We start from the raw sequence: 123,586 nt of genomic DNA, 5'->3' as shown, positions 1-123,586 counted from the left end.
GGGAGAGAGGCCTGGGACAGAGTCTCCCCCGCAGCCCCCAGAAGAAGGAGCCAGCCTTGCTGATCTCAGACTTCTGGCTTCCAGAAATGGGCGATAATACATTTCTGCTGTTTAAGCCACCCAGCCTGTGGTACTTCGTTATGGCAACCCTAGAAAACGAATACACACGTGAAGTAGAATTTGTCAGAAGACCTGTGTCTGCAGGGGCTGACCAGCAGACCCTGAGTGACCAATGAATGATTATGCTGACACACAGCTGCTATGAAGAGAGGGCTAAGGGACTGCCTGGTTATAGGAACCAGAGAGCCTCGTTTGCCTGTCTCTTCAGGCTTTTATTGTAACAGCAGTTTGAGCTAAAGTTTAACTTTTAGATACAATCAGTAAGGTAAGCATTCTTGGGAGGACACAGGCAACAGCAGTGCTCTTTAAGCAAGGAAACATAAAGATGAAGCATAAAGATTCCACTAAACATCCGAGGGTCTGCACATACACAGACTTGTTTGGAAAGGTCAAGGAACAATCAGGGCTGGTTGCCTTCAGCCAACTCCTCTAGGAAGTTCCAACCTTTTGGAATTTCCTCCTTACAGACTTTCCAACCAAGTCCTATGCTCCCCCACAGTGTCTTTAGGCCACAAACGAAGAGCAGGCCCACAAACAGTGAGTGCATCCATGTGTGAACTGCTTATGCATTCGGACTATCAGAAATTAAGAAAAATTCAGTGAACTGTGTAAGAGGGAAGAGTGGCTTATCTTTCCACTTTCTCTATAGAAAATGAGTACAAAATCGTTTTCCTACCAAGAGTATGGCTAAGGTGGCACCTGTGGCCTGCCCTCATCCTTCAAATACTACACTGCTCCTGCCATCCAGAACTTTCTTTCATTGTCCACAATTAGGACCTCCCTACCTCCACCCCTAGGGCCCTCATCCTGGTGCCTAAGTGTGCTCCCCAGATCCTATTTAGAAAAACAACTGGCTGGGCTCTGCGCTGAAGGGCCCAGATCCAGATTGGAGATCCTCGAGAACTAAGGGGTCAGAATGGTTATGTCCAAAACTGCCCATCCCCATCAGTTTCCATTCCTTTCCCCTACCCAGAAAGCAAAATCGGAGTTTCTTTTTCCTTTCAGAATCTGAAGGAACATTGCCTTCATGTTTGGCCCCGAACGAGCTTTCTCAATTACCCTGGAAAGGCCATCTAAACATTGGCGATTCTGCAGGGTTTTTCTTTCCACCTTTCCCTCCTCCTCCCGCCGGCCTGGCCTCCAGCCTCCCTTCCAATTTCCCTGTTCCAGTGTCCTCAGGGGAACCCCTGCCCTCTTCTCTCCTGCGACCTACTTCCCACTTGCCCTCACCACCAGCCTCTTTGACTGATTCTCTTATCAGATGACCAGCCAGGGTCCAGTCTTTCTCAGGGATCTGTCTGGGCGCCTTGGCTAATAACCTGGGAACTAAAGAGTGGTTCATCTGCAGGGTCCAGGTATGGATTCAGTGGCTCATAATGTAGAGGATTCTGCCTAGAGCACCTCAGACACATGTGAGCCATCAAGATTCTGGACCCAGCACTCTTGGGGGGACAGAAACCCAACTTGCCAGCTTAGGCAAGAAGGGGGAGTTTTCTGATTTGTGTAACTAAAGGAAGAAGAGGAGATAGAGCAGAGCTTCAGGGATGACTTGAACTCCTCCCATTCTTCACCTTTTCTCCTCTTTGGGTGTCATTTGCATTCTTCCAGACAAGTATCACCCAGAGTCACCAGGAAGAGACTCAGAGATACTCTTTTTTGGGTCTAAGTTACAAAGTCCCAGAGAGCTCATACATTGCTGATAAGCATATAAAATGGTGCAGTCACTGTGGAAAACAAGTAAACATAGAATTACCATATGACCCAGCAATTCCACTCCTTGCTATACACCCAAAAGAATTGAAATCAGGGACACAAACATATACCTGTGCATGAATATTCACAGCAACACTATTTACAATAGCCCAAAGGTAGAAACAGCCCTAAAGTTCTTCAACAGATAAACGGATAAACTAATTGTAGTAAATACATACAATGGAATATTCATCCTCCATACAAAAGAATGAAGTACTAATACCTGCTACAATGCGGAGGAACCTCAAAACTAGTATGCTAAGTGAAAGAAGCCAGCTCGAACGGTGTGGGTCAATGGTTGAGATCGACCCATGAACCAGGAGGTCATGGTTGATTCCCCGTTGGGGCACATGCCCCAGTTGTGGCCTCGATCCTCAGTTGGGGATGTGTAGGAGGCAGCTGATCGATGATTCTCTCTCATCATTAATGTTTCGACTAGTATCTCTCTCTCCCTCTTCCTTCCTCTCTGTGAAATAAATAAAAACATATATTTTTTAAAAAGAAGCCAGACACAAAAGCTCATCTATTATATGAATCCATCAATGTGAAATGCCTAGAATAGGTAAATCCATCGAGACAGCATGCAGATTGGTAGTTGCTAAGGAAACTGGAAAGTTAAATAGCGGGAGCAACTGCTTAATTGGTATGAGATTCCTTTGGAGGCGATGTAAAGGTTTAGAACTACATAGAGGTGGTGGTTGTACAACATTGACTTGAATTACTCATTTGCTTTTAAAAGGTTACTTTTAGGTCATGTGAATTTCACCACAATAAATTTAGAAGTCCCAGAGAAGAGCTCTAATTGGCCTTGCTTGTGTCAGGTGCCCGCCCTGGCCGATCAACAGGGACTCGGGTGGGATCTGCTAAGAGATGGCACCTCCCATTTGAGTCACCTCGTTGCAGTCAGGGGGAGTTACATTTCCCGAAGAGGTAGGAGACAGGGTGCTCTTTGGAGAAAATGAAATTCTAGTTTAATAAACAAAAGACCCATCAAACATCAGAGCCCAAAGGAAATTTAGAACTACACCATCCATTTCGTGGCCCCTAGTTAAGTATGACTATTTCGATTTAAATGAATTCAGCTTCTAAATAGCATTAGCTCCCTTGAAGAGCTAGCGGCTACCATATTGGACAACGTAGATACAGAACTTTCCCATCATTACAGAAAGTCCTATTGGAGAGCAGTAATTTGGAGACTGTAGAGTCCAAACCCTTCATTTTAGAGGTGAAGACAATGAGGCCTAGAGAGAGGAAGGGACTTACATAAACACGCACAAGAATTAGGGCCACAGCCAGAACCAACATTCAGGCCCCTTAACTCTTATTCCCTCCGTCCTTTTCCCCTATGTTAGCGTAGCCTTTGGGGTGCTGTCTCTCTGCAGGGGGCTCTCAGTTTCACTGGAGAGCAGACATGCCCACAAGAAGGATAAGGTAGCCCCCTCAATTCCATTCACAAATGGAATTGATAGCCTGTGGTGGGCCAAGCACCAACCATACTGGGAAAACCAGTGTATGCCACAGAGAGGGTGATGGCCATAGGCCATCTAAATATAGGAGAAGTGGAAATGAAGCTTTTAATTGGGAAGAAGCTCTAATTTTTCTGTTTATAAAGGCAACATGCTTATTGTATGCAGTTTAGAAAGCCTCAAAAAATATTAAGAAAAAATCAATATCACCATAATTTTCATGACTTAGAGACTGTACTTAAGATTTTCATATATATCCTACTAGGCCTTTTTCTTCTATGCATTTCCAATTATAGACACACATCTATGGACAAAAATGCATTTTATCCTGTCTCTTGATTTTTTTTTCTGCTTAATATATTTTGGACATTTTTTATGTCATCAAATGTAGATTCATGCTGTCATTTTAATATCTGTGTGAGATAAACTTTGTTTTGTTTTTTTTGTTTGTTTTATTTTTTAATATATTTTTATTGATCTCAGAGAGAAAGGGAGAGGGAGAGAGAAATGGAAACATCAATGATGAGAGAGAATTATTGATGGGCTGCCTCCTGCACACCCCCTACTGAGGATTGAACCCACAACCCAGGCATGTGCCCTTGACTGGAATTGAGCCCAGGGCCCTTCAGTCCACAGGCCGATGCTCTATCCACTGAGCCAAACCGACTAGGGCGGTGTGAGATGAACTTAGAATGGAAGGTTCCAAGAGGCTCCTTTAATGAAGTGGCATTTGAATAGGCCCTTCACAGATTAGGAGGCAGAGATGGTGGCCAGGGGATTCTCAGCAGAGGGAACAGTGTGGACAAAAGTTGTCAGCAATAGTCCACTCCGCCCACTAATAGCTGGACTTTGATAGAGGAGGGAACGGGGGCCCAGAGAGGGGAGGTAATTTTACCGAGGTCACACAGTGAGTTGGTGTTAAGGGTGAGACCTGAACCCAGGACACACCTTTAGTCCAGGGCTTTGGCCTCCACAAAGTCCTTCCCAGAGTCTTCACATTGGCCCTCGAGGACCTGCATCAGCTGGTTCTCATCCACTTCCTCTGCTTCGTGCACAGGCAGGGAGATCGGGGCCCCGGGAGGGAAGGGCTGTCTCAGTTCACTGAGCTAGAGGTTAACAATAGCATGCGTGGAGAGGGTCCTCACAGGAGTCAGGCCGCGAGCTGGGGCTGGCCTGCATTCCACCTCGAGACCCTGTCTTCCTCTCCCACGGGCTGTGCCTCCACCACCCCTGAGTCACAGTCTACCCGCCTGCCTGCTGTGCGTCAGCAGCATTCTTTGGGGCTGAGAGCACCACAGCGTGACCACAGGGCCCTCCCGTGCCTCAGTGAGCCTGGTGTAACCCAGCGAGGCTGCCAGATGCATGGGCTCACGTCACAGCCTGGGAGCTGACCTGTAGGGGCCTCGGGATTCAGATGACTCAGAGCAACCCCAGCTGCGTCTGTGCTGCAGGGAAGTTGGACGCTGACCCTGCGCGCTTTCTGGGAAGGAGCCCGAGGCAGAAGGCACTAGCAACTGTCTGGGCTGGGAGGTGGGGGGGGAGGCAATGAGACAGTTCTGTAACACTCTCTCCACCCCTCTTCGAGCAAGTCACTCCCCACCTTTGGGTGCAGGGGGTGTTAAGAGCACAGGCTTTGCCACAAGACAAACCCAGGTTGGGGCTGGAGTCCCAGCTTTGCCTGTTATTCGCATGTGACCTTGGCAAGTGACCTCTCTGGGCTTCTGTACATGGGAAAACCTGTGTCTGCGTAAATGAGATAATGTGATGCACTTTGCCCAGTGAACAGAGAAGACTCTCAGGGATTGGTAGCTATTCCCACGATAATAGTAACTATTATCCAGGGTCTCTTCAGGCATTCTCCTTTTACTCATTCACCATTCACTCCTGCGTTCATGTAACCAGGATTTATTGAGTGTCCACCAGGTGGGCTCAGAGCTGGGACGGGGCTCTCCAGGGACTGGAGGTCACCCAATTGCTGATGTCCATGGTTAAGACCTCAGCTGAGCAGAGAAAACACAGATGTTGACAGGCATGGTGTCTGCGTCATGGGACTAAGATTCTAGTGGGGAAAAGTGAGACCGGGAAAAGGCAAATGGATAACAAGCAAGAAAATGACAGCTATGTTAAGGGTGATGGAGGAGGCGACTTAGATGGAGTGGCCAGGGGTGGCCTCTCCAAAGGGCTGACTTCTGCTGAGAGGTGAGGGCTGAAGCATGAGAAGAAGCCAGCCTTCTAAGAGGCAGGAGGTGTCCTTCCCCCCGGGCCAGAGCAAGGTCAGGTACAGAGCCAGGGGAAGGTCTGCTGCGGAGGGAATGGCAAGGGGATAGGTGGGGCTGCCATGAACACAGTGGCTACAGGGAGAAGGGAAGTGATGCAGGATGAAGACAGGGAGTGCCCTGTTAAAACGTGTTCATTTCTCTCTAAATGCAATCCCATGCCCCTGTAGGCTGGAGCTCCAGGGCAACACCACCCCACCACACACACCCCGAATGCCTGAATCAGACCGAAGCTGGGAAGGGCTTGACCATTTTCCCAAGGGGGCAGCCTGTGTCCTGTCCAGACTGCTGTGACCCTCAGCTCTCCCAACACCAGCAGGGCCTCTGGAGGTGAGCACTCCCTGGAGCGGGGAGACCACAGCAAAGCCACCCCACCGCTATTTCTGGCAGGGCCCGGGCCCTCCAGCGGCATTCCAGGAGCAAACCTGCCCAAATGGTTGGACCTGAGGAATGCAGAGCCCACCCCTACCCCAGACACAAGGAGCCTTTTCTCACCCAGGCCCCAAGGGTGAGGTTTTCGGGGGGCTGGAGGTCACCCGATTTCTACTGTGGATGGCGAAGGCCTTTACCAGGCAGAGAAAACACAGAGAAAAGGGCAGCCAGAGGCCCAGCTCAGCATCTGCAGGGAGGGACCAAGCAGGGGAGGGCAGGGGGCTGCCAGACTCACTGGGGTCCTCTCCCTGCCTACCACGTTCAGTCACACTGGCATTCAGGGACCTGCAGCTTGACTGTCCTAAGGAGAGATGATAGCCTGCCATAGCTCATCCTCTAAGCCCACTTCAGAGACAGGGAAACTGAGGTCATATAGGGAAAGGGACCCCCAGAGAGATAGTGATAAGAGCTAGCACTGAGAATATGTTATGGCCGTGTGGGAGGAGCTTGACCAACACTTCCCAACAACCCTGTGATGTGCTTACTCATATTACCACCATTTCACAGGTGGGGAAACTGAGGCTTAGAGAGGCTCAGTGACATGCCCATGGTCAAGGAACTAACGACTAAATGGAGGAATTTGTTTCCGAACCCAGGCCTTGGGACTCTAAAGTTCACTCTGGGTTGTTGTTGTGTTGTGTGTTTTTTATTGTGTTTTATTTCCTTAAATTAATTCTCTTCTGAAAGGTAACTTCTTATTACTACTATTAATAAAAAGCCCATATTGAACAAAGGTAAAATTAAATGCAACAAAAAAAGAAATAATGTTAGTAAATTCGAACTAAAGTCTCACTAAATACTGTTGCTGTTCAAAGACCTGAGCCTGCGAGGTGTTCTCAACGGATCAGCAAGAGCGATGACCGCGTGTGGAAAGGTGTCAGCGCTGCTGAACTGAGGCTTTCTCCTCGAAAGAATAGGGGAGCTGAGAGGAGACTGAAAGGGAGCTCAGTTTTGCACTGTGTGCCGCCCTGTCATGCCGTGCAGCTTAGCTCTGCGGTCCTCGTTAGTGTGTCCACCACGCGTCTGTGGTTGTCTGCCTCCCGGGCATGAGGAGGACGACACCGCCTGGTCCCTCTGTGGTAGGTGGGGCCACAGGACCGGTTCTGGGTCTGAACTGTACACTGTCATGGCCTGGAGCCTTCCGTGGCTGGTGTGAGGCCCTCAACACTCTTCCAGAGAGTGGCTTCCGTAGCCTGGGTTCCAGAGCGATGACAGTGCAGAAGAGAGAGAGGCCGCAGCGGAGCCACAGCGAAGTCGTGACATGAGCAAGAAATAAGCCTTGATGTTAAAGCCATTACGCCTTCCAGTTTGCTTATTCACCGTAGCATAACCTGGCTATTCTGACGGATGCAGCCTGTCGTCCAGCGTCGTGCTGAAGCCGCAACCCCCTTTTCAGAGCCCTCAGCCTTAATTCCTGGGCCGCGCGAACACTGGCCAAGCCCAGGCCTTCGTGTTCCTGTAGAGTGCTCTGACCTTTACCGTGTCGCCTTCCCTGAGTTCACGACCTTAGAAAACTATTCCCCCGAGGTGCCCCGTCCTGGGGCTTTGCTTAAGCATTTCTCTCTGGCAGGAATGACCGGTGCCGTGGCAGAGAGGCCGCTGCCTGTGTTTGGATCGGGGCTCTGCTCTTTCCAGCTGTGTGATCCTAGGCTAGTCACTTCCCCCCGCCCTGAGAATCAGTTTCCTCTTCTATAACTGGAGATGGCAGTCGAACTATTAAATGGAGCACTAAAATGGTTATAGCAATCAGACTCTACCACTCACAGAGCTGTTGTAAGGACTCAATGTGTCAATATGTGCAAAGCACATAGAACCGTGTGATTTATAAGCATTAAAGTGTTGGTATTATTCCTGCTCCTTGGAATTCTGCCTTGGCCTTGCCTCTGGCCTGTGCATGGAAGGTCTGGGACCCTCCCCCTTATTCCTGAGGCTTACTTTGGATACAAGTGGAAAGATTGGATACTGCGTATATTAGTTTGCAGGGACTTCCATAACAAAGTACCATAAACTGTGTGGGTTGAAGCAATGGAAGTTCATTCTTTCACAGCTCTGGAGACTTGATATCCACTATCAAGGTGTCCGTAGGGTCATGCTCCATCTGAGGACCTGGGAGAATCCTTCCTTGACTCTTCCTGGCTTCTGGTGGTGGTCGTAGGTCTTTGGCTTGCAGGTGCATCACTCCATTACCTGCCTCCAAGGTGTTCTCCGTGTGTGTGTCCGTGTCTTCATGTGGCGTTCTCCGTGTGTGTCTTCTCTTCCTATAAGGCTGGCAGTCATATTGGATTAGCTCCCCACCTCCATCCAGGCTGATCTCATTTATAACTTGGTTCCATTGGCAAGACTCTACTTCCAAATGAGGTCACAGTTCCAGGTACCAGGCTGAGGACTTCAACATATCTTTTTGGGGGACAGGATTCAACCCAAAACACCCAGAGTCAGGAGACATGGCCCTTGACCTCTGGCTTTCCCCACAGGGCAAGGGGCACAGGGTGGGAGGAGGGAATCAGGAAGGCCTGGCCTGGGCACCAGGACACCTGGACTCTGCCTGCAGCTCCCAGCGCGGCCTCGGGCACTCCCCTTTTCCTATGCCTTCTTCTTCTTCATGGTCAGATGAGGTAAAGCACCCCACCCTCAGCCAGGTTCCTGTGAGACCCACATCGGCACGGGATGTGAAGGAGCTTTGCAGCCCGAAATCCCACACACAGACGAGGAGGCTTGCTCTTGGGCCTCGTGCTCTCGGGCCTCGTTCTCTCTCTCGGGCCTCCCACATGAGTGGGGCATTACTGCAGTGGTAGGTTTTCTACACACACCCCTAATTAGACACACTGGAGGCTGGGCCCCCGGCACGCCACCCTGGCCATCCCCAGGGTTCTCTCTGTGAATCCATCCTTTCTCCTGGTGTCTTTAGTTCAGTTGCTTGGCTCTCCAAGAATTAGTTTCCTTCTCTGTAAAGTGGGAAGAGTGGTGGCCATTCTGTATGGTGATGGCAAGGCCGTTCAGTAAGCCCGGAGCCTGACACATGGTAAACACGAATAGGTATTTGTTGATATTGATTCGATCAACACCATAGGGAAGTCGCACACACGGCCTGTGGACGGGCAGTGCATCGTGGCCACTGTACCCTCAGCCAGTGGCCTGCATTCACGCATTCACCCAGCAGCCTTTGATTCCGTTCCCTACTCCGTGCCTTGCCAGGCTTCAAAGAGGAAGGACCTGGTTTCCTGTAAAACGCTGCTGGTTAGGATTGCTGTGTGGCTTGGGGAATGGCCCCTCTGCCTCTGGTCCCTCGACTTCTCATCTGCACAAGGGGGCGTTAGGCTAGGCAACATCTGAGAGGCCCACCAGCCTTCCTGCTGTGAGGTTCCAGCCTGCGGTGCCCTTTAGGGCACTCGGGCCCCAGACAGGACGGGCGGAGGGCAGGCACAGTGGGCAGGAGCGCAGACAAAGGCCAGGACTCCTGGTTCTGCTTCCTGCTCTGCCACCAACATGCTTGGGAAATTCCTCCCCCTCCTCGGGTCTCTTTCCTCCTCCATCACAGAAGAAGCTGGTGGGGAGCAAAGCCCTCCCAGTCTGCGTTTCTATAGCTCAACAAACAACCCCCGTCTGGAACATGCCCCTCACCACCTGGTCTCAACACCTGCTGTGCCCTCCGCCAGGAGCACCGCTCCTCCCTGTCCACGTGGTGCACTCCCCACTCCACTCGGGTCTTCAGCATCCAGCAGAGCCTTCCCCTCCCACCCCACCTAGAACCACATGCAGATGCAGCCCTGACACTGTTCTTCCCTAAAACAATGATCATTACCTGATGTCAGCCTACTTTCTCCCTGGCTCCCCCACGAAATTATAAGCCCTATAATATCAGGGACCTTCTCTCTCTTGTTCAACATGGTACCCCAGCATCTAACATAGGATTGGGCACATAGTCAGTGCTTGATGTATTATGGAAGGAAGCGAGAGAGGGAAGGGAGGGAGGGAGGGAGGGAGGGAGGAAATGTTACCTACATTCTGAATTTAGCCTAAAATCCTTTTCCTTCTCACCATTGCTGTTGCTAAGCTATGTCTTTTTAGCTTGTATTTGTCTGTTTGATCAATATTTATTGCCCACTGGCTCTGCTCAGCAGCACAGAGCTGAGCCCAAGGGAGATGGAGGTGAACCTGATGCCCTGACCTCCTGGCTCTTATATCTTCTGAAGAAGAGACAAGTTAACACTTAACTCGTATAGTAAACCAGGCTTGCCGTCCATGCCATGAAGGAGGACAGGCCCCGTGTGACAGTGGGACTGGGGACAGGCTGGGAATGGGGAGGAGTTAGAGGAAGGCTTCTCGGAGGCAGTGGTCAGTGGGCAGCTGGGGAGGGAGGCTGGTGGACTTGGGCTGGCTCCCTGGCCTGGAGCATGGCAGCCCAGGGACAGGCCTCCTCTGCCTGTTCCCCTGAGAACCCTTTCTCCCTCGCTGCCCCCTCCAGCCACACCAGGCTCCTCTCTTTAGTCTCTGCACACAGAGGCGGCCAGCTCCTTTCTCTCTGAGCTGCCCCTGTCTTCCCTGCGCCACACCCCGTACAAGTACTTCTTCCTGCGTCCTCAACGAGGACTCTCCTGTTAGGCCTGTTTCACAGGCCCTAGCAGGTGGCTGAGCCAAGCACCTGCTCCTTTTCCGGAAGTCCAGCCATTTCCTGTCCTGAGAGAGTGGGATAGGGACACTAGGCAACCAGGATCATAGAACTTTCCAAGTTTGGGCAAGACCTCGGAGAAGGGAATGAGATAACCACTCATCCTGCCCTCTAGACACTTTTGTAAACAATACTGATTCCCATAGCTGCCCCGGATCCAGTGCTGACATGTCCCAGGCACTGTACACAGCACGCAAGCATTAACTGGCCTGTGTAAAACGAGAATCTACACTGTACAGCCGAGGCAAGGAGCAGTTCCATCCACACGGCTACACGGTGACGGTGCTGGGATTGGAGCCAGAGGGCTCGGGAGTCGAGCGCCTAAGCTTGACTGATACCAGTAATGCAATTCTCAGTGGAGGAAAGCCCTGTGCACAGAACTGTCACCCAGCTTGGAACACACACGGACAAGGGGACTGGTCGTCACAGCCCCCACGCACCCCAGCCCTTGTCCTCAACCCCCTGAACGTTTGTCCTCCAGACCTGAGGCCATGTTCATGGTGATGGGTCCGGATGCCTTTTAGAAGAAAAATACAATTTTCTTTTCCACTCAATGAGCCCGTGTTTCTCTCTCCTGCCTCCAGCCCCAGTGTTTATTTCGGCAAGGCAAGGGCCTTTGAAGTCCTCACTTCTTGAAAGCTGAGAGGGAGAGGGAGGCACTACAAACATTTCAAAGCATGTCCACATTTTGGTTGGAACTTGGAATTTTTTTTTAAGGATTAATAACAGTTTTTGGAATCCGCGGACCCTGCTGCTCTTTCAAGGTGAAAAAGAAAATAACCCCTTGAATATCATGGCTGGGGCAGGGAGCAGGGCCCGGGGTCTCTTTGACAGAACGAGGCAGCGAGGCAGAGTCTGATGGGGAACAGGCCCAGATGCTGGTCCCAGAGAAAGATTGCGTAGATCAGTAGTGACGTGAGAGGACAACAATGGAGTTTGTCCTAAAGTTCCCTTCATTCCCTTTAAAATGGAACTGCTCTTGCTCGGTGGTTAGGCCCTTCCTGCTTTGTTGGATGTCAAAAGTCCTTTCTTTAAGGAGGTCGTGGCTATATTAAACAATAACCTTTTACACATGTCTTTGGCAAAAGAAGATAGTTGGCAACCCTAGCTCAGTTTTTAATTTGGGGGGAATGTCTGGCCTGTGGAACCCCAGATCTAAGTGTATAGTTGAGGAGGAAGAAAGAGCCGAACACCGTTATCACAACCCGAAGTAGAAACAGGGGCCTCCTAAGACACTACCCACGTGCCATGGAGGTTCAGGGGGGTCTCTGCAGATGCAGATCCTGGGAAAGCTCCTCGGAGGAGGGGGCACCGGCCTGGACTGGGAAGGGCAGGGACCGCCGCACACCCAGGGCCAGGGGACTGTTGCACGGGGAAGGCAGGAACCGGGCAAAGCCGCAGAGCCCAGAGGGGACATCGCTTGCCCACAGGCTCCCCCAGAAGCCGACCTCAGTTACTTCTCATGACAACCCTGCAAGGAAGGCCTTCCAATCCTCCCCATCTGACACCCCGGGAAACAGGGGCACCCCAGGTTGAAGTCATGCACAAGGTCACCCAGGGAGTCGAGACAGGACTGAGTGCTCACCCAGACCACCTGCCATGACCGGCCGCATGATGTGCAGGCCCAGGGCACAGTGACAATGTTGGGACCCCTGGTTCAAACATTATTAAGAATTTCAAAGCGGTGACCACTGAGCATTCAGCCAAGCATGAGCCCCTCTAAGTTCAGGGCTCTGTGCAACTGCCCAGGTCACACACCCACAACCTGCCCACTCCCCCACCTCCCCCCCGCCCCACCGCCTAGCCTTTCTGTGCTGCTGCTTTCTTTTAGATCAGCGGTTCTCAACCTGTGGGTCGCGACCCCTTTGGCGGTCGAACAACCCTTTCACAGGGGTCACCTAAGACCATCCTGCATATCAGATATTTACATTACAATTCATAACAGTAGCAACATTACAGTGATGAAGTAGCAACGAAAATAACTTTATGGTTGGGTCACAACATGAGGAACTGTATTTAAAGGGCCAGAAGGTTGAGAACCACTGGATTAGATGGTGCAGTTCAGTTAAACAGAGAAAGCACAGCCACCGTCTACAATGTACCAGATTATTCATCAATGGCTATGTTTGGGGGGTGAGATCATAGATGAATTTTTTCTACTTTTATGTATAACTAATTTTAACATAAGTATGCATTTCTTTAAAATAGAAGAGAAGTCGATGCTTTGCTGTGTTCTAGTGGTTTTACCTGTACAACAGGGAACGATCATGGAGTTTCCTGGCCATTCTCTGAGCTTCTCTTCCCTTCCACTTGGTTCCTCTTTGTCTGTCATTCTCTCCGACTCTAGACCCCTACCCACCACGCTTTGGGGCACCGGCCTGGCCCTGGCCTATGCCTAACTGTCAGGGCCAGAGTGTGTATGATAAAGCATAGCATGTGAATCAGTGAAGAGACCCTCGGCCTGGGAGGGAAACTAAGTCTACTTCCTTCACTGCCGTGCTGTGTGGCCTTGAGCAAACTCCTTTCCCTCTCTGTGCCTGATGTTACAGCAGGGTCTTTTCACGTAGAATGACCTACGTCTCAATTGCTGCAATGGTCAAGGAGACAAGCCCACCCACCAAGATCTTTCTTGCATTTTCTCCTTTTCCACACAAGAGAGCAGAGAGGGAGAGAAGCAGGACAGCCTGGGGGCAGGCAGTGTGGTATAGTGAGAAGTGTGCTGGGCCTGCCCTTCGGAATTCTAAGTTGGAAAAATACTTGATGAATGAGCGAATGAATGACTAGAATGGGCCTCAATTTGCCTCGAAACACAATGAGAGGTTAGGTATAACTCAGTATCCTGGTCACAGCTGCCTTTTCAAATATGATGCAATTTAGGGGTCCTCTCCCCAAAAAAGCACAGACCCGCAGCAATTTGCATGCGGTTTGGAGAGGAGGTCCCTTCCCCTTCGAAGCCCATGCTGGACTCCTCTCTGAGGGTTGCAGATTTGGGAACAGAAGACAATGAAGATCTGACGGCGGTCCCTTTGGCTGCCAAAGGAGCTCAGGCTCCGATGCTCTCCTGCGGAGTTTGCATTTCCTCGTTTGGAGGCAAAAGTGACTCTGGGTGCCCCTCTCACGTCCCTCACTCGGCAGATCCCTCGGCGGTCTGGCTCTTTCTTCTTGCTCCTGGGTTGGCCTCCCTGGCTCCTCTGGCCCCCTCCCCTCCTCCTCCTGCCGCTAGGATCTTAAGACAGCAGACTTGGGGCCCCCAGAGACATGGACTCCCTTAACACCAACACAGTCCCCTGTCTATAAAACCTTTCAACATCATAAACTCGTAACTGCAGAAATCTGTCCAAACATTCCAGGGCAGTTGTAACTATTGCTGTTGGCTCGCAGACCTGAGCCGAGCTGCCAGGGCTTTAATGAGGAAATACTTAACAGTCCCAGCCCAGGGTAATGGCCAGAGAGGACGGGAGCCCGCGGGTGGGTGCCAAGGAGCCGTGAGCTGGCCTCCACGGCCCGGCGGACAGGACAGGCTGTCGAGCGTTTTCTCAGAAAAGTGAAATTGACTTAATCCTGTTATCCTTTGCGGGTGTGGGTGGAAGAGGCTGAGATGGGTGGGAGGCGGCGGGACAGCTGTCAAGAGCGAGAGCTTAGCCAGGACTGAACTTTGGTGTCGAGACCCGCGTAGCCAGACAGATGAAAAAGCCGCTTTCTCCCTCCCCGGCCGGAGCATGCTGTCTTTTCCATGATTAATGTGGAGAGAATGGCTTAGATGCTTTGGAGCCCCGGCGGCGAGAGAAGTGGTCCTTTTTTTCCTCCTCCTCCGGCGCCTGCCTGGAGCATGGTGGGCCGGGAAGGGTCAGCCGTGGTGGTGGGGGCCGCCGCTGGGCCGCCGGGAACTTACTCAGGAATCCACATGACTGCACACCCAGGGCCCCTGGCACCCAGTAGGTGGACTGCGGGCCACCTCAGGAAGAGGGGGCTGCTCTCCCCCACCCCCACCCCCCAGCCGGCCAGCTACAGAGGAGCAACTGCCCATGGTATTTCCCCTCCCATGAGCCACATGAAACGGTTCTTGGGGCAGAGGGAGAGAGAACACACTTCAGAAGTGGGTGTGAAAAGTTGGGCCTGGCAGATGAATGAGGTGCCTACCATGAGAAGGGGCGGCTCTGGTCATCCAAGGAGCTCCCTTAGGTCTGGGCATCAGGAGAAAGGGGCCATTGGCTGTGTGGCTGGAGGGAATTGCTGCCCACCCCACCCCTGCCAGAGGCCCCTTCTCCCCGCTGTGCGGAGAAGGACTGGGACCTGGATGGGCCACACTTTGTGCCAGTAGCTAGGTAGCCATTCTGAAAGTTGGGTACCCAGAGGTACCAGGTCAGAGCAGCATCGCTGACCTTCCCAAAGGGCCCAGCCCGTCGCCACACCTTGTAGCCCCAACGTTCAGGGCAGTGGGCCCCTGGCCAAGGCAATCCCGTCAATTCCAGGCTCGTGGAGAAATGAAGCTGGGGCGTTGGGGTCTTTCCCGACAGGGTGATGGATCCCTTTCCCTTCGTCACCTCAACAGCTCTCAAGGCCTTGTCTTGCCTAATGTCCTGTCCCCACTGAGAGTCTCTCCAAGATGCCCCAGGGATGGAGCCTGACTCTCTTTACAAATAAGACTCGGGAATTATGCTTACAGCCCTGGGGGTCAGGAAGAGCAGTGGTTAGGTTCCCGACTATTGAACGGAACCAGAAACTGAGGCCCCCAGAGGAACACGGAGAGTTAGAATCATAAATCGGGTTTTCCCTTGGAGGCCTTCTGGCAACATGGTGGTTTTGCAGGTGGGACCCTCCACCTCCCCTCCGTCTGCAGATGTCCCCACAACTCCCGGCAGAGGCTGGGCCTGGGCCAGGGGAGCCTCAAGGGCCTCGTCATAGCTGAGGGTGGGGTGGGGGTGGGGTGCCAAGAAAGCAACAGCTGCAGGGACAGGAGTCAAGAAAGCTGCTTTTGGTCCCAGTTCTCTCCTAGAAAACCCAGTAACTTTGCAGGGGGGCAGGGGGGAGCCTTTTATAAATACCTCTAACATTTGAAGAACACATTACATGTTATAAGGCTCTTTCACATGTTATTTCATCCTATCCTTAATCTCCTGGAGCCTCAGTCTCCCCACATCAAAATGAGGGGATTGAACAGACAGATGGCTTCAAGGCTTTCCCCCCACATGCTAATATTTTCTGAGAGGCAATGTTTCATAGCATCTCATATGTTAAATTATTCGTTTTAGGGTTGATGGTGCTAAGATTCTGTTCTGGGATTCTAGAATCCTGGGCTTCCAACATGCAATGGTGTCTGATTCTGAGAATCCATGACTTTTTTGTTCCACGACAGCATATATCAGTGTTTCCCAAATTTCAGGACTCGCTGAACCACCTAGGCGATGTCTGCCTGCCACCTGTATTATTATTCATTTAGTATTTTTCTTTAAATAGACTCTTTTTAACCTAAATAAATGTCTTTAGAATGGAAACTTTATATCACTCCTGCAAATGGAAAACCAGTCTCACCTGCCATAAATAGGAGCTAAAAGTAAAAATAAATACAATAAAAACAATGTTATTAAATTCTAACTAGATACTGTTGCCTGCCAAAGGCTCCAAGCCCAAGGCCTGCTTTAAAAAAAACACACACACACAACAAAACACACATCTTTTTTTAATACGCACACACAAGCAAGGCTTAGAATGGTATTAAAGACATGCTAGCAGCAAATTAAAATGATATGATGTGAAGGACTGAAAATATAACTGAACTTTTCATCTCTTTCTCATTAAGTGATTCCGTATTCAGTGCCATCCCTGGCTATTGCCTACGTTCATCTCAGGAGCACTGGGGACATCACTGGTCCCAGAGCTGCCAGCAGAACTCCGCCAGGCAGAAATGCACTGGCTTCAGGTCCGGTGACATCCAGGCCTGAGGGTGCCACCTTGGCCTGTGGGGCAGAGAGCGCATGCACAGCCCTGGGGTGCTGCACCCTTAGAGTCAGAGAGGGGGGAGGCTGTGGGAAGAGCCTTGCATGGCCCAGCGCACCCCTGGAGGTTCAAGGCTGTGCTCGCCCTCTTTGGGGGCTGGCTACAGAGCCAAGGTGGCATCAGGAAAGGCCCTGAACTGTGGGCAGGAGGAACCAAGTCTCAATCCACCCCCTGCCAGCCCGCTGAGGGGCCTGCAGCACGTCCCTTCTCTGTGGAGCCACTCCCTCACTGTGAAGCCGGGATGGATACTCTGGCTCAGGCTAGTGCGTCTGGTTGCTTGCTGGCTCACAACTCTGTCTTCAGCACACGTTCACACGCAAATGAATGGCTGCTGCTATTATTGTTATAACAATAGTTATTATTATTTGATCTTCATGATTCTTTGAGGAAGGCCAGCAGCAATTTTCTCATTGACAGGGTCAACACGTATAAATGTTTTGGTACATAGAAGGACTTTGTAAATTTGATAACAATTCTTTTTTTTTTTTCTTCCTGACAGGCCTCTGGTGCCTGAGGGCAGCATTGATCCCTGGCCTGGGCCAGGTGACAGCTTCTCTGTGATGGGGACTGACGTTGGCCCCACATCCAAGGCAGCTCCTCTGAGTCCAGAGCGATCTATGGAAAGCTAGGGCAGCCTTACTCCCTGCTCCCTCCTCCCCAGGTGCCCTCTTCTCCTCCCCTTGTTGGACCCAGCCCTTAGGACCAACCTCTGAGATCCACGTGATGGTCCTGACTGGGCCCCCGATTCTCTGATTGGTTGGAGTAAGTCCCAACATGGCTGCCCTGGACCTCGGTTTCCCCATGTGTAACAAACAAAGCCTTGAACTGCATGACCCCCGTTCCTTGCAGTCCTGGCACTGGGAATGGCAGATGCAGTCGTGCCCACCACAAGAAGGAAGTGATCCTGGCCGCTTGGATTCCCTGGGCTCAGTGAAGACCTGTCAGAACTGCAGTCAGGAGGGTGGAGCCGTCGGCTCTATGGCCTGTGAGGGATTGTAGCCATCACCTCATAGACTGTGGGCAACCAGAAGACAGGGCCATGCTCGGACTTACTGACCCTCACATCCTCAGTGCAGTGCTCAACACGTAAAAGTTGCTCAATAGCCCTAACTGGTTTGGCTCAGTGGATAGAGCGTCAGCCTGCGGACTGAAAGGTCCCAGGTTCAATTCTGGTCAAGGGCATGTACCTTGGTTGCGGCACGTCCCCAGTAGGAGGTGTGCAGGAGGCAGCTGATCGATGTTTCTCTCTCATCAATGTTTCTAACTCTCTATCCCTCTCCCTTCCTCTCTGTAAAAAATGAATAAATATATTTGTTTTAAAAGTTGCTCAATAAATAATGATTAAATTAATCCATGTAAACTGAGGTTGTAGTTAAACAAAGGCAAGTTAGGGCTTCTTAACATTAAGTTCCAGAAAAAGAAGTCCCCTCATCCCCCTCACCCCCTCATCCCCCTTAACCACCTCTATCTTTTCCTCCAGGCTCAAACTGCTACATCAACCCAGTCTAGGGTGTGTGTGTGTGTGTGTGTGTGTGTGTGTGTGTGTGTGTGAGAGAGAGAGAGAGAGAGAGAGAGAGAGAGAGGAGAAGAGAGAGAAACAAGACTATCCACTTATTTTAGCTAACTAGAGAAAACTTCAACTCTACAGGCATCCTTACCCTGCCCAATACTCATTCATTTATTTCACAAATATTTCTTGAAAACATCTGTGTGGCTAAAACTACAGAGAGTGTGTGGGCGTCAGCAATGGAATCCGGGCAGTCAGAACACTTGGTTCCTAGCCCCAGCTGTGACAGACACTCTGTGTATGACCTCAGGCAAGTCCCTCCTCTTCTTAGTGGCTGTAGTGTCACCTGTAAAATGGGGGCATTGGACTTGATAATATCTGGGGACTTTTCATTTCCTATTACCCATGACCAATCTCACCCTGTGAGCTATACGTTCCTGGACAGGGGCGGGGTTTTAAGAGGTCTGGGAAGCTGTGGATGCATCAGGCAATAACTGTAAACTAAACACATGAAATTACAACTCCCCTCCTGTGAGTTGGAGTGAGGAGGCTATTGCACTTTGCAAAAGGGTCTTATACTTCAGAATGCAGAACCTCTGACGTGAATGGCACTGGCATGGAGCTCCCAGGTTTGCAAAGAAGATAGAATCCTAGTAACTGGAACATAAGGAGAGAAAAGATGTGGGTCTTGAAAGTTCAGAGGCAGGAGAAACCAGTGACCTTATAGGGGTCACAGACTCCACTGAGAATCTGAGAAAATGACTGACTCCCCCTGTAAAAATGCACACATGAACCAAACTTCACATTCAATTTCTTGGTGACCACAGGCCTCCTAGTTCATCTCACACAGATGCAGCTAACATCACACAGATTGCTTGGGGTAAGTCCCAACATGGCTGCCCTGGACCTCTGGGGAGAGTTCTGCAGTATAATTCAGCAGAACTGTTGATTCAGCCTGGCCAGAATGGCCCACTGGTTGAGTGTTGACCTATGAACCAAGAGGTCATGGTTCTATTCCCAGTCAGGGCACCTGCCAGGGTTGCGGGCTCAATCCCCAGTGTGGGGCGTACAAGAGGCAGCCAATCAATGATTCTCTCATCATTGATGTTTCTATCTCTCTCTTCCTCTCCCTTCCTCTCTGAAATCAATAAAAAAAAAATTTTTTTTAAAGAACTGTTGATTTATTTATTTTTTTTAATATATTTTATTGATTTTTCACAGAGAGGAAGGGAGAGGGATAGAGAGTTAGAAACATCGATGAGAGAGAAACATCGATCAGCTGCCTCCTGCACACCCCCCAGTGGGGACGCGCCCGCAACCAATGTACATGCCCTTGGCCAGAATCGAACGCGGGACCCCCCAGTCCGCAGGCCAACGCCCCATCCACTGAGCCAAACCGGTTAGGGCAAGAACTGTTGATTTAGATAAACCCATAAACAAGTCAGGTGAGTCTGGAGCAAACCCCTCACTTGACTTCTTGAGCAAGAGTTAGGAGAGGCCGGGGACACATGGAGTCGATGGCCTAGGGACCTGGGGAGCCTCCCTGTGCGTCCTTCCTGGTCCGGTCTTCGCTGCAGTGGGCTTCTGCGTCAAGGCCACTGAGGAGAACAGGGGCGACTTCAAGGAACAGCCAACGACTAGAGACCCGGAGGCAGCCTTAGCCTTCAAATGCAGGTAAATGACAGAAGCTTATTAACAAACTATGCTGTGCAGTGCTGGGCCCTGGGGACACAGAGGAGCAGGATGAGTCCCTGCCCTCACGGAGCTCGCAGTCTAGCTCAGAGAGCCAACAAGTGATTAATTTAATCAAGGGGGATGGGGAAACTTGGGTGAAATAAACCATGAGCCATCTTCTGTGTTCCTTCTGCTAGACAAAGCAATTCTTTAAGCTATTTCGAAAGACCAAACTCATAAGCTTCAAGACATAAACAAGCAGAGCCTCTTCCATCATTGGGGAATTGTTTATGAATATAATTATTGGATTAAATTGTCTGTACATAATAAACAGACTGAGCCAAGAGTCCACAACCTCCGTGATTGGATACAGAAGAGCAGAGAACCGGAAGGGCCCCGGCTGGGATGAGACCCCATCCAGATGCTCCGGTTCAACGGGAAGACCACCAGCTAGATAGCTCTCCGTTCTCATGACTGTGTTCCTTGCGGCGCTAGAGCCCTGCTGGACATGCAAGATTTAAAAGGTGGAAATATGCTTCTGGTCCTAGGGTGGTAATCATTTTAAGTCACAGCCAAAGCTGCCAGCACTACAATTACACCCAGCAGTCTCATGGCAAAGGACAAAGAACCCAAAGGCCACGTGCATTTGGATTGCGGCTGATTGTCAGCCAAGGGCACAGACCCCCTGAGTGGCTGTGGGGGTGGGCTGTGGGGGAGGGGGTGCGTGCCATGGGAGACCAGCTTCCCACATTTTAAGGCACTGCATCTGAACCACTGGGGCGTCTTGTTACAACTCAGATTCTGATTCAATAGTTTTGGGGTGCAGCTGAGATTCTGAATTTCCAACACGCTCCCAGGTGGTGCTGACAACACTGGTTCTCAGGCCACACTTGGACAGGGCGCTCAGAGGTGATGGCCATGACAGCAGAGCGTGGCTAAGCCTGTGGCCTTGGGAGTCAGACAGACCTGGGTTCGAATCCTGGCTTCCCCATCCCACTAGTTAAATAACCTTTGTTATTTTGAGATTCCACTTCTTATCTCAGCAGGATTCTGGGTCCATTCAACAAATATGCATTTGCATCCTCTCTGTGTCAGGCTGTTGCTAGGCCCTGGGGAGGCAATGGTGAGTCAGAGCAGGCCCTGCTCCTGCTCTCGTGGGCCTGACATCCTAGGGATGATGGAAGGGAAGCATTAGCACAGTGCCTGGTACATGGTAAAAGCTCCACAAATGATACCGATTTTTATTAGGAGGAGGAGTTGCATCACTTTCAAGTGCCCAGGGGAGAGAACGCCTCCCTTAAATGCTGACTGCACGAAAGGACGTGGGATTCATTCTGTAATCCAGGGACACAGATGCGAAAAGCGACGGTCCCTCTCCTGGAGGGGCTCCGGGTTCCGTGGGGAGATGCGTATTTAGCCTGAGTGGCCCCTGGCAGCCACCCAGCTCTCCCCAACAGCACAAGTTAGACAGGGGTTCAACACTTGGCGACTGGCCTCCGCTCCCTCCTCGAAGCTGACCTGGGTCCTTTCTTGGTTGTCTCACCCCCAACTTTAGTTCTCTGACTGGCCTCCCATTTGTCTGCCCTTTCCTCCCCACTAGGACTTGAGAGGCGCTGCCCCCTCCGCAGTGATTCTCACCTCACTCCTGCCAGCCACATGGCCTTAGACCTCCCACTCGGAGCTGGGCACCACCCCCTGGCTCCCTACCTTCCTGCCCACCAGGACCCCACCGATCCATCAGTGTAGACACCAAGTAGACACCGATATCATGGGGTTCTGGGGGAAATCACGAAGACTTGGATGGAACAGACTGCAAATCTGCATCCTATCCTCAGGCAAAGGCCCAGTGAGCCAGGATAGGCCTGATCAAGAGGCTGGAGCTCCCGGATGTGATGACAGCTTGCTTCCAGGTGGGCTCAGCTTCAGTGCCCGGGTCTGGGCCTCCCTGTGCGTCCTTCCTGGTCCAGACTTCGCTGCAGCGGGCTTCTGCGTCAAGGCCACTGAGGAGAACAGGGGCGACTTCAAGGAACAGCCAACGACTAGAGACCCGGAGGCAGCCTTAACCTTCAAATGCAGGTAAATGACAGAAGCTTATTGACAAACTATGCTGTGCAGTGCTGGGCCCTGGGGACACAGAGGAGCAGGATGAGTCCCTGCCCTCACGGAGCTCGCAGTCTAGCTCAGAGAGCCAACAAGTGGGCAGGGCATTTCAGTACAATGTGGTGGGTGCCGTCACGAGGGACACACGGAACCGGCGTGAGCGACGGGCAGGGCCTTCCCAGGAAGAGGAACTTGAGCAGGAACCTGAAGAAAGGCAGGGCAGGCAGGGAAAGAGCGCTCCAAGGTGAATAAACAGCACACGTGAAGGCTGAATGGAGAGGGCTGGTCTGAATTGTCAAAGTGACAAGGGTGGGAAATGGGCCTGGCAAGGGTCGAGGCCAAGGGCAGGCCACGGAAGGCTGACCATCCTGAGGAACGTGGACACCCTCCTGAGGGTGACGGGCAGTCTCTGGGGAGAGTTCTGCAGTATAATTCAGCAGGGCAACTGAGCAGCCCACTGAGGAGTGGCAGGTGACTGTCCTGAGGTCAAACTACCAGAAAGTCGGGAAGGTGGGGGGAGGGGGGGACGGACAGGATTCCATCTGGGCATTCTGAGGCCAGAGCCTACACTCTCAAGCATGTACATACACAGATACAAACACACATACGTTAAAATTTTATAAAAAAGAAACGGTACCAGGGTGCAGGGCTCAGCCAGAGGCTGCACAGGCAAACTCTATTTAAACCCATTTAACAAGGAGCCTCTTAATGATCTCATTAGCCCGGACAGGGCCCTTAGGAAACTCGAGGCGAGGCCCTGCTGCAAATGGGGCTTCTTTGAAGTGGCCACCACCTGAAGCAGCCACCTGAGAGGGCAGAGAACAAAGCCAGCCTTGAGCCCCGCGCCCGCTTGGGCAGGCGCCACGGGCCTTCCAGCACGCAGGGCTTGGCCTCGCTGTGGCCCAGGGCGCCCGTCGGGTTTCCATTAGCTCGCTCCCAGCCGTCTTCTCTGCAGGCTGGTTCAGATGGGCGAGCTGGCTGGCCACAAATGAGATCATCCATCGTGACGGTGGTGGCCAGGAGGAGCCTGTGGCCTTCTCCAGCCTCATTCCCTCAGGCCTGGACTTCCAGGCTACCCTCAGCCTTGGTCTGGCTCATGACCGGGAATGCCCCATGCATGGGGTCTCCCTTACCCCAGGCTCAACCTCCACCCTCTCCGTCCCCCAGTTCTCTTCATCAGCCCTGTTTCTAGACCAGGGGTGGGCAAACTTTTTGACTCGAGGGCCACAATGGGTTCTTAAACTGGTCCGGAGGGCCGGAACAAAAGCATGGATGGAGTATTTGTGTGAACTAATATAAATTCAAAGTAAACATCATTACATAAAAGGGTACGGTCTTCGGGCCGGATCCGGCCCGCGGGCCGTAGTTTGCCCACGGCTGTTCTAGACTAACCCCTATTCCCTTCCAGGTACCAGCTCTGATGTCGCTGTGAGCCCTTTAAGGGCAGGGGCCTATCTGCCATGAGAACAGCTGTGGAGACTCCACCAGACACCTCCCATCCACATGGAGGTGTGCTTCTCTGGCCAGCTCGGGGTCCTCTGGGCTCCCGCTCCCTCTGGCCGGGTCCCCATGTAGTGGGAGGGCCAGCATCCAGCAGGGCCATGCCACACACCTTCCTAACTGCCCCAACAAAGGCTCGGGGCTGCTGACCTTCTTCAGCACCCAGCCAGTTGTCCCACCACGGGGTACAAAATGCAGACAGGCAGAGGAACCGAGTCACCTTTCCAGAGCAGCACTCCGAGGCCCTCCCAGCAGGCTGCGGCTGAGGCCCTGCCTATTAATAGTCAAGCAGCTGTTTGCCTCCCTGAATGAGACTCTTTATTGCAAGCTGCATTGACAAAACAGATCCTGCTCCTTCCTGCCTGAAACATTTGGGGGTGGAGGGGCCGCAGGGAGATGTTCCTTCCTTCCAGGGAAGTTGAGAAGGTCAGCGCTAGGCAAGACATCGGGGAGGCCAAAGCCAAGCTCATTGTCACCATCCCCTGTGCCCTGTCCCTCACTCCTCCTCCCACGTTCCCAGCTTTAGCCAACAGCTCACTATTCCCCTGTACTTCCTCAACATTCTCACCCCTCCTTTGTCCCAGCCCCAATTGAGAAGCCTCAAAGTCAGGGCCCTGGGTGACTGCCCTCTGCTGATGTCCTGGACTCATTTCCCCCACCCCACCCCCACCCCCCACTTCAGTCCACTGTGTATGTGACTCTATATGTGCTCCCTTTGCTCCTGGACTTTGCACATCTTATTCCCTCTGCCTGGGGCTCCCTTTGCCTGCCCTCTTCCCATGTGGTAAGAAGCCAGTGAGATAATGCTTGTAAAATGCCTAGCCTAGCCCAGTGCCTGGCACATTGAGCAAATGTTAGCTGCAAAAATCATTTAACTCAACGTTTCATTCACCACAGCACCTTTCCTCCCCTCAATAACCATCGTCCATGATGGTTCATGCTCCACAGCACATGCTTTGAGAAAGGCTCATCTAGGCTAACCCTCCTATTGAACAGGTGAGGAATGTGGGCCCAGAAGGAAGAGAGGGAAGAGCCATGAGCCTAAAGGTTAGGCACTGTCACGTGGCCACATCCCAGTGTCTTGGCCTGAGCAGCTAAGTCCATGGCCACCTGCTGGCCCAGCAGCCCCAAAGGGCAGGTTTCCCAGGGAAGGACCAGGCCCGAGGGGGAGCAGCCAGCTTCACGTCAGAACAGCCTGGACATGAGTTTGGTTCCCAAAGCCCTCAGGGTACCTAAGGCCAGGAGTTGAGGGTTAGAGTAGGAGGTAAGGGTAGGAGGAAGGAAGGAGACTTCCATTCAAGCCTTAGAGCTGGTGCTCTCTGCATTCAGGAGGTTGGCTGGCTGCTCTTGTTCCCTCGGCTTCAAAACCTTTTAAAATTGCCTTCAAACCTGGCTGGTGTGGCTCAGTGGTTGAGCGTTGACGCATGCACTAAGAGGTCACCCGTTTGATTCCCAGTCAGGGCCAACGCCTAGATTTCAGGCTTGATCCCCAGCAGCGGGTGTACAGGAGGCAGCCAATCAATGTTGATGTTTCTCTCCCATCCATGTTTCTATCATTCTCTCCTTCTCCCTTCCTCCCTCTCTAAAATCAATTTTTAAAGATTTTTTTAGAGCTCCAGGGCTGCCCCTACTCTGCTCAACCCGCCAGGGCGGCCTTGGAGCTGTACTGCAACTCCTCCAGCGAACATGGTGCTCTGAGGCAGCCTGCATTGCGCACCGCAAGGGCCGCCTGCTCCACCCTGCCCGCCGCGGCCCTGAGGACAGGCGCCATCTGGACCCTGCACACCGGCCCCAGTCTGGTGTTGGTGGGTAAATTCACTGAGAAACATGAATGGATAACAACAGAAAATGGTATTGGAACAGTGGGAATCAGCAATTTTGCACAGGAAGCTTTGGGAGATGTTGTTTACTGTAGTCTGCCTGAAATTGGGACAAAAATGAACAAGCAAGATGAGTTTGGTGCTTTGGAAAGTGTGAAAGCTGCTAGTGAACTCTATTCTCCTCCGTCAGGAGAAGTAACTGAAATTAACACAGCTCTTGTAGAAAATCCAGGACTTGGCAACAAATCTTGTTATGGAGACAGTTGACTGATCAAGATGACACTGAGTAACCCTCCAGAACTAGATGAACTAATGCGTGCAGAAGCATATGAGAAATACATAAAATCTACTGAGGAGTGAAAAATGGAACCCCTCCTAAATAAAGTAGTATGAAACAAAAACAATTTTTTAATTGTCTTCAAGGAGGGACTACTCATTCCTGACTGGTACAGGTCTTTTCAGTCCACAAAGCACATTTACTTTCATGATCTCATTTGATCTGTTAGCTTTTCTCCTGTAAGCCAAGTAAGGCTCTCCCCAACTTGACTGCTGGTCAAATTGAGGTGCAGAAAAGGCAGATGACTTGCCTAAGGCCACAAAGTGGGGGTGGGACCAGCTGATGCTGGAACCCAGGTCTCCTAGCTCCCTTACCGCTCAACCTAGCTGTTGTTTGAGGCAGGTAGTGCAATGATCTCTATAGTGTCAGACACATCCCTTAAGCAAATAGCACCCCTTAAGCATAAGCATGAAAAGGTGTTCATCCTCATTAGGATTCAGAGAAATGCAAATTAAGACCATATCATTATGAGATATCATTTTATATCTACTAGATTGGCAACAAATAAGGAACCTGCACTACCAAGTGTTGACAAGGATGTGGATCAACCGGATGCTTGCGGCTAGAGGCTATGTCTATGGGGATAAGTGATTTGGAGAACCAGCTGGCATTGTTTTATAAAGTTGATCATTCACTTTCCCTAGAACCTGGAAATTCCACTCCTGGATGTATATACTCCCAGGCACATGTACACCTGTGCTTACCATTTTGACCACACTGACAGTTAAAATTTTGAAATAATTCCACGACAGTTGGCAAATAGCTACCACTCTGGGCTTCTCCCCAGTATCCCTTTGCCATGTGACCTCCTGTGCTCTGGCTGCCCCCGCTGCTCCCCTGGGGACCCTCCCAACATTCCCCAAGATCCAAGGCCTCTCAGAATACCTCAAGCACTGGCTCCAGCTCCATAGCATTCATTCTTTTTTTTAAAATATATTTTATTGATTTTTTACAGAGAGGATGGGAGAGGGATAGAGAGTTAGAAACATCGACCAGCTGCCTCCTACACACCCTCTACTGGGGATGTGCCCGCAACTAAGGTACATGCCCCTGACTGGAATCGAACCCGGGACCCTTCAGTCTGCAGGCCAACGCTCTATCCACTGAGCCAAGCCAACCAGGGCCATAGCATTCATTCTGATTGCTCAGTGTCCTTACCTTTCCAGCTGCTTGTTATTATTATGTATACCCTAGAGAAACTCTTGCTCTCGTGCACTGGGGGGAAATGTACAAGTTTATTCATAGCATCAATGTTCTCCGTGAAAACAACAACCACACCAACAACCACAATAACAAATAAACTATAAATAACTGGATGTGTGTGAGAGGGCGATGCCCATCCTGTTGGGTCAGAGAAGCTACTCAGGGCTCAGGGCAGATGGAGGAGACGGGCCTGTCTTCCAGCAGGACCCAGGCCCGGGCAGATGGTCATGCTGGGTAGCAGGTCCTAACCCCTCACGCTGGGTCGGGTGCTGGGTGCCTTAGCATCGTATCAGATCTGCCAGCCAGAGAGGCAGGCATTACTCCTCATCCCATTTTCCAGGAAAGGAAACAGGAAGGTGGAGAAGTCAGCAGCTCACCCAAGGTCACATATTGTGCCGCTGGGGTTTGAGCTCACAGCTGTCTGACTCCAAAGCCCAAACTGTTCTTCACCGCTGTGAGCCCATTACCATAGGCCAGAGGCTCCTGGGGTACCGGACTTTCTCAGCTCAGGACCCCCAACATCCAGCCCAGAGCCTGACATTTGAAAGCTGCTTGGCTCAGAGACTGGATACAAGCAATCGATCAAGTGGTTGTGTCTGACCTCAGCCTCTGGACCAGGCATCACTCCCTGCTTATAGGCTGCCTGGTCCCTGAAGTCCATTTCTGCCCTGAGGTCCCTTGCTTCCTGGTCTCCTGATTTTGAACCCAGATTTGTGAGACATCTTCTCTGAGAGGCCCCTCTAAATCTTTAAACACACAGCAACATGGCTCTCGTCACTCATTTCTTCATTCTCTAAATGCTGATTGAGCACCTACTATGTGCAAGACCTTGAGCTGAGCTTAGGACAAGCAGCAGTGACCACATTTGGTCCCTGCTCTCTGGAGCTCACAGCTGGCCCAGTGACCCCAACCCTGAAACCATGTCCCCCCCAGAGCAGCAGCTGCTGAAATGAAGCCCATGGGCCAGGCAAAGTGGTAAGTCCAAGTGTCCTCGGTCCTGCAGTCCTCGGTTGGGTGTCCTGTCCCCACACGCCTCCTCTCTGACCTATTGCCTGAGGAGGAATTTATTTTTTGCTCCAGGAAGAGAGGTGCAGCTGTGGGCAGTTCAGTGTGTTCGTTTATTTGTTTGGTTTCCTTAATTTAATCTCTTTAACAAATAAAAATAAAGGTAGTATGTTTGCCCAAACAGTGACAGGCCCCACCGGTGATGTTATTATTACGCTTTCCGGAATTAGAATCACACCACTCCTGCCCGTGGCCTAGGTGACCCCACCAGTGGAGGAAGTGCCAGGTGGGGTCAGGAGCTTGCGTGCCAGCCCAGCTCTGCCAGTAACCCATGTGGAAAAGCCGTATCGCCTCTCCAAGGCCTCGTTCCCCTACCTTGCAAAACGAGAGGGTGGAACACGCTCATGGACAGAACTGCCACATTCACTATCTCATGTTGCCTCCACAATATCCTGCGAGGAAGGCACTTTGATCCCGATTTTATTGAGAGGAAATTAAAGCCAAAGAGACAGAAGAGTCCAGGTGACCAAACCAGTAAGCAGCAAAGATGAGACCTAAATCCAGGTTCCCAATCCTGACCTGGTGCCCTTTTGTCTTCGCTGGGGTTTCTCATACTTGAATAACCGACAGATGCCTTTAAAATATTCTCACCGATCCTAAGAATGCATCCAGGGTTCTTAGGGACCTGCAGACACAAAATATAAGAAGCTTCCCAGATTGGTCTACATGAAAATCTTGGTGATTTCAGGGGGCTGTGGAGTATTGATTATCCCAGTGCCCATGGGATCACAAATACACACTCCGACACGGGCATGGGCACATGGCTACTCACTGCTATCAGGCAGACATCCAGATGATCCCAAAACACAGCTTTACGTTATCACTGAAATGAACGTTAACGAATTAAAGTCTTAAAGAACTTGTGGAATAGCACCACTCCCCCCTACCCTATCTGAGATTCTGTCAGGCGGCCTCCACATTGCCTGAAAACCCCTCCCAGTTCTAACATTCTCTGGGTTTCCCTGGTAACCATCTGCTGGTGGAAATGACAATTAAGTTGTTCAGCTGCCTGGTTCACTTAGTTCCCCCATATGGCTCTGTGCCAGGGTCAGGAAGGCCCGAATGTGCCCACCTGCAGCGACACGCCAACGGAAGAGGGACCCTCCCGACGTCAGGGATGAGTCTTGAAATACAGAGTGGGAAAAGCCGAAGCCTGGATGAACATCATTCATTCACCCACCGCCCCATTTGCTAATCTGTCCATCCATCAACATTCGCTTCTGCCTGTTATATTCGAGGTCCTAAATTTGGGAGAGAGAAGATGGGGTTACAAAAATAATAAGCAAGGTTTACCGTAGTTGGCCTAATGCGCTACGATCACGGTTCTATGCATACATATATGTACATACTCTCCGATAACATTGCCTCTTCCTGGGAAGGTGGGGGGCTCACTTTTCTCTGCATCCTCTTTGTACCTCTGATTTGCATCTTGAATATATATCACCTACTCCAGAAATAAGTTTCCACTGGACACAGTATCCCTGACTGCCATCCAGTGCTTGGGCCACTTGGGCAGCCTGACCCCTCTGTGGTAGTGATGGTAGAGGGATTTGGGGGTCAGTAAAGGGTGTGAATAAGGAGGCCTGTTGATCATGGGCTCTGTGGCCTTGTCCAAAAGGCTGCCCACCATGCCCCAACAGGATGCTGTGCCCGGGACAAATTGCTTGAGGGTAATAGGGGTAACCCCCCTCTGTGGCCTTAAGAGACCTGGGGGGGGGGGGGGCTGGCATGTGGTCACAGATGAGTGAAAGTGACCAGGCACGTGTGTCCTTTTCTTTCCCCAAATATTTTCCATGGAGCCATCAGATGCTCTCCCCAGCCTGCTGCCACGAGTGAATGGGCAGCTTTCAGCGGCTGGGCTGTCGATCCTCCCTTCCCTGAGAGATCAGGAGTGCCATTCCACATGTGTCCCTGCCTCTGGAGTCCCCAGACACAGGCTCAGGACCCAGGGCCATGGTGGAAGGGAGGGGGTCATAGACCTGGGTTCTACGCATCCCAGTTCCTCCAGAGACCCCGCCCACTCTGAGACAGAGTTAGATCTGAGAGACCGTGCTGATTCCTTTGGGCCCGGCAAGATGGAGACAGCTCAGGTGACAGCTTCTCCGGAGACTTTTCTCAGTGAATCTCTCCTCCCCTTGGGGTCTCGGGGACTTCTGCCATGGCCTCCCTCCTTCCAGCATCCCTGAGAGCTAGAGACTGAGCTTGCCTCTATTTTATAAGTGAGGAAGCTGGAGCCCAGAGTGAAATAACTTCCTCTCAAGTTCACTTTGCCTGCCAATCCTGGCTGGGCTCAGAACCCACTCCCCTCTCACTCTGCCTGCCACGGGCCTCCTGCGAAGGGTCCTACGCCAGCACAGTGGCCTCAGCTTACTGCAGACCTGACTGTAGAGGAAGAGAGGGCCGCTGTTGGTCACACTAATATGTCAAAACCTTGTGCCTCAAAAGACTCCATGAATAAGGTGAAAAGACAGGCCATCAACTGGCAGAAGATAGTAGCCACAGACCCACGATCAGAGCTCCCACGAATCGATAAGAACCACACACACAAAAAACACAAACAAACAAGGAAATACAACAGGAGAAGAAATCCAAACGACCAATCAAATGGTGAAAACGTTTCAGCCCCACCGATCAGAAACACACAAAGACTCGAACAAGAGCCACTTGGTGGCCCCCATCAGAGTGGCATGAATCCCAAAACCTGACAATTGCCAGCGAGAATCTGGATTCGAAACTACAGAAACTGGCCAGCCCCTCGGGTGCGGTTAGCAATGGTGGCGATGGTGGGCGAGGTGAGCCATCCCCCGCCACAGGGACCCCTCCCTGGGCACACACACGGTGACATGTGCGAGAATGTTCACGGCAGGGTCCTTGGATGGTGGAAAACTGGAAATAACTCAAATGCCCATCCACAGGAAGTGGATTCATAAATTGTGGTACATACTAGTACTTAATGAAACAATTAGGATAATGGCAATATATATGCAGAGCTCTGCCCATCAACACAGGTAAATTTCAAAAAATTGTTGAACAGAAACAAGCAAATTGCTTGTAGAGGAGGCTATGTATAATATTAGATCATTTATAAAAGCTTTAAAAATCTGCAAAGTGTTGCTTTAGTATGTGTTTCACATATGGAGCATAAATATGAAAACGTGTACAGGAATGAATCACACCAACCTCAGGAATGGGGGTATTTGACTCTCTGGGCTGGAGGGAGGGCTGTGGGCCCACAAGCATCTATTTATTTGTTTCACAATCCAGGTTCTGGGAGCATGGGAGCTGTATGTATTTGTCCCCATATTTTTCATGTGTTACATATTTTATAATTTAAAAACAGCAGGGGGCCAGGCAACTGCTCCAAAGTCAATTGTGTCCCAGGTCACTGATCACTGTTAGAAAATGCCATCTGGAAGTTACCTCCTGGTCCTTCCTCTTTAATTCTCTTCCTTAGGGATCCCGCTGGAAAACACAGCTACTGGTGGCCTACATCTGAACGGGCCCCTGCCCTCAGCAAGCTGATGCGCAGGCTGGCAATTGCTGGGAGGAGGCTGCGTCTCCCAGCCACGCCCTCCCTGGCCATCGACTCCCACCCCTCCCCACCTCTTCTGGCTTCTCAACAGTTGGCTGGCTGCTCACTCAGCAGGTTCTCTTCTGTGGGAAATCCTTGACAAGCCCAGAGACGAAGGAGGTTCAAAGAAACCCCACCCATTTGTCAGTGGAGTGCTCTGCTAACCACAGACTAGGCTCAACAAGGGACACTCAGTGGGGAGAAGTGAGCTGGGAGTCCAGACATCTGGTCATTTTCTGACTGACTCTGGGTCAGGGACACAGCCTCCCTGAGCCTCGGTGTCTCCGCAGGTACACCGAGAGGATATACGGCCTAATGTGGTGGTTCCAAGCCCAGAAGCATCAGAGTCAAGGGTGTGTGTGTGGGGGGGGGGGGGGGGGGGGGGGGGACGCTTTTAAAAACATGAAGTGCAGGGGCCTCTTAATTAGAATTGCCTGGGGTGGGCCCTGGAATTGTGTTTCTATTGAATCGCTAGGCGATTCCAATGCATGGCCAAGTTTGGGCACCATGTGACGGTCATTCCAAGTTGGACATCCAACTTGTATGTGAGAAAACTCGGTCCACATGGCCTTATTCTCTCTCCCCACCCCCAGTGCCTTCCTGAGTCCTTGTTAATCATCACCCTGAATAGTTTATGCCAAGCGGGGTGCTGGGTGAGAAAGGGAGAGCAGATGAGCTTCCAGAATGCAGCCCCTCTCAGCCTCCCACTCCTTAGTAACCGCAGGGAAGCTGAGAAAGAGGGGAGGGGGCAAGCACTCCCCCTTCCACAGGTGGAGGAGGGTCAGGGGGTAGGGACAGGCCCATCAGCTGAATTCCTGCCCCTTGGCCCCAAGGCCCAGGGCTCCCTTCCTCTCTGCTCCACCCCTAGCAAGGGCAGGAGTCACCACAAATCACAGAATCCTGGGACAGCAAAGGCAGGCAACGTTTTCTCCATCACAGCCATTCACCACCGTCTTACCACTTGTACTGTTGCTTAATTGGCACTTTCTTTTCTATTGACTCACTGTCTCTTTTTACTTGAATGCCTACTTTCGCCTCGTTCTAAGCAATAATATTTGTGAAATAACAGGTTTCATATGCTAGTTATTTTTTGTTAATACACATTAAAATAAGCACATAATGATTTCCATTTTTAAGGGTCCATCTATTTATCTCCTGATGTTACTTTGTGCGTCACCACACTTCCAGAAACACTGAACTGGTCCCACCCTCTGATTTTACAGTGATGCAAAGGAGGCACAGGGAGGGGGGGCTTGCCAAGGTGGAACCCCGTATTCCCACAGGCAGCCACACTGAAGGGGTGCACACCTATGGGCCTATGATGGGCTGCAGGCACCCTGGTGACCTTGACCTTTGGGAGACCTTTCTTTGGTTGTGCACTGCCCCCTCCTGGCAGGTCCTTCTGCAATATGGCTCTTCCTAGAAAGAGCAGCCAGAAGAGGGGCCTCCTTATGGAACAGAGATGACCCTGCCCAAGGTGAGGAGTCGGGGCAGTCAGGGAAGAAGGCATCGTTGAGGAGATGGCATTTGCACTTGGCTTTGAAGGATGAACAGACTTGGGTGGGCTTGAATGCCTGTTAAGAAGCTGTGACTTCACCCTAGCTGGTTTGGCTCAGTGGATAGAGCATCGGCCTGTGGACTGAAGGGTCCCAGGTTCGATTCCAGTCAAGGGCACATGCCCAGGTTGCAGTCTCGATCCCCAGTAGGAGGTGTGTAGAAGGCAACCAATCAATGGTTCTCTCTCATCATTGATGTTTCTATCTCTCTTTCCCTCTCCCTTCCTCTCTGAGATCAATAAAAATATTTTTTTTTAAAAAAAGAAGAAGCTGTGACTTGATCCAGTGGTCAGTGGTTCACCCCTGGGAGGTTTGATAAGCAGGCAGTGATGTGATGCCAAGTACAGTGTGGAGCAGCGGTCACCAACCGGGGGTCTGCGGACCATGGGTGGTCCGTGATGTCCGAAATGTTGGCGACCGCTGGTGTGGAGAACAGACAGGAGAGAAGAGAGCAGTGGCAGAGGCAGCATGAAGGAGAAGGTCCAGGTGAAGAGGGACAGGGCCTGTCTCTGCCCCTACCCTACTGGGGACCTCGCCACGTCCATTCCTACCTCTGGGCCTGCTTCCTTATCAGTAAGAGGAGAGAGCCGGGCTTAATGCTCTCCAAGGACCCTTCCAGCTCTGAGAGATAAAACCTCAAGAATAAGAAATTATGCTGAAGAGACTGCGAATTGCTACAATCCTTTTGATAGTTAATCTGGCTTTTGGCTATTAAAATAAGACCGGCATCCCCTTTGGCCTACATTTGATTCTATCCTGCCATAATGAAAGCTCAGGGCTATAAGGATTTATTTAGAGCAGCACCATGGTATCAGCCAGAAAACTAGAAGTGAGTAATCTATGTCATGCTGTCTCCCACCTCTGGCTGTCATTCATCTTGCCCGGGGACTGCGTACTCCGGCAGCTGGAGCACGTCCAAGTCCTGCCACTTACTGGGTGCATGGCCCACACCGTGGCCTCTCTGCACTTCAGTTTCCTCGTCTATGAACAGGGCTGGGACCCAGTTACATGCCTCCTAGGATGCTCTCAGGGCTAAGCTGGTTTGTGCTTGTTCACCTCACAGCACAGCGCTGGCTCAGAGTACCCACTCCACAGATGTGAGCTGTCACTCACTGTTACTCAAAAGGCTATTTCAGATCCAAATGTCTGGAGAAATGGCTCTGATATGTGGAAAAAGCTAGTTGCAGAGTTGTGCGTTTAGTATGACCCTTTTTGTCAAAAAAAAAGAAATGAAAAAGAAAAGGAGGATTAAAGCCTTATGAAGGAGGTGTGTGTTTGTCCCTGCAGAGGAAGGATGTGAAGGAATCTGACACTAGCTCCAGCCCCTCCTCCCCCACCCCCGCCCAGCTTGGTTGTGGAGGTGAAGGCCTGGGATATGGGTAGTGGGCTGGGAATGGATGAGAGGGAAGATTAGCTTCGTCTCTGTACACCTATGACTTGTTTGACTTGTTACTTCAGTAATCACTTGGCAACCTTTTATAAGCCTTCAAAATCTCCAATGAGATTAAAGAAAGAGAAAGAGAGAAATTGTCATCCCATGAGAGAAAAGGAGGCCATGGGAAACCTACTGGCCCAAGTGACTTGGTCCAGGGAGAACCGTCGTTACAGTGGATGAAGGGACTATCTCTGGGTCCTGGGGTCAAGGGCAACCTCCCCAGATGAGCCCCTCACTTGACAGTTCCAACATTGGAAGGATCCCTCTCCAACCAAAAGAAATGCTGAGGATCAGAGAGGCCAAGAGAGTGGCCAGGGTCACACAGCAGAGCCAAGCCCAAAGGGTAATTTCCTCATTCCTGGCCCAGCATCCTCCCCGTATCATGGTACCTACCTCCCACCTCTGTGCAGGAGCCGCTCCTGCTGGGAGAGGAAGGGGATAACGCCCCACCTGCTTAGCTTCCTTTTCTGCTGACAGTCCTTCTTCACTCATTTTCCGAGTGCCCTCAGTGTGCCCTGCTCGAGAATTCAAGATGACTAAGCATGCTGCTCACCGGAGAGGCGCTCCCAGTCGAGTGGTTTGGAAGCTTCTGGCTTCCACTACTAACAAAGACATCTTTTTCTAACGGGTAGGCAATTATTTTTTTTTCAATGCACTGTTTTGTTTGCTGCTGTCTTAATTGTTGCCGTGTTATATTCTACCAGTTTAATGTTTTAATTTTGTGCTTGGGCCCTGAGGCAATTCAGTGAAGGGTATGATTTGGAAAATCAAGGAAATAAAGAAATTGTCCACAGAAGAGCCAGCCTCCCAGGAGCCGAGGACAAGGCCTAAGTGCCTCAAATGAATTTTATTAGGAACAAAACAAAAACAAACAACCTGTTGCCAGACAGAAGGAATTAGACCATCCTGGTTGGTTTTGTTTTGTGTCGTTGTGGTTGGTTGTTGTTTTTAATTTAATACCAGTCCTCCATGTCTTACAAGGTCGGCCAAGGACTCAGCCCCTGGTTCCTTCTCCATTGCCTTCCAGAAGCCTCCACATGTCTACTTCCAGACCTATACTCAGGGCACGCCAGCCTCTGCCTCCTCTCCTCCGCAGGAGACGGACTGTAGTCACCCTTGCACTTGCCAATACTTATTGATTAGGGTGCAGCCTCTAGAGGATTTACATTCTGTTAAGGTGTGCATTCTCCTGGGGCGGTAATGCCCCCACGGGGGTGAAAATGGGTTCTTGGAAGGGAGAGAATATCTATGACCTTCTAGTTTCATGCACTGTTTTGTATGCTCATCACCCTGTCCACTGTCTCAGTGAGTAGCCCAACTAGCCATCTAGTCAGTAACCTGGGCATCACCATCAATTCAAGTTGCCAACCCTCTCTGAGCTCAGGCTCCTGATTACCAGCCTCACAGCAGCCCAGTCCACGAAGGCTTCCTATCTCCCTGAAAATTAACCCTGTCTGTCTCCACTGCCCTTCCTGCCCAGATCCCAGGGCCCAGAGCCTATGCATCTCTTTGGCCAACACTTGCCCCCCACCCCCCTCTTCCCCCCCAATCTGGCAAAGCCCTAGGCCTGGATAAATCCCACTCAGTGCTTTCCCCCTGCCTATATCCAGGTTGGTGAACTATGAAGGCAAATCACTCAGCGGAACAGGACAGGACACACATAAATGAATGACCACCGCCCTCAACTAGGTTGACAACACCATCCAGCAATTAGGGATTCTGTAGGCAGATTTGCTCTTCAACTCTCTGAATGCTCATTGTCCTCCTTCCTTCAAACGCCTCCCCACCTCTTCCTCGCTCACAGCAGACCTTGCCTCCCACTTGGCAGAAAAAATAGAAGTTGGAGATGAAATCTCCCTTAGCATCCCACTGCAAACCTACATCTACATCTGCACCCGGCCTCTCTTTGTTCCTCCTTTTGGTTCTGGAGAAGCCATCCCTCCTCCTCTCCCAGACCAACCCCTCCACCTACTTGCCTGATCCCACCCCTCCTACGTGCCTGTGAACATCCGTGCTGATTGTCTCTCCTGTTTCCTGCACCCCTCATTGATCTCTCTCCCTTTGATCTCCTATCAGCCTTTAAACACACTCAAGTCTCTTTCACCTCACAACACACATGGACCCTGGCTCACAGACGCTCTCTCCTCCCCTTCACATAAAAACCTCTCAAAGGACCCACAGCCTCCCTCAGTCCTCCTTCACTCCGTGACCACTGCCATCTGACCTTCTCCATCGTTCCACAGAAGTAGCACTCTTCCTAAAGCCAACAAAATCCCCCGCCTGTCGTTAAACCAAAGCCAGTAGTTCCACTCTCGTCCTGTCCCACCTCTCAGCGCATTCCCCTTGGACTCTCCCCACTGTCCTGAAACTCGCCCTTGCCTTCCTTCCCTGCAGCCACTCCCCCGGGTTCTCTCCCCCCTGCTCCTCCTTCGCAGATGTATCTGTCTTTATGCAGCCCTAAGCTGGGGGTGTGCCTTAGAGTTCCATCCTGGGCCACTCCTCTTCTCTCTTCATGCTCTCTCCCTGGGCAATCCTGCCCTCATCCACAGTCTCATTGATCATGTCTCTACAGACCACTCCCATCTCCATGTGAGTCAAACCCAGGCTTCCAAGTGCTTACTCAACATCTGCATTTCCGTCTCAACATGTCTAACGTGGAACTTTCACTTTCATGTCCCCTCCCCAGCTTTCCCCTCCTCGCTCATTCCCCCATCCCAGTCCTCTCTGTGAAAGTCACTGTGTGCCTATTTGCACAGAGACCTCTGAGTCCATTCTAGTACTTCCTTTTCAACACATCTCTGTGATGATTTTATTACCCAATAACTCTGGAAGCTTCCACAGCTCCCCAACTCCACTGTCACCAGCCCCCCTCCATTCTCTCTGGATGCCTGCCTGCACTCCTAACCCTAACTTGTCTTCCTGCATTTACTCATTCATACTATACACTACTCCCCTCTCCCCTGGACATTCACACAGGTCATGCAAACATTCAAATGTCCTCCTGTCACTCTCAGGCTATTCCGTCAGAAGCTTCCAGCCACTCGTAGGATGGAAAGAAGGTCCTTAATGTGGAATCTATCCTCCACCCACCTTCTATACTCCCCAGTCCTCTGCTGTCCCTCGGGGCCCTGCTACAAAGGACTTGACTACCTCTTCTCTCAGCTGTACCTTCTGCCTCAGGCCCTTTGCACAGCTTCTTCCCCCAGGATTCTCCCCCCATCCTCCCCTACACATGGTTAAGCTTTCCTCACAAACACCACTTCCTCAGAGACTCCTTCCCTAACACCCAAGAAAAGATAGATCCCTCCTTCCTGTTGGACGTTTTCGCGGTAGATTCATTTGAGTCCCAGGGGGTATTGAAAAAACACTGTCGAAGAATCCCAAACAGTGCAACCGCGCTTTCTCTAAATGAGTACGAAAAGACCCAAACAGCGTGATAGCGCTTGTTTTATTTTATGTTGAAAAATACCAAGCAGCGCGATCACGCTGCTTGGGACTCAAATGGTTAAAAAGAGGTAAAGCCAGAATTTGAACCGGGGGCAGTGTGACTCCAGGGTAGAAAACACCGTCCTTTTCCTTTCTGCACTTATTCTAGCAATGAGTTGGCATAACTATTTGTTTAGCGTGTGTCTCCCCCATTAGACTGTAAGCTCTATTGGGATAGAGACCATTTCATCCTCAATATTGGGTGCTCAGTAAACATTAGCTAACTAGCTATTTGTAGATCAGTCTCTTCGCTCTTCTTCCTTCACTGCACTCAGTCAGTCACATGGTCCTGTCCCTCCCCTCCCCCTTTCTTCCTGGTGCATTCCTAGGAGGTTCAGTATGTGCTTATCTATGTCCTGATATTTGATGGGAAATGTTAAGTGTCTGTACACATTCAACGTTTTCTAGAGCAAAGACTGTCGTGCTGTCTTCGGATTCTTAACAGGTCCACGAAGTTATAAAACAGCTCATTCAAATAGTCCCCAGCCTAGCTCATCCTGTCCCCGCCAACTTCCGCTCAACTTCCTCTCAACAACCCCACAGCCTCTAGTTTTTATATCTGCAAATCCATCCTCCACACTTGGGTCATAGCAATCTTTTAAAAACACAAATGCAGGCCACCCTCCTGAATAACACCAGTGAGAGACGACCTATTATTTTTGTTTTGTTTTGTTTTCATTTTTTTTTTATTAAATCTTTATTGTTCAGATTACATTTGTTCCTCTTTTTTTCCCCCCCATAACTCCCCTCCTCCCAGTTCCCGCCCAACCCTCCGCCCTCACTCCCCACCCACTGTCCTCATCCATAGGTGCACGATTTTTGTCCAGTCTCTTCCCGCATCTCCCATTCCCCTTTCCCCCCCAAGAATAGTCAGTCCATTCCCTTTCTATGTTCCTGATTCATTATAATCACCAGTTCATTCTGTACATCAGATTATTTATTCACTTGATTCTTAGATTCACTTGTTGATAGATGCATGTTTGTTGTTCACATTTTGTATCTTTACCTTTTTCTTCTTTCTCTTCTTAAAGGATACCGTTCAGCATTTCATATAATACTGGTTTAGTGGTGATGAACTCCTTTAGCTTTTCCTTATCTGTGAAGCTCTTTATCTGACCTTCAATTCTGAATGATAGCTTTGCTGGATAAGGTAATCTTGGTTGTAGGTTCTTGATATTCAGCACTTTGAATATTTCTTGCCATTCCCTTCTGGCCTGCAAAGTTTCTGTTGAGAAATCAGCTGACAGTTGTATGGGTATTCCCTTGTAGGTAATTGAGTCTCTTTCTCTTGCTGCTTTTAAGATTCTCTCTTTGTCTTTCGATCTTGGCATTTTAATGATGATGTGTCTTGGTGTGGTCCTCTTTGGATTCCTTTTGTTTGGGGTTCTCTGCGCTTCTTGGACCTGTAAGTCCATTTCTTTCACCAGGTGGGGGAAGTTTTCTGCCATTATTTCTTCAAATAGGTTTTCAATATCTTGCTGTCTCTCATCTTCTGGCACCCCTATTATTCTGATGTTTGTACGCTTGAAGCTGTCCCAGAGGCTCCTTACACTATCTTCGTATTTTCGGATTCTTTTTTCCTTTTGCTTTTCCGTTGGGTGTTTCTTGCTTCTTTGAATTTCAAGTCTTTGACTTGATTCTTACGCTCCTCTGGTCTGCTATTGGGTGTCTGTATAATATTCTTTATTTCAGGCCGTGTATGCTTAATTTCTAGTTGGTTCTTTATCATAGCATCGAGGGTCTCATTAGTTTTCGTGAGTCTCTCATCAAGTTTATTGGCTGCTTCTAGCACATTATTGCAAGCCCTCAAAATTGCGTTTTTTAGCTCCATATCCTCCATTTCTGTCATGTTTTTTTTTTGTCTCTGCATCTTTTATGCTTTCTTGGTGCACCCCCTTGTGGTCTTTGTGCGCAGTCTTGTTCTAGTTAAGCCTTGATTGTTGTAGTTAATACTAGAGGGATTTGACCACCAGGCCGACTGGCTGTGAGAATCAGCTGTGTGGGAAACTTCTGTCCTCTGGAGAGGTGCTAATCTAGCCTTTGCCTGAGGCTATCCGGCAAATGGCTCTGCGCAGGGCTTGGGCGGGGCGGGCTCAACAGGGCGGGCGGAGGGAGCAGTTATGGCTGCTCTCAGTCCCGTTCCCAGAGGCTCTGCTTCTCAGAACCCCTGCAACGGCTGCAAATCTCAGAGAGAAGGCTGCCCTCACGTTTCAACTGATGCCAGACAATCCCACTTCTCCCGTTTGAGTCTGGGTCCCTAGAGACTCGCCCGGATCTGGAGCTCAGAGTCTGAGACTCCCTCCTGATTGAAAACAACAACCGCGCACTCAGCCACCAGCCCGCTTTTCGCACGCACCTCCTCACCTTTGTATTTTCCACACTGCGCCTCTTCTGACCCTCGGAATGCTGTTGTCTTTCCTTCTAGTAGAAGAGTCTGTCCCCGGCCAGCCTTCCTGTGGTTCTGGGTGATGTCCGTTCCGTCTTTTAGTTGTATTTTTGAAGTGGTTGTTTGCGACAGCAATCTCAGGTGTTTACCTATGCTGCCATCTTGGTCTCTCCGACCTATTATTTTTGAAGTGCAAACTCTGCTGGTGGGTAAGGGGGTGCTATAGGTACTGTCTCCTTCTTTATTCTCGTGTGTCCTCGAGTGTTCCCTCTTCCTACCCCCACCCCCAACCCTACAGCCCAGCAGCATGGACTGAGTTCTATGCTTGGGTTTACCAACCTATACCAGCCTAAGGCTTTTCCTGTCTTTACTCAGGTAGTGCTTCTGCCTGGGATGCCAGGCCTTTCCTCTGCATCTAGAAATCCCTACTCTATCTTTAAGCTTCAGCTTAGATGTATCTTTGGGTGCCCCTCATCCCTGCTCCCACAGGCTCTGCCTGTCCCCGACAATGCACATGAGGAATTGAATCATAGTTGCTTGGTTACCATGTCTCTCGTCCCTGTGAGTTTTGTGGGCAGCTGCCATGCCTTATTGGTCTTTTTATCCACCCCCTGATCCTACTAGCCCATGCTACTCAAGATATGGTGCTCAGTAACTATTTGCTCAGTGAATGAATGATAAGGACAAATAGTTTGCCAATATAAGAAACATCCAAACCTATAAGAAATTTTATGAATTTATTTGAGCCTAACTGACAATTGTTGGGAAGCAAAATCTCAATGGGTTGAGAAAATGTGCCAGAGAATGGCAGTTTGCATCTTATTTTATACATTACCATCAAAGGAGGAGGTGTAAAGGGGTTACATAAAATCCATTAGTGATAGGTTAGGGAGGCAGGAGAAAGCAAAGCAGGGCAGGGGGAATCTATGAGGTTGTATAAAAAGTAAAATGAGCCAAAACCGGTTTGGCTCAGTGGATAGAGCGTCGGCCTGCGGACTGAAAGGTCCCAGGTTCGATTCCGGTCAAGGGCATGTACCTGGGTTGCGGGCACATCTCCAGTGGGAGATGTGCAGGAGGCAGCTGGTCGATGTTTCTCTCTCATCGATGTTTCTAACTCTCTATCTCTCTCCCTTCCTCTCTGTAAAAAATCAATAAAAAAAAAAAAAAAAGTAAAATGAATTGCCTGCTGGTGTTGCTCAGTGGTTGAGCATACACCGATTCTGGCCAGGACACATGCCCAGGTTGTGTGCTCCATCCCCAGCAGGGGACATGCAGGAGGCAGTCGATCAATGTTGATGTTTCTCTGTCATGGAAGCTCTCCTTTCCTCTCTCTCTAAAAATCAATAAAAACATGTTTTAAAAAATGAATAGACACATACTTCTTTTCCTTTGGTGGGTATAGGATAGCTAACAGTTAACATCAATCATGATAATAACAATGGGGATCTGTGGTCTCTGCTCTGGGACGGTAGTTGTACTTTGAGGGGTTCAGAAAAAAAGAAAATTACTTTGATATTCCAAAAGTATGTTATCATAGGTGCAGAAAAAGACAACAGACAGCGCAATGAAGGTAAAGGTTGACCTTTGTCAAGGAAGGCCTAGGACGTGACTACCCACCATAACTCGATTTTAGTTAGGAAGTTTTCATTTCAGGCTACTTTCTGTCTCTGAGTTTGTAAGGTCCACCATGTAGATCTCTCCTGAGCCTCTCAGGTTTAATATTGGCCCTTTTTCATCCACAGGTTTCTAGTTCACGGGTCCTAAAAAGTGTGATGTGAATAACTGAGTTTGTAACTGGAAATTTGAGTCTAGAAAACATTCAGATTAGGATGTTCAGAGATGAATAAACCCAATCGCATTACTCAGGGAGCCCAGGTGGAAGACGAACTCCTTCAAGGGACAAGACTGAAAGACTTAAGAGGGAGTCATACTTATCCTGGCTGGCGCAGGGGGCGGGTTCAGGTATAACCACGCCCCCTCCCAGCCAATGGGCGGTCTCAGCCTCCACCCCTTCTCCCCGCTGGGACCAGGCGGGCCACTCCGGGAGATAAGACTACAATTCCCGGCGTGCCGCGCGGCCCGGCTAACAAGGAGCCGGAAGTGGGGTGCGGGAGGTCTAAGGGCACGAGGGAAGTGGCGGGTGGGGATTGAGGGGGGCGTGCAGGTGAGCCAACCGGTGGCAGGTCGCGGGCATGGCCGAGGCCAGGAAGCGGCGGGAGCTGCTTCCCCTGATCTACCAGCACCTGCTGCAGGCAGGCTTTGTGCGCGCGGCGCGGGAAGTGAAGGAGCAGAGCTGCCAGGTAAGCGAGTGCGGGCCGTGTGCGAGGGCCGCGTGTGAGATCTGTAGAGCCGCCCCCCACGCTCCTTCCCCTGGCGGGTGCCCACGGCCAGGCCCCCCGGTGCTCGAGGACGCGACCAGGGGTACCAGGCTCCGCCGCCTCCGGCCTCCCTGCGGTTCCCAGTCCCTCTGGGCCTCAGTTTCCCCATCGCGTGCAGTGGGCGGGCCCGGACGTGGGATCCACACGCAGGGCTCTGTGATTCCCGCGTCGCGTACTTCCACCCTCTCTTCCTTCCTGGTAGCGGCGTTTTCAAGTTTCCTACGTGCCGGGCCACGTGGCTCGGTCCGGCCCCCTAGGATGGAGAAGGTAGCTGCAAGTTTGAGGGGTGGATTGCCACCGGCCCCGAAAGAGAGCGCCCAGAAAAGGGGCCTGTGACCCCTTCTCTGAGCAGGAGCTCGGGCCCTTAACACCCCCCCTTCTGTACTGAGTCAAACAGCTTTGAGGTTTCAGCTTCTGGTGTAGTAGTCATGTCTTCATTCATTCAGCAACTGTTAATCCGGCGCTCTGGGTGCTGGTGACAAAATGATGAGCAGGGCCCCCAGCCCTCCTAGAGCTTACAGTCTAATCGTGGTAGGAAGCCCTGGCTGGTTTGGCTCAGTGGATAGAGCGTCGGCCTGGGGACCGAAGGGTCAGGTTTCGGGCTCAATCCCCAGTGTGGGGCGTGCAGGAGGCAGCTGGTCAATGATTCTCTCTCATCATTGATGTTTCTGTCTCTCTCTCCCTCTCCCTTCCTCTCTGAAACCAATAAAAAATATATATATTTTTTAAATGTGGTAGGAAAGATAGATATAAATCATAAAAGTGTACACTCAAAACACGGCGTTAAGTGCCAAGAATGAGAGGCATCGCGCGCTAAGACAGGGGTGGCAGGTTGCCCTTGCCTGAGGCATGGAGGCCTGTTCACCGGAGGAGGTGGCGTAGGTTTGAGATCTGACGGAAGGGAGGTGTATATTCCAGGCAGAGGTGCAAATGCCCTGTGGTGGGATGGGACTTGTTGCTGACTGTTGGCCTTGGGAAAGTCCACTGTGGCTGAAATGTGGAGTCCAAGGGGGATAGAGGTCCCTTGGGGGTGGGAGGGGAGGGTGGTGCTGGTTGGAGCCCTGGTGTAGGCAGTTCGGTCTTAATCTGAAAAGCAGCGGTAAGCCCCGGGAGGGTTTTAACCTGATAAAGTGATTAACCAATATCCTTTTAGCTCCAGTGCAGGGGTCCTCAAACTTTTTAAACAGGGGGCCAGTTCACTGTCCCTCAGACCGTTGGAGGGCCAGACTATAGTTTAAAAAAAAACTATGAACAAATTCCTATGCACACTGCACATATCTTATTTTGAAGTAAAAAAACAAAATGGGAACAAATACAATATTTGTATTTGCATGTGGCCCGCGGGCCGTAGTTTGAGGACCCCTACTCCAGTGGATGCTTGCTCTCAGGATCTCCTGGAGAGACTAAAGGATGATGGGCCCTAAGACATAATCTGTGCTTTTTCCAACCCTCCCTAGACCAGTTGCTCTTCTTACTCCATTTATATCACTTACCAGCTAAGGAGGGCAAAGACAGTACCTGTCTTCATTGGGGCATTTGCCTAAGTAAAGGTGGGATCTTGCTCATAGAGGGTACATTCTAGCAGGAACAGACAGGTGACAAATATTTTTTAAGGTTAATGATGTAATGTGCTAGCTATAAACATAAGACAGGAAAGGGGGATAGGAATGCCCAGTTATAACTAGGGTGGTCAGGAGGCCCCACTGAGAAGGTGACATTTGGCCAGAGACCTGAAGGGAGGGAGGGAGAGAGGGAGCTGTGTAGTTAGCAGTAGAGAGCATTCCAGACAAAAAGAATAGCAAGTGTTGATGGGTGCAGGGTGACCTGACACATTTGAGGGGCAGTGAGGAGGACAGTGTGCCTCAGGAGGAATAGCGTGAGACTAACCCTTGATGTCTCAGTGTTACTGGCTCACTGTGCTGGGCACTGACTAGATTATCCCATTCAGGCCTGATAGCGAGGTGGAACCTGAAGTGTGAAGAGGTGAAGAGATGAGCCCAACTATGTAACAGGAGTTCTGCGTGACTCCAGATGTACCCTCTTGGTCACTCTGCCCAGGGCCCTGACGCCCTCTGCCTTCACCGCACGTTGCTCACTCGGCCTCCCGGGGCACTTGGCATCCCAGGTTCTTGATACTTGCAGAAACAGTGGGCCCTCTGGCCTGAGCTCCAAAGGCCTGGATTTCACCTGGTTCCCTCGGCTTCTGTCAAGGGACTGGCACCATTTGGTTCCAGTACTTTCTCAGGGGATAAGTGGGCTGTAGTCATGCCACCTGGATGCCTCGGTGTCTGGGCTGTGGTTCCTCCTGCCCTGGGGAGCTTGACCAGCCTGGCCTTTAAAAGCCTTTTAAAAGGTCAGGGGTGGGAAAAGCCCTGTCTTGTGGCCTCTACGCATGGAAAGTGCCAGGGAGGCTGGGGACTGGATAAATGCTGGCCTGGAGCATTCCAGTCCAGTCTCTCAAAGGCACCTCTCACCAACATGTTGTCTTAAAAGGTTTTAACTGGAAATACTTGCCCTGCTTGTCTCTACAAGGTTTGGGTGGTAATGGCAGGGCAAGCAGACATATTTCCCAGAGCAGAAAGACCCCCTTCTCAACCACCTGTCTGCAAGTCGTGAGATTGTGGAGAATTGGAGCCAAGGAGGACCCTTACTGTGCCGGGGGGTTAATTGCTGCTCTCTCTTTACTTCTCTGCAGAAAAGTTTCCCGGTTCAGCCTGTAACCCTTCTGGACATCTATACGCACTGGCAACAGTAAGTCTGATGGTGTTGAAAGTGTCGAGGAGGGACACCCCAAGCTGTCAGCTTGGAATAAGCTAGGGTACTAATCTGGCCTAAGATCTGTCCCCAAAGCCCACTGTAGACACCATTATTGCCCCCAGGAAGGCAGGTCACACGCATGAGTGTCTGGTAGTAGAAGAGGATATTGAGAGCTATAATCAATATTGAATAATAATAAGGGCAGAAGCTTCTCAGTAATGTTATTCGTTCAATCAGCAAACATTTATTGAGCATTTATTAAATGCCAAGCCCTGTTCTAAGCATGGAGGTGTTATGAGATGAGACAGACATGCCTCCTTCTTTCCTGGGGTTGACATTCAAGTCAGGGAGGTAGGCATACATCAAAGACTGAAACGAATGAATGTGAAATTACAATGCTTATAAGGATTATGAAAAAGAGGTACCTGGTACCAAAACCGCATAAACCTCTTGTGGGGTTCTAGGGGAAGTTTCCCTGCAGTGACCTTTGATTTGAAAGCTGCAGTGAGTGGGGGAGTGACCTAGGCAATAGGTATGGAGAAACAGGTGGAGTGTACCTAGCAGAAGGAACTGCTGATGCTGAGGCCTGAAGCCGTGAGCACAGTGCAGGTAAGGCCAGGGAGTTGGCAGGGCTCACCCCATGCAAGGCCTGATCATCCACAGTGAGAAGTTGTCTCTTTATCCCAAGAGCAGTGGAGCCATGGAAGGGGGAAGCAGTAATGGGCTCGCTCTGTAGCTTGGACATCATCCAGGCAAGAGCTGATGGGGAATAGTAGAAGGTAGGAAGTAGATTTCAGGGATGAACCCAGGATCTGTGGATGGGTTGGGAGGCAATCCAGTTCAATCCCAGGTATCTGGCTTGTGCATGGAGTTGCAAGGGAGCCTGATTTGGAGGGGGGAATTTCAAGGACATGTTACAGAGTGTGAAATGCCTGTGAAACATGTAAAACTTAAGTACTTTTCAAGGACTGAAAAATAATCCAAGGGTGCATAAACAGAGGAATGGTTTGAGAATGAAGGAGGGGACAATTGTATTCTCTCCATGCCCTGGCCTGACCACAGCAGACCAGGTGAGTGAAGGACCTGGAGCCATGTCCCATAGAGAATACTGAATTGCCCAGGATGGAAAAGAGATGGCAAAAGGGCAGGTGAGGGGACCATTGTTTGCACATCTGTAAGGACAAAGGCAGTGGCATGTTCTCTGGGGCCCTGGGTGACTGAGGTGGCATCCGTATGTGCCTGCTTTAGGAAGAGGTTTCAGCTTCTGAACACAAGTGCTTGGTCATCAGAGATATCCAAAAATTAGATAGGCTACAGCGGGAGTGGTGAGCTCCCTGTTATCAGAGGTATGTAAGCAAAGGCAGGAATGGTATGGTTGGGGTCTCAGCTTCCAAGGTCTTTAAAAGCCCAGCCAGGCCTTAATTTTTTACTCTTTGCTGCTACAGCAAGCACAGGGCACACCCCACACTTCCCCTCTCTCACCCTCTCCGACTTGCCCAGGTGTCTTGGGTATCAGTCACAGCACTTCCTTCCCCAGAGACCCGCTCCAGTGAGCTGCACCACAAGCCCTTTCCTGCCCCTGGCCCCTGTGGACAAGGGGAACTGAGTGAGACAGAACCTCATACCCACCAGAGGAAGCCGAGCCTAGTGCTTCCTGGCAAATTCAAACCCAGCAACTAGCTGTATGACCATGGACAAACGGTTTCCCTGAGCGTGTGCCGTCTCTGTAAAATGATAATAATAGTAAATAAAGTGCTAAACCTGGCCATTGGAGGCATCTTCTCCCCCCACCCCCATGCCCCCAGTTTATATAGCACCTACTATGAGCCAGGACTGTTCTTGATATAACGGAACAAACTAGAGAACAACTCCTTCCCTTGTAAAACGTTCTGTTAGGAAGAGAGAGGCAGAACAATTGATACATGTCAAAAATGAAACCTGTTTTTAACAGGATAGTCTCAACAAGGAGACCTTAGCAGGGAACCAGGGACCTGAGCAGCACACCCCAAACTGTGGCAGAGCAAAGTCTCATAGCTGGAGAGCGTGGGCATAGCCAGTGACTCCCTCGGGGTGGGAGGGTGGAGTCGAAGAGATGATACTTGGAAGTTCCAGGGACTCAGCCATCTGAGTGTTTATTCTGCCAGTGCCCCAGCCCCAGACTTGCTCTTTGACTCTGGGCAAGTCACTTAGTCATTCCTTTTTTGAGATGTGTGCTATGTGTGAAGGGTACCTTAGTGAGCTGGAAAAGGTCCCTCCCCTCCCCGGACCTCACTGTGTAGTGGGGGTGTCAGGCAGGAAGTAAGTAAAATAACAGGAGCGAGAAAGTGCTCTGAAGAAAATGAAACAGGATGATAGGCTGAGAATATCTTGGGGGAGGAGGGTGATCAGGGAGGGCCTCTCTGAGGAGGCTGTGTTGGAGCTGAGGCCTGAAGACAAGGAGGACCTGGGCAGTCTTCTAGGAAGAGGGCACTGCAGGTGCTGAAAGTTCTGGAGGAGGGAGGAGCCTGGATGGCCTGCAGATGCTAGCACCTGTCACTCGACACCGGTTAGCTACTGTTAGTATGTTATTGACCATTCCGGATTGTCTTGAAGACCACTAGACGGTTATAAAAAACACTATGACAGGGGTGGGGGACGTCTGGCCCGCAGGCCGTGTAGGGCCCGAGAAATCATTTGGTCTGGCCCTGCCAAGGCATTAGGGCTGAGTTAATTAAATGTTTGGCCAAATATAGCAGGCTAATTTTTATGTCTTTTTTTTTTAAGTTGATAATTGTGTATGGCCCAAGAATGAAGTTATAAATATCCCAATGGCCCTTGGCAGAAAAATGGTTCCCCACCCCTGCTTTATGAAATGAGTGAAAATGCAGAATTTTATCTACACTATGTCTTCATCGCCATTTAAACTCTGTGTATCTCCTTTGGAGGTGGGGCAGGATGTGGGAAGGTCTTTTTTTCCAAATATCCTGGAGTTATCCCTGTCACCAGTTGGTGTAGACAGTCACCCTTGTCCTGCAGAACCTCGGAGGTTGGCAAGAAGCAGAAGGCCGAGGAAGATGCAGCGCTGCAGGCCAAGAAGGCCCGGGTGTCAGACCCCATTAGCACCTCGGAGAGCTCAGAAGAGGAGGAGGCGGCGGCAGCTGAAACCGCCAAAGCTGGTAAGGGCCCTGCATGCTGGGCACTGCTGGGGGGCTCCCATGATTGGTGCTTGTGGGGGCTTAGCCCAGGGCCCGGCCCCTTTTAGGTACAAGTTGTTGGGTATTGGATTGTTTCAGAGGGACCGCCTCCGGCTTCTTCAGTGACCAGGACCTTTTAGGGGGAATTTCAGAAAGGCCTACCTGTCTTGTTTCAGTATTTATTTGAGCCCTTCCTCTGCACCAAACATTGTGTCCCCAGTGCCTTCTTGGTAGCAGTGGCAGGACTGTGAGCCAGTCCTTTTCCTCTGGGGGCCTCTGTCTCATCACCAGGGAGTTGGGACTCCATCGAGGATGCAGACATGTAGCTTTCATTTTGCCTCTCTGGCTCCTGGTGGACGTGGCTGATGAACCACAGAGCTCTTTCCCTCAAATCTGGGCTCAGCCTCAGATCCGTTTACAGCACCAGGCGCCACACCGATTCCTGCATGAGCGGAAACCTGTTTGCTGTTCCTAGATGAGAAAAGGCTCACCTGGCTCATCCAGCGGGTGTTTGTGTTTTGCAGCCCCAAGACCAGCATCCACCAACTCCTCAGTTGTGAGGGCGGTTTTGCCATCAAGCATGAAAGGAAAAGCCACGGTGAGTGGGACCGTGTCCCAAGCTGTTACCCGAAGAGCCGAAGTGCCCTGTGAGGGACAGTCTCCGTGAGAGAAGGGTAGGGTTGTGGGTGATTGTCCATCTTGGATTCGAATCTCAGCCCAACTTACCAGCTGTGGGGTCTTGCCGAGTCCCTTCACCATTCTGGGCCTCCGTTTCCTTTTCTGTAAAAATAATTATAAAATAATGATAATAACCACAACAAACTGCAACCAACCACTTAGCAAGCAACAGCTGTGTCCCCAGAACAGTCACCTGTTCTCCACACCTCCGTGAGGGGAGGCACCATTTTTAGCCCCACTTTAAAGGTGACGAAACAAACTAAAGTAAAATAAAATAAAGGTGAAGAAACAGAGAGGTAGGGAGATGGTTTGTCCAAACTCACAGGGCTAGGAAGTGGTAGAGCTGGGTTCAGATGTGGTCCGTGTTCTCAGTTCACCAGGCCATACCCCAGTGTGTCTGTCTCCTGCTCTCTGTAGGCAGAGACCAAGAAAGGCAACAAGACAGTGAACTCCGCACCACAACCTGCCCTCGGAACCACTGCCAAGCCTGGTGAGAAGCCCCCTGAGTGGGCGGGAGGCAGGCCTGGCTGCTGCTTCCAGCTCTGGGACATTCTGGAACTCAGAGGCGTCTCCATGACAACGAGGCCCCACCTCAGATCATTTCCCCCTCCCTTGATGAGGGAGAATCAACCACAGGGATGCATCAGGCTTTGCTGAGGGAGTTGAGTAGCCCGGGTGGTGGAGTATTTTCTGGCTTATTGGTCTCAGTGGGGTATAAGCCCATCTCGGAGGCTTAGAGACTCAACTGAGAGGCCTGGGTTTGGGCGTTTGTCCTGCCTGCCTCCGTGTGTGCAGGAGGGAGATTTTTCTAAGCTGGCACAAGTGTTAAGGCCTCAAAGGGGCTGGGAGGGATGGCCCTCAGTGCCCTCCCTATGCATCCCGCAGGATTGGCATCAGCGGGCCAGGTCGACAGCTCCAGCGAGGAAACCTCCAGCTCGAGCGATGAGACCGATGTGGAGGTAATTGCACCCCATCCTCAGGAGCTGCCCCTGCACACCTTGAACTCTGCCTCCCAGGAGCCTGACTTCACAGACAAGTGGGACCAGATCAGTTCAGCAAGTGTTTCAGGGTGACTGGGAGCTAGAAAGGTGGGGGAGGGGGGCCGGGGGGTCTAGCGGGCCCTGGTGGGGGAGGACCAGATGCTGCTCATTGCACTCTGGGCCTGAGAAGGGTCTAGGGTTGTGGGGGAGAGACACCATTTGCCTCTGTGACAAAAGAAGGCTTCCTGGGAGAGGTGGCACTGGAGCAGGGCCTTATGCACAGGGCCTCACCAAGGGGAAAGCTGTCATAAGGAACTGGTGTCTGTGTGGGACCTGGAGGAGGAGGCCAGGTGAAATGGGCAGTGGGTGAAGGATTCAGGGATGGAGCTGATAGACCAGGTCAGAGCATCGGTCAAGGCAGGGAGTGAGGAGAGAAGCAGGGGGTCCCGAGAGCCCCACTAAGGCCTCTGCTTTATCCTGAAGGTGTCGCCAGGGAGTTTTCAGGAGGAAGGGAACAAATTGCCCTTTCTCTTTCACTAGGTAAAGGCCTCGGGGAAACCCCCCCAGGTCAAAGCTGCCTCAGCCCCTACCAAGGGGTCTCCTAGGAAAGCAGCGGTCCCAGCACCCCCTGGGAAGGCAGGACCTGCAGCTGCCCAGGCCAAGGCAGGGAAGCCAGAGGAGGACTCGGAGAGCAGCAGCGAGGAATCGGACAGTGAGGAGGAGGCACCAGCTGCCAAGACCTCACTTCAGGTGAGGCCGGGGAAGGAGAGCCCGCAGCCTGTACCCCGCCCCAAAAGGCTTTCTGAAGACTGGGTCTCCCACTGTTGAAGAGCCCCAGCTATGCTCCAAGCCTGCCCCAGCCCTTCTCAGTGTGATGTGTGCGGCATCATTGCTCTGTCCGGTTTCCCAGGTCTCCTCACATCCACCTCTGGGCTGCCTCCCCTAATTTTGCTTCTCTCACTCCAGATGAAGGCCTCGGGGAAAACCCCACAGGTCAAAGCTGCCTCAGTTCCCACCAAGGAGTCCCCCAGGAAAGGGGCTGTCCCAGCACCCCCTGGGAAGGCAGGGCCTGCAGCTGCCCAGGCCAAGGCAGGGAAGCCAGAGGAGGACTCGGAGAGCAGCAGTGAGGAATCCGACAGTGAGGAGGAGGCGCCAACTGCCAAGACTGAGCTTCAGGTGAGGCCCAGAAAGTAGAGCCTGTGCCTGTGCCCGTGCCCATGCCCGTGCCCGTGCTGAAAGGCCTTCTGAAGACTTGTTCTCCCACTCTAGCCAGTTTTGCTCAGTGGATAGAGCATTGGCCTGGGGACTGAAGGGTCCCGAGTTCGATTCCAGTCAAAGGCATGTACCTTGGTTGTAGGCTTAATCCCTGGCCATGGTCAGGGCTTATGCAGGAGGCAACCAACCTATGTGTGTCTCTTACATCAGTGTTTCTCTATCTCTCCCCCACCCTTCCGCTCTTTCTAAAAATCAATGGAAAATATCTCCAGGTGAGGACTAACAAAACAAAGACTTATTCTCCCATTCCCAGGCATGCTCCGAGCCTGCCCCACCCCTTCTGATAGTGTGATGTGTGCGGCGTCATTGCTCTGTCTGGTTTCCTGGGTCTCCTCACATCCACCTCAGGATGGCTGCCTCTCCTGATTCTGCTTCTCTCACTCCAGGTGAAGGCCTCAGGGAAAACCCCGCAGGTCAAAGCTGCCTCGGCCCCCACCAAGGAGCCCCCCAGGAAAGGGGCTGTCCCAGGACACCCTGGGAAGGCAAGGCCTGCAGCTGCCCAGGTCAAGGCAGGGAGGCCAGAGGAGGATTCGGAGAGCAGCAGTGAGGAATCGGACAGTGAGGAGGAGGTGCCAGCAGTGGTACCTGTAACCTCAAACCTGGCTCAGGTGAGGCTGGAGGATACTACATGGCCTGTGCCCTGCCTGCAGAGCCACCCATGGGCTTGTCCTCCCCCCCCCCCCCCCCCCCGCACCTAGAGTACTGGTCCCCCATTTGCTCTCCTCGCCTATCTTACCTCACACGCATTCCCTCTGTTGGCCCCCTGCCCTAATCCTGTCCTTTGTCACTCCCAGGCAAAGCCCTTGGGGAAAAACTCCCAGGGCAGAGCCACCTCAGCCACGGGACCCCCTGGGAAAGGCAGCGTCCCAGCACCCCCTGGGAAGGCAGGATCTGCAGCCACTTTGGCTCAGGCCCGGAAGCAGGAGGAGGACTCGGAGAGCAGCAGCGAGGAGTCAGACAGTGAGGAGGAGGCATCTGCAGCCACAGCTCCAGCCCAGGTGAGGCCACAGCATAGCCTGACCCTGAGCGGTCCCCACTGGTCAGCTCCACAGGGAGTTATGGGGACGGCATGAGCTCCACCCCAGGGCAGATGGCGGCTCAGAACCCAGGGTCCTCCTCCAGCCTCTAACTTCTGTGTCCCTCAGGCAAAACCGGCTATGAAAACTCAGACCAAGGCCTCCCCAAGGAAGGGCATTCCCATTGCCCCTGCATCTACCAAAGTCCCCACAGCGACTTCGCCAGCCTGCACATCCTCCCCAGCTGTGGCCAGGGGCACCCAAAGGCCGGGGGAGGATTCTTCAAGCAGCGAGGAATCAGAGAGTGAGGAGGAGGCAGCTCCTGCCACAGCAGGGACACAGGTGAGGCCAGTGTGCTTGGCTGACTCAGGGCCAGCCCCTGGTAATCCTTTGGGTTCCTGTGACATAGCTCTCTTCCATGTCCTTCTAGGCTAAGTCTGTGGGGAAAAGCCTCCCAGTGAAAGCTGCCACAGGGCAAGGGACCACCCTGGGACTCCCTGGGAAGGCAGGGCCCATGTTGGCCCAGGTCAAAGCCAAGATGCACGAAGTCTCAGAGAGCAGTGAAGAAGAATCAGACAGTGAGGAGGCTTCCTCGGCTCCAGCACAGGTGAGGCCTAGGAGGAGCCAGCCCATCCCACCCACGTCAGTGTCTGGGACAGGGCTGAGGGTGGGCTCTGCTGTTTTCCTCAGGTGTGCAGAAGTCTCAGGGGCAACCTCAGCTCAGCCCCAAGCAAACATGGGGGGTTGGTGCCTGGGTTCAAGTCCCTAAAGAGTGATATAATCCATCAGGGCCTGTTTACTCTTCTGTAAATTGAAAATCAACTCTTACAGGGTTGAGAATTTAAATTTAACAAGATCTCACCTGCCACACCCAACAAAGGGCCTGCACACAGCCAGCTCTCATCTCCCTGAGGGCGGCCAGGCTGCTGTGCAACAGAATGGAGTCATCTCCCAGCCTGGAAGAACTGGGAGAGGTGACGATAGCTCACTCCCTGCACTCACCCACCCACCGTTTATTATTTTTAATTGTTGCTTTTCTTTTAATAACCACTCAGAAGTTAGTCATTTCTTTTTTCCCTCTACCAGAGCACACATTTCTAAGGATTTTTTTGGTTCCCCTCTCACTGTTACCTTGTGGGACTTTTAAACTACACGTGCCCTCCCTGAGTCTTGGCCCAACAGGCTCCCATCCACTTTTTCCAAGCCGTGGACACATTCCAGAACAAGTTTCAATATGCTGGTCCCTTAAATATTTGTCTTCCCATCTGAGCTTCCCACCTGTACCATGAGATAGGTGTTCATCTGTGTTGATTTCTGCAGAAGGAAATTGGAGTTTAAAGGCATTGTTTGGTGATGTGCTCCAGCTCAGCCACCCAGTGAGGGTCAGAGCTCGGCCTCTGCCCCAGAGTGCCTGCCTCAAAAGCCTTTGTCTTTCTCACTTTCTTCTGCCACATCTTGGCCAAAACTTTTCCAGCCACAGTAATGATTATGGATCTGGGGTCTTACTTTCTCTCAGGGTGAAAAATAGAGATGCTAATCCCTCTCTAGGGGATAGCTGTACAGCCCCATGCCCTTGTCAGAGATGGTGCTGTCATTGCTTCAGGAAGCCTGTGAAGAGCTTCTGCTAAAACAGACGGGGCGGATAAGAGGAGTCGTGTTCACCTTTTCCATGCCTTCGCCTGAAAGATGAGGATAGTAACTATGCCTCTGTTGTGGGATTATGAGGATTAAGTGACGTAATGCTTACATTGCCTCACCCTCAAAATGCTGTGCATGCTAACTGGGTTTCACACGCTCAGCTCTCATGGGTCAGAAATGAGTCAGGTAGTCTCTGATCTGCTCAGAGACACCAACCCAGCTCAAATTAAACCATCCGTTTGGGAATTGAGGTCCAAAACAGACAAAGTAGCAAAGACAGAGGATTGGTTCTAGAAAACTAAGTTTGCCAGAGACTCAGGAAGATGATTCAGGATTTAAACGCCCTTGTGTGCGAATGGCTGAATAAGCAGTAGGGTGTCTTCTGGCCTTTTGTTGTATGTTGACATTTTTACACTTGCTTATCAGTTCTAGTGGCTTTTGTAGATCCTATACACAGATCATGTTTGCAAATAAGGACAGTTTTACTTTTTTCTTTCTGCTCTAGATGTCTTTTTATTTCTTTTTCTTGCCTCATTGCACTGACTAGCACCTCCAGTACCATGTTGAATAGTAGTGGTGAGCTCAGCCGTCCTTATCTTATTTTACTCTTAGGGGTAAAACATTTAGTCTTTCACTATTAGGTACGATGTTAGCTGTAGGTTTTTCATAGATACTCTTTATCAAGTTGAGAAGGTATTCTTCTAGTCCTAATTTATTGAGAATTCTTAGGAGTTGGAGTTGGATTTTTGTCAGATTTTTGTTTTGTTTTATTCATATATTGCATTAGTTAATTTTCAGGTATTAAATCAAACTTTCATTCTTGAATCCCACTTGGTTGTAGTGTATACTCCTTTTTATTTGTTGCCTTCCTTTGCTAATCATTTGTTAAAGATTTTTGTATCTATATTCATGAGGAACATTGGTCTGTAGTTTTCTTTTGATGTGTTTGCCTGGCTTTAGCATCAGGGTGATACTGGTCTCATAAAATGAGTTGGGTCATATTCTCTCCTGCTTTCTGAGTTTGTTAGATTGGTACTATTTTTTTCCTAAATTTTTCTGTAAGGACTACATTAGCTTCATCCCGTGGATTTTGAAGTGATATAGTTTTTATTTTAATTCTTTGTGGTTTTAGAAGTAGGTTAATTTCCAAATATCTGGGGTTATGCAGATTTCTTTCTGTTATTGATTTCCAATTAAATCCTGTTGTCCCTGGAGAACATGTTTTGTATGATTTCAGTCCTTTTAACACCTGTAAGGTCAGGTTAGTCCTTTGTGCCTTTTGTTTTATCTACATAAGAGTCATTATTCCCCTATGGATGACTTGAGTGCTGTACTGAGCACCTTGGCCTTAAGTCATACTTGGCTGTGCTTTAGGGGATTGACTCTTAATTTCATTTGTTCTCATGTGGATGTGGAATCTGGGGTATGGAGGATTTCTTCTGGCACTGATCCAATGACATCTCTGACAGGCAGGGGCCTTGAGGTGCTGCCAAATTGCTCCTTCCATTTCATATTAGCAGGGCTTGTTTTCATACACTACACCAAGCATGTCAAACTCAAGAGCTAACACTGGCCTAATAAATAAGGTTTAAGTTTATGTAGGCCGCAAAAAAGCAGAAGCTTCAATTTTCATAGGAACATAGGTTTGTTTTGATAGAGACATGCTGAATACAAAGGGCTGAAATAAATGAGTAATCGTTAACATAAAATAATAGCACATTTTAATAAAAATTAATGTTTTTTCTTGAACATTAACTTACCAGACACTGAATAACTGCACAAGTTAATAAACATAACGCAAATAAACCTATTTTTCTTGTTCTCTGAAAGCGAAATGTTTCCTGTTGCACACGCCAAACAAGTCAGTACAAGACTAATGACTTGACAATCGGCTGCTAAAATATTCACTGCTACTGTTAGTGGAGAGAAATAGTGCGCCTGCGTGTAAGGCTCATAAGGAAAACGAATGCAACATGATTATGATAGTCATTAGCGAACATTGTAGTTCGTTATTAATAATTATATATAACAGAATATTGTAAAAATAAAGTTACAAAACTTTTATTAAAATGTATCTTACGCCAAAACCGGTTTGGCTCAGTGGATAGAGCGTCGGCCTGTGGACTGAAAGGTCCCAGGTTCGATTCCAGTCAAGGGCACGTACCTGGGTTGCGGGCACATCCCCAGTAGGAGATGTGCAGGAGGCAGCTGATCAATGTTTCTCTCTCATCGATGTTTCTAACTCTCTATCTCTCTCCCTTCTTCTCTGTAAAAAATCAGTAAAATATATTTAAAAAAAAAAATGTATCTTACATACCGTTATATTGGCTGGGCCGCAAAAATATTTGATGTGGGTCACACGCAGCCCGAGGGCCATGAGTTTGACATGTTTACATTACACTGTTGAGGATTTCGCTCTTTATTGCTCTCATCTCTGCTAGGCATTTGGGGGGTTCCCTAGGATCAATTAACATTAGGTTAAGCTGAAGACAAACTCAAACTATGGTTTTCTGCCTTGTTCTGCCCTCCTCAGTAGCTGGCCCCCATCTCATAGACCAAATTGGCTGCTTAAGCTCCAGCTACGACCTCAGCCAGAAGGAAGAAGACACATGTTTCCTACATGTGTAAGAGAGTCGAGTGTGTGCTCAACTTACATTCCATTAGCTAGAACTTGGTCATATGGCCACCTCGCTGAAAGGGAGCCTCGGAAGCACCTCGCTCTGGGTAGTCTTGTGATTAGCTAACACTAGGAAGTGCTCTCAACAATGGGTTTCAGTGCTCACGACGTACCAGGAACTGTTACACACTACAAACCTCTCAGTCCTCATGGCAACCCCATGTGTGGGCCTTCTTATTACCCCTGTTTTACAGAGGATGACACTGAGGCCCAGCAGGGTCAAATGGTTTACCCAGGTCCACACAGCTATTACATGGAGGCGCCAGAATCGGTGTTCTTGGATGACTGCTCTACTGCATCTCACCTTCTCCCTTCCGTGGTTCCCTTTTTCCTTCCAGGTGAAGGCCTCAGTGAAAACCTCTCAGAGCAAAGCCCACCCCGCTCCCACCAGAGTGGCTTCAGCCAAAGTTGCAGCATCAGCTCCCAGGAAAGTGGTCACTGCAGCTGCTCAAGCCAAACAGGGGTCCCCGGCCAAGGCAAGTGGGACCAGCGCCCCAGGAGGTGCTGGGGGTGGAGCGTAGAGGAGGAGCAAGCAGTGGCCCAGCCTGGACAAGGGCCCTGCATGGGTGGGAGCAACGTCGCCACCATCACACTGTGGGTGGGGTTTAACCTGAAAAGAACTGCTGTTTACTTCTTTCCTCAATACCGTTACCTCCTTGCAATTCAGGCAAAGCTGCCAGCGAGAACCCCCCAGAGCAGTGCCGTCTCGGTGAGGGGCCAGGTGTCTGTGCCAGCTGCGGGGAAGGCAGCGGCCCCAGCAGCCCAGGCTCCAGGGCCAGTCGAGGACGACTCGGAGAGCAGTGAGGAAGAGACGGACATCGAAGGGGAGGCACCCACTCCGGTGAGGCCCCGGGAGGGCAGAGAGCAGCCCTGTGCTTCCCCTCTGTCAGAAGTCCCCCACAGCACATCTCCGTATGCCCATCCATCCCCTGTGTCCCTCTGCGTTCCCTGGCCTGATTCTGTTTCTGTCACTCCAGGCAAAGCCCTCAGGGAAGACCACCCAGGTCAGAACTGCCTCGGCCCCTACTAAGGGGTCCCCCAGGAAAGGGGCTGCCCCGCCACCCCCTGGGAAGACAGGACCCACAGTCGCTCAGGCTGGGAAAAAGGAGGACTCGGAGAGCAGCAGCGAGGAGGAGTCGGACAGCGACGGGGAGGCACCGGCAGCTGTGACCGCAGCTCAGGTGAGACCTAATGAGGAGGCAACCACAATGCCAAGCCACCGTCACCTATTCCTGGGTCAGAATTCGGGCTCAGGGCCAGGTGGGGAAGGAAGACTAGGTAGATTAAGGCTCTGTCTCCAGGGTGTCTTCCACGTCTCCTTCGGTGAGCCCTGCTGTAAAACTTCCCCAAACCCGGCCTCCCTGATGCCGGGCGTCCTAAGCACTCCCATACCTACCAAGGCCTCCACAGTTTGAGTGGACATACCAGCCCCATGGAAGGCGAGGCCAGAAACTCCCATTCTTTGCCAAGACACATGAGGCCAAGAATCCAAAGTTGTCAGTCATGGGAGGCTTGGGTGGTAGTGCAGGTGCCACCAGGCCCTGGGGAGCTGGAGGAAGTCACATCCCCTTGCTGGGCCTGGCCTCACACCCTCACGTGCATCTTCCTGGGGAGAGCTCGTCCAGCTTAGTGTGAAGCCTGGGGTGTGGGGAGAGGGAATGAAGAACGGACTTACCTGGGTCACTTTCCCTCTGTCTGCCTGCAGAAGGCAGCAGGGCGGCTGTGTCCTGTCGAAGTCCATGGTAACAAACTCTAGGACTTACAGGGCTCAGGCGTGTAATGGAAATGATTGATATTGAGCCTTGGTAACAGGAGAGACAGGAGAGAGTGGTGGCAACCAGGGCAAAGTAGAGAGCCCTTGCCCCATCCGGGAGATAGTCCCTGTCAGCTCCAGCCAATTGTGACCTTGTGGAAATGTGTCCTCCCTGTGGCAGGATCTTCCTTTTCTTAAGGAAAGCTGGAAGTCCCCGTGCCAGGCTTTTAGCTGGGGTGTTGCAGCCAAGTGTGAACTGTGCTGGGGCCCCTGGCTCACCCCTATAACCTCATCCAGGCTGCTGTCACCTCTCGTGCACGTGCCGGGCCAACAGCACTTAGTCCTCAGGTTTTAGCAGTGTCTTATTCATGCATCCCTTTCAAGTTCAGAGTCAGCTCTGGCAGGAGGGTAAGCAGAGTGGAGGCCGGTGTTTCCAGTGGCTGTGGGCCATGCTGGCGAGCAGCCCCGTGTTCGTTCATCTGTGCCATCTTTCCCCCTCCCCACCATGTGCATATAGGAAGGGGCACACTGCCATCCCTGGTCGCTGCAGCGGGCCATGGTTTCCTAGTCCCTCAGTCCTGCTCCCCTCAGCTAATGCCTTCTTCCCCCCACCATGTGCTTGTCCCATCAGAAGAAGAGTAACTCCAAAGCTGCCAAAAGTAACACACTGGCCCCAGCAACCCCAAAGAAGAATGCGGAGGGGTCCTCGGAGAGCAGTGACGAGGAGCTGCCGGCAGGCCAGGTAGGCTGCACCTTCTCTCTGAGTACCGGGCAGGCTCAGAGCTGGGCTGGAGGGCCTGTGGGGTTGAGGGCAGATCTTTCCCATTTAAACAGCACTTCACAGTTTCCAGAGCTCTTGCCTCTATTTTGACACATTTGTCTTCACAATAACCCCATGAGTCAGGCCACAGAGTGTCTGAACATCCAGGCCTCAGAGCCAGATAGTCGAGGGTCAGAGCCGGCGCTCCCACCACCAGCCCAGTGATGCTGGGCGCGCTGGCTGTTCTGAGGCCTGGGAGGCTCAGCTGTAAACAGGCAGGGTGGTGTCCTCCCTCCTGCGTCTGCCCGCTGGCACAGGTCCACAGCACCCTGCCTGAGAGCAGGCGCCTGTTCCTGCAGGAGGGCGAGTGGTATTGCCCATTTGAAGTTAGGAATCAAGGCCCTACGAGTTGATTTCCTGAAATCCTCGTGGCCCATAAGAAGCTAAGGAAAGGCCCGTGCATTGTGGCTCAGTGGTTGAGTGTCGACCCTTGAACCAGGAGGTTACGGTTTGATTCCCTGTTAGGGCACCTGCCCGGGTTGTGAGCTCGATCCCCAAAAGGCAGCCAATCAGTGGTTCTCATCCTTGATGTTTCTCTCTCTCCACCTCTCCCTCACTCTCTGAAATCAGTTAAAAAAGAAAAGCCGAGGAAGGGCAAACACCAGTCCTCAGCTCCCCGAGTGCCCCTGCCTCCTGTTGGGACTGGAAGTCTCTGTGGGGCTTCTTGGAATCCCAGGACCTGGCCTGAGAGCCGCTCAGGCACCTGAGGCTCATCTTCACGTGCCCTGCTGCTGCGGTCATCCTCCCCAGATTGTGCCCCGAGGGCAGGACCAAGCCCACCTGTCTCCCCAACTCAGGCCCAAGCCTGCTGGACTGGTGGCCAAGCTTCTGTGTGAAGCCCGGGCCTCTGGCAGATAACACCGCCCTTCGTCCTCCTCCAGCCCCAAGCTCCCGGAAGCTCCTGCCAGGCCCCTCAGTGCTAGAGTTCTGCATCGCCCAGACCAGTGGTCGGCAAACTGCGGCTCTCGAGCCACGTGCGGCTCTTTGGCCCCTTGAGTGTGGCTCTTCCACAAAGTACTGACTTCTGTGCACGGGCCACAAAGTTTCAATCGCACTGTACATGTGCACCCACACATGGTATTTTGTGGAAGAGCCACACTCAAGGGGCCAAAGAGCCGCATGTGGCTCTCGAGCCGCAGTTTGCCGACCACTGGCCCAGACCATAGGGTCTCTGCCCTTCTCCCCTTACATGTCAGACCACATGCTAATCAGTAGGGTCAGGTGCTGCTTGCACCCCAGTCATGGGCCCACTCAATACCTAATTACAGAATATAACTCTGAATTACAACTAACATTGTCGGGTCACCTGTGCAGCAGGCTCTGTCCTAAGCCACAGACTTGCATATTCTGTTTAATCCCCACAACCAGCCTGTGAGGAGGATAGTTCCTTCCATTATTCCCATTTTAAGGAGGAAAGAATGAGGCTCAGAGAAAGCAATTGAACTGCCCCAGGGTGACATGGCTGAAAACAAGTGGACAGACCTGGTGTTGGAACCAGGCCCACCCCACTCTGGCTGCTCCTGGCCCTGCCTCGACACTGCCCTCCAGGGAAGGAGCAGAGGGGCTGGGGCTGCCCTCTGCTCTGCGGAGCCTCTAGGAGGCTGCCTCCTCCCCAAGAATCTAAACAGCTGGGAGGGAGGGAGGGGGCCGCTTCGCCCTTCTGCAGGGGCGGACTAACACAATTAAAATGAACATCGTGCTTAAACTGAAACATTTAATTGGTACGTTGGTCCTGAAGATTCTGGAGTCCCTATGAAAAAAGGAGAATAGTCAGCAGTCTGTGCATTCCCCAGGAGGATTCGGCGGGGGGAAAGGCACAGCCTGGGGACACGGCTGCCTCCTCCAAACTAGGGGATTTTTGCTCCTAATCCCCAGCTCACTAATTATGATTATTATCGTTATTATGCTGTTACCAAGTACTTCTCTATGGACAAGTTTTGCTCTGTTTTTATTATTAGCCCATCAATAGAGGAAAGGGATTGATGCCAGAATGGTGGGCAGAGCCCCAGGCTGGGAGGTGGAGAGAGGATTGTGGCTCCATTCCCCCTCACTGTGCCTCAGTGTCCCCCCCCCCTCTAGCTTAGAGAAAGACTTCAGCCGGTGGTCTGTGGCTTAGCCCGTTGTGCTGGCAGTAACCCAGCCACGGTCTGTGTCGGGGCTTGGCCTAGCTGCCCAAATAAAAGACATAGGCCCTGCCCTCAAAGTTCCAGATTGAGCAGAGAGAAAAAGAAGACCCGAAAGAAACCAAATTAGGGTGTTAAAGCACAGGCTTAGCTGGTTGGTCTGGGAAGGAGCTCATGCCTGGCCCCTGAAGAACTGCCAGTCCCGGTTCTTGCCCCGGTTTGCAGGTCACCCTGTGTGCGCCCCTTCCCTCTATGAGCCTCCGTCTTCTTGACCCCTGGGAGGGAGTCCCTGGGGCTCGTGAACATGGAGGCTCCGGCCCACATTCCCAGCAAGTGGGATGTCTCGGTCCCTGGGATGGGGCTGCCCGGGGTCGGTTAACCACCCCAGACTGTTCTGAGAGGCTCCGGAGAAGAGCTCTGCCACCATGGGTGCCTTCATGTGCTACTCAACTCCCCCCACCCCGCTCTGCCCAGCCTAGGATGAGGGCATGGTTGTGATGGGCCCGGCTCCTACATGAGGTGGTGAGCACTGCCCGCAGGTTTGGTTCTGCAGACGGTAGATCCTGCAGTAGGACGGGAGTCTCTGTGTTCCCGCCGGGTCCTCACCTCCCGGCGTCCATGTGGAGGCACAGCCAGATGTTCAGGCTGCTTCGTCTTCCCATGAGCCTTTTTCAACCCTCCCTCATCACCCCGTGTGCACTGTGCTGTGCAGTTTCCAAAGCGCATCAGAGCCCCTCTGGTGAGTGGACGCAGGCTGACTTTCCTAACAGCCCTTTCAACAGGTGGGAAACTGAGGCACAAAGCTCAGGGCTTGGCCACACAGTGAGGTCATGGCAGAGGTAGGGTCACCGCCTGAGGCGGGGGTGGGGGGGGGTGGCGCGGGGTGACGCGCAGGTGGCGTGGGCAAGTGGATCAAGGAGGAGGCGGCTTTTGCTGCTGAGCTGCTTTTAACATCCCAGACGCTATTGTTTGCCTCGGTGGGTTCGTTGCCTCTCTGCGTCCTCAACAATCTGTTCCTCTGTCTTCGCACATATATATAGATTCCCTCCCTCAACTGTAAGCCTTCTCCCACTTCCCGTCCTCTCCCTTCCATCACGTGGGCAGGCAGGCTCTGGAAGTGGCAGATCAGAGCAGAGCAGCCGCGGGGGAGGCTGTTGGCAGGAGTAGGAAGGGCCTGAGCCCAGCAGAGCTCCCACCCTCGGGCGGTGCCTTTCTGCTTTCTTTTCACTTTTCCTCTCCCACAGCACCCTGGGGCTGAGGCGTGGAGTCAGGCTCGGGGAGGTGGGCAGGGTGGTTCCTGGAGGAGACCTGGGTCCCCAGCTGTGACCTCGGAAGGTCCCTCCTGGTCTCCCCACTGGCCAGAGAGAAAGCAGAACTCGGGCCAGACCTGATCTCTGGGGAATGGGAAGCAGGCTCCCCACTCCCCGGCTCGGGGCTGCCAGTGCAGCCTGCGGTGGTCACAGTCGCCAGTGCTGCATCCCAGGCTAGTCCACAGGGAGCAGGCGCAGCTGCTGCTGTTTTTTCTTTGAATGTCTTAACTGGAAAATGGAAAGCGCACCCACAGATAGACCAACACGAAGAACCCGCACATACCCTCCCACCTGTTTCATCCAAACCCTCCACGTAGTTGATCCTTTAAGGCACAACCACCATGTGATGTCGCACCTGGAAAGGGACCTGCCCGTCGCGCCCCCACGAGTCTCATGACCGATACTTTTCATGTTGTGGGTCCAGATGAGGGCACTCCCTGGTGTGGTCTTCTCCGTGTCACCTGGTGGTCTTCCCCTGTGCAGTGTATTTGTTGAAACTGCTGAGCGATGGAGCTGGGTTGCTGCGTCCTGGTCCCATCTCAGCGGCTGCATCCACATGTGGGAGGGACCAGCAGACTGAGCCACTCCCCAGGTGGATGTATATTGTGTCCGTTCAGCAGGCAACTCTCTTCCCCTCTCAGGACTTGCGGAGCTAATCTTACTGACCTCAGGGGTTCGTTGTGAGGGTTGGAGGGGCTCCTGTGAGCTGTGAGGTGCTGTGCTGGGTCTTAGCAGGTGCATGGGCTCGGGGAGCTGCGAGTGCCCGGGGGAACAGCCCCTGTCTGGCTGCCCTGAGCTCTCAGGACCCCCTTGCCTTGTCAAACCCTTCCCCGCCCCATCTTTTCCGCCCCCCTGGCCCAGCCTTTAATCACTGGGGGGATGTTCTTGTTTTTGTTTTTTAAGGTGATTAAAACCCCTCTGATTTTTGTCGACCCTAATCGTAGTCCAGCTGGTCAGGCTGCTACCCCTGTGCCCACCCAGGCTGCAAGTGCCCCAAAGAAGGCCAGGAGCTCCTCGTCCGAGAGCGAGGATGAGGATGTGATCCCCGCTACGCAGTGCTTGACTCCCGGTGAGCATGGCCCGCCACCAAGGGCCGAATCCCCTGCTGCAACGGCCGGGCCGGGCTCAGCTGCCAGCGGCTGCCCGCACACGCCCAGAGGGGAGCAGATGCTGGCAGGGCCACAGAGCACGTTGTTGGTCAGGAGGGCCTCAGGGCAAGCAAGGTCTGTGCACTGCCTTGGCTCACCTTGATGAGGGACTGCTCAGGAGAAAGGTTTGCCAGGGCTTCACTGTACCGGCTCCAAGGCTAGAACCCAGGCCAGAGGCTACGGGCAGCAGGGACCAGGTTTCTCCATAGTCTAAGGAAGAGCTTTGTCACAGCTGACTGCCTGAACATGAAAAGGGCTACGAGAGGTAGTGAGCCTCCTGTTCCTGGTGGCATGTAAAGGGGGTTAGGTGATCCCTAAACAGACATTGCAGGGAAGATTCCATCTGTCAGTGGGAGACAGGACCACATCTGGGATTTCTTTGATGTTTGCAACCTGTGCTCTACCAGTGATAGCACGAAAATGGTTAATAAATGTTTTTATGATGTTTTTTAATGAGGATATTAATGCCTAATTTGGGGAGGCTAATTAAGAAATACAGACTAGCACCAAAGGAAAAACTTACCTATACATAATCCCACTGCCTGGAATAATTACTGTTAACATTTTACAGCTGTTAAATTGGCAAAAACCTAAGCTATACCTGTGTGTTTTAGTGAGACCATGCTGTATGTATGCTCGGTAATCTTTAATTGACAATATTGTGGCATTACACATTTACAGCGTGATTCCCTCTGGCTCAGAGCGTTCCTTCGGGTGGCATGCCATAGTTTATTGAGCCAGTGCCACGTTGGAGGAAGCCGGGGCTTTGGTTGGGGCCGTTGAGGCGTTTATACGTAGTGCTACAGCAAACGTCGTGTACCGGAGCCTTTGCGGGTGACCACCGTGGTTTTCATGAGACTGTGTTAAATACACGGAGAGTCTCCTTTGGCAGCTGGCCGGCTGGGGGGACATCACGAGAACTGGAGTGTGGGGAGGGGCTGGGGAGAGCCAGGGTCACTGTCCCAGCAGCCACGTGACCTCCAGAGCCTTGGAGCGTGGACAGCGGGACAGTTCCTGCCTAGAGGTCTTGGGGAAGGCATGGCACAGGCCCCCGCTGCATAAGCCCTGGGTACCACACCTGGTCCCCGGGAAGGGCTGATGAACTAGGTGTTGCCACAGCCACAGCTGGGGAGGCCATGGTTCTGTGACCTAACGTGCACTTCATTCCCCTCCATTCCAGCCATTAGAACCAACGCAGTGATCATGCCCACAGCCCACCCAAGAACAGGCCTTGGGGCCAACAGCAGTGAGGTGTCCAGTCGGGTGACAAAGGGCAAGAAGCAGGAGGCACCTGCCACTCAGGTATGTGGCAGACAAGGGAGGTCTTGCAGACCAGCAGGGTGGGGGGCTCCCTGCCCTCCCCCCACGTACCCACACATGCTGCTAGCAGGGCTGCAGGTGCTCTCACCCACCCCCACCGCCAGGAGTAGCTGCTCCTCCCAGCCAGCGCGTTCCTGGCCTCTGGCTACACCCATTCGAGCTCCCGGGCACCTGGGGGTGGTCAGGAGAAGTAATCTTGGAATGTGGCACCGGGCAGAGCACTGCTGCCCCGAGAGGTCCTGTCAGCTCGTTCTGTTTTTTTTCTCCCAGTTTTGAGATGCTGTGAACAAAAGTCGCCTCTTTCCGTGGGCGTGCTAGTGACTTTAACTTCCCAGCCTCCACCGTTTCAGTGTGTTTTTGTTTGGTCCTTGCCTGGATCTAAGGTGGAGCTAATGCTCACTGTTCTGGTGATGGGGCAGGGCCAGAGCCCAGGTCTCCTGGCTCCCAGGCATTGCTCTGTGGGCCATAGCCGATGGTTTTTCTGTTTCCTCACTCTTCCTTTCTGAGAGGACAGGAGAGAGGTGGAGGAGGCCGGAGCAGGAGTTGGGACCCCCAGCTCAGAGGGCTCATCACAGCTGGACGGGTGTCTGGGCTGTGGTCACTGCATCCATTTGGCCATTTGACCAGCAGATGGTGCTAAGTATCTGTCTTCCAGGCAGGGGGGATGCAGCAGGAACAAGAGGTGCCTGCCCTGGGGAGTTCCCAAGTGAGTGGGGTGGCAGCCACTAACAAAGGAAACCAAAAATAGAGTACTCACGAACTGGTGGGTGCTTCGCAGGAAACAATAGTGACGAGAATAATGGGGTGAGCTGCTTTAGAAAGGATGGGCAGGGATGGCCTCCCTGAGGAGGTGATGTGGAAGCAGGAGGAGCAGCCAGGCCAGCGAGCTGGGGTCCACTCTAGGCAGGGAAACCCAGCTGCAGGGACCCTCTGGGGAAGTGCATGGAGGTCAGAGCTGAGGAAGTCGTGTGAGGTGAGGGCTGCATGGTGCGGAGAAGTCACCCCCAGTTCTCTTAGTTCTCTCTCCCTATTGCTGGTGGGTGTGGAAAGCAGGAGGGGACTGAGGGAGACTGTTGGGGAGGCAGTTCCAGCCACCAGACTAGAGACTTGTCCCAGTGGAGCTCAGATTGACTGGTGGGGGCTGCGAGTGTTCTTGGACCCTCTGAGAATGATGTGATTAGCTCATAACCCATTTCCTGCCCAGGCGGTGGCATGGCCCCTTGGACCACCCCTCAGTCCCTACTCCAGTCCCATGGCTCCTTGCAGATACAGGTCTCCTCCAACCCTAGCAAGATGGGGTCTGCTCAGGGCATGGCAGAGGTCTCAGGGCTGCCTTTGGCTGTCCACAGGTGACAAAGAGGAACCTGGCTAACCTCCCGCTGACCCAGGCTGCCCTGAAGGTCCTTGCCCAGAAAGCCAGTGAGGCCCAGCCTCCTGCTGCCAGAACCCTGTCTTCAAGTGGGGTGAGCTGGGGAACCCCCAGGGGTCCAGGCCCTACCCTGGAGCGGACAGTAATCAAAGACCACAGAGGGTAGAAGGAAGGCCCAGGCAGAGACTCAAGTCCCAGCATCATCACCCACCGGCCCTGTGACCTGAGCACGTGCTCGCTTGCCTACCAGGCCAGGGCCGCCTGGCTGAGAGCTGTGGGAGGATGGAATGAGGCCTGTGTGAAGCAACCAGCATGGTGCCTGGCTCTTAGCTGAGGTGCTCAGTAAGATCAGATCTCATTTCCCCTAACTTTCCTCCCACTTTCTCCTTTCATCAAATTAGATTGACGGTGCCCTAGGCTCACTCCCTGTGGCGAGTCCCCAGAGCACCCCCGTGAAAGCAGGAGTGACCAACAAGCCCAGAAAGCCCAAGGTTCCTGCAGTCCGGCAGGCCACAGTCCCTCCCTTGGGACACCCCAAAGCCAAGGCCTCTGGGACCTCAGATGATAGCGACAGCAGCAGCAGCTCTTCGGGGAGCGAGGAGGATGCGAAGAGGCCCCAGGCGGCCCCGCTGCCCCACAGGCTGGGTGAGGATCGGGGAGGGAAAGGCTGGGTGGACCTGGAGGAGGGGAGAGGTAGCTTGGAGGCTCAGGCCATGGCTCTGTATCTCCACTGGTTCTGCCACCTTGGTCTAGTCGTCCCACGCTGGGCTGTTTCCCCTTCTGTACAGCCCCTTGAGGAAGCTGGTCCAAACTCTGTCAAAGGCCCCTGATGCTACTGTTTGATCACTCCCGACTTTTTGGAATCAGGCTCCCATAACTGACCCCACCACAATCCCAAGGCCAGCTGAGCAGCAGAGCAGCGTGTGGGCGTCGGCGACTAGAATGGAAACACTTAGCATTCAGGTGTCTCGCCTGGAATGCCATGACCACAGATGGGAGAGTGAGGCGGGGACCCGGCCATCCCAGGTGCCTCCCTGAAAGGCTCTGCCCTGCCCAGCTGGCAGGGGGCGTACCTGAGGCTCCCAACAGGATACCTATACTTCTCCATAGGCCCAGTGCCCTCTGGGAATGAGACCTTGGTGGAGGAAACCCCAGCAGAGTCCAGCGAGGATGAGGTGGTAGAGCCTTCCCAGGTAACAGCAGGGGGGCTGGCAACATCGGGGTCCTAGGCCAGGAGCCCCAGGTCAGAGGGCTGGGCCCTCCTCTTCACAAGGACCCTGGGCAGGGCCCTGCTGTGGAGCCAGGATGTTTCCCCCAAAGCCCATATCAGCATGAAGGCTGAGGAGCTGACTTGGAGTCTATAGAAAGGGCTCACCTTGATGTTAGGTGATTCCCAGATAAAAACGATCTTTAACAGATGGGATTATTTTAAGGTTATCATCTGCACATGGCAGGTGCTAGTGATTTTCCATTTGCATTAGTAGTAAGAATTTTCCTTTTTAAATGTGCCTGCTTAAGATATGTATTAATTAAAATAGCACAGGAAGTATGCGCAAAGGGCTGACGTCCCCACCACCAGCCCAGTAGGGCTGACCCAATCTTGGGGGTCCCTGGGCTGGTTCCTTCCCAGCAGGCCCTGCTCCCGGGGCTGAGATGGGGTCCCTGGGCTGGGTCCTTCCCAGCAGGCCCTGCTCCCCGGGCTGGGATGGGGTCCCAGCCCCTTTCACACTGGGCTTCTTCAGTCTCTCCTCTCAGGTCATGTGCCCCTTGGGCTGACTTCAGCCAATTCCCAGGCTGCAAAGGCCACTCCCAAACCAGACCCCAACCCCTTGGTTTCCTCTGCTTCGGCCACCCAAGATGCCCTGGACGGCAAGCGGAAAGTGGAGCCCCAACAAGCACCCGGCACCACATCCCCTAAAACAGGTGAGTCCAGGGCAGCAGGACAGGGAGGGGCAGGCAGTGGCCTCCTTTCCCTCCCTCAGAAACAGTCTCACCAGCGTGGTCCTGTCTCTCCAGGCCTGGTGCTCATCGAAGTGTAGGGCCATGCCCAGGTGCCTGGCTCCTCTGGTCCAGGGCAGCCTGGACGTTGGGTCATCACCCCTGTGGCTGCCGGTGCACCTGGCAGGCCACCCGTCGTAGAGGAAGTGCACCTTGGCTGGAGGAGTATAGGACTGGGTTCTCTGTGGCCAACCCTGTTGACTTTTCTTCCTAACAAATGGCTCATGGTGTGGGGTCTAGGGAGTCTGGGAGCCCAAAGGAAAGGTAGAGCCGCATTTGGGAAATCTCTAGCACATGGCGAAGACCCCGGGCAGTGGGCTGACTCTAAAGCCTCAGACGGGCCCCTGGCCCTGCTGGGCCTCTGTCCTAACCAACCACACGGGGAGGGTCGATGCATCCAGTCGGTGTCAAGGTGTGGCACACATAGAAAGTAGTCACGTGCCACCCCGACTCTGCCAGAGCCGAGGGACAGGAATCTCAGGTGGGCGCACCTGGGACAGCTCACAGGGTCCCCAGCCTCGATGTTCTGGGTGTTTGTAAACAGAGAGCCGGGAAGTAGGCTGTGGGGGAGGAGGTTCACGGCCCACTGCGCCCTCCTCAGTTTCCCCTCTACCCGACTCGTGCCCTTGCCAAGCACCAGAGGACTGAACTGGGCCACTGTCTGTCCTGGGACACTTGGCTGGTGCAATGCTCTGGACCAAGAGCTGCTTCAGGCCCCACTGCACGCCACAGGGAGCAGCCCAGCCGCTGAGCACCTCTGAGGCTCGGAACCAGAACCAAGTCCAGACCTGCCAGTCACCTGGGAAGAAGGGGGGGAGGGGGAGTGCGGGGTCAGTGCTGGTGTCCCACAGACTGGTGCCGGGGAGCAGAGCAGCTGTTGCTCACTTTCTTCCTCAGCGATCTCTCTGGGGACGGCCGGCATTTTAGAGGGGCTGTGGAGGTTTTCATTTTCACACATGTCAGCACAGTTATCAAAGGAGAGCAGAGGCATTGGAAATTCTAAACAAAGGCTGCTCCAGAAGTCACTGGCAGCCGGTCAACCTGCTGATCAACACCACGTGTGCACACCACAGGGTCCTGGGCAGGCAAGGGGTGGGCCCACTGTGTGAATAGAGGGGTGTGAGCTGAACAGGTGCACAGCCGTCGAATTTATGTGGATCTACAGTTCAGAATACGGGGACCTCGCTGTTCACCCAACCCCTCATTTTACAAACACGGAAACAGACTGTGGGAAGAGCAGGGCCACACAGCCAGTCAGTGGGAGGCAGACCCAGAGCCCAGTCTCCTGCCTCCGGGCTCTGGACTCCTGTCTGACCTTCATTGTGTTGATAGATTCCAGGCCTTTCACTAACATTATGGAGTCCTGGTCAGTTCCCAGCCTGAACTTGAGATTTCAGTGTGAGGAGACAGAAAAGAGCTCGAAGGTGGGAGAAAGATGTGGCCAGAATGACCTCGGACCCCCCTGGCTCTTGTACCGTGAGAGGACTGTTTCCCGGTCCCACAGCTCCATGTCACACGTCCTCTCCCCACAGGCAGAAGAGAGGCCAGCACCACACCTCAGAAGCCCGGGAAGGCGGCCGGGAGCCCCGAAGCCTCGACACTGGCCCTGCACAGCGACATTGCCCGGCGGCTCCTGAGTGAGCCCTGGCCCCTGAGCGAGGCCCAGGTCCAGGCCTCGGTGGTGAAGGTCCTGGCGGAGCTGCTGGAGCAGGAGAGGAAGAAGGCCACAGGCGCCGCCAAGGAGGGCAGCAAGAAGAGCCACAAGCGGAAGCTGTCGGGAGAGCAGGCAGCGGCCAGGGCCCCCAAGAGCAAGAAGAAGAAGAAGCTGGCGGCCGGAGGAGGCGGGGAGGGTGCTGATTCCTCAGAAAAGGCCCCCAGTACTACCCAGGGGAAATCTAAGAAAGACACAGCAAGTGGTGGCAGCAAGAAGAAGGACAAGCCAGAAGGGGAGCCAGAGATGGTGATGGTTGAGGGTGGAGGCCAAGCCAACCCAAAGAACAAGGAGAAAAAAAAATCTGACAAGAGTAAGTGCCTGTCCACAGCCTGGATCGCGCTTGCCCAGCCCTGTGCTGAGGGCTGTCGGTCACCACACGGGCAGGACGGGCCCTCAGCCAGCACAGAAGGGGGAGGTTGAAGATTGTCCAGGGTCATGGGGGGCAGCTATTGACAAAGCCAGAGTGACCCCGGAGCACCTGGGCCCACTGGCAGGGAGACCCAGCACTCCAGGGCGGGGCCTGCTCCCCACAGTGCTCAGTGCACCTTCAGCTTCAGGCTTCTCAGGTCCACACTCCTAGACCACAGCTCCCTGTGAGCTCTGTGCCAGACTGCATGTGGCGGGACCTCATTTAACCCTGTGTAATAGGTGATACTGCATTCCCATTTTCCATAGAGAGTATCTATACTAACAAAAGGGTAATATGCTAATTAAACCAGATAGACCGGACGTCCTTCTGGACACAGCCATGGTGGCGGGGGCTGAGTCAAAGGCAGTTAGGGGAGATCAGACCAACAGGGGGAGCAGTTAGGGGCGAGCAGGCAGGCAGGCAGGTGAGCAGTTAGGAGCCAGCAATCCTGGATTGGGAGGGGGATGTCCCAGATTGGCGAGGGTGCAGGCTGGGCTGAGGGACACAACCCCCGCCCCCCCATGCACGAATTTTGTGCACTGGGCCTCTAGTCTATAATAATAAAAGTGCAATATGCTAATTAGACCAGATGTCCTTCTGGACGAGGGAAGCTGGTGCCGGCAGTGGGGGGAAGGAAGGCCTACTCTTGCACGAATTTCATGCTTCAAGCCTTTAGTCTTAAATAAATGTGTAAAGTGAGTTAAAGAAAAGTAGTAATACTCCAGGTGTTCCATAGGTGGGGCAGAAATTATGAGGCCGGGGCAGAAATTATGAGGCCGGGGCAGGTGGTCATAGGCCTGAGGGCCTGTTTTCATTGTTCCCCAGGGTGTGGGGAGAGCTGGAGACCCAACTGCAGGAGGAGGGGCTCCTAGGATCCCTGGAGACCTGCCCTGCGTGTCTCCCGCCATTGGTCCCAACACTTAAATTTAACATCTGTTATTTAGGAAGTTTACTTTCTTCCCTTAGAAAAAAAAGACAAGGAAAAAAAGGAAAAGAAGAAGAAAGCCAAAAAGGCCTCAACCAAAGACCCTGACTCACAAATACAGAAGAAAAAGAAGAAAAAGGTAGAGTGAGTTCCTGGGGGTTTCAGGCCAGAAAAGGGACCTAACCTCGTCCCCAGGGACAATGTGATGAGCCCCATCCTGTGCATGGCAGGTGACAGGGTGGGAGCTAGACCAGGGTCCTGCCCATCTCCATGGGCGGGGAGTATGCAGGGGTGAGTTGTGACTCTAGAGTAGAGCCCCCCCGAGGAGGGACAGGTCTGTGTGGAAGTCATGGAAGTGACCCCCTGCCCTGTCTGAGGTAGAAGGATGTCCTGTGGCAGGTGAAGGGAGGAAGCCCCAGGGCACAGGGAGGCTGTTACAGGTCCCAGGTAGGAGAGGAAGCGTTTTCTGGGAGGTGGTGCCCCAGCTGACAGGGACCCCTCCACAGAAACACTCACACATCTGCTTCATGGGTGATCAAGGCTGCTCACCTGAAGGCTGGGGGTGTGGGGACTAAGCACCTGTACAGATACTCTCACTGGCCCCCAGGCCTTGGCTGTGTTCAGGGAAGCTGAACATCTGTGCCGCACAGTTCTGAGCTCCTTCCTTGAGAGTGTGTGGGGCACCGTCCCTGTTCTCAGGAATCCCTGTGCACCCGGCATCGGTTCTGGGGGGTAGGTGGGGCGGCCTCAGATCCTCAGGAGGCAGCCCTCATGCCCTCCTGGTGGGGGCAGCATGGGTGAGGAGGCCATCAGGTACAGAAGTCTCTCACCTTCTCTTCTCACAGAAGAAGACAGAGCAGCAGCCTGTCTGAGGAGCACAAGACAGCAGGTACACTTCCTGGCCCAGGGACCCTTGCTGAGCATCTGATCCCTGGAGAGGGTGGGGGGATGGGGGCTGGGGGCTGGAGTGAGGGGAGCTCCAGCATTGCCATAGTCCCCAGGAGCCAGGCAGGACCTGGGAGGTGGGCCCCACAGGAAAGGGTGGAGAAAGAGATTCTGTCACTCACGGTCAGTGGCCAGCACCTGGTGCTCCCTGGGTGCAGACACTGCACATGCCCTAGGAGATGGGCACTGGGATGGCGCCTCTTTGTGGATGAGGGTAAGGCTTGAGCTCCTCTCTCCCTCCCTGCAGTCCACTTCCTTTTCCTTGTAATCATTAATTTGAGGGCATTTGCTCATGGGAAAGAAGGTAGTTTCCCCAAGAGGAGCCATTCGATGGGCCTGTGCTTCCCGGGTGGTGGGGAAGGGGTTAAGTGCCTGCATTTCCCCTTCCTCCCCAGAAGAAGATGGCCAGCCACAGAGTCGGTGCTGGCCCAGCCCACAAGCCCTGCAGAGGTTGGTCCAAGGAGGAGGAGGGAGTGTGCCCAGTTCCAAGACCTCCACTCGCTGACCCCGCGCCTGACTTCCGTCCTGACACAGGACACTTGATATAGATGTGTACAGTATATATATACATATATATATATTTTTAAGTGACATGCCCCTCCCTCCTCAAGACCCAACATGCCCAGAGGCCTCAGGACCTTCCACCCCTTTACCCTGCAGACCCAGTGAGGCCCAGCCTCCCACTCCTCCTCGGCCCTGGCCCCTGGCTAATACTGAGGGTTTGTCCTCCTTTTGTCAGTTTTTTCCTGATTCGTGTTTTTCTAAGAACTCAGAAAATAAAAGACTTGAAGGAAAGGTGCAAGTTGCAGTGCACCTGGGGCAAACATTTTACAATTGACTTATTCTTGGGAGTCTGGCTGACACTTGGAGGTGAACAAACCATTGCTCAGGATTTGTCTTGACTACATGTCAAGGTTCTGGGATGCTGTGCTGAGTGGGACAGTTTGCCTCAGTTAAGTACCTGGTACTAAACTGGTGGGGGGGCTTCCTGGAGGAGGTGGCTAAGAGGGCGCGCAAGCATGGCCATAGTTGGTTGCCAGGTGCTCGGGTAGACCAGACAAATACCCAGAAGGCAAGAAATGGAAGGGGGGCTTTCTAAGCCACCTTTTGAAGTTCACTTAGGACTGGAGTTGTGGGCAGGCCCTTTCGAGGTACCTGGTGGAGAATGGCTGTGGCGGGCACAGTAGGAACAGAAAACCAGTTAGGACTGAGTTGCCCTTGTATCCAGGTAACAAAGGTTCTGAAATAAGGAAGGCAAGGAGTAGATAAACTCAAAAGACATGTCAGGGTCTCCAGAACTTGATGGCCAGCAGTGCAAAGGCCCCTTCCCAGGGCCCAGGGCAGTGAACATGTGGGGCTGGGAGATTTTCCTTCAGTGGTTTTCACCTCCTGCCAAAGACAGCAGGGGCCGGGCAGAAATAGTCAGCACTGCGCTGGGGAGGTCTTGGAGACTGAGGTTAGCATCCATCTATACCAGTGATGGCGAGCCTATGACACGTGTGTCAGAGGTGACACGCGAACTCATTTTTTTGGTTGATTTTTCTTTGTTAAATGGCATTTAAATATATAAAATAAATATCAAAAATGTAAATCTTTGTTTTACTATGGTTACAAAGATCAAAAAATTTCTATATGTGACACAGCACCAGAGTTAAGTTAGGGTTTTTCAAAATGCTGACACGCCGAGCTCAAAAGGTTCGCCATCACTGATCTATACCCTTACCTGGGGGCCCTTAGGCCCTCAAAGCTTCTCACTCCCCATAAGTGTGTTGGTCTAGAAGTCCTGGTGGGCTTCGTTGAAATGGAGACTTTACCCAGAACATTTTGGTTTTGGCCTCCTCTCGAAAGTCAAGAAATTTGGTAACGGGGGGCTCCTGCTCCCTTCTGGCAACAACCGGCTGCTGGGTCCTAGTGTTGTTGCCATTTGACTTCTTAGTGTAGCAATGATAAGGAAGAGGAAGCGGGACCGAGAGGAGCTATGTTTGAAGCAGAGTATTCCTCTGGTTAAACATGGAAGCCAAGCCCTAACCAGTTTGGCTCAATGGATAGAACGTCAGCCTGCGGACTGAAGGGTCCCAGGTTTGATTCCGGTCAAGGGCATGTACCTTGGTTGCGGGCACATCCCCAGTAGGGGGTGTGTAGGAGGCAGCTGATCGATGTTTCTCCCTCATCGATGTTTCTAACTCTCTATCCCTCTCCCTTCCTCTCTGTAAAAAATCAGTAAAATATATTTTTAAACATGGAAACCAACTGTGTCTGTGTCCTGCCTGGCCCCATAGGCCTCTGTGTTTGGGCTCCCCAGGTTGCTTCCTCCCACCCAGACCATTGGATTCAAGATCTTCAGCCAATGAACCAGATCCCAACAGAACAGCCAGGAACCGAGTGTTCTACTTACTACCTTTTATTAGAAGCCATGTTGCTAAGGGCTGATGGCAAGCTTGCTGCGCGGAGGGAACTGGGCTTTGGCAGGGTGAGGAGGGGCTGTGGTGGAGAGGCTGGTTCTGGGGAGAGGGAAAGGGTGGTTTATGCCCCAATTACATAGGCTGGAAAGCCAGAGGGGAGAAGTGTCGTCCCCTCTCCTGCACCTTCTCTCCTTGTCCATGGGTCTAGGTCTTGGGGCTCCATGTTGGAAACTGCTGTGGTGTCAGAAATGGGGGTCAGCCTAGCTCATGGTCCAGCTCCTTGGGCTTTGTGTGTCTGCTGATGGATGGGGACTTGGGCAGCAGGGCCCTCCTGGATTGTTAGTCTGCTGTTCTGATGTGATTTCTGCCCAAGGATGATGGAGAACCAGGTGCCAGTCTCACGAAATGAGGTGCAGGGGGGAGACGGCGGGAGCAGGGCATGTAAGGGGGAGGAGTATGTGGCTAGGTTTGGGGAACGGAAGAAAGCAAGGAAGCTGTGGCCATGCAGGGCTGACTGGGTGCTGATGTCTTCAATTGCTGTTCTCACATGGTGGCTAGAGAGATAAGCAGCAGGTTAGGCTTGGAGTCACCATTGTCCCTGCCCCTTCCCAGGATCCAGGGGCCTCAGCAATTGAGGACTCTCCAGTGCCCCCTGCTCAGGTACAAGTACTAACTATGATATAGACACCCACAGCACTGTTCCTCATCTCTGAAGTAGACATCTCAGGGAGGGTCCTGGAGAATGGACCAGGATCATGCTGTGCTGGGCATCCACCCATGAGGGAGTTGGCTCAACTGGGGACTGGGTCCCCTCTGGAGGGGCCCTTACCTTGGACCAGATCCTGCTTGGTCACACCCAGCCCAGATGACAGATCCTCCATGTCCAGCGGTTCTGCAAAGGAGCAGCAAGGCCATTTGTTATGTGAAGTCCAGCTACTGTACCCACTGGTGAGGGGCCTGGGATTATTTCTTCCCAACCTGGGCACAGGCCGATCCTGGGAGAGCAGGTGCTGCCTAGAAGAATGCGTGCTGGATGGCGGCAGTGAAGTGTAGTTGGGGAATTGAGGGAAAGGCCAGGAAGGGGGTGGTGAGATGGAATAGGTGGGTCTGTAGGAGTTCTGGATGCACAGTGGATAGTGCACGGGTGGGTAAGAGTCAATGAAAGGATCAGATGAATGAGTAAGTAGATGAGTGTGTAAGTAAGGAGAGAAATGATAGATGGACGAACAGATGAGGAATGCACAGGGATGGAGATGGACAAAGTGGTGGATGCATGGCTGAGTGGCTGCCCCCCGGGAGCTTACACCTCGAGTGTCCTGGCCACATGTGTGCCAGGAGGGGCCTTTGGCCCTCAGCCTTCCTGGTCCTTCCTGCTCCTTTGACACTCCTTGGCACAGTGGCCGCTGCTTACCACTGCAGTTATGGCGCCCACGGCTTCTGGTGTGGGGGACCTCGGTGCCGTTGGGGAAGACGCACCAGCAGTAGCCGATGCTCCCAAAGCACTGGAGCGGCATATAGTTGCCGTTCTCGTCGCACTGGGGCTTGAACCTGCCCGGGTGGATGGCAGGGATGCGGCTGGCCTCTTCCAGGCATTTGGTCAGTACTGAAGCGACAGGCATGGTGAAGACAGTGAGTGAGCAGACTCTGAGCCAAGGTCTCAGTAGAACAGAGATCCACATACCACTGCTGTGGGCCTAATGCCTTCTGCCCAAGTGGCTGTACTTGCTCTACCCATTGCACAGATGGGAAAACTGAGGACTGGACCAACAAAGTCCAAAATCAAAGAGGAAGTGAATTGCTGTGTGGCTAATTCATTTTAAAATTTGATGATTTCTTCCAACACTCCATGCCTATTAAAGCTTGGAATTTCACCCATGATTCTGATTTCTAAGGAAAAGCAATGGACACCTTGGTAAGTCTGAGCTTCTGTTACTGGGGGTATCCAAGTAGAGATGGGGGTTTGTTTGTGGAATTTGTAGAAGGGATTCAAACATAAGCTGGGAGTTGGTCGAGATAGCATCTAGTACCTTCTATGAGTGTGATGAAAAAATCTGAGGCCCACATGGGTGGACCCCTGATTTTCTACTTCCTAAACTGATGCCCAGAGGGAAGAAATGCTCAACGCTGCATGACAGATTATGACCAGGATTAAACATGACATTCTTCACGGCTTTAGAGCTGAAAATCCTGGTGTACATTGTCCATAAGGGGGAAAAAGGTTCTCTTGTCTGGCATCCGCTGTCTGTGTGACCTCAGGGAGGTCCCTCTGAGGGCTGGGAAGGTCATTGAAATGACTCCTGGGATGTTTCAGGTGGTTTCTGCTTCAGGCCCACTTGCCCAGTGCCATCCTCCACAAGCAAGATGTACTCTGTGAGCCCTCAGATCAGGATGTGGGCCAGGGGGGCAGCCAAGCCCAGAGGAACAGGCAAGAGAGACAGGAGTGACAGTTGAGAGGCTGGGAGATCCAGTCGCATCAGGGAGCGCTCTAGGCTCTAACTTCTGTGGCTCTGGGACAGCCCTGAGAGGGGTCTCAGGAACCCAACACCCCAAGGCTCCCAACTCCCTGTACCTTTTGGTGAACCTTCAGTGAGCTTCTCCCCCAGCGAATTCTTGCTCATTTCAAACAAGAGCCACTGATGCATCCAGCTCTCAAAGATCTAAAGGGGACAGAGGCAGAGGGTCAGGCTCAGTAGCCCTCCAACCCTGCCTGGCTTTGCCCCTCAGGGCAGAGACATGGAGGGCCAGGCAGGGCCCCTGCACTCCATGGTCCAGCTGCATCCTGGTTCCCCCTGAGAGAGCCAGAGGGCTTGGTCAAGTTGGTTACTCAACTCCAAGTGCTTTCCCGTGTTGGTGGCTTTCTAAGTTGTGATAAGCCGCCTCCAGTTTCCTGAGAATGGCCTCCCCAGCCCCGCCCTAGGAGAGAGGGCGCCAGTGCAGGGAAGCCTGCTGACCTTCCAGTCCAGGCCCTCCATGGTCTTCTTAAGGTGTTTCAGGTTCTCTGGGAAACTCCCTTTCATCTGTGGGTATACCTTCAGGGGGTCAGCCTTCTGCAAGGTAGCAGGCAGGAAGGAAGGTTAAAAACTCCCTGGCCGGTAAGGTGAAATGTGCAACCCATGTTCCCCTGGTCTTCCATTCCAAGGGGTGGACCCAAGCTGCAGCAAGCTTGGACTCTGGACTGCAGCCACGATGGAGCTGGGGGGAGGGGAGACAGTAAAGGCAGTCTAGCTGCACAGGTACAAGACCCCAAGGCTGGAAGGTGGGAGACCCAGGTTTCAGGACCAGTTACACCAGAACCCTTCTACTCCTACAGATGCCTACTCACCTTTCAGGTCTACCTCCTCCAGGAAGACTTTGTGGACCCCACCCTCAGCTAGGCTGGGTCCTCTGTACCTTTCCTCACAAAGCCCCCTGCGTGTCCTTCATCACCTGGTCACTTGCCTGTTTCCCATCTAACCTGGGATCCCCATGGGATTGGGACCTGAGTCTGATTGCTCCCCTTTGTGGGCCCAGAGCCTTGCACAGTGCTTGGCACAGAGTAGACATGCAGTAAAAACTTGAGAAGGAAAAAGTGGGTGCCTCGGTTTCTCAATCTCAAACACTCAAAAAAGGCATGACTGGAATACATACAAAGTTTAAGGGCCACTCTTGCATTCCTTCACTAACTTGGTGAGCCCATATTGAATGTCTACTATGAGCCAGGCAAGGTGTGGGTCTTGGAGTGTGGCCTTGCCAGGGGCTTGTGTGGGCAGGCAGGGCTACCCAACCGGATCCCACTCACCAGGAGCAGATGCATCACATGGTCCATTGTGGTGTTGCCGTACTTGGTGGCGTTCTGCATGGGCTGTGGGAGGAGAAGTGGGGGGTATCAGCACTGGCCCCCAGAGGAAGGCCCTGGCATGGAGGCAGTAGCTGGGGCCTGGGTAAGGGTCTAGAGTTCCAGATGCTCCACAGGCCATCTCTGCCACCTCCAGATGCGAGAGCTTGTGCAAGTCACGTTACCTTTCTGCCTCAATGTCCCTGTTGGTCAGATCTGCAGACGCTTTCCCACCCAGGGCTTTGTGGATAGCAACATTATCCATACATAAGGGCTTTGAGAATAGGAGGGGACCGTGAGATGCAATGGAGCATGAGTAGCACCTTGTAAACTGTAGAGAGCAGGCCCTCATGTCAGGAATGGCCCCCAGCCCTGGGATTCCTCCTTCCTTAGGTGGCCCTGTCCTCCCTCACTTGGGCTTTTCCTGGGTCAGCTGTTCTGCCATCCCTTGGCCCCTGCCCTCCATCCAGGCTAGATAACATTGTCCCCTTGCACCGCACTGCAGTTGTCCTTACCCCCTGGAGCAGGCCATCCATGGGCAGCGCCTGCATCAGCATGGGGGTGGCCACCCGCATCTTGCCCACAGGCTTGGCAGCTGTAGAGTTAGAAGGTACAGCATGAGTGTGGCCCCAGTGCCCAGGGAAGAGGGTACTCAGATCCGGGGCCCAAGATTTCAGACCCAGGTGAGGAGGGGCTCGACTTCAGAGAGGACAGTGGGCCCAGCCAAGTGCAGGAATGGGGACTCGGAGGTGAGGAATGGTGGTGGGGGGGTGTCAGGATGGAGGTGGGGCACGCACACTTGGGAAGCTTCATGCGCATGTTCTCCAGCTGCAGGTTCTGCGAGGTGACAGTCAGCTTGTCCAGCCGGCCCTGCTGCTGGTACAGGAAGTAGGCAGTGGTGGCCTGACCAGCCAGGAGCAGAGCCACCAGGACAGAAAAGCCTGTGTACAGGGCTCCGCGGCTGCACTTGCTGTTGGAGAGAGGGAGGATACATCACAGGAGAGTCCATGGAGGTGGCTGCCCTGAGGACTGGCTGGGAATGGGGGAATGTGTCCCCCCATTTCCATCAGCCCACCCACCTCCAGCTACCCCAACACACATACACATACACACGAATAAGTGCCTATGGACATACAGCTTAAAGACATTCCCCAGCCCCTACTTCCAACCACTGCTGGCCCTCCAGCCCTCCAAGTTGAAATCCTGGAGCTGCCCCTGGGTCTAGGCTGAGTGGGGAAGAGCCAGGGACAACTGCCTTGTCCTCTCTCAGCCTCAGTCCCCTAGGTTCCCTCTGCCAGGGGGGCTCCTGAGAATCAGGCCTGCCCTCAAGGCGGGGGGGGGGGGGGGGGGGCGGGAGTTACCATCCTACCCGCCCAGCCCCTGCATTAAAATCAGAAAAGGGAAGGAAGTGGGACATGGACAGCAGAGCTTGCAGGCCCACCTGAAAAAGAGAAGTGAGGCCTTGCCATTTTAAGAGTAGGTTGGGGGCATCAGACTGTTGGGCTGGAACTGGGCCAGGTACCACCCCCACTGGTCCAGACTCTGTGTCTTTGAGCAAGTCTCTGCCATTCTCTAGGCCTGTCACATGGGTACCTCTCACTTCAGCATTTCTAGGCTTTGGTAGTTTTTGGAGAGCTGAGTGAGGGCATAGAAGTATTTCAAATGGTAATGTCCACTCAGAAGGGATTTCTGCAAGAGTATGGTGCCTAAGCTGGGTGACCTGGGGGAATTTCTCATGTTCTCTGGACTGGCTAGCCGCTCGGGGAGGTGGCCAGACCTCAGACCTCAGGGAGCCCTAGCAGCTATTGCCTTGGGTGCAGTTTGGGGCACATGCGTAAGTTACAGTATGGGGGTTGGGGGGTTGTAAGGATCCTGCCCCAGGACCATGAGAGCTCCTGGCCTGTTTCTCTGACCTCACCCCAGCGGTGGCACTGCTAGGACCCCATTGGACTCTGTCAGGATGAGACTGTACCCTATTTACTCCAGCAACCAGCAAGGAGGTTTAGGAGACTCCAGGACAGCCTTCTGCCTAGTAACTCATGACATCACAGACACAGCTCATTCTCACTGGCTTCCTGCTTGTCAGCCCTCTGCACTTTCTGGGGCAAGGCCAAGCCCAAGGCATTGTTATTTTAGAAGGAGAAAGTAAAAACCCTGTGTGGGGAAAGGAGGAGACCAGACAGGAGGGAAACAAATCCCATTCTTGGCCTTTCCAAGCCTCTAAGGATGGTGGAAAGCCCACCCAAGTCTGAGGCTTGCCTGGAATCACGGTCTCCAGCTCATTATCTACATGCCCACTCCCGCAACCCCACACCCAGTCCAGTCCCAGCTCTGCCTCTGACCATGTGAACTTGGGAAAAGCTCCTTCCCTTCTCTGAACCTCAGTTTCCTATAAGGCCTAAGAATCTAGAGCAGTGGTTCTCAACCTTGGCTGCACATTAGTATCACCTGGAAATCTTTTTCAAATCCCGATTTCTGGGCCTCATCCTCCGGAAATTCTGTTTCTTTGTTACTAATGTTGTGGCCCCACCCCATAACAAACAGAATTTCCGGAGATGAGGCCCAGAAATCAGGATTTTTAAAAGATTCCCAGGTGATTCTAATGTGCAGCCAAGGTTGAGAACCATTGATCTAGAGAGTTATATATATTGAGGATGAGACCACATAATCTAAGTTGAGGTACGAACATCTACTCAAAGGGTGGTATATTAAATAAGATCCTGAGGATAAAGCTCTCACCTCCATTGCTAGCACATAGCACTCCACTGGTAACACTGCCATTCTCAAGGGAGTTAATAGTTAACTTTAACATCTAGCTTCCTTCCTCTTTATACATCTTGAATGCCTGTCCCCTGGGTTCTGGACCAGGGCCAACTCATCACCCCTCTGCATTTCCTCCTTTCCACTGCCTCCTTCAATAATAATAAAGTAATTGGTCAAAGTCAGGAGCCAACCAGAACTAGCAGGAATGATGATTCAGATGTTGCCAGGCAGAAGTCTTCACAAAAGGGTCTGAAACTGGCTCAGGTCTGGACCTGAGCCAGTTTTAGAAGCAGTAACTGAACTAAAAGGAAAAACAAGGATTTGAGAAGCGGGGAGGAGTGGCACCCTCTTGAGCCCACACTAGGTCTGCAACTCACTGGGTGCCCTGAGCCAGACAGGTCCCACCTCCCTTCTCTGCAAATTGTACTTCTAGAAGAAGGGCATTTGGTAGTTAGCTCAAACTTTGAAACCAAACTAGTCCTGGGTTCAAATTCTGACTCCAATATTCACTAGCTAAGATAACTTAGGTAAGTTGCTTACCAAAATGAGCTTTAATTTTCTCATGTAAAAATGGGAATAAAAGTACCTGATCAGGGTTACTGTGAGAATTAGGGTTAAGTTTAGCATGTAGTTATGTGTCCATAATTACTAGCAGTGGCTGAGAACTGGCAACAAGTACACAGGGAACGGGAACTATTATCATGACTATTGTCATTATTATTACTGAGACCCAGAAAGAAGCAGTGATTTATCCAAGTCGCATGTGACAGTACAGAACCTGGACCAGAATCCAGCCATCAGGGGAGAGCTGGCTGGCCCTCCTAGCCATAGGATCCCCAGGATTTTTGACAGACCACTGCTCTAATGGTCTGTATCTGGTTACCTGTGCCCCAGAACACAGATCCTCATGACTTCTCTGAGTGTCTCTCTCAAACCCCTTTCTGCCTGGCAACAGCTGACATCAGATCTAGCTGTAAGTCCCAATAACTCAAAAATTAATTTTTGGAGATTGGGGAGAGCAGGGGACATTTGGTAATTGCACTCTAGCCACCACCCTTTGTTCAGAGAAACACATGGGTGAGACCATCTTGAGGCTGCGAGATGGGTGGGCGGGGGGGTTGGGGGGGGGACCGTTGATGCAAGGGAGAGGGGCACAGGCAGAACACAATCCACATCAACCCTCAGCACCTTCTAGAAATTTAGCCAGAGCTCCCCTTGCCCTTTTTTTACCTCCTTCTAACATCTCTCAATCCCCCCTGTGATGGCCGATGTGCCGTCTACTCTACTCTTGATACAAACACGTATGCCCATCCACGGTTAGTAGGAGGGAACTCCTCTATGATGAGTGGGCTCTACCAATCTTTTAGAGACTTTGTCCCTCCATCTAGGATCTATAACACTTTTAAAATCTGGTCCAAGATTTCTAACCTAGGGTTCATGGCCCAGCTTCCGGGGTTCCGTCAAGCCCCTGATATTGTGTGAAACTCTAAGGAGAAAGTCCTGAGCTCTTTTCTGATTTTCAGAAGAGACATACATGACAAAGTTAAAAGCTCTGCACTACAGGAGCTCCCTCATTTTACAGGAGGGAGAACCGAAGCCCAGGGCAGGCCAGAGACTTGCTCAAAACCACCCCTACATTGTTCGAGTTAGAGCCTAACTCTATGCCTCCCGGGACTCCGGTCTGGTGCCCCTTCCCAGTGCAGCCCAGGATTTGAGTGCTCTCTCCTACTACTCACACATACCTCTCCTGGGCTCCAGGACGCTGGCCCAGCATGGGCAGCTGCTCATGGTTGGAGATCAGGTCGCGCTGGTCTTCCATGGTTGTGCCTCTGGTCTAACCCAAGCCTCTTGCTGCCTCTGCTGCTGCTGCTGCTGCCGCTGCTGCTGCCTGCGTGTCTGAGACCCTGAACCCCTGGCTCACCTCTTGAAGTTGGGGCTGAGGAGAAATCTGATTTGTCCACAGGAGGCCACCTGGTAGAAGTGGAAGTGAAAGCCACAAAGCTGGAAATACCCTGACTTGGGCAAAGCTGCCTTTGATGGAGCAGGGGGGGGGGGGGGGCGGGGGGAGCTTCCAAGGCAGGTAGAAAGGCCAGCATGCTTTTTTATTGGCTGTCCAGTGCTCTCATCACTTGTTTCTGGGCAGACCTTTGGATTCATAAGGCTCTCTGAAAGTTTCGAGAAACTTCACTCCCTAGACAAGAAATCATTTTGAAGCAGAAAATACCTTTGTTTGTCTCCCCTTCTCACCCATAGCTATGTGGATGCAGAAAGAAGCTGCTCACCCTCTGTAAACTTAGACAAGTCCCTCTCCATCTCTTTGGCCTCAAAAATGTCATCTCAAAATAGGGGAGGAAAGTTGGATTTAGTGTTCCCTCTGCTGTCTTCTAACTCAAGCATTTTATGAACCTGAGTCCATGGTTCTAAGTCTCTGGTACTAATACTTGCCGGCCTGTACTAAGCCCACCTTTGTGCCAGGCCCTGTGCTAATTGGTTTACATGCTTTGTTCCCATTTAACCTTTATAGTGACCCTTTGAGGACTGTTTTATTATCTCCATTTACAGATAGAGACATGGAGGCTTTGAAAGGCTATGTGCTTGCCCAGGATCATGCCTCTAGGAATTGGTGAAGCCCATGTTTTTAACCACTCTTCCCTTCTCCTCCTAAGCCTCAAACTGTTGTGGTTCAAATTCAGGAAAGGGTGACCAAGGGAGATTTAACTGTGTTGGCAAGGTTTTATTTCTTATCTGTGGCTTATATACGTTTGTTTTATTAAACATATCTTTTGTGTGTTTTTAATTTAGCATTAATACATTTTTTAAAATTTAAAAACTTTGTGGGTCTAAGATTCAGTGAAGGGAGATAGTATGTATGTATTGGCAATGGGGGGCGGAGGGGTTGTGGCGGGGAGAGCAGACATGGCCTTTGATGCAACCAGACCTGAGCTCTAATCCCAAATCAGAAATATCCTAGCTGTGTGACTTGAGCTAGTCCCTCAACCTTTGTGTATTGTGTTTCTCCTTTGTAAAGTAAAAACAATAATGTTAAACTTCCAGAGTTGTCAGATTAAATAAGCATTTAGCACAGAGCCTGGTACAATAAGAAATGCTGAAGAAATTAAAGTGTTATTGTTCAAATATTTACTAAGATATGTTCTGCCCTGATTTCAAACTATACTATGAATCTATAATTATCAAAACAGAATGGGCCCTGGCCAATACTGGCCTGTGCCCTGAGGGTCATGGGTTTGATTCCCAGTCAGGTACACATCTGGGTTGCAGATTTGATCCGTGGCCCGGGTCCGGGCACATGTGGGAGACAACCAATCAATATGTCTCTCTCATATCACTGTTTCTTCTCTCTCTCCCTCTCTCCTTTCCTCCCTCTCCCCCTCCCTTCTACTCTCTCTAAAAATCCATGGAAAAATATCCTCACGCCTAGGGTGAGAATGAAAATTAAAAAAGTGGGATGGTACTGATGCAAAAACAGACACATAAATCAATGGAACAGAATAGAGAGCCCAGAAATAGACCCTTGCTTATATGGTCAATTAATCTGCAACAAAGGAAACAAGAATATACAATGGAGAGATGACGGTCTCTCTTCAACAAGTGATTTTAGGGAAATTGGACCACTCTCTTACACCATATACAAAATAAATTCAAAATGTATTAAAGACTTAAATATAAGATCTGAAACCATAAAATTCTTAGAAGAAAACATATGTAGCAAACGATTTGACATTAGTTTTTAAATATCTTTTTGGGTATGTCCCCTCAAGCAAGGGAAACAAGCAAAAATAAGCAAAAAATCAAACTAAAAACCTTCTGCACAATGAAGGAAATCATCAACAAAATGAAAAGACAACCTACTGAATGTTATAATGAATTCACAAGTAATATAACTGATAAGGGTTGATATCCAAAATATATAAGGAATTCATACAACTCAAAAAAAAAACTGGATCAAAATATGGGCAGAGGTCATGAAGATACATTTCTCCAAAGAAGACATACAGATAGCCAACAGGCATATGAAACGATGCTCGAAGTCATTAATAATTAAGGAAATACAAAACAAAATGAAAATGAGGCACCACTTCACACCCACTGTGATGGCTCTAATAAAAAAGAGATAAAACAGGTGTTGACCAGGGTGCGGAGAAACTGGAACCCTCATATATTGCTAACAGGTAACAGCTACTTTGGAAAACAATTTGCCAATTCCTCATAAAGTTAAACACAGAGATACCATATGACCTAGTAATTCTACTCCTAGATATTTACACAAGAGAAATGAAAACATATATCCACACAAAAACTTGTACACAAATAGAGCACCAAAAATCACAGTAGCCCCAAAGTGAAATAACTCAAATATCCATCAACAGATGAGTGGGTAAACAGAATGTGGTATACCTGTACAATGGAATATTATTTAGCCATAAACAGGAATTAATATCTCAATAAAACATTTTTAATTGATTGATTTTAGAGAGAGAAACATCAATTTGTTGCTCCGCCCATTCATGCATTCATTGGTTGATACCTGCATGTGCCCTGACCAGGGATCAAACCCACAACCCTGGCTCATAGGGATGACGCTCTAACCAACTGAGTTACCCAGCCAGGGCAACTGTTTCTCTGTTGTTTTTTAAGGAATGAAAAATTGATTCATGCCACAAAATGAATTTTGAAAACATTCTGTTAAGTGAAATAAGCCAGACACAAAAGGCTACGTACTGTGATTCCACTTTTTTGTGAAATGTCTAGAATAGGCAAATCCATAGGGACAGAAAATGAATTAGTGGTTACCAGGGGCTGAGGGTAGCTAGGGATGGAGAATGATTGCTAATGGGTAGAGGGTTTCCTTTGGGGGTGATGAAAATATTCTGGAATTAGTGGTGATGGTTGCACAACTTTGTGAATATACAGAAAACCACTGACATATAATTTTAAGTTTTAATATGTGAATTACAGCTCAATTAAAAAAATTCTTGTAATGATGGCTAGAACACACATATGCCTTTGCTTCCTCTCTCACTTTGCCTCTATCACTAAATGACAGACTTCTGGGATTTTTGTTTGTTTTTATATGTAAATCTATAAGGACAAAGAGAACAGGAGATAAGAAAACAGCAGCAGAATTTTGGAAGCTGGAAAGCAGGTGGTATAGAGGTAACATCCTTAGCAGACCCCAGAAAGCTGAATCCTAAACCTGCAGCTAGAAATGCTGACAAGCCACCTATTTCTGTGGCAGAAGAGACTCAGGAATTGGGGTACTAGGCACCTGGATGGGAGTAAAGATGGGGCTAAAAAGAGGAGAATTGGTTACAAGTCTGTTTATGAAATAGCTGGATACCTGTGTCCTTTCCCCAAGCACCCCTCCCTTGCCCTGAGAAGAGACTGTAAGTTTATCCCCAGGCACAACACAGGGCATGAGCCTGGTACTGAAGCTGAGAGTCCCAGCCTGCTCCCAAACCCAGCTCCCAGAATGTCAGAAACCAGGCCTTCTCCCCTAGACAGTAAATGGGAGAATCCTTCTCAGGGGAGCATGTTCATCTCAAGAGGAATGACCTAAAGATCTGACATTCTCCAACTATAATCCTACAGGGAAGCTCTCAGTGGATACGTGCTACTCATGGGTCACAGCTTCCTCTTGGCTTTTAGACAATCAAGGATCATGATTATGTTAGAAGAAACCCTCTAGTCCTGGCCTGGTGGCTCAGTTGGTTGGAGTGTTGTCCGGTACACCAAAAAGATTGCAGGTTTGATTCCCAGTCAGGGCATATACCTAGGTTCTGGGTTTGATCCCCAGTAGGGGCACGTACAGGGAGGCAATCAATCGATGTTCCTCACATCATTGTTTCTCTTTCTCTCTTCCAGAAGGTAGACTATAAAGATAAAAAGAAAGAAATCAGAGAGAAAAGATAAGAGTACTAAAGGCCAGTCCAGGAGGCCCAACAGTCAAATGTCAGAGTTTCAGAAATAGAGAACAGAGAAAATCAAGGGGTGGGGGGGAGGAAATCATCAGTGAAGTAATTCAGCACGATTTCCAGGACTTAGACATAAATTTCCAAACTGAATGGGCGTGGTGGTGCTAAGGACAAGGTATGAAAATAATTTTTCACTAAGGCACATCAGAAACTCACTAAGTTTCAGAAAAAAAATAAAGACAAAGAGAAGATTCCACAAACTTTTAGAAAGGAAAAAACAAGACAAATACCAGGAATCTTTTTTTTTTTTTTTTTAAGTACCAGGAATCAGATGACTTTGGACTTTTTAACAGCAACACTGGAAACCAGAAAATAATGAAGTAATGCCTTCAACATTCTATGGGAAAATGACTTCTACCCTAGAATCTTTCCTAAACCAACATATCAAATAGGTGAGGGTGTTGTTAAGATATTTTCTGACATTCGGTATCAAAAATTTACTTTCTCAGCTTCAGAAAGATATATGCTCAACCAAAGTGAAGGAAGGACATGGGAAACAAATTCAACTCACAAGAGGGAATGGGGACCCCCAGGATGACAGAACGGGAAAATCCCAGGAGTAAAGCAACAGATCCACATTGGGTCAGGCCTGAAGGCTCTAAAAGACATTTCCTCAACACGTTAAACTGACAGATAGCTGATATGCCCGAATGTACTGAGAGGTAAGATAGATAATTTTTGGAGAGTATGAGGTTGAATTATGATAACTTAATAGAAAATTAAGCAAATGAAAAACCAAAACAACTCTTAACTCTTAGGAAAACAAAGTTAGAGGAGATGAACTGTTATCTCAATCTCAGTATACTATGTAGCTCAGCTCTGAAGAGCATTTACATTGTCACAATATGGTAAGCACTGAATACTGATCTAACCAAACATATAATAGAAGCATACAGAGATGGGAGGACAGGAAGAGTGACATAGAGGGACAGGGGAGGAAAGAGGGCTAAATATTCATCTTCCATAGTGAAAAGCCAACTAAATAATGTTTAAAACTGAAAAATCAGGAAGTCACAATACCAAAAGTTATTCAGAATATGGAGGTAAGTACCCAAAGAATTGGCTAAGAAAGTTTTGAAAAGGAAGATAAGGAACTGCTATTTTTTACAGCCAGCCTTAGAGAAATATTTGATTCTTTAAACATGTGAATTTATGATGTTGATACAAAGTAAAACTCAATTTAAAATAAAGAAAAAATTGCATCAAAGTCAATTGGCTCTAAGCTGACTGTAATAACAAAATGGCGGCCTTTAGGACAACGCTGAAGGTGACCCCAAAGGTCACCCTGTCCTTGCCTGCAGAAAGCTAGAGATAATTCCAGCCAGAAGGGTGGGCCCCAAGACCAAGCTTCTCAGGGTGGGCAAGTTCTAAGAGGGTAAGAGGCTCAGTTGTCAGACAGGCCCCACTGCCCAGTGGAGGAGCCCCATCCCACCCACACTCCCTGACTGGGGAAGGAGACAGAGGTGACAAGAAGGAAGGCTTGGTGTTTGCCATACCCTTAGCAGGGGTACAGGGTTAAGGCAGAATTCAGCTCCCCTCATTGTTCATACAGAGAAAGTCTCGCTCTGAGAGGGGAAAGGAATTGGCCCAAGGTCACACAGCAAGGTCACACAGAGCTGCTACTGGCCCCTGCAGTAGACATGAGTGTTAAACAAAAGAGCTCTGCAGCAAACTTCCTGGAATCACATCCCAGTTCCAAAGTGGCAAATAGCAGAGCTGAGGAAGAGAGAATACAGATGAGTCGGAGATATCATTTTTCCAGAAAGCAAAAAAGTGTTCAAAGACTACTGGGATTTGTAAGAAGGACCCCAGACCCAACTTGAAGGGGGCACTTGCCAGTCAAATACAGGACAATTCCAGCATCCATTAGAATAATTTACCCTGCCTCTGAATTATAGAAGGAACTATAATTCAACCCCAGTGAATGAGGAAAAACTCTTCTGTATAGAAGAATGCAAGTTAAATTATGTAAAAGAAAAGATATAACTAGAAAATCACCTATTTATAACCCCCACTGTAATCATTAATTCAGGCTAAGACCACCAATCGGTGCCAAAATCATGGGACAAATGTTTGGGGGGCAGCAGGATGTTCACATGCTGAAGTATCATCCCAGAGGTCCTTGCTGATCGCCACGAGGGACAGGCACTGTGCAGTGGTGCAGTCCTGCTGTCAATCCAAGTGATAAGACTCAGCTTCGCCAGTGGGGGCACAGCCTGACATTGTGCTTCCTGATCGGGTAAAATACTCAGCATCAGTTGAGAAGTATCTTGGCTACAAAATCATTAACCTGAATCTGCCTTTAGACCTAAATTCCAGTTTACAGTAAACACGGGGACAAAAGAACAAGTTCGATAACACTGTGAGGAAACAGACAAATCCAGGGACAGTCTACAACCACTATACCCACCAAAGAGTCAATGTCATAAAAAAAGGGAGATATGTGCAGAAGGTTCTATATTTTAAAAGATTAAAAGTACATAATCAAATGCAATCTGTAAATCTTGACAAAATTCTGGTTTGAAAAAAAAAACACTACAAAAGATATTTTTGAGATGCTGGGGAATTTTGAATATGGACTGAATATGAGATGACATTTGGGAATTACTATCGCTTCTCTTAGGTGTGATAATGAAAATTTAGTCTGGTAGGAGAATACTTTTTTTAGGAACTGAAGACTAACTGAAGTAATTGGAGGTGACATAACATGATGTTTGAAACTTGTTTTCAAATGGTTAAAATTAACAACAGTTGTTCTAGGTGGAAGGTATATAAACATCAAGTTTTCTGTATGTGTACAATTTTTCTTAATAAATGGATGGGAAAAGAGGAAAGGCAGTTGTGTACAAATCCCATTTCCCCTCTACAGGAACGGTATTCCCATTATTGCTACACTGACATTTGTGGGGACAGTGGCTCTTTCACAGCACAGGCTCATAATGTGTACAGTAATCTTCAAAATGTCTAACATTAGAAGTTTTGTTTTATTAGGAAAAAATTCCAGCTCCACCACTTATCAGATGTGTAATTTTGAGCAAATTCACTCCTCTGTGCCTCAGTTTCCTTGTCTGTAAAATGGGCCTACTAATTAAACCTGTCATTGGGTTGCTGTGAGAATTGAATAAATGAATACATATGCCTGACATAGAGACTAAGTATGCAATAAATATTAGATAATTCAGTGATATAATTTTTTCTGCAAACTTGCTAAATCTGAATCTGGGACCCTGCCACCAATATGCAGAGATTTGGAGTTCCTCAACAGAGCCAAAGGGGCCTCATCCTCTCCCTCTGCACCTTCCTGGGAGTGTCCTCCTGTACTGTCCCCCTCAAACTAGTCTAGGTGGGGACACCTGTCCTGCCTTGGTCTGGGCACTCACTCCAGGCCCCAGAGGTTTGAGTTCCTGCCAGTTTACCTGGGTGACCCAGGAGGTAAAGTCTCCTGAGATCTCCAGCCAATCCTGTTCTCCTCCTTGATCTCTGAGAGCCGCCCCAGGTGGCGGGAGGTAGTGCATGTCTACCCTGTCTGCCACCCAACATGACCCAGCCATCATTTCTGTGACCCTAGTACATTTCAGCCAGGATCCAGGGGCTGCACATCTGCCTTGTGCCAGATACTGTTCTAGGTGCTTGGACTATATGGATGAACAAAGCAACAAGTATCCCTGCCCTTATGGAGTTTACATTCTAGCAGGAGACAAACAAGTAAACCAGATTGTTTGCTAGAAAGCAACGAAATAGAAAAAGGGCAGCAGAATGGGGGCAGGTTGCAGTACTTTGTAGGGTGTTGGGATGAGCCTCACTGACAAGGTGAGATTTGAGCATAGGCCTGAAGGAGGTGAGGCAGCTGACTAAGAGCCCATGTCTGCAGGAAGAGCTCATGTCAGATGGGACAACAGAGGAAAGTTCCCACCGTGGGGATGTGTCTGGTGTGGTTGAGGATCAGCAAGGAAGCATTGTGGCTGGAGTAGCATCACTGAGATGAAGAGCAAGTGGACTGAGGTCAGTGAGGTATGGGGCCAGATGCTATAGCCATCAACATGACTTTGGCTTTTACTCTGAGCAAAGCAGGAACCATGGGAAGGCTTTGAGCAGAGAAGTACTATTATCTGACTTGTGTTTTAAAAGGGGGGCCCACTGCCCAGCCAGTGTGGCTCAGTGATTGAGCATCGACCCATGAACCAGGAGGTCACAGTTCAATTCCCAATGAGGGCACATGCTAGGGTTGTGGACTTGATCCCCAGTGTGGAGCATGCAGGAGGCAGCCAATCAATTTTCTCTCATCATTGATGTTTTATCTTTCTCTCCCTCTCCCTTCCTCTCTGAAATCAATAAAAACATTTTTAAAAGTTTTAAAGGGGGGCCCAGGTAGCTATGTCGAGAATCTACATAATGGGAACAGATAAGCCCCACAGCCACATGGGACTGCTATAAAGGCCCAAGAAGAGCCTGGATAGAGAAACACTGTAACAAAAATAGCTGTTTCTGAGAGAAAGAGACTAGCTGCTCTGCTCCTTCCCCTCTTATTGAAGGGGGGCGATTAAGCCAGGAGAGAATTTGATTTGCCTAAAGTCAGATGTTCTATAACCAATTCAGGATCTGGGACTCCCCGACTCTTCTCCAGGGCAAGGTGCCATCTGGCAGGTAAGGATATAGCATGGCCTTTGGACATGTGATCTCTGATAGTGCACCTGGGCAGGACTACCTGAGACCTCCCCTATGACTCATTAGCACTTTATTGAGCACCAGTCCTAGGCCAGGCACTGGATACAGGGGCTTTGGAAGATACCTGACGTGGACTGAGCCCAGTCTCTGGTGGTGCAGAAGTCAGATCTCAGTTGGACACCAGACAACCATTTTGAGTGGGGTTGGGCTTAGGGCAGGGGTCAGGGGTTAATCTGTGGCTGGGGTCAGATCACAGCTGAGCCTGGAGGCAGGAAGACAAGTCAGGATACTGTGGTGAAGTTAAGCTGGACAGGTAGCCTGATGGAGGTTGTGGCTGGGAGCATGGAAGAAAGGGGATGAAGAGTAAAACTGCCAGGACAGTCCATACAACTCAGGCCAGACTAGATATGGGGTGGGGGTTGGGGGAGATGCTGCTGAGCTTTCCTACTTAGGTGATGGAGAAGATGATGTCATTCATAGAAACAGGAAGTTCTTGGCACATTTGAGGAACAGAAAGAAGTGCAGTGCATCTTAGCGTAGTGAGCAAAGCAGAGTGGTTTCAGATGTTGTTGAAGGGCCAGACCAGACCCAAGTTGTGCAGGCCTTGTAGCTGCTGGGGTGTTATTCCAAGAACAATGGGAAGCCAATAGAGGGTGTCGGGCAGGGAGGGGCTGGGTCTGGTTTATGTTTAAAACCATGTGTGGCATATAGATTTAAAGGGGGCAGGAGTGGGAACCAGGAAACCAGTTAGAAGTTGAGGTAGTAGAGATGGTGGTGACTTCAGGTAGTGGTGGAGATGGGAGACGTGGACAGATTCGATAGCTATTTTGAAGGTAGAAATGTCAGGACTTGCCGTGGGAGTGAGGTGCCCGGGTTGTATCAGTTCACCAATGTACAATGGATGGTGGCATTCATTGACATGGGGAAGACGGGGAGAATGCATTCCGGAACAGGTAGACACTAGAGCTTAGTTCTAGCTGTATTCTGTGTGACACCTACGTGTAGACATCTAGTGGATGGTTAAAGGTATTGAACTGAAACTTATAGAACAAACATATACATTTGTGAATTATCAACCTGCAGACGGTATTAAGACCATGGGACTAGGGCTGAGTTCTGGGGACTCTCAATATTTAGAGATTGAAGAGCAGCCCTGACCATGGGAGGAGGGGTCAGGGAGAGAGAGCAATCACACATCCCAATAAAGGAGTGAAGGAGGGAGTGTCAACTGTGTCAAATACTGCTAAGATGACAAGGCAGATGAGGACCACGAAGTGTTCGTGCACTTGGCCACATGGAGTCATGAGAGACCTTGACAAGAACAGGTCTGCAAATTGGGTTGGGAGGTGACTGGGAGGGAAGAAGTGAAGCCAGCATGAGGGGGAGGGGGTCCTGCCCAGCTCCTGCCAGGTGCTTCCACAGAGCTGCCCCGCCACAGCAGGTTGCTGTCAGCCAGCCTCCTCCCCAGGCAGGAGTGGCCCCTGGAGTGCCTCTCCTCCAAGGCAGCAAAACCAGCTCCCTGCCATCTCTCTTCTACTCCCCAGCACTCAGACCTTCCTCGGCCTGGCAGCTCATTTCCCAAATGCTGCCACCAACAACCCATTTGAGGAAGAAGTGAAACTTCCCAAATTACACCAAGCCTTGGCTATTGACTTTTTTTTTTCTTTTTTCTTTTTTTTTACAGAGAGGAAAGAAGAGGGATAGACAGTTAGAAACATCGACAGCTGCCTTCTGCACACCCCCTACTGGGGATGTGCCCGCAACCAAGGTACATGCCCTTGACCGGAATAGAACCTGGGACCTTTCAGTCTGCAGGCCGACGCTCTATCCACTGAGCCAAACCAGTTAGGGCGGCTCCTGACTTTCATTCCCTCTTTGTAGAACACTGTGACATCTCCTTAACTGAGTATAAATTATTCTGTGTTTTCTCATTTCAATGTCACAACAGCCCTGTGAGTCTAATGAGATGCACAAATACTAAGTGCTTGTAAGTGGTAAACCCAGGATTTGAACCCAGGTCTTAGCTGTCTGCAGAGCCCTTGTTACCACATCACCCGGCCTCCCACAGACCCTTTACTCGCTTGAACCAGTCTTAGAGAAGGTCACGCCTCCTGTAGCCTCCATTGCCAAGGGGATGAATTAGAAAAGCAGATGGAATTCCTTCCCAATCTTTGTTTCATGTGGGCAATTTCTACCTCCATTACTCTCCAGACAAATTTACTATCAGTTCACCAGGCTTCTGTCCTCAAGAATGACCCTCCTTGAGCATTTCCTGGTGGCTTGCATGCATACCTCCAAAGACAGAAAACTCACTACCTATGTGAGCAGCCCATTCTAGGATAGCAAGGCAATCCAGAGCATGGACTCCAGCCCAAGTTGCTCTGGTTGACTCTCAACTCTGCTACCTACTAGCATCCTGTGCCTCAGTGCCCTCATCTGTAAAATGGTAATAATAGCAGTACCTATATCCTAGTATGATTGAGGATTAAATAAGATGCTACCTTACAATTGCTTGGTAAGTGCTTAATGCACTTTAGTTATTGACATTTCCATTATCAGTATTTTTCCTGAGGTAGAGCTACAACTTGCCTCCCTGTAGCCTCCACACTTTGGGCCTAGCCCTGTCCCTTGGCATTCTATCTTCTTCTGCACTCACCTGCAGGTTATTCTTATTGTTCTGCATTTCTCAATTTTCATTTTCTCCTGATGCCAGAAATTTTTTTTTTGCAATCTCAGTTATTCATCATACAAACATGATTTTCCTAAGTTCATGATTTCTCCTTGACAGTGTCACTGGTTGTATGCCAAGCATGTAACTGGGGGTTGGAGAATGGAAACTTCAAGGCTTCACTTCCTGCCCTCACCTCCTGCCCCTCTCATAGGCCTGCTTACTGGCTCCTAGCCTTTTGCATTCCCTGGATTTGAATCAGTGGGCCCATAGTTTGCACATCCTTATAACTACCATCCAGGCAGGATTATGTCAAGATTAAGAGCCCAGACTCAAGGCAGATGGAGCCAAGTTCAAAGCCAAGACTCTTGCTTACTTGCTTATGATCTGGGCCAAGACACAGTCTCCCTGAGCCTCAGTGTCCCCATCTGCAAAATTAGACTATAATCGCCCTAATTGGTTTGGCTCAGTGGATAGAGTGTCGGCCTGTGGACCGAAAGGTCTCGGGTTCAATTCCAGTTAAGGGCATGTACCTTGGTTGCGGGCACATACCCAGTAGGAGGTGTGCAGGAGGCAGCTGATTGATGTTTCTCTCTCATTGATGTTTCTAATTCTCCATCCCTCTCCCTTCCTCCCTGTAAAAACATCAATAAAATATATTAAAAAAAATTAGACTATAATCTTGCCTACTTCACCGGGTATTGTGAGGATTAAAAATGAATATAAAACACTCAGCACAATACCTATCTCAATAAATGGTTGCCATTAATTGTTAATATTCTAGGGCTATGCTGTCTAATACTGCAGCCACTAGCCAGATGTGGCAGTTGAAGCCTTAAAACGTGGCTAGTTCAAATTGAGATGTGTTGAAAGTATAAAATGCACATTGGACTTCAAAGATTTAGTACAAAAAAAAAGTAAAATATCTTAATAATTTTTATACTGATTGTTTAAATAAAAATATTTTGGATATATTAGGTTAAATAAAATATGGCTACTAGGAAATTTGAAATTATACATGTGGCTCAGCTTTGTGATATCCCATTATACTTATTTTGTAAAAAATATATCCTTATTGATTTCAGAGAGGGAGAGGGAGAGATAGAAACATCAATGATGAGAGAGAATCACTGATTGGCCGCTCCTCCACGCCCCCTACTGGGTATCCAGCCTGCAACCCAGGCACATGGCCAAGCCATTATACTTATTTTACTTTTTAAATATATTTTATTGATTTTTTTACAGGGAAGAAGGGAGAGGGATAGAGAGAAACATCGATGAGAGAGAAACATCGATCAGCTGCCTCCTGCACACCTCCTACTGGGGATGTGCCCACAACCAAGGTACATGCCCTTGAACGGAATCAAACCTGGGACCTTTCAGTCCACAGGCCAAAGTTCTATCCACTGAGCAACCGGTTAGGGCCATTATATTTATTTTAAATAGGGCTATTATAGTGGGGCTTTGTAGTGCAGTTTGTTTGTTTTCTTGGTGTGTTTTTTTGTTGTGGTGGTGGGGGCATTTCGTTTTTCCAGAGTGGGGAGAAGAGAAATATTATATTTGATTTGGGGGCATTTGGATTTTAGTGGCCACCTGTCTCCTTTAGATGGTATTTGAGCTGCAAGGGCTCTTTGGAGATAACAGAGATACAATTTCCTCTCTGTAAAGATGGGGAAACTGAGGCCCTGAGAGGTCATGATAGCAGAACAGATGCCTCCCCCATCCCAGGAGCTTTGTCAGAACCCCGCCACCACCTGGTGGTCTCACTGCAGCAAGCTCCTGCAGCAGCTGGGTGAGCTTCAGGAGAAGCACTCTGCTGCCACCTACTGCCCAACCCTCTGCAGAGACACAGGCAGGGAAGATCCTCCTCTTCCTCCGCCTTCGCCTCCGCCCCCTTGCCAGCCTCACTGCACTGAATTCCATGCAACCTGTCAGAGGTATGACAGAGCAGTGATTACTGGCATAATCTGTGGTTACAGACAAACGCCAAGTGTGAATCTCAGCTCTGCCTGTTTCTAGCTGTGTCCCAGGACAAGTCACTTAACTTCTCTGATATTTTCCACCTTTGTAAAATGTGGATAACAGTACTTACCTCAAAGCAATTAAAATAAATGCCTGAGATTTGAGTCATCAAATATTTACAGAGTGCTATAACTTACACACTGTTACCAGTGCCAGGATGCAGCAGTGACCTAAACAGACAAGTCCAGTGGCTCTCAAAGTGTGGCCTCCAGACCAGACATCAGCACTATCTAGGAACTTGTTAGAAAGGCAAATCCTCAGGCCTCTGTGTCATATCTTCCGAATCTGAGGCTGATGCATCCTCAAGGTTGAGAATCACTGGACACAGAGACGTATATCAGATGGGCTCAGTGTTATGAATATCACACATCTGGGCAAAGGTCTTCTGACCCTCCTGGACGACAGAAAGCCACATCATCACAAAGTTCAATGAAGGTGAACAAGCAGAAACAGCTGGCAAGACCTCAAATGTAGATGGTTTTCTCCAGAGCTTTGCTTTTGTTTCTGCCAAGAGCCCAGGAACACTCCTACCTGGGACATTAGCCCAGAAATCTGAGGATTTTGTTTACTGTGAAGGCCAAGTTCAGCTCCCTCACCTTGGGGCTGGGAACAGGGCTTGTATCTGCCCTAATGGCTACACCAGCCTTCTTTGCCTACAGCTCTCTGTCCCCTAACCCATTTCATCTTGGTATCCCTTTCTTCCTCATTTCTTTAATGCTTTGGGGGGTTTTCTTTACTTCTTTGGAGCCCAAGAACACGTCTGTTTTAATTTATCCAGTATCTAGAAAGGACCTTCAAACAATCTAGTTAACTACAGAAGATGGAAGCCCATTCATCCATTCTTTCAATGATTCATCAAACCCAAACTTTGCAGACTGGGCTGGTGCTGGGGCAGCAGACAATAAACAAGACATTCTCCCTGTCCTCTCAGAGTTCACAGGTTAAGGAAATGGGCTATTAGGACAGAGGGTGACCAGTAGTGCCATGCAGGCGTATGGATGCTGTGGGAATTCAGTGGAGAAGCACCTTGAGCGGCAGCCAGGAAAAGACAACTTTGGAAGTGATAAAAACTGATTCTAGCCAATAAGCAGAAGGCAGGGAGGCCAAGCGGGGGAAGCAGATACTAAGAACCAAGCTGGGAGGAAGAAATCATGAAGACATGGAGAACTGGAAAAGTGAAAGAACTAGCTTGGCTTGGGCAAAGAGGATAAAGAGTAGGGTAGGGCCAGATAAAACACTGCCAATTTGTGCAAGAGATCCGATTCTAGAGTGAAGACAATAGGGTGAGGCAGTGATAAAAATAGCTGCGATGGAGTGATACGATCCAATTAGTTTTAGATCACCCAGCTGCAAGGGGGTCTAGGATAGGCAGGAGTCAGGGGAGACCAAGAGACTTGTTAGGAGAGTGTTGTAGCTCAGGTAAGAGGGAAGAGCCAGAAGTTGGGGCCATCTCTCAGGACCTGGTTGGGTTGCAGTTACAGCCAGTGGCATCAGGTTCACCTACCAAAGTTGGGATTCCATGGTCTGCAATCTCAGGTGGCCAACAGCTCAGTTTTGCCTTGCCCGCTTCAGTGGCCAATAGGCTGCTACATCCCAATTTGAGCTGCAGAAATTAGCTCACCTTAAAAACAAAACCCTGAAAGGAACTGCTTTCAAAGACCTGGCTGACTGCATCCCTGGTTACCAAGGAACAGCAGGCCAAGTTGCAAAGTCCCATCACAGGAAATAAAAAGAATGCTCCAGCAACCACCAGCATTTTTCCACTAGGATCCAGCCAGCTGTCATTCATGCTGCTTGGCATAAGAACTGAACATGCATAAGAATAGCAGCTTCTTCTTCAGTGCCAGGCACTGCGCTAAATACTTTAATCTTATTTAATTCTTGTGATATCGTATGAGGCAGCCATTATCATGGGAATTTTCACTAATGGCTGAGAGTTCAAGTTAACTTGCCTGAAAGTTATGAGTCCGAGGCTGAGGAACTAGGGTTTTCATCCAGGCATGTCCACCTCTTGAGGGTCTGTGCACCACATCCTGCCTCAGAAACCAGCTGACAGTAGGAAAGCACCCTTTTTTTTTCCTGTTTATTTTAGGATTACTTTAAATTTACCCCAAAGTAGAGTTTCTATATACCACTCATCCAGTTTCCTCTAATGTTAACATCTTGTTACCATGTACACTTGTCAAAATCAAGCGCCTACTAACTGGACTCCAGTCCTTATTTATGTATTTCAAAAATTTTTTTTTTTTGAGAGGGAGAGGTACATCAAACGAGAAACATCAATCGGCTGCCTCCTGCACACGCCCTACTGGGGACCAAACCCCAACCTGGGTATGTACCTGACCTTTCTTTGCATGGGATGTGCTCAACAACTGAGCCACTCCAGCCAGGGCTAGATTTTTTTTTTTTACATGAATGCCCTTTCTGGTCCAGGACCCACTGTATTGTTGTCTCCTTAAGCTCCTCTGCTCTTCTCTGTACTTATTTTTCATGACTTTTGACAATTTTAGTTTTGTAGAATATCCTCGAATTGGGTTATGGGTTTTCAGAAATATTGCAGAGACCAAGTGTTCTCATCATATCAACGTGATTTATCACAAATACTGTCAACTCCAATAGTTTGATTAAGGTCTCTCCAGAGCAAAGTTAGCATTTTCCCTCTTCCAGGTTCTATTCTCTGGAAAAGGAGTCACCAAGTGCAGCCCACACTCAATGGGAGGAAAAATTAAGTTCCATTTACAGGAAAGAGGAATATCTGTATTATTTGGAATTTTTAGATTTGTAACTTCATTTACTAAAATCACATTAGCATGGGTTCATTTTATACTTTGGGTAGTAATCACATTTATTTTTAAGATTTAGAAAATCCAAAAAGGTTGATTTGTTCATTAAGGTATGTTGGTAGGAGCCATGGCTAGACCATGGCTCTTCCAAGTGGGAAGTTGTGAAGAATGTGACCTGTGTGTCCAGACAATGGGATATTATTCAGCAATAAAAAAGAAGTCCCGATGAACCTTGAAAACATGTCTCTTTCCTACCTCTTCCAATAACCCATTGGTTTAACAATCACCATCACAGGGCCCTGACAATCCCTTGCAGAACACTCAGTACCATCTGGCACTACTGGGTCCTTGGAGCTGGATACAAGCTTCCGGAAGGCAAAACTTTTATCTCTTTCATTGCCAATGGAAATAGGGCTTTGGTGTGTATTTGTGGAGTGACTGAATCTTTATGTACTGATGTGGAACAATCGCCAAGATCTGCCAAGTGAGAAAACGCAAGATGCAATAGAGCGAGCTACCAATTTTGCACATAAGGTATGGGAGGGCGAGTCTACACCCACACGTGTTTATATATGGCTCAGTCTGGAAGGCTCCTCTTCTGCTCAGGCTACACTTGGCTCAACAGTTTCCACTCCGGTTCTTTAAGGGCCGTTTTTGGAACCAAGATCGACACCTCTAAACAAGGTCTCCAAGGACTTCCTCTGCTTTAGGTGACAAATAATGCCCAAGCAGAGTACAAAAGACTCAACTGCAGCACCATCTCCCCACCTCTTAGGTGCATCCTCCCAGGAAGCCAGTTCGCAGAACGCAGGCTCACCCACTGTCCCATGAAGGGGCTGAATCAAACCCTCCTGTGTTCCTGTGTGATAGGTTATGTCCTCTGAAGCAGTATTTATTTACCTGCTGATTTAGCTCTGTACCTGTGATCTCAAGTCAGCCCTACACCCTGGTTAAATGCAGATAGAGAAAAGAATTAAACTTCCCTGAGGTGTGGACCCAACATGAAGGAGACCACTGGAGTCAAAATAGTGGTCACGAAGGCAATTTATTAACAGAAAATAATTTGAGGAGTCCTGTTCACAGACGGCGACCACGGCGACCCCCCTTTCTGCGGGTGCTGTCGGAGGGGATGGGAGTGACGTCCTCTGTGGGAAGGAACAGAAAACATCATTGCCTAGAGCTGAATGGGAAGAAGTCCAGGCCTCTCTAGGCCACTGCTGTAATGGATCAGTAGTGGATCCTGCTGCTCCCCAATGAGTCCTCAGTATATAACAGATGGCCATGGAGCTGCCTCATCCTCAAAATTTCTGAAGTGGTTTGATCTCACTTTCGAGAAAGGGAAGCTGAGGCTCAGAAAGGGTACACAACTTGCAGAGGCTGTCAGAAGCAGGTGGCAAAATCCAGGTTCTTGACACCTAGCCCAGTGTAACTGAAGACTATCTCCTTTTCATTACGTAAAAGGTTGAAAATATTCAGGGGGGAAAAAATTTTAAAGAGAAAGCTGGACTGAGGAATCAGTACACATTGCCATCAAGTGCACAGAAACAATACAGAAGGGCTAACACGTATGGCTACACAAATGTAGGGAACTTGCTGGGATTCTCAACCATGGGAATTGCTGCCCTCTGCATTCATTTTTGTCACAATCACTGGAATGTCCTACTGATAGTTACAGGCATACCCTGGAGATATTGCAGGTTTAGTTCCAGATGACTCCAATAAAGTGAGTCACACAATTTTTTTTGTTTTCCCAGTCCCTATGTTTACACTATACCGTAAGAGTGCAGCAGCATTGTCTAAAAAAAAATGTACATACCTCAAAAACTGTATTATTGCTAAAAAATGCTAACCATCAGATGAGACTGTTGTAGAAATGGCACTGATATACTTGCTTAATGCAGGGTTGCCAAAAACCTTTAATTTGTACAAAACACATCCATGAAGCATAATAAAGCGAAGTACAATAAAAGAAGTTTTGCCTGTAGTAGGCAAGGACCACACAGGAGGCAGCCCACACAAAATGCCAGTAGTAACCCCCTTGAGAACACTGTAAAGACAAGAATAATTCCTCTCCTCTTAGTTCCACCAGCCACTGTCAGTCAGAGGTTCAGAGATTTATCACGTGGCACCTCTCACGCTCTGCATTAACAAACCTAACTGCCAACAGTTATCATACAAAGCCCTATATCCATTGGGCACACCATATGCTTTCTGGAGTCAATGCTTCAAAGCATATCCAAGCATTAGCTCCAGGAGGGCACTTACCAATCCGTCCGATCTTCATTCCCGAGCGGGCAAGGGCTCTTAGAGCTGACTGGGCCCCTGGTCCAGGGGTCTTGGTCCTAGGAAATGAAGATCTAGTCATTCAGGATTCTAAGATCTCACAACCCTCTAGTTCAGAGACCTGCAAATTTTCCTTAAAGGGCTAGACAGTAAATATTTTAGACTTAGTAGGCCACTTACAAGTTTGTGACAACCTAAAAAAAAGTACTAAAAACATAAAAAATATTCTGTCCACAGACCATACAAAAAACAGTGGCAGGCCAGATTAGGCCACTGCGACAGTTTACACCCTGTTCTGCCTGCAGCCTATTTAAAGCACTGCCCCTTTCACCCACATGCTCGAAGAAGTCTGTCTTCTTCAGTGACCTGTCCATTTCCAACTACTCCACCCACCCCCAAGACACTACCATCTCTCCACTGGACCAGTTTAATAACTTCCTGTCTGGTTGTTCCCTACACAGCAGTCATCTTTAAAAAACCCAATCCCACCTTAGCTGGTTTGGCTCAGTGGACAGAGCTTCAGCCTGCGGACGGAAGGGTTCCGGGTTCGATTTCCGTTAAGGACATATGCCCAGGTTGCGGGCTTGATCCCGGTAGGGGGCATGCAGGAGGCAGCCAATGATTCTCTCTCATCATTGATGTTTCTATCTCTCCCTCTCCCTTCCTCTGAAATCAATAAAAATATATTTTTTAAAAAATAATAAAATTTAAAAAATTTAAAAACCCAATCCCACCCTAGCCGGTTTGGCTCCGTGGATAGAGCATCGGCCTGCAGACTGAAAGGTCCCGGGTTCGATCCCCAGTGGGGGGCCTGCAGGAGGCAGCCAATCAATGATTCTCTCATCATTGATATTTCTCTCTCTCTCTCTTCCTGATTAAAAAAATAATAAAAATTAAAAAATAAATAAACAACCCAATCCCATTGGTCATTACCATTAGAGTATTTATCCCCCCTACCCCCAGTCCCAACAGAACCTCTCTGATTACACTTCACACCACTCTCACTCAGATGTGCCAAGTTCATTCCCATCTTAGGACCTTTTTCTAGCAGCTAAATTACACTTTTCCACCAACCCATCCCCAACACCTTTTTGCTTCTCAGCACTTGCCACAAACAGAAAACACCCCCTCCGTGTTGTTTAAAGTCTGACTGCAACAGCCAATGTGCCACACAAGAGGGTAGAGACCATCTACCTTTCCCCCATCACCCTCCTCTAATAGCTAGAACACAGAATCTGGTATGCAGTGAGTGCTTCATAAATACCGTAAGTTGGGCTGGGGGAGTGAGTGCACAGTACACAGGAACCAATTATTAATTACGTACATACACAAGATGTCTTGTGCAGGGTCACGAAAGAAAACCAAGTCTCAAATCCAGGTGTTCTGGCACCCAAGCCCAGGGATCTTACCTCTCAGCCTCAGCCTTACCTATTTCCTCCTGTGGCCCGGAGTTTGATGTGAAGAGCAGTGATGCCCAGCTCCTTGCACCTCTGGGCCACATCCTGGGCAGCCAACATGGCAGCATACGGAGAGGACTCATCTCGGTCAGCCTTCACCTTCATCCCACCAGTCACACGGCAGATGGTTTCCCTGGGGACAAAAAGCACAGGGTCATTTCTTTCTCATCCAACAAGGACTCAAGAGTGTCATGTCCTAATGAGTCAAGAGCACCACAGCTGGGGACAGCAGAGGATGGAGGTCATGCATGCTAGGCTTTGGGAAGGCCGTGAGGGCTATCATGGGCAGTCTCAAGTCCCACAATAGCTAAACTCTGTACTATATTATATATTGACTTACTTTTGCATTTCATTCTCCCAATTGAGGTGGGCACTATTATCCTCATTTTACATACGCAGAAACCAAACTCAGAATTTGAGTGAGTTCACAAATCACAAAAATTTGCTAATGGCAGCCAGAACCTGTACCCAGGGCTCCCTTTCAGTCCACCACTGTCTTTACCCAGAGACTGAGGATTCAATGACCACCACACTGTAAGGCCATAAACAAAGCATCTCCTCTCTTCTAGCTCCAGTGCCTGGGAAATTACCAACCAAGCACGCTTCCTTATCTGAACATTCTTTTTTAATATATTTTTTTATTGATTTTTTACAGAGAGGAAGGGAGAGGGATAGAGAGTTGGAAACATCAATCAGTTGCCTCCTGCACACTCCCTACTGGGTATGTGCCCGCAACCAAGGTACATGCCCTTGACCGGAATCGAACCTGGGGCCCTTGAGTCCACAGGCCGACGCTCTAGCCATTGAGCCAAACCAGTTAGGGCTGAACATTCTTTTTGAAGTTATTTTAAGAAACCCCCTTAAAGTGCCACCCAGTTCCAGGTCATGTCTTCCCCCAACCCCTTGCTTATTATTAGTTGGGTCCTACACCTCTCCACCCAGATACTCACTTGCCAGAAAGATCCGTGACATGGACGAAAGTGTCATTGAAGGATGCAAAGATGTGGCAGACACCAAATACATTTTCTCCTTCAGCCACCTGAGGCCCGAGGCTGATGACCTGTTCTTCCTTCTTTTCCTTCCCCTTACGAGGTGCCATTTCTGAAAGAAAATCCAAAGAATCCTCAAGTTAACAGAACCCTTTTCCCCTGGCTATTATGTCCCTGGGTTCAAAAAGCTCCTAGCATTTACTTATTCTTTTGGTTTACAAAGTTAATACATAAAAAAGCGCCATCCTATTTTACTGGTCTAGTAACTGCACTGCGGAGGTAGTGCCAATACTAATCCTTATTGAGGTGGCCTAGGGGGTAATGAATGGCACATGCCAGGCACCTTTCGGTGTGGACCAGGGTCTCCGCGGACGTTCTGCACAGGATCAAAGGTCCTGCAAGGGGTCCCAGGGCAGCTGTGAACACTCTGGCAACAGGATTCCCAGGTGCGTCTTCTTAGTGGGAAACCCAGTGCGGCCGCTCCCCACCGGCCCTGACAAAACTTGAGTCCTCCCCAACCTCTGTTTTTAGGGTTAACAGGCAGGTGCTTAGCCAACACTGGCATGCAGTCCCTAACCCAGGGGTGGGCAACCTTTCTGTGAGTGCGTGCCAAAACCAGCAAAACCTCTGACTCAAAATTCTTCTGCATGCCAACCCTAATTTTTTGAGAACATGTTACGCCTACTTGATATCTCTTAAGGTGTATGTGAAGAACCTTGAAGAAATAATTCATTCGAGCGACAAAAACACAGTATATGATGATGAAAAATACATTTTTTAATGTATATGTGTACACTGATAGTCCGCCAGAAAACTTTATGAATGCATTTGATATTATCAGTGGGACTTTTGCTGCTGCATCACTGATGACAGAGATTTTACATCAGGTTTATATTTCGTGACCTTCAGAGATATGCACGAGCTACTATTTTCATCCGTCAGGCTACTCCTATTACGAGACTTAACAAAACTCATCACTGAAAACAAAGATTCACAAGCGTATGTGGACGAAACCAAAACACTGGTCGGATCTAGGAAGGCAGGGAGAGTTAAGGCAGAGACATAGAAATTGCTCTTCCCCTCTCTCGTCAATCCATGTCTATGGTCTTTAAGATAACTTGTTATGTAAAATTATTTACTTATCTAAGATGCAGCTACACTGAATTTATCTGAAAAATAAAAAAGTCGGTATTGCCAAAAAAATTGTAAATGGAAGAGGGTTTCGAATGCCAGCAAAAGTTACTGGCGTGCTGTTTGGCACGCGTGCCAGGGGTTACCCACCCGTGCCCTAACCCCAATTTCTGGCTTTCAGAGGCCTTGCCCTGTGCGCCCAGAACTTGCAACGTGCCCGACTTAGCCATCCCCCCCGCCTTAGCAACACCCATCACTGGGCCGTTTCCCCTGCATTCCCTCTTTAAATCCTCACCACAACCCCGTGGGATCAGCGCGACAATTACTCCTATTTTCCAGACAGTTAACAAGTTACAGTTGAGGCGCCTGGCCTGCGACCGCCCAGAAAGAAGCTGGCGGGGTCAAGGCGGGAGCCCACATCAGGCTAGAATCCCCGCTCCCTCCCAACCACGCCGCGCGGTCGCTTAAACGTAGCAGCGGTCCTATGCGGGGCCAAGGCCTTGAACGCGGGACCCGCACGCACCCCCACGTCACCGGCTCCTCTCTTGAGAGCAAGACCTCCGCTCCCCAAGACGAGGCGAGAACCTGTGTCTGGGGTCGGCCGGTCGCGTTCTTCTCGCCCGAAACCTGGCCCGGCTTCCGCGGAAAGGCCCGGGCCGCGCGCCCCGGGCCCCGCTGGACCCCCTTGCCACAGGATGCCACCAGATTGTCCTTGCCCAGGCCTCTTACCTGCGTGTCTCGTCCAGACTCCGCCACCGGAAAGAGAGATGGGAAGGGGCGGGACTACAGGTCACGTTAGCGTCCCCGGAAGTGTACGTCTGAGGTCACCGGGCGAGGCCTCCCGGAAGACACCGCCTTCAGCGTTCCCAAGGAGATTAAGACGCGCCCGCGAAAAGACGGTTTACTTAAGCGAGTTCCAAAGGAGGTAAGGGGTTGGGTGTAGCCGGCAGCGGGCCGGTCTCAGACTGCACCATGCAGCCACATCTGCCGAGAGAGGCAGGCCTGTGTTTTAAGATGGCAGTCACCCCGGCTAGAAGACTTCCGCCTTTCTGACCCCGGGCGTGGTCAGCCTGGAGGCGCAGCGCACCTAGTGGCGCGGAGGGGAACAACAAAAATAAAACGGGCAATGAAGGGATTAAGCAAAAACAAGCAAACAAAAAAACCTCATAGACAAAAGTTTGGTGATTGCCAGAGGAAAAGGGCGTTGGGGGAGATGGAAGAGGGCAGGGGGGAATAAATGGTGGCAGAAAGAGACTTGACTTTGCGTGGCGAGTGCACGATGCAGTATGCAGATGATGTTATAGAGTTGTATACTGGAAATCTATATGGTTTTATTAACCAGTGTCACTCCAATGAATTCAATTAAAAATTAAAAAACAGCCCTAGCTGGTTTGGCTCAGTGGATAGAGCGTCGGCCTGCGGACTGAAGGGTCCCACGTTCGATTCCAGTCAAGAGCACACGTCCAGGTTGCAGGCTCATCCCCAGGAGGGGACATGCAGGAGGCAGCCTATCAATGATTCTCTCTCATCATTAATGTTTCTCTCTCTCTCTCTCTCTCTTTCTCCCTCTCCCTCTCCCTTTCTCTCTGAAATCAATAAAAAGTATATTTAAAGACAATTTAAAAACAGGCAATCAGAGTTTGGCGTACTATGTACTGGGAACAATAAGAATAAATTATCCAGAGTCAGGGGGCCAGAAGGACATCAAATGGCTGTCCAAGGAGAGCTTCAAGTTCAGTTCAAATTTGTATTGATTGATGATGGTGGGACAGGAAAAACTACATTCGTGAAACCTCATCTGACTGATGAATTTGAGCAGTATGTAGCTACCTTGGGAGCTGAGGTCCATTCCCTCCTGTTCCACACCAACAGAGGGCCTATTAAGTTCAGTGCATGGGATACAGCTGGTTAGGAGAAACTTGGTGGACAAAGAGATAGCTATTACATCCAGTCCAGTGTGCCATTATAATCTTTGCTGTAACTTCCAGAGTTACTTACAAGAATGTGCCTAACTGGCATAGAAATCTGATAGGGATGTGTGGAAACATCCACATCATGTTGTGAGGCAACCAAGTAGATGTTAAGGCAGTGGTTCTCAACCTTCCTAATGCCGCGACCCTTTAATACAGTTCCTCATGTTGTGGTGACCCCCAATTTTATTGTTAAAAATTGAACATAATTAAAGCATAGTGACTAATCACAAAAACAATATGTAATTATATATGTGTTTTCCAATGGTCTTAGGCGACCCCTGTGAAAGGGCCGTTCAACCCCCGAAGGGATCGTGATGCACAGGTTGAGAACTGCTGTGTTAAGGCGAAATCAGTTGTCTTCCACTGAAAGAAGAATCTTCATTAGTACGACATTTCTGCCAAAAAAATACAACTTTGAAAAGCCCTTCCTCTGGCTTGCTAGAAAACTAATTGGAGACTCTAACTTTAGCATTTGTTGCCGTGCCTGCTCCTGTCCCACCAGAGGTTATCATGGACCTAGCTTTGGCAGCACAGTTTGAGCATGACCTAGAGCAGGGGTGGGGAACGTCCAGCCCATGGACCCCATAAGGCCCACAAAATCATTTGGTCTGGGCCTGCCAAGGCATTAGGGGTGAGTTCATTAAAAGTTTGACTAAGTATAGCAGGCTGATTTCTAAGTTGATAATTGTGTATGGCCCGAGAATCCTATATAATAAAAGGCTAATACACCAATTATCCCCTCCACGGGGAGTTTGACTAGGGGACAGGGCTGGCTGGCCAAACACCCGAGGCTCCTCCCCCCAACCAGCCCCACCCCAATTGGCCCCACCCACCCCCAATCAGGGCCGGGGCCAGCCGGCCAACCTCCTGTGTCCCAGTGATCAGGGCAGGCTGGACCCCACCTGTACACGAATTCATGCACTGGGCCTCTAGTAATGTTATAAATATCCAAATGATCTTTGGCAGAGAAAAGGTTCTCTACCCCTGATCTAGAGGTTACTCAGACCACTGCTCTGCTGAATGAGGATGACGACCTGTGAGAAGGTGAAGTGGGGCTCAGCATCAGAAATCTAGTTTTATGGGCAACTGTCCTACGATGTCAGTGGTGCAGCATGTTTGCCACTTCATTATATAGCTAAGTAGAACATGTGCTTGATCTTTGGGATGCTGAAGGAGATGAATGGGCTCTCAGAGCGAATGTGGCAGTTAAAAAAATAACTTCATTTTGGGGGCCTGCATATTTAGCTGTTTTAGAACACAGTTGTTTCCTTGCTTTTTTAAAAATTGATTTTAGAAAGAAAGAGCAAGAAAGAGAAACATCACTTTGTTGTTCTGCTTCTTTATCCACTCATTGGTTGATTCTTGTATGTGCCCTGACCAGGGATCAAACCCACAACCTTGGTGTATCTGGAGGATGCTTTAACCAATTGAGCTACCTGGCTAGGGTTTCCTTATTGAGTTTCAAATATAAGACTATTACAGTCACATCACAATATTCAGTGTTAAAACTTTGTTTGATACTGAATATTCCTATTCCTTTTTATTTAGAATCAGAATAAAGTTGTATTTCAAATATCTAAAAGAAAAAATAAATTATTCAATGCTTATTTTTGTATTCCAACCTGGGATAAGTGATTTATATGCATTGCTTTATTTAATCCTCACAGCATGATCAAATAGATACTGTTTTGATTTCCCACTTATAGTTAAGGAATTTTAACTGAGATTGCACATTCATGACCAATTTGGTATTCTGACTTCAAAGCCTATACGTTTAATAGCTACTTCCATATATCCCTCTAATAACACTATTGAAAGACCTTAAAAGATTAGAAAAATGTACAGATAAAGATATGTGGAAGGGCTAAGAAGTAGGTTGTATATATTTGTGTGTGTGTATATATGTGTGCATGTACATACATATGTGTGTGTGCATGTACATATATGTGTATAGGTGTATATGTATGTATAAGATATACACCTATACATATATATAAAGCCCATGTAATGGACTTAATGAACAAAATGAGTGATTATGCAGAATAGCATGTAGCCCTTTGTGCACTGGAATTGATGCCACTGAACAACTTCAGCTCAATTTAAGGAAGAACTTTTTAAAAATGTAGCACCCCCTTTGTCCTTTACAAAAGTAATTAAGCACAGAACACCCATAAAATACAACATGCAGAATGGCAAACAAAAAAGAACAAAGAAATGACAGTCTTGCCCACCACTATTAACAGCTTGGTGTATGTCCTTCTCAAACAGCATCTATGCACAGAAAAGACACTTTATTTTTTAAGAAAATAAAATAATTGTAGCAATATTTTTCCTTGATGGTTTAAAAAATCCATGCTCATTACAAATAATATACATAATACAGAAAAGTATGTGAAAAAAGATAAAAGTCATCTCTCTATTTTTTCTCCTAGAGAGACCACCATTATCAAATTGGAACATCAATCCAGAAATAACTTTCTATACTTAACATCTATTTCTATATTTTAATATGTAATATACAATTTTTTATAATATACAATCTTACATAAATGAAATTGTATTCTATATACTACTTGGTAACTTTTTTTTCATCCAACATTATGGACATCTTCCCATAACAACTATTAGAGACCTGCAACATTTTAAACAAATATTTTAAATTTTGAATATTAAATGCATTCACAAAAATAAAAAACTGCAAAGTTACCAAAAAGTATACAAACAAACAAGCAAACAAAAACCCTCCATTGCAGCTCTGTCGCCAGCAACCCAATCCTCTTCCTTGTCAGCAACCAGAATATCTGTATTGCATGATATTATTTTGTATAGCTGTAGCACTACTTTTTTTAACCAGTTCTCTATTGTTAGATATTTTGGTTATTTCCAGAATTTGCAAATATAGACAAAACTGTCAAGAACAACCTGTGCTATTTTTTCCTCAGGGTAGATTGCCAGAAGTTGAAAGCATAGGTATTTTACATATACATACATGTTGCTAAACTGCCCTCCAGAAAGTTCATGTCAATTTTTATTTCTGCTAAACTGAAAATATCTCCTTGTTGTATTTCTTCCATGGTTAGTAAGCTCAGCCGTCTCTTTATGGATTGTTTTGAGCATTTGCATCTTTTCTGTGAATTGTCTATTTTTATTCTTTGAAAAAGAAGGCTTTTTGTGCTCAAGTAGTGAGTTCCCCAATAGAGGAGGTATGTTAGCAGAGACTGGAGTCTTGTGGGGGGATTCCAGATCTCAGCCTCAGCAAGGAAAGGCCTGGTGAAATGAGCACAGCTTAATCTTATGGCTGAAGGCAATCCACACAATTCCCTTAGAACAAATTTCTCCACATGAAAGTCTTATCTTCATCCCAGAAACCATTAAAGTCACTGCTTTCAAACTCCACTTCGATTATTTAATCAACATGTTTATTATTTCTACAAATAGTTATTAGTTGTAGGTCCTTGGGGGAAAAAATTGTCACTTCTCTGAGCCTTAGTTTTCTCATCTGTAAAATGGGATAATAATAGAATCTTTTAAAATGTATATTGAAACATATATCTTTACTGGGTATTTACTCAGTGTTAAGCTCTGAGATGCATTTAAACTAAGACTTGAAAACAGAATAGAAATTAGCTAAATGAAGGGGGAAAGAATGGCCTAGGCAGGAAAAATAGTAAATGCAAAGGTCCTGGAGTGGGAAAGCACTTGGAGAGTTCAAGGAATTCAAAACATGGCCAGTACCGTGGGGGTACTGTGTGGGCTGGAAGAGGGATGGAAGGTCAGGCTGGAGGAATGGTGGGAGCCACTTTCTGCAGGGTCTTCTTCCCTGTTGTCATGTCTGTTTTCCCCATTCCATCCCATCCCACGCATTATCAACACTGAGTACAGGAAATGTATTTACAATCACCTCTCGTTGTTTTTCAAAGTATATTTTTATTGATTTCAGAGAGGAAGGGAGAGGGAGAGAGAAACATCAGTGATGAGAATCTTTGATGGGCTGCCTCCTGCACACTCCCCACTGAGGATCGAGCCTGCACCCTGGGCATGTGCCCTGACTGGGAATTGAACTGTGACCTCCTGGTTCAGAGGTTGACACTCAACCACTGAACCATGCAGGTCAGGAACCTCTCATAGTTTATTCATTCATTTAACATATTCTTATTGACCATAGGAGTGACTGGCCGAGATGGGCTTGGGGACAAGATCATTAGAGAAGAGCAGGTCAAGTGACCAGGGACCAGATGCTAGCAACGTCATCCATGTGAATATTGAAATGACCAAGAACTAAAACAGGAACAAACCAATTGAGAGTGACTTTGAGTCCAGGGTAGAGCCCTCAAAGGTGGGAGGGTGTGACCCAGGGATTGGTCGATGTCTGTGCTGAGGTGGAGTAATGAGTGCTACGGTATAGCAAAAAGATTCAAAAGGAGTGTCTCCCAGGGAGATGGGAGGCAGACTGGCCTGAAAGTGGCAACGAGGAGTAGAAAGGACAACATGCTCACATCCTGAGGCTTCTCCCTCCCCTCTCCCCACCTCTTCTCACTTCCACAGGCTGCGGAAGAAAAAGGGGAAGCCTAGGAGGCCTGAGGGAGAATGTAGCATCCTCAGAGGACAGCCAGGTTTCCTAGGACAAGACGGAAATCATCAGAGAAAACGCTGGGATGGAGGAGGTTCCTCTCCAGATGTTCTGGATTCCTGAGGGTGGCAGAAGGCTCTGAGGCCTTGGGGAGGAATCCGAGGGAGGGACTGAGGGGCTGCCAGGCCCCTAGGAACCAGAGAGCTGGAGACAAGGGAGGCCCTGGGTGCAGGGCAGGCAGATGGAGGCAGCATGGGATGAGTGACTGACACTGTAGTTGCTCGGTGAATAATATTGGCCATGATAGTGCTCACATTAATTGAACATTTACAACATGCTGGACCGTCTGCTGAGTCGCATGCATCATCTCACTGAATGCCCTCACTAACCCTATGAGTTAGAGATTTTTATTGCCCTCATTTTATAACTGAGGAAATAAGCCATACGTGGTGGTGCTGGGACCGGAGCCCAGGCAGCCTGACTCCAGAACCCCACTATTTTTCATCATGGATCCAGGCATTTTTCAAATATCTGTTGAGTGTATGAATGCAGACAAGGAAATTGGCCTTAAGAAGCCAAACCCAAGCCCTTTCCTGGACCCTCAAGCCCTGCCTGGAAGGCCCCTTACTTCCCATTCTTAGCAACAGTTTACGTGTGTGTGTGCGTGTGTGTGTGTGTGTGTGTGTGTGTGTATACACATTTTTTAAGCATGTGATTTTTCTTTTCTTTTAAATTGATTTCAGAGAGGAACGGAGAGGGAGACAGAAATAGAAACATTAATGATGAGAGAGAATCATTGATCAGCTGCCTCCTGCACGCTCCACCCTGGGGATCAAGCCCACAACCTGGGCATGTGCCCTGACTAGGAATCGAACTATGACCTCCTGGTTCATAGGTCGATGCTCAACCAGTGAACCACGCCAGCCTGGCACAACAGTTTATATTTTAATTTACATGTGGGATCCATCCTCTCCTCCCTTTGGAGGGAAGTTCTGCAAGAGGGAGCAAGGAGAGAGTAGGGAGGGGAAGCTGTGGTCCAGAGAGGGCGAGTTAATTCACCCTAGACACACAGCCAGGAGTCAGAAACCAATTGCACTCAGTCAGCCCTGAGGCTTGGAGGGGGGGCCAAATGAGGCAGCACCCTGCATTCTTCCTGGAAACCCCAAGGTCTGCCCTCTAGAGGCTGTGACCCGCCTGCAGTCTGAGTGTATGGGCCCAGACTCTCAGTACTTAGTATGTGGAAGGGAGCATTTCAGGGCCTCTGCCCAGGTCTTTGTCTGACAGGGAACACGAGCAAGAAATATGGAGCTTGTGGCACAGGCTTAGCAATGGTGGGATGGGGGCTGGGGGGGACTATGGAACATAGCCTGGCCAGGGGCCATTTAAGTAGAAGCCCAGTGAGGGAGTAGGGCTTAGCCAGGACAGGAGAAGAGGGTGGGGAGAATTCTCAGGCTGAGAAAACTGCCTGTGGGAAGGTCTTGAGTCAAAGGAAAACTTGGGTCATTCAGAATCATTTGTGGAGAAATTCTCTGTGGCAGAGTGGAGGGAATGGTGGGAGGTGAGCTTGAAGATTGGGGGATGGGCCCACGGGGGGGGGGGGGGGCGTGGGTCAGCATTTTATGATAGCGGGCAAGAGGTTTCTGCTCCTAGGCCTCGCTCTACCCAGTGAAGCCCATCAGGGCAGGTCCCACCCTAAATGGGACAGACAACAGAGGGGCAAAGAATGCCTGCTCTCCCCAATGTGCCCACTAGATGGCGGCTGGTCTCCACACTGCTGGGGAAGGATGGGGGACTGGCTGCTTTGGAGTTAAGAGTGTGGAACTCTGCACTTCAGTCAGGACATGCACCTGGGACACAGTTGTCGGGTGGCCAGGAGCTCAGATTTTTACCTACATTCTCCAGAGTAGGAAGCTGAGGCAGGAGAAGGTTAGGGATGTGCCTAGGGTCACTTGGCTGGTTCACAGTGGAATAAGTGGATACAGATTGCTGTGAGGTCTCCTAGATGCTGATACAGGCCTCCCTGCACTTTGCCACACCACAGGACCAGGTTGTGAATGACCTGCTCTGGGTCACTTATTCCAGAAGTATCCTGGGCCACTTAATCACTCCGCACATTGGTTGAGCATCAACTATGTGCCAGGCACTGTGCTAGGCTTTGGAGAGTGACAAAGCAATGGGTAGCATAGGCATTGGAGCAGTCCAGCAGGGGAGGCAGCCAGCTGTTATACAAGTAAACCGGCCAACGATTTTATCATTGCAGGGTGCGGTAAGTGCTATGAAGGAAACAGGCAGACCCGAGAAGGTTACAGGGCTGGGTTCACTCTCTTTGAGGAGGGAAAGACAGGACTTTAAGGAAGAGACCAGAAAGGTGATAAGGTACAGCCATGAGGAGGGCTGGAGGAACGGCCAGCACTGGGGCAGAGGGAATGGCTGGGCGAGAAGAGCCTGAGGGACTGCATGGAGGTGGGGGCGCAAGAGGGGGAAAGAGGTGAGATCATCCGGGAGGCAGGGTTCTGTGCGCCCTGGTGAGGAGCGTGTGTTATATTCTACACGCCATGGGAAGGCAGTGAAGAGCTTTAAGCAGGGCGTGGCATGTTCTGATTTGTGTATTTCAAAGTCCACGCTGGCTTGGTTTGGTGTTTGGAGAGCCAGGTGACGATGGTCATACAGGTGAGACATGATGGTGGCTCAGAGCATGACGGCAGCTGTGAGGATGGAGGACATTGAGATTTGAGAGACACTTTAGAAGCAGAATCTACAGGATTTACAGATGATTGGATGCAGGGGTCAGGATCATTACAGGTCCTAAGACTGGGCAATAGAGAGACCATGGGGCCTAGAACCCAAGTGGGAAGGTCATGACCTGGGCGGAGGTGGGAATTAAGCTTAGGCCTTGTTATTTCTGGAGCCACCACGTGACATCGTAGTAGAAAGATGGGGCAGGCATTTGGGGCTCATGGGAAAGGCGGGGCTACTGATGTAACTTCAGGAGCTTCTAGACCAGCCGTGGGCAAACTACGGCCCGCGGGCCGAAATGAATAAAACTAAAAAAAAAAAAAGACCGTACCCTTTTATGTAATGATGTTTACTTTGAATTTGTATTAGTTCACACAAACACTCCATCCATGCTTTTGTTCCGGCCCTCCGGTCCAGTTTAAGAACCCATTGTGGCCCTCGAGTCAAAAAGTTTGCCCACCCCTGTTCTAGACTGTACTTCATGTCAAGGGATCAGATGAGATCACACGGCCCACGGCCCACTGTCCAGGCAGCTCATCAAAGAACGGGAGGTAGCGAGGGCCCCATCACTGGCGGTGTGCGGGGGAGCCTGGCTGCTGGCTGTCACTGTTGCTGGAGAGGGGAGGCCCTTTGAGAGAGGTGGAACAAAACGGCCTCTGAGGATGCCCCAGACCTGGACCCCGGCTGGTCTTGGGGCTGCGAGGAGAAGCTGGACATGCTGACTCCGTCTCTTTGTCTGTTAGATCCTCCTTCCCAGTGGTATGTCCCCCACTGCCGCCTTGCAGTGCCCAGAGACACAGGCCCCCAGGGTGAGGTGGGGGTAGCCGTGGGGATGGGGCTGTAATTTCAGCCGAGGGCAGGGCTCCTTAGTTTCAGTGCCACCTGGTATGAGGTTCCTCTTTCTGACACCTCCCCCAGGACTGTCTCTGCTGACAGCCCTGCCCCTCCCAGGGCAGCTACGCAGCGTCTCTCAGAGGAGGACCAGGCCCAGAGAGCAGCTGCTGCTGCGTGCCCACCTGCAAAGGCGTGGAGTCAGGTGGCACAGCATCCTGGACATGGGGGTGGGGGTAATGGGAGGGGGCTGCCAAGTCTAATTATTGTTTGTGAAGCTCTGTCACCTGCACCTGAGAGGCCCCCAGACTTTCATCTTCAAAACTTCCCCACCAGCCTGGATGAAAGCGCCAGGGAGGGGCTGGGTATTAATAGTAATTATTAGTTTCGCTAATAAAGAGAAGGCACGGGATTAGCACCAAGCCCAACTCGTTCTCCTTGTCTGCCTCTTCCCTCCTTCCTCCAGCTCTGTCTCCTTTTCCTTTCCTTTTGGCCTCCTTCGCCCCTCTCCTCTCTCTTTCTCTTTCTTGTTTTCTCCTGGCTCTGCCACTTCCGTCTGTCCTGGCTTCGAGGCCTCAGATCCAGGAGGGGTCTCCCTCCTGGGTCTCCCACTGGTCTCATCAGCTCTCTGCGTTGGGATGTCTGGGGCACTGGGCTGTTTGGGGAGCACCCCTGTGCTTGTCTGGTTGCAGAGGGAGGGCGGGAGGTGATGCGGGAGTGGGGGGAGGGGTGTGTTAGGGTGTCTGTGTCCATGCATGCCTTTATGCAGTCACTGTTTTACAAATAGTTATTGAATACCTACCATGTGCCGAGCACTGGGTTGGGCCCTGGGCTCTGGGAATTCAGTCCTGAGCAGGACAGCCCTGCCCCTGGGAAGATGGACAATAACTATTAAACTGACAAGTACACATGAGGTCACAGATTGTGATGCACCCTAGGAAGGGACAAACAGCAGACGTGATGGAGAGCTATGCAGGTGGCCACTTTAGACTGGTGCCAAGAGGGCCTCTCCGAGGAAGTGGCTTTGGGTGACACGTGAATGATGAGAAAGACCCAGTTATGAGAGGAGATTGGGGAAAGGGTCTGCGGCCAGGAGAACTGCCTTTGCAAAAGCCTTGAGATGGGAAAGAACTTGATGTGTGAGCATATAAATGGAGGATAATGTGGCAGGAGGGGTGGGTAGAGGGACAGGAACAAGATGAGTGGAACAGGGTGGCACATGGGCATATGGGCACGCCCCATCTGTACTCGCACCGGGTCCCGTGCTTGGTTGAATGCTCTGCTGTTATTATCTTGAAATTCTCAATTTTTGAACGAGAGATTCTGCATTTTCATTTTGTATTGAGCCCCATAAATGATATAGCTGCCCCTGGTTGGGGAGGCCAGCAAAAGAAGTGAATGTCTGTGTGTGGAAACATGAGGGCCAGTTAGCTGGTGTTTGGTGAAGGAAGGAGGAAGGAAAAAAGGAAGGAATTTGTGCACACATGTGTGAGCTCATCTGTGAAGTGTCACAGGGCCACAATGACCTAGACCAGGGGCTGCTGCTACGGGTAGAGCGCTCACACTCAGACGTGGCCCCCACGTGCCCACAATCCTGCCCGGCCTGCTCCATTTCTCAGGGCCTGCTGCCTGAGGGGCTCCCAGGAGCTGTGTGTACCAGGCCTGAAGCAGGTCCATGAACAGGGGTAAGGCCAGGCTCATCCCAGGCCCTCCTTTGAGAAACACAATGACTCCGCCCCAGGTGGAGACGGCCCTGTCTTGCCTATAAGACCTGAGACTTTGGAGCCAGACAGACCGAGTTCAAATTTGGCTTTGATACCCTGTGGATGCAAATACTGGACTTGGGTAGGTGATTTGCTTCTCTGTACCTCAGTTTCCTTGTCTGTAAAATGGGGTTCACTATTGAGTTGCCGAGAGGATTAAATAAGGTAATGAGAGAGAAAGCTCTTGGCAGAGTCAGAGCTGGGTAAATCCTTTCAATAATATTAACAGTTATTATGATAATAATAATAAATCTCTGAAGACTGGGATAAACATTTGCTTCTGCCCCCAAATGTCTGCAGAACCATGAACAAGTCACTTATTTCTCCTGGGCCTCAGTTTCCTTTTCTGTTAAACTGGGTGATAGCAATCAGACCGTCTAAGCAGGCTGGTTGGGATGATCCGCACCATCACTGTGGAGCTTCTTTGTGAACTGATGTCAGTTGTTGGCACATTCCCGACCCCCACCTCCTCCATCTGGGGGCCAGATTTCTCCAAATCTGCCCACCGGGAAAGGAAAGCACCCTTTGGTTCTTGGCAGAGCATAGAACCATGTCCCTGAGTTATTGTTGCTATCGCACTGTGAAGTCTGCCTGGGAATGAACTCCAAGTTCAGGGTCAGTGGTTGGACAAGGAAGAGGAAGGTCCAGAAGTCAGGGCAGGGGAGGGGGAGGATGAGTTGAGGGAGGACAAAGGAGCCGGAGCCCCTGCTTCCTTCCTCCTTCTGGGCAGGAAACACCCAGAAAATGGTGAGAATTAGTCTCTGACAAAGAGCCCAGGCAACAGTCTTGAGTGGGCAGAGTGCCCACTTCATCTGATTTGCAGGAGCCTCCAAAACGCATGGGAAACCCTGAGCAGCACCAGCAGCCACCTGGGGAGGGGAGCCCTACCCCACGGAGGTCCTGACCACCCCTAAGACAGACCAGGAGCTCTGGGGACAGGATGGCTGGTCCATATCTAGACGTGGCTGCCAACCAGCAATGTGACTGCGGGGCCACTTAGCAACAGTCACACTTTCTCAGAGTGCTGCTGGGAGAACCTGGTGCTCTAAGCTTCTTAGCAAAGCCTGGCACACAGTGAGTGCTTTAAAAAGGTTAGTTATTATTATATTCCTTAAAACCTGGGGCCACCTAGTGAGTTGTGACAGTCTGTCAGATCTGATAGACTAGTTCAAAGCCTTCCCCTATATTTTGCTGTATTTTGGGCTGGCAACAATCATTCATTCATTTGTTTATGCAATAAATATTTATGGGCCATATTTATGGCAGCCAAGGGGAGCAGCTGGAGGGGGGCAGGGCCTGATCAGCTTCTGGAGGGGCATGTGAGCGAGAACCATCGTTTATTCAGCACTGGCTATGGGCTTAGCTTGTGAGCACTCAGACTCCCACTACCCTGGAGGTGGGTGACAGCCCAGTTAACAGAAGAGGGAGCCCAGGTGAAGTCATGGCCACAAGATCACACAGCTGCTGAGTAGCAGCCCTGGGACTCGAACCCAGGCCCGCCTCACTCCGAAGTTTGTGCTTTTCCAAATCTGGATTCCAGGTCTTCCTTCGTGCTGCTCCCCTCTCCGCTTCAGCAGAGCCAGAGCCCAGAAGCCAAAGGCTGGCTGTTTTTCATTGCCCTCGGTAGCAGGATCTTTACCGTTTCCTCCCTGAGCCTCCTGACCGTGCAGATGGCTTTGGGGCTTTCCTGGAGGGGAAACCCAGCCGGGAAGCAGCCCAGCTTGGAAACTGTGAGTGCAGGTGACTCCTGGACATTCAGCTCCTCAGCTGCAGAGTCTGGGTGCCTGAGAGCGGAGCAAGGTGGGGGCTCCCTGGATGGGTGCTGAGCCAGTGATACCTCAGGGGCCTCCCTCTAGCTCTGTAGCCTGAGACAGGTCATAGCCCCACTTTGGGCCTCAGTTTCCCTACCTGCAAAACGTGGAACAGGAACAAAGCCCCAGCACTGGCCCTCTGTAAGGCGATCGGGCTGGGAGTTCGTGTGCCGATGGCAAGCCCTCCTGCCCAACCTTCCCCTCGGGCTCTTGCGAGGATAAAAGGGGAGTGTAGTTACAAAAGGACTTTGAAATGGAATCCAGAGCTGGATAACGGAGCAGACCTAGAGGCTGGTCCTTGTGTTGACTGAGACCTTCCACATCTGGCTGCAGCTTCTGCCTCACCCAGACTCCTGCCTCTGGACCTGGAACAAGTATCCCAAAGCCAAGAAATCACCCACATAGATATAATACTGGGGGCCTTCCCACAGCCTCCCTGCCATCCCATGGAGCTGGATCTGCATCTTGATTTTGCTGAAAGTGGAGCCCGGAGAGGGAGTTTAGGAAAAGGAAGAGGAGAGCCCATAGCTGACACCCTCCTTGTGCTTGGTTCAGGAAACCCCTTCTGCTCTCCAGCCTGTTCCTCCATCTGCACCAGTGGGAGGGAGGGGGTGGGGGTGGGGGGGCGCATAGATCACATGACCTCAAAGAGCCCTTCTGGCTCTCCCAGCCCCAGACAGTGACTCTCTGACTTCTGCCCTCCAGGCTATAGCTTCCAGCAAATGGAGTCCATTTCCACCCTCGGGGGACTCCACGTGGGGTTTTAACCACACTCCCAGCTCCATCTGCTGCAGCCGCCCCCAGAGGCTCTCCAGAGTGGACAGAAACCAAGGAGGGGGGCAGGGGATGCCCCTCCCCAAAAGGACTCAAGGGCAGGAGTCTCACTTCCAGGCTCCTGCGCTTGGATGGAGAGATGACGAGCTGGAGGGATGGCCGGCAAGGCAGCTGTACATGGAGAGGCCGGCATCCCGGGCACAGGGCATGCCCACCCGGCTTCCACGGGCTGGGCCAGATGGTGGAGGCAGCTGGAGGCCAGGGGGAGGCTCCTTGCTCCCTCACCTCCCAGGGACTCTGCAGGGGCCTGGATTTCTTTCCACACAAAAAACACGTGGGGAGAAGACTTACCCACAAGCAGACTCCGGGAAACATTTTAATCCGGTGGAATCACAGTTGTAGCATTACTAGTACAGACACTTAATATGCCACAGACTTCTAGAAACTCAGAGGCATAGCTTCCTAGAGTTTGAAGAAAGTGAGTCATAGATTTTAGGTTTCTAAACTGTGCAGTCCAACACTGTAGCCACTAGCATGTGTGGCCATTGAACCTTGAAATGTGGCCAGCCTGAATTGAGATGTGCTGTGAGTCAGGTACACAGAGGATCTGGAGGACTTAGTACAAAAGAAAAAACTTAAAACACCTCACTATTTCTTTATATTAATTACAGGTTGAAAATATAATATTTGGGGTATATTGGGTTAAATGTATTATTAAAATTAATTTCACCTGTTTCTTTTAACTTTTTAAAACATGTCTATTAAGAATAAAAAATTTCATGTGTGGCATTTCAGAACTTCATTTTTAAAAAAATTGATTTCAGAGAGGGAGAAAGGAAGAGAGAGTGAGAGAGAGAAACATTGATTTGTTGTTCCACTTATTCATTCATTCATTGAGCCTTGATTGTGTCCTGACCAGGGATCGAACCTGCAACCTTGGCATATCAGGATGATGCTCCAACCAACCAAGCTGTCCATCCAGGGCTGCATTTCAGAACTTTAAAGGGACAGAATTTTAGACCCAGAGTTCCAGATCTTTACGTCATTGAATCTTAGACAGTGACTCTCAGAGCCAGGAAGAATCTGAGAAGAGTCCTGGGCCTATTCCCACCCAACGCAGGGATCCTCCAGTGCTGACCCACGTCTGCCTACCCCTTCCCTTTTCCCTGTTGTCAGCCGGTGGAGAAATTGCTGCCCCGAAGCTGCTGGGTTTTTGGACTGTTATGAGTTTCCCCAAGTCGAGTGTGTGCGATCTGCTTCCCAAAGCTTCTTCCAACCTCACGTTGGCTCCCAGAGCGCCTTCCAGGGCCTCTGAGAACAAATCTGCTTCCCTCTTCCCATGAAAGGTGGGGAGTCTGGTCCTGCAGGCTGCAGGGCAAACCTCAACACCTTTGTTACAGGAGGGTTTCAGGGACACCTCTCTCAGCCCCAGAGGACTCTCTCCAATCCCCATCCCTCAGCAGAACTGTTCCTGGGACCCCAACAATGGATTGAGGGTCCTTCCAGCTTCCCAGTTTGTCATTGATCCTGTCTGTCCACTGGGTAACTGGCCTGCCCCTCAGGCCCTCCACACCCTGCCCTGTTTCCAGCTCCAGGAAGATGTATGATGATGGGTGACTACAGTTACTAGGACTCGGGGTGACACAGGAATCAGGAGGTCAGTGTAAGGTGTCCCAAATCTGCCTGGGAAGTGCTTTTTTCAGTTTTAAGAGACTCTGGGGAGGAAGAAGGAAGAGGCTTTCTCGCTGCCAGAGAGAGAGAGTCTCAGTCTCATTACCGAGTGGCCATGACTCAGAGGACTTAGCAATCAGAGGAGGAGATCAGAGGTCAGTCAGGGAGGCTTCCTGGAGGAGAAGGACCTGAAGCTGGGACTTGAAGGGAAGGGGGCAGTTAGCCTGTGAAGAGGTGGCAGTGAGGGCATTCTGGGAAGAGGGGATGCTGGGCACACCTGGCACATACCCAGGCCTTGAGGGCCCCAGGCTGCTTGGAGTGGAGGGGTCAGAAGGTGATAGGTCTCTGAGGGGGGTCATCTGGCTGAGGATCGGTGGGCATTAGCCTCTGGTGTGTGTGAGTGTGTGTGTACAATAGAGGAGTGTTGGATAAAATGACAGTAACGACTATAGTTATGCCAGGCATGGTGCTAAGTGGCTTCTCATTTAATCTTCTCAACCACCCTTTGAGGTAAGTACTATTATCCCACTCTACAAGTAAACAATTGAAGCCAAGTTAAGTGACCATAAGTGAGGGCTGACTCTAGATTCCAACACAGGACAGTCTGGCTCCAAAGCTCTTAATCACTCGGAGGAGGGGGTGGGGGGCGGTGAGTGTGTGCGCACAGCATATGAGTGAATGAGTGTAATTGTGCTGTGGGGGGTGGGCGTGGGGGTGGTATATGAGTGTAATTGTGTTGTGGGGGGTGGGCATGGGGGGTGGTATATGAGTGTAATTGTGCTGTGGGGGGTGGGCGTGGGGTGCGGAATATCCCTGCGGTCTCCCTCACTCTTCTCTCCCCCAACTCCAGCTCCATCTCAGGACAGACCCAGTCCAGACAGGTGGGTATGAATGGAGGACCGTGGAATGACAAGAATGTCCGTGCCTGTTGGAGCAGATAGCCCCAGACAAGAGTCTGGCCACCAGGCCAATCCCAGAGCCAATTCCCCCCTGGAGTCAACACTTCCCCCCTCCCAGCCCCTCATGCTGGCACATCTCCAAGGGCCCGGGAATGGTGTCTAGACTTGGCCCTGGTAGTCCTTGCCTCGCCGGTGGCACCTCCTCAGCTTCTGATGCACAGACACAGTGGGGCAGTGGGGCAGGGTGACCGCGGGGGCCTCGGGTTGTCCTCGCTCAGCTGTCATTGTGATGGAGGCACTACTCCCCGCTGCTCCTCTTGGGCCTTGGTTTGCCCACTGAATTCTTTCTGGAATCCTAAACTGTGACTAAAGGGGGCCCAGGAGAATAATGCAAATGAACAAAGGGGGCTGGATGTGTGTGTATGGCCTGGTGGCGACAGAGAACTGGGTGGGCAGCAACCCCCAGACCAGGTGACCCCCACCATCCCTCCCTGCTTCACTAGGTGGGGGTCTTTCTGGACCTCTGCTGTGGAGGTACCAGGACCCTGCGCCTCAGTTTCTTTAACTAGAAAGTAGGAATTGTAATGCCTACCTCCTACCCCACGGGAGTGGTGAGAATGAACTAAAAGAATCGACGGGAATCTTGTGGAGAGATCCCACCCCTTTTTTAAAATTAATAATTAATATAATCTTTTTTTATTAGGCCTCATCTGAGGATATTTTTTCCATTGCTTTTTAGAGTGAAAGGGAGGGAGGGGTAGAGAGAAAGAAAGGAGAGAGAGAGAGAGAGAGAGAGAAGAGAGAGAGATATCAAACATCATGTGAGAGAG

General features: G+C 50.4%; 3 protein-coding genes and 1 pseudogene across 5 annotated transcripts; 2 read left to right on the top strand and 2 right to left on the bottom strand.

Moving 5' to 3' along the window:
* Positions 1-42,511: 42,511 nt before the first annotated feature.
* On the top strand, positions 42,512-75,004 carry TCOF1 (treacle ribosome biogenesis factor 1). Of its 2 annotated transcripts, XM_070414598.1 has the most exons (26): positions 42,512-42,652; positions 45,426-45,481; positions 48,503-48,642; positions 49,185-49,258; positions 49,756-49,828; positions 50,224-50,297; positions 50,859-51,068; positions 51,285-51,494; positions 51,980-52,201; positions 52,388-52,591; positions 52,739-52,951; positions 53,040-53,216; positions 57,263-57,400; positions 57,592-57,765; positions 57,902-58,105; positions 59,309-59,419; positions 63,834-63,999; positions 65,259-65,380; positions 66,748-66,861; positions 67,169-67,412; positions 67,878-67,960; positions 68,510-68,690; positions 70,298-70,789; positions 71,855-71,952; positions 72,659-72,702; positions 73,154-75,004. In XM_070414598.1, the coding sequence occupies exons 1-25, from the start codon at positions 42,545-42,547 to the stop codon at positions 72,683-72,685; spliced, it is 3,915 nt and encodes a 1,304-aa protein (XP_070270699.1). In that variant the 5' UTR covers positions 42,512-42,544; the 3' UTR covers positions 72,686-72,702; positions 73,154-75,004. The 2 variants fall into 2 exon arrangements, with proteins under 2 accessions (XP_070270699.1, XP_070270700.1); XM_070414599.1 differs by lacking the exon at positions 66,748-66,861.
* A 139-nt stretch (positions 75,005-75,143) lies between these two features.
* CD74 (CD74 molecule) lies at positions 75,144-83,731 on the bottom strand. Its single transcript, XM_070414600.1, has 9 exons — positions 83,480-83,731; positions 79,772-79,944; positions 79,490-79,569; positions 78,939-79,001; positions 78,112-78,207; positions 77,730-77,817; positions 76,572-76,763; positions 75,990-76,052; positions 75,144-75,714 (listed from the first exon to the last, which is right to left on the bottom strand). Exons 1-9 carry the CDS (start codon positions 83,554-83,556, stop codon positions 75,704-75,706), a joined length of 843 nt encoding a protein of 280 aa, XP_070270701.1. The 5' UTR covers positions 83,557-83,731; the 3' UTR covers positions 75,144-75,703.
* A 17,163-nt stretch (positions 83,732-100,894) lies between these two features.
* RPS14 (ribosomal protein S14) lies at positions 100,895-106,559 on the bottom strand. 2 transcript variants are annotated; one of them, XM_070414596.1, is made up of 5 exons: positions 106,458-106,559; positions 104,559-104,709; positions 103,580-103,741; positions 102,134-102,210; positions 100,895-101,013 (listed from the first exon to the last, which is right to left on the bottom strand). In XM_070414596.1, the coding sequence occupies exons 2-5, from the start codon at positions 104,705-104,707 to the stop codon at positions 100,946-100,948; spliced, it is 456 nt and encodes a 151-aa protein (XP_070270697.1). In that variant the 5' UTR covers positions 104,708-104,709; positions 106,458-106,559; the 3' UTR covers positions 100,895-100,945. The 2 variants fall into 2 exon arrangements, with proteins under 2 accessions (XP_070270697.1, XP_070270698.1); XM_070414597.1 differs by lacking the exon at positions 106,458-106,559 and adding an exon at positions 106,252-106,439.
* Positions 106,560-107,436: 877 nt separating this feature from the next.
* On the top strand, positions 107,437-108,741 carry LOC139011608 (GTP-binding nuclear protein Ran-like; annotated as a pseudogene).
* Positions 108,742-123,586: the final 14,845 nt, after the last annotated feature.

Source organism: Myotis yumanensis, unplaced genomic scaffold (assembly GCF_028538775.1).
Source record: "Myotis yumanensis isolate MYYU_CA2020_CCGP unplaced genomic scaffold, mMyoYum1.0.hap1 SCAF_5, whole genome shotgun sequence".
NCBI classification, from domain to species: Eukaryota; Metazoa; Chordata; class Mammalia; order Chiroptera; family Vespertilionidae; genus Myotis; species Myotis yumanensis.
Note: the sequence above shows the minus strand (reverse complement) of the source record. Positions and strands in the feature narration are given on the sequence as shown.

What these genes read in the sequence shown, in the direction of transcription:
- RPS14 (XM_070414596.1), bottom strand. Translation starts at nt 104,707, where the DNA reads ATGGCACCTCGTAAGGGGAAGGAAAAGAAGGAAGAACAGGTCATCAGC. An exon ending in GTCACGGATCTTTCTGGCAA is followed by an intron (nt 103,742 to 104,558) that starts GTGAGTATCTGG and finishes TTTTGTCCCCAG; the next exon opens with GGAAACCATCTGCCGTGTGA. An exon ending in CGGGCCACAGGAGGAAATAG is followed by an intron (nt 102,211 to 103,579) that starts GTAAGGCTGAGG and finishes TTCATTTCCTAG; the next exon opens with GACCAAGACCCCTGGACCAG.
- CD74 (XM_070414600.1), bottom strand. Translation starts at nt 83,556, where the DNA reads ATGGAAGACCAGCGCGACCTGATCTCCAACCATGAGCAGCTGCCCATG. An exon ending in CGTCCTGGAGCCCAGGAGAG is followed by an intron (nt 79,945 to 83,479) that starts GTATGTGTGAGT and finishes TCTCTCCAACAG; the next exon opens with CAAGTGCAGCCGCGGAGCCC. An exon ending in TGGATGGCCTGCTCCAGGGG is followed by an intron (nt 79,002 to 79,489) that starts GTAAGGACAACT and finishes CTCCTCCCACAG; the next exon opens with CCCATGCAGAACGCCACCAA.
- TCOF1 (XM_070414598.1), top strand. Translation starts at nt 42,545, where the DNA reads ATGGCCGAGGCCAGGAAGCGGCGGGAGCTGCTTCCCCTGATCTACCAG. An exon ending in CAGCCACAGCTCCAGCCCAG is followed by an intron (nt 52,592 to 52,738) that starts GTGAGGCCACAG and finishes TGTGTCCCTCAG; the next exon opens with GCAAAACCGGCTATGAAAAC. An exon ending in CACCACATCCCCTAAAACAG is followed by an intron (nt 68,691 to 70,297) that starts GTGAGTCCAGGG and finishes CTCTCCCCACAG; the next exon opens with GCAGAAGAGAGGCCAGCACC.